This window comes from Zalophus californianus, chromosome 3, assembly GCF_009762305.2.
Source record: "Zalophus californianus isolate mZalCal1 chromosome 3, mZalCal1.pri.v2, whole genome shotgun sequence".
NCBI lineage: Eukaryota > Metazoa > Chordata > Mammalia > Carnivora > Otariidae > Zalophus > Zalophus californianus.
Window position 1 is genome coordinate 105,287,576 of NC_045597.1, and position 144,179 is coordinate 105,431,754.

The 144,179-nt window shown below is 36.4% G+C and overlaps 1 protein-coding gene across 3 annotated transcripts; it reads left to right on the forward strand.

Moving 5' to 3' along the window:
- The first annotated feature begins 54,158 nt into the window (after positions 1-54,158).
- On the forward strand, positions 54,159-116,611 carry SPOPL (speckle type BTB/POZ protein like). Of its 3 annotated transcripts, XM_027589494.2 has the most exons (12): positions 54,159-54,385; positions 85,893-85,983; positions 91,292-91,428; positions 91,614-91,735; positions 91,981-92,132; positions 94,044-94,171; positions 99,358-99,535; positions 99,616-99,671; positions 101,059-101,181; positions 111,475-111,617; positions 111,707-111,760; positions 115,117-115,261. In XM_027589494.2, the coding sequence occupies exons 3-12, from the start codon at positions 91,351-91,353 to the stop codon at positions 115,259-115,261; spliced, it is 1,179 nt and encodes a 392-aa protein (XP_027445295.1). In that variant the 5' UTR covers positions 54,159-54,385; positions 85,893-85,983; positions 91,292-91,350. The 3 variants fall into 3 exon arrangements, with proteins under 3 accessions (XP_027445295.1, XP_027445296.1, XP_035582556.1); XM_027589495.2 differs by lacking the exon at positions 85,893-85,983; XM_035726663.1 differs by lacking the exons at positions 54,159-54,385; positions 85,893-85,983 and having other exon boundaries at positions 91,332-91,428; positions 115,117-116,611.
- The last annotated feature ends 27,568 nt before the right edge of the window (positions 116,612-144,179 follow it).

Sequence of the window (144,179 nt, forward strand, 5' to 3'; positions counted from 1 at the left end):
AAATCTTTTTGATCCCTTAGAAAGTAATATAAATTGACAAGTATGTGCTGGTTATTCTTATTGGGCAACCTCCCACCCACCACTGCTACTACCACCATTCTCTGCCCCTCCCTACCCTGCTCTAGTCCAGGGGAAGCTGACCCCTGAGCTTCATCACCCTTGTTCCATGCCCTTGGGCTTCCAAGTGAACAGGAGATCAAAGGGTGGGAAGAGGGAGAAGCTTAAGTAGTTCTTTCCTCTCTCCATGCTTCCATGCACATCTGTAGCAATAGATGTGACTCTCCACAACTCTAGCTTATATGGGAGGGACCCCTCTTCCACATGTTCACTGTCAGTGGATTCAACAAACACTACTTCCTCCTCTTGTCACTGCAGTCCTAGTGGTGGTAGCAACTTCAAATGGTTGTCATTGTCTGGGATCTTACTATTTCCTTGGGGGTTTCTTGTTTTGTTTTGTTTTGTTTTATCTTAGCCTTGCCTCCACACTAACAGTAATCTTGTCTTTAATACTTCTAAATTGTAAGCATCTAGGGTAGATTCTGTTTCCTGCCAGAATCCTGAGTTGTAACAACAAAACTGATCTTGGTGAATTTAAGAAAAATAAATAAATTCAAAAAAGCAAAAAAAATTAAAATTAAAAGGCTCTATTGAATATAGAACTGCTCTCAAAGAAAAGGCTAGAAATAATAATGATACCCAAAAAAGGAAGAAAAGTTTGAGATTAGAAAGAAGCTAATAGACACGAAAGATAGACAAAAAGGGTCTAACATAAGATATTAGATCATAAAAAATCAAACAAATAAAGCAGAAAGAACATATTTGAAGATATGAAACATGGGGTGCCTGAATGGCTCTGTCAGTTAAACTCCAACTCTTGATCTCAGCTCAGGTTTTGATCTCAGGGTATGAGTTTGAGCCCCATATTGGGCTCATGGAGACTACTTGAAGGAAAAAGAAAATATGAAACAGAAAAATTTCCCTGAAATGAAGAAAATAAATGGAGCAGACTGAAGGAGCACACCGTGTTCAAAGTAAACTCGATGCAGAGAATCAATACCAATTTATATTCTAGTTACACTATTCTCTATAAGCTAGTTATGCTATTATCAAGAATAAAAAAATATTCAAGCATAAGAGAAAAAGCCAGTCACTATCATGAGGGAAGAAATCACCTTGGCCTTTTCTTTTCTTTTCTTTTTTTTAATACTGGAACTTGGTTCTACAAAGTTCTAAGGGAAAGGAAATCATCATTACAGTACATATTTCTATATGTTAAAAAATAATTTTTAAGTAAATCTGGAAAGTGGATAGAGTGAGATGACAGAAAATATGTGACTGCTAATATCCTCATTACAAATATAGCAGGAAATAATTTTGTTTTATTAAAATTAAGACCTTAAAAAAACACAAAATGACCCCAATTTCTTTTTTTTCCCCAAAGTTTCTTTCATAAGCTTAGATAAGCCCCTTTTTTTTTAAGATTTCATTTATTTATCTGAGAGAGAGAGAGTGAGCAAGAGAAGAACACAAGCAAGGGGAGCAGCAGAGGCAGAGGGAGAAGCAAAATCCCCACTAAGCAGGGAGCCCAATGCAGGGCTCGATACCAGGACCCTGGGATCATGACCTGAGCTTAAGGCAGATGCTTAACTGACTGAGCCACCCAGGCACCACATAGATGAGCCTTTTAGGAAATATCTTGTATGTAGAAGGAAGAAATATTTATGGGGGGGGGTTGTTTGTGTTTGTTTTTTCTTTTCTGTTCAAATAGAAGTTTGTTTTTTTCTTTAAAAAAAATCTATAATATAATCACATTTAAAAGTATTTTTTCTTCCTCTGTATCTTCCTATTTTTTAAACACATATGACTGGATGAAGTTCATCTAATATTAACAGTTTCTTTCGATGTGGTGATATTTAACTAATATTTAAATCTTTGTGCTTTTCTGCAGTATTTGAATTATTTTTTTAAAAGATTATTTATTTTAGGGGATAGGGGAGGGGGTAGGGTAACTGGATGATGGACATTAAGGAGGGCACGTGATATAATGAGCACTGGGTATTATATAAAACTGCTGAATCACTGACCTCTACCTCTGAAACCAATAATACATTATATGTTAATTAACTGAATTTAAATAAAATAAAATGAAAGATTATTTGAGAGAGAGAGAGCACAAGTGGGGGGAGGGGCAGAGGGAGAGTATCTTTCAAGCAGACTCCCCACCAAGCACAGAGCCCAACAGATAGATCCCACGATCCATGAGGTCATGACATGAGCCAAAACCAAGAGTCAGACATTCAACCGACTGAGCCACCCACGTGCCCCTTCAACTACTTCTATAATACATACACTTAATATTTATAAGAAAAGATAGAATAATTTATTTTATTAACAATAAGGCTGGAAACAAGCCAAAATGTTAACAACTAGTAATCCGGTGTGGAGGGTAATAAACTGTTTTGGTGTTCCTTTCATATTTCATGTCTTTGCAAAACAACATACTAGATTTCAGTAGAGGAAATATAGAAAAGCTCAATAATTTGAGACAGCATATTGTAGAATAATGAGTACTCCAGCTTTTTGGGGCACCTGGGTGGCTCAGTCGGTTAAGCATCTGCCTTTGGCTCAGGTCATGATCCCAGGATCCTGGGATCAAGCCCTGCATTGGACTCCATGTTCTGCGGGGAGCCTGCTTCTCCCTCTTCCCCTGCTCCTACTCTCTCTCTCACTATCTCTCTTTCAAATAAATAAATAAATAAATAAATCTTAAAAAAAAAAAAGAGTACTCCAGCTTTAGACTGAACCTAAATTAAATATCAATTACTACTATTGCAGGATAAAGTCACTACAAAGTTAGATGGTATAAAGGGACAATTGTTTTATATACTTATGACTCTGTAGGTCAGACATTTAGACAGTGCACAGTGAGAATGACTTGTTTCTGCTCCATGATGTCTGGGGCCTCAGCTGAGGTGGCTTAAATACCTGGGGGATGGCTGGAATAACTCAACTGACACTACATGTCTGGAGTCCTGGTTCTCAATCTCAACCGGGTACCTCAATTCTCCTCCACATGGCCTCTCTAGGGCAGTCTCAGGGTTCCAAGAAGAAGCAAAGCAAAGAAGATAAGCACCCCAAGTTCAGGTACTTATTAAGCCTCTGCTTACATCAGGCTTGCTAATATTCCGTTGGCCAAAGAAAATCACATGGTCAAGCCCAGACTCAGTGTGGAAAGGCATACAGGCTTACCTTGGAGATATTGCAGGTTTGGTTTCAGAAGACCACAATAAAGCAAATGTTGTAATAAAGCAAGTCAAATATATTTTTTTGGTTCCCCAGGGCATGTAAAAGTTATGTTTACACTTTACTATAGCCTATTGAGTGTGCAAAAAAAGCATTATGTCTAAGAAAATGCACATATTTTAATTAAAAAATACTTTATCTAAAAAATGCTAACCATCAGCATTGCAGCCAGCTGTAATCACTGATAACAGATCACCATAACAAATATAATAATGAAGAAAAAGTGTGAAATATTCTGAGAGGTACCAGAATGTGACACAGAGATATGAAGTGAACAAATGCTGTTGGAAAAATGGTGCACATAGATGCCCAAAGCAGTTGCCACAAACCTTCAATTTATAAATCCAATATCTGTAAAATGCAATAAAGTGAAGTGCAATAAAATGAGGCATGCCTGTACCCAAGGAATTTGAACCTCAACACTATCATTTTTGACCTTGACAAGAAATTTAATTTCTCTGAGTCTCAGTTTCCTCCTCTATAAAATGAATACCCAGTTTACATCATTTGGGGGATTAAATGAGACAGTAAAAATATAGCTAACAGAGGCGCTAAGATATAGGTGGGTAGTTTTTTTTTTTTTTTAAGATTTTATTTATTTTTCAACAGAGAGAGAGAGAGAGACAGAGAGAGAGGGAACACAAGCAGGTGGAGTGGGAAAGGGAGAAGCAGGCTTCCCTCTGAGCAGGGAGCCTGATGTGGGGCTCAATCCCAGGACCCTGGGATCATGACCTGAGCCGAAGGCAGATGCTTAACAACTGAGCCACCCAGGTGCCCTAGGTGGGTAGTTAATAGATAGTAATTCCCACTTATCACACACTTGCAAAATGTGCTTCTTGCTAAAAAGAAAATTGGTTGCTCACCTCATAAAACTGCCCTTTGAAGAAGCCTCACCTTTTTGTACAGTTGTGATTAGCATTGTTTTAAATCTGCTTTTCAGTGTTTTATTTTGGGTCCCCCATACAAATTATGTGGTGATTACATTATTTATTTATTTTCTATTTCTTTTGTTTGTCAATATGATCTTACTTTTACTTTTATGGGCTTCTAATTTGAAAGTACATTTCCCATATATAAATGTTTACCACAGTAAGGTTAGTTATATATCCTTCACCCCACATAATTACCATTTTGTTGTTGTTGTTATGGTGAGAACCCTTAAAATCTACTGTCTTAGCAAATTTCAAGTATACAATACACTATTGATAACTATAGTCACAAGAGATCCCCAGAATTTATTCATCTTGTAAGAAAGTTTGTGCCCTTTAATCAATATTTCCCAATTTCCCGCACCCCTAAACCCCTGGAAATCACCATTCTACTCTGTTTCTATGAGTTCAGTGTTTTTAGATTCCATATATAGGTGAGGTCACACAGTATTTGTCTTCCTCCGACTTATTTCACTTAGCATAATGAGAGGAAATCTCATTTAATCTTCATACAACTTTGTGAGGTTGATAAAGAAATTATCATCTTCACTCCACTGTTGGGAAAATTATGGTCATGAAAGGTGAAATGAATATCAAAGTGACAGAGGTAAGACTAAGTCCAAAATCTTAGCCCTCAAAGGCCTCAGATCTCTAGGCCATATATTTTTCAAGCTTCAGCCTCTTAAGGAATCTATGCTGACATTCCAGAAATGTTGTTATGGTTATGCTTTTATAAAATTTTTAATATTCCCTTGAAGGAAATTCAGGGTGGTTAATAGAACTTAACTAGTTGTGAATTCTTTCTCCAGGTACCAAGCACAAACCTGTTATGAAATTAGTAAGTGTTTAGCATTGTTTACTGACTTTAAAAGAGTGTTTCTCTTCTCATTCAAGCCCTATTGTAAATTAGGGCTTACAAACTCACCAATGAATCTGAGAGAATACTCAAGGGAGATTCCTCAGAATACACTTATTTTCTGTTTTGAGTCCAGTAATTTCCCCTAAGAAAGATGAAGGCCTCATTAAAATGCTGGTGTAATCCTGGTATTTGCATATGTGTCTTACATACCAATTACACATGTGCACAAGCATGTACACATATAAACACACATCCATGGAAGGGAGCAAAAATATTTCCTATCTATATACTGATATAAAGTGTTAAATTCTGCATTATCCTTTAGAAAGAGAACACAGATTGAGGAGGAGTGAGAGTTCTTGTGCATCAATCAGGGGTCTTTAGATGCAATAACCAAGTCCACCTACGGAAAACTTGAAAAATAAAAAAGGACTTATTAGAAGGATGGGGTGACTCAGAACCAGAGAAGCAACTGCAGGCGTGTGCTCAGCAAAGAGATCCAGTGATGATGGTAGCAAGATGCAGGTATCAGGAACCTGTTGGAATTTACTCAGGTCCCCTCTGTGAGGATAAATGGACTCTTATTTTTTCCCTATCATTCCTTTCAAGAGTCAAATCTTGGGAAAGAACAAACATCTGTTAGGTTCATGGACTTGCCCCTTAACCAGGTAAAGGTAGGGCACTTTGACCTTAAGACTATAAACAGTGGGCTAGAAGAAATTTCCAAAAGGAAACCATGGTGCTATAATCAGAAGGAAGAGAAGGATGCTGGACTGCTAAACATGAAATGAAATCAAATAAAACACCAAAATGTCTTATTTAGAATTACTACATTTTATAAGGGAAAGATTTGCCTTAGGTAAACCCAATAAATTAAGGTGATTTAAGATTGTCCCATTTAATCATTTCAGAGACTTATTCTAGAAAGTCTTCAGTACCTCAAGTTAGATGTTGTTTTATATTCTTCTCTTAGTATGCTACTTGTTGTTACCTGTTTTATTGTTATTAAACCTGTCATTTAAAAACATAAGCAGCACAATATAGTTCATTTTTAACTACACTTTCTTTCAACATATAATTACATTAGAAAACACTAAGCCTTCTGCTACAATGAGATAATACAATTCCTAGGTGTTCAAAGACACATGACAAACAATGCCTAAAAGGGGAATGTTATCTTACAGTAAAATATGCCTAACTCTAAGGGCTTTGTTTTACCACTGCTAATGTGCTTTTGGAGTTCTGACAGAGATGTACCTATAGGGATGCCATTGAATGACAAATCATTACATACAGAACACTCAAAGAAAAAAAAAGACACTAAGAATTCAAAATAAGACAGTGAGTGCATTTTGAAATGAATTTTGAAGGCATATTCCATGCAAATTAAAACCTTTTTTGCAAACTGCAATAACTGTTTTCCTTGATTATAATGAGGCATTTGGTAGAATTAAGTATTTGATATCTATAAATCATTTAAAAGATGGAATAAAGAGCTGGGGTTATTGGTATGTGACATATTGTTCCTGAATTTACTCACAGAATGAGTTATAGAGATGTGATTCTGTGAGTTCGCCCCAAATAGGACACAGCTTTCCATAAGGGTAGACAAAGACTCCATGGGAAATCACAGAGTTTTAGAATTTTACAAAACTTAGAATTAGACAGCAAATCATCCAGTATGGACTCTTCATATAACAGCTTCTCTTGTCATGTAGTTTATATGCAGTGTTCAAAGTTAATAGCAATCCAAGTTTCACACTCTGGTTCACTCTCGTATTAACCACAGTAGGGAAGAAACTTTTAGCAGAATATCTGCAAAGGGTTTCAAATTGTTCTACCCCACCAGAGAGTCCCTGGGTTGAAGGAAAGAGAAAAATCATGACGAAAACATGAGCCAGTCCTTCGTTTTCTTAATACGTTAAAAACAACTAAAAACATCTGCAAATTGGTAGGGACCTAAAGAGGTTACTTCTTGAAAAGCCTGGGTAGTTCAGTCAGTTGGGCAGCCAACTCTTGATTTCAGCTCAGGTCCTGATCTCAGGGTCGAAAGATTGAGCCCCCCATCGAGTCTCCCATTGAGCTCCCCAGCCAAGCCCTGCATGGGACTCTGCTCAGCGCAGAGTCTGCTTGTCCCTCTCTCTCCCTCTCTGCCCTCCCCCTGGCTCCACTCTCCACCCCCCACCCCCTGCTTGTGCTCTCATAAATAAATTAATTAATTAATTAAATCTTAAAAGAAAGAAAAAAGATTACTTCTTTATACATTTCCTGCTTTGTTTCCAAAATAATTTATGGTGGCTTTAGAGGTCAACTAGCAAAACCTTATCTCCCAAAGAGGAAATCTGTGCCATCTCAAACTGATGTTTCCTTTTTTTTGTTCCTAGGACAAAACACATTTATTCATAAGCAAATTTCCCATAAAGCTAGTTATTAGAAAAACCTTCATTATATGGACTCACATCCTTTTTTCTGTAATGTACACTTAGTTTGACCTAATACAACCCATTTCTAGGACTTCTTCAAGATCATAATCTCTCCATAAACTTCCCATAAACATTACAAACATCTACACTCCCACCTGTCTGAGCCACCATCTTCTCTTGTCTGGATTATTGCAACAGCCTCCTAATGATTGGTTTCCCTGGTTCTACCCTCATCTTACTCTAATCCATTCTCAACACAAAAACCAAGAGTATTCATTTAAAACTAAGACCAAATATGTCACTCCACTGCCCACAATTCTCCAGTATCTCCTTATCACACTTACTCAGAGTAAAAAATAAAGTCCTTGCCATGGCCTACAAGGCTCTACATAGATCTAGTTCCCCATGACCTCTAAGACCTTGTATCCCACTACTGTGCACCCTGCTCATTCTGCCCCAGCCACCTGGCCTTGGCCTCCCAAAGATGTCATCACACTCCTGCTTGGGAGCTTAGCACAGGCTTTCCCCAGATACTCTCATTCTTACTCCTTCATCTCCTTCATGTTACTGCTCAAAAATGTCACCTTGTTAATGAAAACCTCCCTGACCACCCTATTTAAAATTTACCCAGTGCCCCCAGAACTCATTACCCTCCTTTCCTGCTGCTGTGGTTTGAATGTCCCTCCCCCACCTCACCCAAATTCATACGTTGAAATCTTAATATGTGATGGTATTAGGAGGTAGAGCCTTTGGAAGGTGCTAGGTCATGAGGGTGGAAACTTGATGAATGGGATAAGTGTTGTGCTCTTATTTAAAAAAAAAAAAAGATCAGCCATCAGAACGGATGAATACTCACCATTTGCATCAACATGGATAGAACTGGAGGGGATTATGCTAAGTGAAATAAGTCAAGCAGAGAAAGACAATTATCATATGGTTTTACTGATATGTGGAACATATCCTTATAGCATGGAGGACCACAGGGGAAGGGAGGGAAAACTGAATGGGAAGAAATCAGAGAGGGAGACAAACCATGAGAGACTCTGGACTCCTGGAAACAAATTGAGGGTTACAGAAGGGAGTGGGGTGGGGGCATAGGGTAACCGGGTATTAAGGGTATTAAGGAGGGCACAGGTTGTGATGAGCACTGGGTGTTATACTCAACTAATGAATTGTTAAACACTACATCAAAAACTAATGATGTACTATATGCTGGCTAACTGAACATAATAAAAAAATTTAAAAAATCCCACAGAGCTCCCTAGCCCCTTCTAGCATATGAGGACACTGTGAGAAGATTCCCGCTATGAACCAGAAAGGGGCCTTCTCCAGAATGTGACCATGCTGGTGTTTTAATCTTGACTTCCACCCTCTAGAACTGTGACAAGTAAGTTTCTGTTATCCTTAAGCTACCCAGTCTGTGATATTTTGTTTTAGCAGCCCAAACAGACTAAGACACCCGTATTATTTTTTTCTTTCATGTGTTGTCACCATTTTATAAATATATATGTGTGTATGTGTGTAAACAAACTCCATTGAAGCAATGATTTCTGTTTTTTTTGTTTTTTGTTTTTTGTTTTTTGCCCCTACTGTGTTTCCAGTACCCAGAAAAGTTCCTGGAACAAAATAGGTTTTTCAAATAAATGTTTTTTTTACTAAATCAGTTAATGAATTAAGAAGCCTAACTGACTCCATGGCCCTGATAGTACGGGTAACTTAAGTTAACATCCTCTATCCTCATTTGTAAAATTTGATTCATGATCCTTAAGATTCATTCCATGCTCTAAAAGTAAAGTCACAGTAATAGATCCACAGATATGGCAGGAAGCCCAGTGAAGCTCTGAGAGTCTTTTACAACAAACCAAGCTGGAGTGACTGTGAGGAGGGCATCCAGTGGCCCCTGTGATAAAGACCGAGTCTCAACATAACCAGGTGTTAAGGTGAATCTGAAGTTGTACCATTCTACCTCAAAATCATAAAGAAAATCTGTCTGATGGTTTTGTCCTTGCCTCCATTCAGCATGATTTTGTAAATGCTATCCACATGACAGAGTTTCAAGAGATGAAATATCTATTAAAATGAGATTTCTGGTGGGAATAACTCTTAGGGAGTAATGATATGACTAGACAATATTTAACAAAAGAGTCTGAGGCGAGGAGTCAGAGGAACTCAATCCTAAATCTATTCTGTCACTATCTGTGTGACTTTGGTGAAGCCACTTAATCTTTATGCCTCAGTTTCCTCATTTGTCAAAAGGATTTGCCACCTCTCACAGGGAATTGTGGGAATTGCAGAAGATAACAGACACAAAAGTACTTTAAAGTTTATAAATGCCCTACACCTACATATGTTAAGGAATTGTTTCATCTTTTTAAAGCACTAACAATGTGTTAAGTGCTGAAAATGACAGAGAATTAAATGTGATCTTTGCTCATAAAACTATGAAATGCAGTTCTATAGACTCAAAATCTACCTAACAGGATACGACACACACACTGAGAGACACTCCAGGGAAGAGGCTGTTGACAAAGTGGAAAAGTCAGGCATATGCAATTATGATGTTGAATCCAATTATCATCATGAGTTCCGGGTAGGTATTTATGTGTCATCATGGGGATTGGGAGAAATTCTGGGTGGGTAGTTAAGAGTGGATTTTCTTCAGGAAGGCTAAGTTATCAAAGACAAAGTCACTTCCAACTTAAGAATTGGATACTTTACCGGTTGTACAGCTCATCTATTTAACAGGCCCTAACATTTGCTGCATTCAGGAATTGAGTTTGGTTGCCATGAGACCACAGTAGATGTTCTGAGTGCCACACTTGGTACCAGCACAGCTGTAATCAGGACAGATTGCAATCAGGGCACTTTTCTCTAGCTCCATAGACACTGACAAAATCCATGTTTGCTTTTTCCAGGGCCCAGCTCAGAAATCAGTGCTGATCAAACACAGCTCATATTATTCCCTTTGGCACTAAATTTGACTCGGCAGAGTGTGTATGGAGATCCTGGCAAGCAAAAGACTCATTTTTCTAAGCCATGGCCAGTGCTTGGAAGCAAATCTAATCTTATTATGGTGTTCCAAGAAGAAAAGTGAGAAATTTTCAGAGATGGCCAGAAGGGAAAATATAAGAATAACCATAACAAGATCCTTGGGGGGGGGGGGGGTGCATATTCGATTGAAAGGATGAAAGCCTAGTCAGGATAGACTAAAGTCTCTATGATTGTATTCATTTTGTTGCAGAATTGAAACATTCAGCCTTTAGAGTCACCAGGGACTAGCCCATCACTGTATGGAGATACAAGTGTTATTTCTGAATGCAATCCATGTGGCACAGCCACCAAAAGGAAGCAACACTGGGAAGAAGCAAATATATGCTTTATGCTATGCCCAATCTGATTTGGCCAAGGTCATTCAGATAGGACCTACAAAGAAAGCATTAGTGCCATTGTTATTGAAACACAATAACAACTTTTGAAAAACAAATGGCTTATAATATACCAATTGAAAAACAAAGTGAATTTAAGCCTATGTAAACAAAAGAAGATTCTTTTTTAAATTTTAATTTAATTTTTAATTTTTCCAGCCTTATTGATACACCACTGACAAATACCATTGTGTAAAATTAAGTTGTGCAATATGGTAATTTGATACAAGTATAATTTTATGAAATGATTACCACAATAATGTTAAACAAACCCTTCACATCATATAGTTACCAGTGTGTGTGTATGTGTTTGTGTGTGGTGATAACATTTAAGGTCTATTATCTTAGGAAATTTCGAGTATACAATACAGAATTGTTATAGTCACCATGCTGTACAAGAAATTCTCAGAACTTAATCATCTTATAATTAATGCCTTCTTTTACTCTTCTTATCAACCCTTTCAACCTTTAAAGTCCTCAAAACCTTCCTTGATTCTGGTTCCTTCAATGACTTTAGCTGCTCTTTAGAAGTGGTACACAGAACATCCCTCATATAATACAGTCAGCTAATGCAATATGCAGGCCCTATAAATATTCTGGTTACTGCAAAGTTACGCTTCTGACATACCATATAAGGTTTTCAACAGATTTGTAACAATAACAATACATTGTTATATGTTTATTATCATATTACATTATATTATAATCATAACTATACCTCTGCTGGATATAGTGTAATCATCTCTTGTTGACTTATGAAACACTTTAGGATCCTGGTGTGTCTGTTATATTTGTGCTCACAGCAAGCAAAACATCTGTGCTAAGGGGCTGAGGAGTGGAGCATTTGTTTAATAGATCTCTGGTTAAGCATAACTACATCTTAGCTCCAAAACTATTTATGTAGATAGCTTTTGGTAACCCTAGACATTTTCTGCCTACAAGCTTACCAAGATTAACCCTACTTAGTTTCCATATCAAACAAGATCAGATGTGTTCTATTTGGTATGGTTTAGATATTTGCTTGTGATTATATTCATTTGTGCTCCATTTTTTTCCATAATAGTGTCCTTTTTATGTTTTGATTTCAGATTCTCTCCAGGCTCAAAGGTTTTATTTTCCATGAAATTTTCCAATTTCTTCTCTTGGGTGTTTATTTTAAGGCTATGTACAATGAGTCCTCCAAAAGCTTTCTGGCTACATCTTTATATAGCAAAAATAAGCAATATATTATTAAGCAAATAAGCAAAATGTTCTTGGAAATAATATAGATTTATGGTTTCTCTGATATGTTCTGCAAAGCTACAGGATTCTATAGATGTGCTTTGCTGGCCACCATGATATGAAGAGAAAGATAAACTCACTTCGGTCTATGCATCCCACACTCCTCAACGTCAGCAATTCCTTTGTTATCAGTTTTATATATTGGGATTCCACAGCATAAAAATAGTTTGCCAATAGTAATGTTGCCCCAACTACTGATTGTGAATATTTCATTTGGCTGATCTAATTATATCCTGACAAAGCTACCAATGAGTAGTAGCAGTGATGCTAACAAGTCCTTTCTTTGGTATATAAGTAGTTTTGAATACTTACTGAGGGTACAATGTTGAATAAAGCCAATGTACTCCCAATGCTTACTGTCCAAAGTAACATTATGCACAGTAGTTAACTGAGCTCCCACCCTACAACTGTAAAAGGTAAGCGAGAAGGTATTATTACTTTGAAGATTTGGATTAGAAATTATTGGTGAAGCATATTCACATGCAGTTTGACTCTTCTCCACATTAAAATAATGACCCAGCATTGTAGCTAGACTCACAGGATTTTGAATGTGGTAATGAATTATTGCAAACTGTCCAAAAAATACAGAATCATATGTCTCTGGGATTTGGTTGGAGGCTCAAGCTATAGATAAGGATGTGGGAAGGGAATGTTAGTACTTCTAAAGCCAACTGTGTAAGGTTATGAATTGGAATTTATTGCTATTATGGATGAAACTAGAATGAATTTTTCCCATGTTGTAGTAGGAAATTGGCTGATAAACTTTATAATTTACCTTCTAATGATTTAAGAACAGAAGGTCCAGATTCTTAGAATTTTCATAATAGAAGTTCAAATTTATATATGGTTCATATTACATGGATGGCCACAATGAGAAACTCTCAAAGTTTAGGTAAGATCAAAAAAAAAAAGTTCAAAATATGAAACTGAAAGTAATGAGAATTAAAACACAGAAGATGAAAGTAGCTAGCTATAGAAGATATATTCTATCTACAGAGAACATATAGATCCATATTCAATGGATTATTTTTTCTGAGAAGATCTAAATCCAAGCAAAGAATCAAATGTAAATAAGAAAAGCAGTAACTTAATCAATCATATCCATTTATTTTCTGTAGAAAGGATGGGGATGAATTTATGGAAGCACAGTCATTCAAACTGAGGCTAAAAAAGGAACCAAAAATAAAGATTCATAAAAATTTATCCAACACTATCTAAGAGGAGATTACTATATCTGAGTCACCTGAGGTCAACCCTCATTGAATAAGGATGGCTTACCAAGCTTTTCTTTTCTTTTTTTTTTTAAAGGTTTTTATTTATTTACTTGACAGAGAGAGACACAGCGAGAGAGGGAACACAAGCAGGGGGAGAGGGAGAGGGAGAAGCAGGCTTCCCGCCGAGCAGGGAGCCCGATGCGGGGCTCGATCGCTGGACCCTGCGATCATGACCTGAGCCGAAGGCAGACGCCCAACGACTGAGCCACCCAGGCGCCCCCAAGCTTTTCTTATAACCTTTAGATAACTTTCAGGATCTGAAGAAAGAATGAAAAAATAGACATCTATAATCAGTTGACTTTAAGTAAAATAAATTTTTCTAGATACACTAATGGGCCTGATTCAATCATTTGAAAGGCTTTAAGAACAGAACTGAGGTTTCCTAGAAAAAGAAAAGAATCCCACCTGTCAATTGCAGCTTCACTTCTGAAACGTCCAATCTGCCTTTCCTGACAGCCTACCCTACAGATTTCAGACTTGCCTAACCAGCTCCCAAAATCGCATAAGTCAGTTCATTGAAATAAATCCCCTTACTGTATATCTCCTACTGGTTCTGTTTTTTCCTGGTTGAACCCTGACTTATATACTCCCACACAACCTTTCTCAGGCAACTAAAAGAGAATATACTTCATCAAAAAGGAAGAGGAAGACTAGGATCAAGCAAACGGGGAATCTAACTTAAAAGAGAGAGAGAATCCCAGGATGATGGTGACAAAAAACCCCTGGGGGAAAACAGCTATGGACCATGCTGAATACCATGTCTTACAACCATTAGGGAAACAGGCATGAATATTCATAAAGTGAAAAGTACTTATATGTCACAGATTAACAGAGATTAATAGCTTGAGAGGAAGACAAAATCCAGATTTTAAAACAATACTGACAGGAGTTCTTAGTAATCAAGACAAAAACAAGTCGCCTGGCTGCTTATTGGTAGAACCACAGAATTTTATAGTTCACTGTGATCACGGGAAGCAGGAATACCAGTAAGACTCTTCCAGTGCTCTAGATGTGCTATAATTATGCTTTTGTCTGAGATTATTATCGATTTGGTGTTCTGTGTTCTAAAGAAGATTCTAATCTCCATTACAAAGGACAGGTTAAAAAAAATTCTGAGCAATGAATGCTTCTCTGATTTGATAAATTAGAGAAAATGAAAATTTCTGATGAGGGTTGAAGAAATGATCTGGGAAAGATGCCAGGAAGGGAAAGATTTCTAGGAGGCTAAGGAGCATTAAAACTTGTGTCGATAGAAAAATGCTTTTAGTAAATGGGAAGAAACTCAGTACTACTAAAGTTGTACTGTGGGAAATAAAACTCCAGTGCTAGAGTAACAACTTTGAAATCTCTCAGCTGCCAGAGTCTGTAAAATAAAAACACATTATTTAGATATCAGCATCATGTTTTTTGTTCAACTGGGTCAAAGGCAAAATTTAAAGCAACTTTAGGTATGAAATGGACTGTTAGGAGAAGGAATGCCTTCTGAAGTTATGCGGAGTCCAGAAACCATCAGGTGATGAAATTAAAAGCAGTGATTTCTATTAGCCTAAGGTGGATATATGAAGTGTCACTTAGGCATGTCATAGATCCAGAAGAGGATGGACAAGTATAAACTGTAAGTACAATTCTCTAGGTCAATTGAATAGTAGCTTCAAGGGCTTCAAACGGCTTCAGGACTACCTTCTTCCACATTAGTATTTAAGGATTCCAAGGAAAGTCAGAGATATAATGCCTTAATCCTTACTGAGTCTATCTTAAAGTACTGGAAACAAATGCATTTGTATGTGCATACAGAGATAAATGCCATGCTATCTATCATAAATTGGGCAGATTAAGACAAGACCTAGCAACGTGTATAACCAAGAAAGGAGAACCTGAGACTGAGGTACAGGGCATGAGAATATCAACCAGTCTTGAGCAGCTAACTTCTGGGGGAGTAGGCAGAAAATCAAATGCACAAAAGCCAAAAGACATGGCAGCCTCAAGATTAAGTAACTAAGGGTTTCCATCAGTCAGGGGAAGAAGAACACTAGGAATCCATCTGATGTTGATTATAATTCTCTTCACAGGAAATCTCTTATCAGGAGCCAGGGTCCACAAAAAAGAGGCTTGATGCAAGCCAAATAAGGAATTGGAGCTATAGCCAAGTGAACTCCAGTTCATGGAGTATCTCAAGTCCAGCAAGGAAAGCAAAACAAATTCATGATCTAGACTAAGATGGTAACAGGGAAGAAGAAACCTGCAATAAAATGTTCATATGCTCTGTTCCAAGAGCTTCCAAGGACCAAGCCAATTATAAGCCAGGAAGAATAGTTGTAGTCTCTGTCTATAGGTGGTGCTAACAAAACTGCTCTAACCTCCTGACCTGGTCAGCCTCTGCTATGGAACTGAGGTCAGCCTGGTCCAGCATGAGAAGGACACTACTATTTCCGGCTTGGAGGAACTGGAAACAACAAAAGTAGGGAAAATGAGATCATTAAGGACAACAGGTACATGTCTGTAGCAACATAAAAAGGAATGACACTTGAGTCTTATTTCAAAGCTGTTATATATGCTGAGAGTCCATTGAACCCTTGTCAGTGACAAATCAGTTTTTAATGAATAGGGTTATAGGAGTTCTGTGTTATATATTTCTAAGAACTACGCTCCTGAATAGGCCAATGAAAAGAAACTTCTGCACATTTACTCAGGCAGATACTCGTTCAGAATGATGACAGAAATTGTTATGTTTTGATCTTAGTAATAGTTTATGAAGCTGACTGGAGAGTCATGGAAAGAATGATCAAAGCAAGGACAAAAATAATCTATACTTTCTTTTTCCCCATAGAGCCTGAAAAAATCTTTTTTACCCACCTTTCATTATCCTTTGAAATAACTTGTAGGAAAATAAAAGCAGATGTCTGGAAAAGTCTTCAAGAAAAGCCACAAATCAAAAAGAGATTTCAAACATATGTTTTTAATGAACTGGCTGAAGGTTTTGTTTTTTTCCCCCGTTCCATCCCAACTGATCCCAGAGTGTTGGTGGCAAGGTGTTCTAACAATCAGTACTTTCCCAAATCTAAATGTGCTGTCATTCTACTTTCTTTGGGAAGAGAAGTCTTAAGAAAGTGGATAGAAACAGCCTTAGAGTACCAAAACAGCTTTCCTCTTCAGTCTAGTCCCACTGCTTTCCTTTTTAGTCCATAGGTACAGCAACCTAGACCTGGAAAACTTGGAATAAGTCCTCACCCATCATTCTGTCACACATACAAGGGAAAAATATGAAGTCACTCCTTACAAGACCTGTCTGATTCACATTCATTGGCTGTTCTTCTTTCATTCCCAGAACCATAGTATTTACTAATAAAATTTAAAAGATCTGGGATGGGTTAGCCTGGTGATGGGTATTAAAGAGGGCACGTACTGGAAAAAAAAAAAAAAACCTAGAATTTAAATAAAAATTTGGAAGAAAAAAAATTTAAAAGATCTTTTGTTAGCTTGGGTACTTTTTTTTTTAAGGATCAGTAATTTTTTTTTTTATCTATCTAGGCATTTTGGATAGATAGGCATATTATATCTGGACAAATAGATCTCCACCTGAAAGAGTCAAGTAGTTTCTACAATTTTCAGTTCTTAATATGATCCTAATTCTAAGTCAGCCAGTGGTTTTAGTTTTAGAAGAGGCCTGAAAAGACCATCTTGTCCTATCCTGCATTCGAATCAGTAAGATGTAACTATGCCTGTGATTTCATTTTATGGAGTGAAGTTCAATGTTATGCTGAGGTCTCACTGCAACTCAAGGGGCATGAAAATCCAGAACAACTGCCTCTTATGGAGGGCCTTGGTCTACTACCACACCATGCTGTTTCTCTTTTGGAATCATGGCTAATTTAAGCCATATTATTATAAACCAGGCCACAGATATTAACTTAGTAATTGAGTTTATGAAATTTCCAAGCTAGATGATGATGATTAAAGAGTGTCTTCATAATTAAAACAAATGAAGGGTTTGTAGAATACTGTAGGCAATAAAACACATTTTTTTTCTTTTTAATAAAATGGTAAATAATAACAGAAGGCATTATTGGTAATTATTTAGATTCTTATACCAATGCATATAATTATAGAATTCCTACATATCATAGTGAATATATTCTGGTCTGGGATAAAATTCTAGGATCGAGAATTCTAAACAGAGAAACTGCTATACAGAAAGATATGGTAGCACATGCTGGTACAATATGGTAAGAAATTTGCCCAGGTCCCTGTGTCTCTTGGTGAATGAATCTAGAAGCAGTGGATATGGGATATAGGACTGGACATTTCCAAATGGGAATGATGAGCTTTTCACTATGCTACCCTCACTCCAGAGAATGCCATCACTCTCCACTAACCATAGCTCAGTCAAAACCCTGGTTCTCCAAGGGAGCAGATTACTGTACAGCACGCACAAAGAAGAGAGAAGTGGTATTTCCACAGATAGTCTCAAGCCAGACTTTGAGAAATCCTCATATCCAGAGGAAGATGGGAATATGGAAAATACAGTTTACTAGTAAAAATATATCTTGCTATAAAATGTTATTAAAGTAACTAAAGCAGGTATTTCTCTGACATGGTTTTAGCATATTTTATGAAACTGAAGATTTGATTCATTACTTTAAGGGTGTGGACAAACGCCTCCATCTGGTAAAATCAATACTCCTAACGCCAAGTTCAGGTGACCATGTGTATTCTTTTCATGTTTTAGAATAAAACAAGAAAAGTTTTTGTATTTTTTGGAAAATATTTGTTTTTCATATTTCTTGCAAAAATGCAGACATTTAAAAAATAAGATCCACAAGCTGAGTTTTTAAACACTGTGGTTATGATATTTTAAAACAAATTAGTATAAACTGTATATGATTGATAACATTAAGGAATTATTTTAATTTTTTAAAAAGTAATAGTTTTTAAATTTTATACTTATATATTTTATACTTATAGGTTAGGACTCTGGGCAACATGTCCAGAGTTACCTATTTATATAAGTATTATTTTATACAATGCTTTGTCCTTAAAAAAATGTAGGGGAGATTGAGTCTACCTTTAGATAGCTAGGTTGACTCAAGGTTATATTGTAGATAGGTGTATTTGTATAGGCTATATTATACTTTGGTGAAAAAACAAAACAAAACAAAACCCCACAACCCCAATTTCTTAGCTTACAAAAACAAAAAATTGTTTCTTGCTTGTTATAAATCTATTGTGAGTCAAGCTAGCTCTTCAAGCAAATATGCTTCATAAGTAGACTCAAGAAATTTAGACTGCCTTTATCATCTTCTAATAGTTTTCAGAGCATATGATTTTATTAAAATTATTTGAATGAGAGCATTTTAAAAATATGTGTATAATGGTATCAACTGTAATTTTTATTCTAAGCTATAAGTATCTATTCATATAATGTTAGGACAGGTTTTTTAAAAATCTATTTATACAATATTTATACTTGTTACATTGCCTTTTTTTAATTGACATGTAATTGACCTATAGTTTCAGATGTACATCATAGCAATTCAATATTTTATATATTATGAAATGATCCCCGTAAGTCTAAATACCATCTGTCATCATACAAAGTTGTTGCAGTATTATTGACTATATTCCCTATACTGTACCTTACAACCCCATGACTTGTTTATTCTTAACTAGAAACTTGTATCTTTTGATCCTCTTCACCCATTTTACCTGCTCCACTACATTGCTTTTTAAGTGATATTTGAGAGGCATGTTTCTATGATTAAATTCATAGTTTTAAGGTCATAACCCCCCACTCCAAAAAACTAAATCTGTTTACATTATTGTGTCTCCTTTTTCCACCCTTTAAAATAGTTCAGTCAAGTGACCCGTATAAACGTAGTTTTAAAACTAGCATTGATTTTGGCCATTTCAACTTAATTGTGTTCCCCATATACTATTTGTTTAAAATAATTTAGAAAATACCCTAAATTATGAATGACTAGAAAGAATCTGAATGTAAGACAATATCCTTTAATTCTGAGGCATACTTTTGGGTAAAATATTAAGAGTCTGTTATATTCTAAACATTATGCTAAGTACAACAACAAAGAGGTGGAGAGAGACCTGAAAACTGGGAGTGTGGTATGGAGGTGTGTGCCATTTTGACTCTAATGGGGAGGGTAGGCCCCTTTCAGGGGGTGATGTGCATGCAGATGGCCAAATGGGGAAGAAAGAGAACCATGTGTAGCTTAGAGGGAGAACATTCCAGCCATAAGGAATATTAAACACAAAGCATAAAAGCCATAAAGCATGAACAAGTTCAGCTTGTTCCAGAGTCTGAAAGGTCATTTCTCTGCACAGAGAGCTAAAGATTAGTTCAAAGAGTAGGAAAGGTGTGAATCATACAGGGTCATAATGGCCATGGCGTAGGAGTTAGATTTAAGTGTGCAGAGCAGTAGTCCTTGGGGTATTTTTAGTAGGGATGCAGTATGATATGATTCATATTTTACAAAGGCCACTCTGTGTTGTACAAAGAGAATAGTATCCAGGAGTCAGGAGTGGAAGTAGAAATTTGGCAGGAGGCCAGGGCTCTAGCCCCAATGGAGAGAGTAATGGAGAGAATTCCATAAGGATTCACAATAAAGACACACAATAACTAGAAAGATATTTGCATCACATATCACAAAGGGCTGGTTTTCTACAGATTAATAAGAAAAAGATTGATAGACAAAAAAATATTAACTTGCAATTTGCAGAAAAGGAAATAAAAAGGCTTCTAAATATGTTAAGCTCCCCAACCTCACTCCTAATTAGATAAGCGAGAATTAAAATTATACTGAAATATTTGTTTAACCAAAAGTCTGGTAAAAAGCAAAGAGTTTAACAGATTATAAGCTTGAGGAGGGCATAAAGAAATAGACATTCATTTCTGATATGAATCTAAGTATACACTGTGTGATGAACAATTTGGAGATGTCTATCAAAATCACAAATGTACTTGTCTCAGACACTGCGATTCTGCTTATTGTAATTTATTCCACAGATAAACCTTCATTCTATATCCTTGTATAGAGGTGGTCAGTGCTTTGCCCATATCCATCACATCTGCATCCCTCAATCAAGGACTTTCAGATGTTGGCGTGTATCTACAGCAGCTCTCTCACCCTTGACACTGAATAATTGTGAGAAGTGTATTTTGCCCCTTTCTCAGTTTCCCCCATTTTAACTTCCCATAAGATTAAGCTCCAGTTACTGACTGAGGTACCTGGCTTAATAATGCACCACTGGTTGATTTCCTTTCCCTGGATCACTTTCCTCTTCCTTTACTAGTTTTCTCAGCACCTCCAAATAAACTACTTACAATCCATGTTGCTTTCTGAAGGAATCCAACTAAAAGAATCCTCCAGCTCTTCCCTGGCCTTTAGATTCCTAATAGGGGATGCTATCGGCATTTGGGCAGAATAAGCCTATGTTTTATAGGTCTGTCCCTACCTTTTAGGACTTTTAGCATCCTCTTCCCTGGACACTAAATTATAGCCCTCCAGTTACTAGTCCTTGTGACAACTCAGACCTTATTCCTTGCATTTCCATGCTTTTACATGTCTCCATCTCTTCCCTGGGAACAAAGCTTCTCCTATATGGCCCTCACAAGTAGTACCAATTACTCCTTTCAGGTTCCTCAAACCACTGGGCCTGGTAGTAGGCTAAGTGTTCTCCTTATGGCTCTTTAGTGCTTCTAGATCATTTTCCCACCCTCTTCCCCAAAAACTCCATCTTTGAATCTCATCTCTTCCCACCATAATACCACTATCTGCCATCCTAGGGGTACCTCTTGAAGAATCTTCCTTATTCCTTGAAGATTCTGGCCCCCAGTTCATTGTCATTCTATCCAACACTTCTATCATAATTATTGGTGATTATAGAATTTACCATGGCCTCTCAGGTCCTTGACCTCTCTTCCCTTTTCCAGTGACCTTATTTGTCTGTCAGAAGAGAACCTTGAGAACTTCCCACCAGAGAATCTACCCATTTGGTATCTGTGCTACATGTTACCTTCCTTTTGGTTACTATGAATGAATTGTCCCTGCCCCTATCTAGACCAATATGTTATCTAGTATTTTAATCCCATATTTCCTTGCCTATTCAAGGACATCACTCCAGCAATTTGTATTTCTCTACCTGCAACATCAATGTTCCCCTTTCCACTAGGCTATCACTTTCAGGATTCAAGTACACTGCAATTTCACCCATCTTAAAATGGTAATACACTCACGTGGTTTTTGTCCTACTCCACTGGCGATTTTATCACAGCGTTCCTTGTTGGTTCTGCCTTTTCCCTCTGACTTCCAATGACTGGAGGGCATCAGCACTCAGTCCATAGACTTTCCTATATCCATGCTGCCTAAATTGGATGATTTCATCCAGTCTCATGGCTTTAAATACCACATATATACCGACAGCTCCAGAATTTATTTCTCTAGCTGGGCCATCTGCTCAGAATTCATAACTCATATATTCAATATCCTACTTGATATCTCTATCTGGATATCTGATAAATGATTTTAACTGGAAATGTTCAAACTTACCTCCTATCCAAACATTCTTCTTCAGTGGTCTTCCCCTACTCAGGAAATGGCATACCCCTCCTTCCAGTTGCTCAGACCATATACCTGGTACCATAATTTGATTTTTCTCTTCCTCTCATGCTCCACATCTACTTTAGTAGGAAATTATTTTTGGCTCTACATTAGAAGTATGTGTAGAATTCAACCACAACTTACATCTCCATTGTCAACACCTTAGTCCAAACAATAACACTTAAAAATTTTTTTTTCAAGTTTTTATTTAAATTCCAGTTAGTGAACATACAGTGTAATATTAGTTTCAAGTTGTACAATATAGCGATTCAACCCTTCCATACATCACCTGGTGTTCATCACAAAAAGTGTATGCCTTAATCCCCATTGTCTGTTTAACTGATCCCCCCACCTACCTCCCTTCTGGTAACCATCAGTTTGTTCTCAGTACTTAAGAGTCTGTTTCTTGTTCATCTCCCTCTTTTTCTCCTTTTGCTTATTTGTTTCGTTTCTTAAATTCTACATATGAGTGAAATCATATGGTATTTGTCTTTCTCTGACTGACTTATTTCACTTAGCATAATACTAGTTGCACCCGTACCATTACAAATGGCAAGATTATATTCTTTTTTATAGTCGAGTAATATTCCAGTGTGCACTTGCGTGCGTGCGTGCGTGCGTGTGTGTACATCTTCTTTATCCATACATCAATCAACAGACACGGGCTGTTTCTGTAATTTGTATATTGTAGATAATGCTGTTATAAACATTAGGGTGCATGTATCCCTCTGAGTTAGTATTTTTTTGTATTCCTTTAGTAAATACCTAGTAGTGCAATACCTGAATTGTAGAGTAGATCTATTTTTAACTTTTTGAGGAACCCCCATGCTGTTTTCCAGAGTGGTTGCACAAGTTTGCATTCCCACCAACAGTGCAAGAGGATTCCCCTTCTCTACATCCTCACCAATACTTGTTGTTTCTTGTGTTGTTGATTTTAGCCATTCTGACAAATGTGATATCTCACTGTAGTTTTGATTTGCATTTCCCTGATGATCAGTGATGTTGACCATCTTTTCATGTGTCTCTTGGCCATCCATATGTCATCTTTGGGAAAATGTCTGTTCATGTCTTTTACATATTTTTATTGGATTATTTGGTTTTGGGGTGTTGAGTTTTATAAGTTCTTTATATATTTTGAATATTAACCCTTTACTGAATATATCATTTGCAAATATCTTCTCCCATTCAGTAGGCTGTCTTTTAGTTTTCTTAGTTGTTTCCTTTGCTGTTCAGAAGCTTTGTATTTTGATGTAGTTCCAATAGTTTACTTTTGCTTTTGTTTCCCATGACTTAGGAGACATATCTAGAAAGAACTTGAAATGGCCAATGTCAAAAAAGTTGTCTGTGTTCTCTCCGGGATTTTTATTGTTTCAGGTCTCACATTTAGGTCTTTAATCCATTTTGAGTTTATTTTTTATGTATGTATAAGAAAGTGGTCCAGTTTCATTCTTTTGAATGTTGATGTTCAGTTTTCCCAACAACATTTGTGGGAGACACTGTCTTTTTCCCCATTAGATATTCTTTCCTGCTTTGTCAAAGATTAATTGACCATATAGTTGTGGTTATATTTCTGGGTTTTCTATTCGGTTCCATTGACCTATGTGTCTATTTCTAGGGCATCTACCATACAGTTTTGGTTACTACAGCTTTATAATATAACTTGAAGTCAGGAATTGTGATGCCTTTAACCTTGCTCTTCTTTTTCAAGGTTGTTTTGGCTATTTGAGGTCTTTTGTGTTTCCATACAAATTTTATGATTATTTGTTCTAATTCTGCAAAATATGCTATTGATATTTTGATAGGGATTGCATTTATTGTGTAGATGGTTTGGGGTACTATTGAAATTTCAACAATAATTGTTCTTTTAATCCATGAACATGGAATGTCTTTCCATTTCTTTGTATCATCTTCAATTTCTTTCATCAGTGTTTTATAGTTTTCAGAGTACAGGTCTTTCACCTCTTTGGTTAGGTTTATTCCTAAGTATCTTATTGTTTTGGGTACAATTGTAAATGCAATTGATTCCTTACTTTCTCTTTCTGCTCCTTCATTATTGGTGTATAGAAATGCAACATATTTCTAAACATTGATTTTGTATCCTGAAACTTAATTCATTTACTAGTTCCAGCAGTTTTCTGGCAGAGCCTTTCAGGTTCTCTATATATAGTATCATGTCATCTGCAAATAGGGAAAGTTTTACTTCTTCCTTACCGATTTGGATGACTTTTATTTCTTTTTGTTGTCTGATTGCTGTGACTACGACTTCCAGTACGATGATGAATAAAAATGGTGAGAGTGGACATCCTTATCTTGTTCCTGACCTCGGTTTTTCCCATGGAGGTTGATGTTTGCTGTGGGATTTTCATATATGGTCATTATTATGTTGAGTCCCCATGCTTGTTCTCTGTCTCTCTCGCAAATGAATAAATAAAATCTTTAAAAAAAAAAAAAGAGTTACATTCCCAACAAACCTACTCTGTTGAGGGTTTTTTATCATGAATAGATGTTGTACTTTGTAAAATGCCTTTTCAGCACCTATTAAAATGATCATACGGTTATTATCCTTTCTTTTATTAATGTGATCTGTCATGTTGATTGATTTATGAATACTGAACCAAACTTGCAGCCCAGAAATAAATCCTACTTGATTGTGGGGAATGATTTTTTTAATGTATCGTTGGATTCAGTTTGTTAGTATTTTATGGAGGGTTTTTGTATCTACGTTTGTCAGGGATATTGGCCTGTAGTACTCATTTTTAGTGGTATCTTTAACTGGTTTTGGTATCAGGATAATATTGGCCTCATAGATTTGAATTTGGAAGTTTTCCTTCCTTTTCTGTTTTTTAGAATAGTTTGAGAAGAATAGGTACTAACTCTTTAAATGTTTGGCAGAATTTGCCTGTGAAGCCATCTGATCCTGGACTTCTGTTTGTTAGTTTTTTGATTACTGATTCAATTTCTTTGCTGGTTATCAGTCTGTTCAAGTTTTCTATTTCTTCCTGTTTTAGTTTTGGCAATTTATATGTTTCTAGGAATTTATCCATTTTTTTCTAGGTTGTCCAATGTGTTGGGCATGTAGTCTTTCATAATACTCTCTTATAATTGTTTGTATTTCTGTGATGTTGGTTGTTATTTCTCCTCTCTTTGTGTTTTATTTATTTGGGTCCTTTCTCTTTTCTTTTCTTTTTGATGTCTGGCTAGAGGTTTATCAATTCTATTAATTTTCCCCAGCGAGTAGTTTCATTGATTTGTTCTATTGCGTTTTTTCCTGTTTTTTGTTTTTGTTTAGTTTCTATACCATTTATTTCTGCTTTAATCTTTATTATTTCCTTCCCTCTGCTTGCTTTAGGCTTTGTTTGTTGTTCTTTAGCTCCTTTAGGTGAAAAGTTAGGTTATTTGAGATTTTTCTTGCTTCTTAAGGTAGGCTTGTATATTGCTATATACATCCCTCTTAGGACTAGGACTGCTTTTGTTGCATCCCAAAGGTTTTAGACCATAGTGTTTTCACTTTGTTTCCATGTATTTTAATTTCTTTTTTTGATTTCTTGATTGACCCATCATTGTTTAATCGCATGTTGTTTAACATCCTGTGTTTGTGGTCTTCCCAGATTTTTTTTCTTGTGGTTGATTTGTAGTTTCATAGCATTGTGTTCAAAAAAGGTGCATGGTATGATTTTAGTTTTCTTGTACTTGTTAAGGCCTCTTTGTGGGCTAATTTGTGATTATTCTGGAGAATGTCCCATGTGCACTTGAAAAGAATATGTATTCTTCTCTTTCAGGATGAATATTATCTGTTACATCCACCTGGTCCAGTGTGTCATTCAAAGCCATTGTTTCCTTAATGATTTTCTGTAGGTGATCTGTCCCTTGATATAGTAGGGTGTTAGAATCCTCTACTACTATCATATTATTACCAATGAGTTCCTTTATGTTTCTTTTTTAAATTTTTTTATTAAATGACAAAGATTAATTTCATTTTATAAACAGATTATAAAGAGCATATATGTCGCCAAACGCGCTTAACTTCGTTGTTTCTTTTTATTTAAATTCAATTAATTAATATATCATGTATTATTGGTTTCAGAGGTACAGGTCTGTGATTCATCAGTCTTATATAATACCCAGTGCTCTTTACATCACATGCCCTCCTTAATGTCCATCACCCAGTTACCCCATACACCCATCCCTCTGCCCTCCAGAAACCCTGAGTTTGGTTCCTATGATTAATAATCGGCTTGTCTGCCTCTTTTGTTTCATCTTGTTTTATTTTTTCCTCTCTTCCCCTATGATCCTCTGTTTTGTTTCTTAAATTCCACATATCAGTGAGATCATATGATAATTGTCTTTCTCTGATTGACTTACTTTGCTTAGCATAATACCCTCTAGTTACATCCATGTTGTTGCAAATGGCAAGATTTTTTTTTTTTTTTGATGGCTGAGTAGTGTTCTATTGTATATATATACACCACATCTTCTTTATCCGTTCCTCTGTTGATGGACATCTGGGCTTTTTCCATAGTTTGGCTATTGTGGACATTGCTGCTATACATTGGGGTGCAGGTGCCCCTTCAGATCACTACATTTGTATCTTTGGGTTAAATACCCAGTAGTGCAATTGCTGGGCCATAGGGTAGCTCTATTTTCAACTTTTTGAGGAGCTTCCATACTGTTTTCCAGAGTGGCTGTACCACCTTCCATTCCCACCAACAGTATAGAAGGGTTTCCCTTTCTCCACATCCTCACCAACATCTGTTGTTTCCTGACTTGTTAATTTTAGCCATTCTGACTGGTATGAGGTGAAATCTCATAGTGGTTTTGATTTGTATTTCCCTGATGCTGAGTGATGTTGAGCATTTTTCCATGTGTCTGTTGGCCATTTAGATGTCTTATTGGAGAAATGTCTGTTCATGTCTTCTGCCCATTTCTTGACTGGGTTATTTATTTTGTGGGCTGAGTTTGATAAGTTCTTTATAGGTCTTGGATACTATCCCTTTATCTGATAAAACATTTGCAAATATCTTCTCCCATTCTGTCAGTTGTCTTTTGGTTTTGTCAACTGTTTCCTTTGCTGTGCAAAAGCTTTTTATTTTGATGAAGTCCCAAGAGACATGTCTAGCAAGAAGTTGCTGTGGCTGAAGTGGAAGAGGTTGCTGCCTGTGTTCTCCTCTAGGATTTTGATGGGTTCCTGTCTCACCTTTAGGTCTTTCATCCGTTTTGAGTCTATTTATGTGTATGGTGTAAGGAAATGGTCCAGTTTCATTCTCCTGCATATGGCTGTCCAGGTATCCCAACACCATTTGTTGAAGAGACTGTCTTTTTTTCACTGGGTATTCTTTCTTGCTTTGTTGAAGCTTAGTTGACCATAAGGTTGAGCGTCCATTTCTGGGTTCTCTATTCTGTTCCATTGATCTCTCTGTGTCTGTTTTTGTGCCAGTACCATACTGTCTTGATGATTACAGCTTTGTAATAGAGCTTGAAGACAGAATTGTAATGCCACTAGTTTTGGTTTTCTTTTTCAACATTCCTTTGGTTATTTGGAGTCTTTTCTGGTTCCATACAAATTTTAGGATTATTTGTTCCAGCACTGTGAAAAAAGTTGATGGTATTTTGATAAGGATTGCATTGAAAGTGTAGATTGCTCTGGGTAGCATACACATTTTAACAATATTTGTTCTTCCAATCCATGAGCATGGAAAGTTTTTCCATTTCTTTGTGTCTTCCTCAATATCTTTCATGACTGTTCTGTAGTTTTCTGAGTACAGATCCTTGGTTAGGTGTATTCTTAGGTATCTTATGGTTTGGGGTGCAATTGTAAATGGGATCAACTCCTTAATTTGTCTTTCTTCTGTCTCATTGTTAGTGTATAGAAATGCAACTGATTTCTGTGCATTGATTTTACATCCTGCCACTTTGCTGAATTCCTGTAGGAGTTCTGGCAATTTTGAGGTACAGTCTTTTGGGTTTTCCACATAGAGTATCATGTCATCTGCAAAGAATGAGAGTTTGACTTCTTCTTTGCTAGTTTGGAGGCGTTTTATTTCTTTGTGCTGTCTGATTGCTGAGGCTAGGATTTCTAATACTATGTTGAATAGCAGTGGTGATAGTGGACATCCCTGTGATGTTCCTGACCTTAGGGGAAAAGCTCTCAGTTTTTTTCCCATTGAGAATGATATTTGCTGTGGGCTTTTTATACATAGCTTTTATGATATTGAGGTATCTTCCCTCTATCCCTACACTGTGAAGAGTTTTAATCAAGAAACGATGCTGTACTTTGCCAAATGCTTTTTCTGCATCTATTGAGAGGATCATGATTCTTGTCCTTTCTTTTATTTATGTAGAGTATCACATTAATTGAATTGTGGGGTGCTGAACCACCCTTGCAGCCCAGGAATAAATTCCACTTGGTTGTGATGAATAAATCTTTTAATGTACTGTTAGATCTTATGGCTAGTATTTTGGTGAGAATTTTGGCATCCATGTTCATCAGGGATATTAGTCTGTAATTCTCCTTTTTAGTGGGGTCTTCATCTCGTTTTGGGTAATGCTGGCTTCATAGAAAGAGTGTGGAAGTCTTCCTTCCATTCTGATTTTTTGAAACAGCTTTAGAAGAATAGGTATTATTTCTTCTTTAAATGTTTGGTAGAGGTACCCTGTTTCCTCTGGCATCTTGGGTTGATATCTGAAATAATGAGGGTCGTTGGCTTGTTTGGAGGGCTTCTCATGCTTTTTGTGTTGACTTTTGGTTTTGAGGATGTGTCTGTAATCTGTAACCAGTGCTGGCTTCAGGTCAGAATTAAACAAAAGCCTTATCTGTATTACCAGAAACCCCAGCATTATGAAATTTATTTGGGATCTGACTGTCTTGTAACGGGAGGAATGTTGGATTTCTGAGTTCCTTTATCCCCTCTCTCTTGTAGAATCAGAGTTGAGGAGGGCCCATGGGGTACTCTCATCAAAAGTTCAAACACTTATGTGCTGGCAAATTTAAATATGACTGGTTACGTCCTGATATCCTGCTATATTCAAAGAAATTTTGTATTCACCTTTGTGCATAAAGAGAAAAAGAATAATGGTAGTAAACGTGGGTCAACAGCCCAAGGGCCAGTGGGACAGGAAACTCAACATCACCTCAAATGGAAAATGTGGGGACTCATCCACAAGTGTCTTTTGGGGCAGGAATTAACCTATAAATTCTGGATGGTGAGGCAACCTTGCTGACCTTGGCATGGTGACTGTGAGGATTGCACTGCCTAGTAGAAGCTGGACTGGTGCCCGTGGATATGATCTTTTACCAATTCATAAATGATATTCTTAAATGAAGAAATTACTCCAGTGTCTATATTAAAGAACTCTTTGGGTAGGGGGAAAAGGAGCTTCCCTAGATTTTAAATTTGTATGAAGGCATTTTAAAAAGAAAATGAATGAATGAATGAATGAATGAATGTTTGGTAGAATTTCCCTGGGAAGCAATCCAGCCCTGGGTTCTTGTTTGTTGGGAGATTTTCAATTACTCCTTCAATTTCCTTGCTGTTTACGGGTCTGTTCAGGTTTTCTCTTTCTTCCTTGTTCAGTTTTGATAGTTTGTATGCCTCTAGGAATACATCCACTTCTTCCAGATTGCCTGATTTGTTGGCATATAGTTGCTCATACTATGTTCTTACAATTCTTTGTATTTCTTTGGTATTGGTTGTGATCTCTCCTCTTTCATTCGTAATTTTATTTATTTGGGTCCTTTCTCTTTTTTTTGGTAAGTATGGGTAGGGGTTTATCAATCGTATTTATTTTTTCAAAGAACAAGCTCCGAGTTTCGTTGATCTGTTCTACTGTTCTTTTGGTTTCTATTTCATTGATTTCTGCTCTATTCTTTATTATTTCTCTTCTCCTGCTGAGTTTTGGCTTTATTTGCTGTCTTTTCTCCAGCTCCTTTAGGTTTAAGGTTAGGTTGTGTATTAGAGAACTTTCTTGTTTCTTCAGAAAGGCTTGTATTGCATATACTTCCCTCTTAGGACCAACTTTGCTGTATCCCAAAAGTTTTGAACAGCTGTGTTTTCATTTTTATTTGTTCCCATGAATTATTTTAATTCTTCTCTAATTTCCTGGTTGACCCATTCATTCTTTAGTAGGATGCTCTTTAACCTCCATGTATTTGAGCTCTTTCCAATTTCTGTCTTGTGATTGAGTTCAAGTTTCAAAGCATTGTGATCCAAGAATATGCAGGGAATTACCCCAATCTTTTGGTACCAGTTGAGACCTGACTTGTGACCCAGTATGCGATCTATTCTGGAGAATGTTCCATGTGCACTAGAAGAATATGTATTCTGTTGCTTTAGGATGGAATATTCTGAATATATCTGTGAAGTCCATCTAGTCCAGTGTGTCAATCAAAGCCCTCATTTTCTTGTTGATAGTCTGCTTAGATGGTCTATCCACTGCAGTGGGGGGGGGGGGTGTTAAGGTCCCCTACTATTATTGTATTACTATCGATGTGTTTCTTTAATTTTGTTTTTAACTGACTTATATAACTGCCTGTTCCCATGTTAGGGACAAAAATGTTCACAATTGTTTGATCTTCTTGTTGGATAGACCCTTTAATTATGATATAGTGTCCTTCCTCATCTCTTATTACAGTCTTTGGTTTAAAATAGAATTTGTCTGATATAAGGATTGCCACCCCAGCTTTCTTTTGATGTCCATTGGCATCATAAATGGTTTCCACCCCCTCACTTTCAATCTGGAGGTGTCTTTGGGTCTAAAATGAGTCTCTTGCAGACAGCATATCAATGCAATGGGTCTTGCTCTTTTATCCAATTTGATACCCTGTGTCTTTTGATTGGGGCATTTAGTCCATTTACATTCAGGATAATATTGAAAGATATGAATTTAGTGCCATTTTATTACCTGTAAATTGACTGTTACTGTATATTGTCTTTGTTCCTTTCTGGTCTATGCTACTTTTGGGCTCTCTCTCTGTTTAGAGGATCCCTTTTAATATTTCTTGTAGGGCTGGTCTGGTGATCACAAATTACTTTAGTTTCTGTTTGTCCTGGAAGTTTTTTTTATCACTCCTTCTATTTTGATGAGTTTTTTTTTTTAAGATTTATTTATTCATTTGAGACACAGAGATAGAGATAGAGAGAGAGAGAGCATGAGCAGGGTTAGAGGCAGAGGGAGAGGGAGAAGCAGGCTCCCTGCTAGCCAGGAGCCTGACATGGGGCTCAATCCCAGGACCCTGGGACTATGACCCGAGCCAAAGGCAGACGCTTAACCATCTGAGTCACCCAGGCGCCCCCCTCCTTCTATTTTGAATAACATCCTAGCTGGACAAAGTATTCTTGGCTGCACATTTTTCTCATTTTACACTCTGAATATATCATGCTAGTCCTTTCTAGCCTGCCAGGTCTGTGGATAGATCTGCTGCCAATCTAATGTTTCTACCCTTGCAGCTTACAGACCTTTTTTCCTAGCTACTTTCAGGATTCTCTTTGTTACTGAGATCTGCAAGTTTCACTATTATATGTCAGAGTGTAGACCTATTTTTAACTGATTTTGGTGGGGGGTGTCTCTGTGCCTCCTGGATTTTGATGCCTGTTTCCTTCCCCAGGTTAGGGAAGTTCTCTGCTATAATTTGGTCCAATATACTTTCTGCCCCCCCCCTCTCTCTTTCCTCTTCTTCTGGGATCCCAATTATACTAATATTGTTTCACTTTATGGTATCACATAGTTCTTGAATTCTCACTTTGTGATTCAGTAGTTGTTTATCTCTTTTTCTCAGCTTCTTTATTCTCCATCATTTGGTCTTCTATATCACTAATTCTCTCTTCTGCCTAATTTATCCTAGTGGTTAGTGCCTCCATTTTTTTATTGCATCTCATTAATAGCCTTTTTGATTTTGACTTGGTTAGATTTTTGTTCTTTTATTTCCCCAGAAAGAGATTCTCTAGTGTCTTCTATGCTTTTTTTCAAGCCCAGCTAGTATCTTTATAAAAGTTATTCTGAACCCTAGTTCCATCATCTTACTTATATCCCTACAGATTAGTTCCCTGGCAGTCAGTAGGGCCTCTTGTTCTCTTTTTTTTTTTAAGATTTTATTTATTTATTTGACACAGAGAGTAAGAATGAGAGAGACAGAAAGCAAGCACAAGCAGGGGGAATGGCAGGCAGAGGGAGAGAGAGAAGCAGGCTCCCCGCTGAGCAGGGAGCCCAATGTGGGGCTTGATCCCAGGACCCTGAGATCATGACCTGAGCCAAAGACAGACACTTAACTGACTTAGCCACCCAGGTGCCCCTCTTGTTCTCTTTTTTGAAGTGAGTTTTTACATCTTGTCATTCTGTCCAGAGAACAGATGAGTGAGAGAACAAAATACTAAAATGGCAACAATGACCCCAGAGAAATATACACTAAACAAATCAGAAGAGACCCGACACCAGAAAACAAACAAATAAAAACAATTTAAAAGAAGAAAAAGAAAAAAAGAATATAATCAGACAGGTGAGCAGAATAGAGCCATGCACTGGATTCTGTGTGTATTTTGGTCTGTGTTTTAGAAAACTAGATCCCAAAATTTTTAAGGAAATAAACTTATATATGTACAAAAATAAAATTAAATACAATGAAAGGATAGAATGTAACTGTAAAAACGGAAATTAAAAGACAAGAAAAAACAAAAGTGGAAATAACCCAACAACAACAAAAAAGGAAGGAATATAAACAGGCAGGTGAACAGAACAGAGCAATACACTATCTCCTGAGTGTGTTTTGATCAGTTTGTTAGAAGAAATCACATCTCAGAGTTGTAAAGAAAGAAAAACTAATATATACAAAAATAAAATTAAATACATTGAAAGGATAGAATGTAACTGTAAAGAAAAAAATTTCAAAAGACTGTAACAAAAAAAAATGAACAAAGGAAGAAATAAAACAACAAAAAAGATAATATGGTCAGACAGGTGAGTAGAACAGAGTCATACACTAGATTTTGGGTGTATTTTGGTCTGTTAGAAGAAACTGCATCCCTAAATTATAAAGAAACAAAAATATATATATACAAAAATAAGATTAAATACAATGAAGGGATAGAAAGAAACTTTAAGAATGAAAATTTAAAAAGACTCAAAAAAAGAGTTGATAAAATAAGAAGTTGGTTGAAAAGGGAAAGAAAAAAATTTAAAAAAATTAAAGTTGAAAGACTAAAGAATCATTGGAAAAAAAGGCATGAATTCTATGTGCTGTATCCCCCTAGCGCTGGAGTTTTGCAGTTCTCATTGATCAGTAAACTTGGTGTTGGCTGCATGTTCTTGCTGATCTTCTGGGGAGGGGCCTGTTGCATTAATTCTCAAGTGTCTTTGCCCTGAGTGGAATTGTACCACCCTTGCCAGGGTGCCAGGCTAAGTAATCTGCTCCAGTTTGTTCTCTGTGGCTTTTTGTTCCCTGAAGGCTTTAGAGGATGAGAATGAAAATGGCAGTCTTCCTATCTCCTGCCCTGGAGCTGAAAACTCAGGGCCCCACTCCTCATTGCACTCTCAGATAAAAGCAATCAATCACTCCTTCTCCTTGGTCTCTGGCTGCACTCTGAGCTCACCCAGCCTTTGACCCAGCATTTCTATCTCAGGCACATGACCCTTTGAATTCTCCAAACCCTGCAGACTCCAGTGATGCACTCCTGGATCACTCCTCCCCACCCCGGGGAGGAAGGGGGGGTCTCCCCAGTTCTGCTGCTTATTGGGCCCTTGCTCAGAGAGCAGTTGCCTGAATGTGCTGTGGTTTGTGGGTTATGGCAACCCCAAGGCAAGAGCCCACTCCTGTACTCACTGTTTGTAGCTGGCTTCCCCATTCCTATACCTGGGAGCTCTGCCGCCCTCAGGCACCACCAGTCTTCCTGTGACCCTGAGGATCCTGACCACACTGTCACAGGTAGGGTTTTACCCCCACTTCACCACGTGAGCGGCATTCCTCACCAGAGCCGCCTTCCAAAAGTTCCAGTTTTGTGCTCTGCTGCTATATCACTTGCCGGTAGCAAGCTTACAAGGTTCCCTGCCCCCACGGTTTATCTTCACATATATTGCCTTTGAGTCACTTCTCCACAACTCCTCCTTGCAGAAAGTGTTCACTTTTCTATTTGTAGAGTTGCAGCTATTATTTTCTTAGATCTCCAGTTGAGTTTAGAGGTGTTCAGAATGATTTGATAGCTGAATTCCTGGGACCAGACGAAATTAAGGTCTCCTACTCCTCTGCCATCTTGGATTCAGTCCTCCTTTATGTTTCTTAGTATTTTATGTATTTGGGTGCTTCCATGTTGGGTGCATAAATATTTTTAATTTTTATGTCTTCTTGTTGGATTGTCCCTTTTATTATGATATAGTGCCCTTCTTTGTCTCTTGTTACAGTCTTTGTTTTAAAGTATAGTTTGTCAGTTCAGGGAGCCTGGTTGGCTCATTCAGTTAAGCATATGCCTTTGGCTCATGTCATGATCCCAGGGTCCTGGAATCGAGTCCCAAGTAGGGCTCCCTGCTCACCAGGGAGCCTGATTCTCCCTCTCCTCCCCACTCATGCTCTCTCCCACTATCGTTATCTCTCTCTCTCAAATGAATAAATGAGACCTTTAAAAAAGATTTTTTTAAAAAAATAAGCAAAAATAATAAAAAATAAAGTCTAGTTTGTCAGATATAAGTATTGTTTCTCTGGCTTTCTGTTGACATTCATTTGCATGTTAATTTTCTCCATCCACTCATTTTCAATCTACAGGTGTCTTTAGTTCTAAAATGAGTCTCTTATAGGCAGCATATAGATGGCTTTTTTTTTTTTTTAATCCATTCTGACACTCTATGCCTTTTTATTAGGGCATTTAGTCCATTTAAATTCAAAGTAATTGTTGATAGCTATGTATTTATTGCCATTTTATTGCTTGTTTTGTCATTGTTTCTGGAGATTTTCTCTTACCCTTTCTTGTCTTTGTTACTTTTGGACTCTCCTTTGCAGTCAGAGTACCCTTTAATATTTCTTGCAAGGGCTGGTTTGGTGGTCATGAACTCCTTTAGCTTTGTTTTTCTGGGAAACTCTTTATCTCTCCTTCTATTCTGAATGACAGCTTTGCTAGATAGACTATTCGTGGCTGCAGATTTTTCCCATTCAGCACTTTGAATATATCATGCCACCCCCTTCTGGCTTGCCAAGTTCTCTATGCCTCCTGGATCTGCAGGTCTGTTTCCTTCCCCAGATTAAGGAAATTTTTAGCTATTGCTTCAAGTAAACGTTCTGCCCCCTATCCTCCCTATTCTTCTGGAACTCCTATAATAGGAATGTTATAACATTTGATGGAGACACTGAATTCCCTAGGTCTATCCTCATGTTACATAATTCTTTCTCTTTCATTGTTTCATTACTTTCCATTATTTTGTCTTCTGGTTCACTAATCTGTTCCTCTGCTTCTTCTACTCTGTTGTTCATTACATTAAGCCTGTTTCTGATCCTGTTTATTGTATTCTTCAACTCTGATTCTTTTTTGAATTCTTTTATCTCTGTGGTAAGGGTCTCACTGATTTCTTCCATTCTTTTCTCAAGTCCAGTGAGTATCCTTATGATCATTGCTTTAAATTCTCCATCAGGCATGTTACTAACATCTGTTTCACTTTGATCTCTGGCCATGACCTTATCTTGTTCTTTCATTTTGGATAATTTTCTCTGTCTTCTCATTTTGTCTAAGTTCAGGCCTGCTTCTCTGTGTTAGAAAAGCCAGTTATGTCTCCTATTCCTGAAAGTAATGGCCTAACGAAGAAGAGGTTATGTAGTGCCCAGGGCCTGGCACTTCCAGGGAGTGTTTCCAGTGTGTTCCGCATGCACCGTTGTGTTGTTCTGGCTACTCTGTCCTTTAGGCCAGTTGTCCACAAGACTCTCCTTGCCTGAGGGAGGAAATGTTTCATTCCTGGATGTGAATATGGTGTTTCAACCAGGTGTGCTCTGGGTTGCTTGTGAAATGAGACCTCCACCACAACTGAGGCCCTACAACACTCTCTGTTTGGGAGACATGGTGTGGGCAATTGTTTGTGCTGGTCTTCTAGGGTAGGGGCCTGCCACACTGGGACTAAGGTAAGCATGACTGAGGATAGTTCCCCAGCAGCACAAGGGTGGGGGTTAGCGTTTAGGCAGCTGGTGTCCACACTGCACTGCTTCCCACAAGTGGCTCTGTGGTTATGCTGGGGGTGGGGGAGGAAAATGGTACCTGCCGGCCAGCTCCTTTGTTCTCAGAAAGGTGTCTCTGTGAATGCTGCCTCTCACGGACATAGTCTGAGAAGAGGAAATAATCTACCTACTGTGTGCCCCAGGTGTTCTTCAGTTCACTGTTTCTGCACCACCCATCCCTGGGTTGTTTACCTGTCTTCCATCCTGGAGTATCTCAGCCAAGACTCCTGACCTTTAAAACTTCAGGCTTTAAGCTCTGCTGGTTGCAAGAACTCACAAAATCCAGCACCTCTCATTTTCCAAGCCAATAGCTATAGGTGATGTTCTCCTCTGCATTCCCCGTGTGCTCCTCCCTCTTGCCCTTCTCTATGACCCCAGTTCTCTCTCTTCAGCAGCAGTCAGGATCCCTTTCTCCCTTAAACCATGTCTCCACACTTTCTACCTTCTTCGATGTGGCCTCTTCTCCTCCTTTAGTTGTGGAGGTTGTTCTGTCAGTCTTCAGGTCAATTTCTGGGGTATTTGAGTTTATAGTTATCTAGTTGTATTTATGGGACAAGGTGAGCCTAGGGGCCTCCTACTCTGCCACTATCTTCCTGTCTTTTAGCATTTTTCTACCAGTTTTATTTCAGAAGACTCGAAGAATGAGCTGGTCTTCTAATCCTAAATAAGTGGAACATTATTTCCTTCTAAGCTATCAGTAGAAGAGCTACTCTTTATTAACTTCAGGGGAGTCCCCACCACCACCACCGTCCCACCCCCAATATATACAAAATATGCCAGTCTCCTACTTTTGGCACAGATTTAGTAGGAGTCTGGCCTGACTGCCAGAATACAGCCAGGCATCCACTCAGACCACCCTGATGATCCACACTTTTAAAATTTGTAATAGCCTTGGGATACCTGGGTGGCTCAATCAGTTAAGCATCTGCCTTTGGCTCAGGTCATGATCCCAGGGTCCTGGGATCCAGTCCCACATTGGGCTCCTTCCTCAGCAGGAAGCCTGCTTCTCCTTCTGCCTCTGCCTGCAGCTCCCCCTGCTTGTGCTCTCTCTCTCTCTGACAAATAAATTAAAAAAAAAAAAAAACTTGTAATAGCCTCCTCATTGTGTTCCCTATTTTCTTTTTTGCACTACCTCCATATAATTTAACTTCAACACAGAAATCAGAGTGATCTTTAAAGATGTAAGCTAGATAATGTTACTACTTTGGGCAAAATCTTGAATTTCACTCAAACTAAAGGTGAGAGTCTTTACAGTGGCCCAGGGGACCACATAGAACCTAATATCCCAGGCACTGTTCCACACTGACTCTCTGACATCTTTGAATAAGTGAGACTTGGACAGATTCAGCAGATTCTATTTTGAGAGTAGAACTATTAAGACCTGCCAATGAATTGGATGTGGTAAGATCAGCGAAAGGGAACAATCAAATGTGGCAAATGACTCCTGAGTTTTTGCCCTGAGCATCTAGGTAAATGATTACATGTTAACTTTTCATGAGAAAGACCAGGCATAATATGCACATGGGGGTTACAGGTAATAATTCTATCATATACATTTGAAATTTTAGGAACCTATTAGAAATCTAACTGAAGAGTAAGAATATGCAGCTGGTTATACAAATCTGGTAAGAGAAAACTAGGTGAGTGTGATTTCGTGGAACTCTAGAAAAAAATGCTACATCAAAAAGGATGCAGTGGCAATCTATTTTTGATGCTGCTAAGGTTGAGTAAAATTAGGACAGAAGTTGACAATGGATTAAACAAATTCAGGCTATTGGTGATCTTGGGAAGATGATGTTATTGGAGTGGTGAATGGATTAAGGACAGAATGGATGGAGTCAAATGGTGGAAAGCTTATACAACTGATTAGATGGTAGAAAAATAAGTCAGTTCCCCTTCTGATTATATCCATTTTTATTGTGATATTAATTAACAAGCAGTAAATTTACCCTTCAAAGTGTATAATTTAGTGATTTAGTGGCATTTAATATAACCAGAGGTTGTACAACAATTACCACTATTGTAATTTTAGGATATTTTCAGTATCTCCCTCCCACCCCACCCTCCCAAAACACCCTAATCAGTAGCAGTCACTTTCCATCTTCTCCAATCCATCCCCTAACCCTGGCAGCTACTAATTTACTTTTTACCCCTATGGGTTTTTCTACTGCATGCAAATAAACTCATACAATATGTGGCCTTTTGTGTCTGGTAAAGTCAGTTAGCATGTTTTCCAGGTTCAACTATTATGTATGTGTCAATATTTCATTCTTTTTTTTAAAGATTTTATTTATTTGAGAGAGAGTGATAGTGAGAGACAGCACAAGCAGAAGGGAGGGGCAGAGGGAGAGGGAGAAGCAGGCTCCCCGCCGAGTAGGGAGCCAGATGTGGGGGTTCAATCCCAGGACCCCAGGATCATGATTCAAGTCGAAGGCAGATGTTTAACCAACTGAGGCCTAACCAACCCAGGCGCCCCTATTTCATTCTTCTTATGGCTGAATATTTTTCCACTGAATGGTTTTACCACATTTTGTTTATCCATTCATCAGTATATAGACAACTGGAGTTGTTTCCACCTGTTGGCTATATGAGTAATGTTCATATAAACACCCATGTATGACTTTTTGTGTAGACATAAGTTTTCATTCCTGTGGGTATACCTAGGAGTGGAATTGCTAGACCATATAGTAGCTATGTTTGGCAATTTCAGGAACTGCCAGAGTGTTTTTCAAAAAGGCTGTACCGGGCACCTGGGTGGCTCAGTTGGTTGAGCAACTGCCTTCGGCTCAGGTCATGATCCTGGAGTCCCGGGATCGAGTCCCGCATCGGGCTCCCTGCTTGGCGGGGAGTCTGCTTCTCCCTCTGATCTCCCCCCTCTCATGCTCTCTCTCTATCTCATTCTATCTTTCAAATAAATAAAATCTTTAAAATAAATAAATAAAATCTTTAAAAAAAAAAATAAAAAAAAAAAACAAAAAGGCTGTACCATTTTATATTCCTATCAGCAATGTACAAGGAATGTGTATTTCTCCACATCCTTACCAACACCTATTGTTATATGACTTTATGATTAGTCATGCTAGTGGGTGGGAAGTGGTATTGATTCTGTGGTTTTGATGTGTATTTCCCAGATAAACAATAATGTTAAAAATCTTTAAACAGATTGTTTACTGACCATTTGTATATCTTTAGAGAAATGTATATTCAAATCATTTGTTCCTTTAAAAAATATATATATTAATTCATTTAATCTTCACAACAACTATAAGATATGGGTGGTACAATGGTTCCTATCTTACACATAAGGAAACTAAAGTGGAGTTTAAGCAACTTGCTCAGGAATACATAGCCACTAAGGCTTGGCTTGAGGTTCGATGCTCTTCAGTGCTAAGGCCCAGTGTACAAACTCCTGTTTCTAAATTCTATTCAATCTTATTCAACAATATCTCTGCCTGCACCAACCCCATACTTTTACAATTATATTTTCAAATGTGTTTTAATTTCTGAAAGAGAAGTTTCTACCTTTCTTTTTCATCAGCAATTTTCTAGGATATTACTTTCTGTTTTCTCTACCATTTGACCTACAGAATCAGCTTAACTTTCTTAAACGATGAGTAGGATTACATTTCTAAATTACCTTGGGGAGGATTTATATCTCAAAAGTAATGTCTATTAGGAAGAAGCTAGGTATCTACATTTATTGGATCTTTTATTGTTTCCTGTAGTTTTACAGTTTTTAACATATGAATATTTTTGTTAAATATTTTATAGTTTTTGTTGTTGAGAATAGGTTCCTTTTTCTGTTTCACTCTTTAACATATTGTTGATAATATATAGGAAAATATTGATTTTTTTATACTAATTTTGTTTCTAACCACCATACTGAAGTCTTCATTTATTCTGGTAATTTTTTCCTGGATTTTCAAGATAGTTCTTTGCAAATAATTATATACCTGTGTCATCTGTCCATTTTTAAATTCAGTTATTCACTTTTATTTTTTGAGTTGTAAAAGTTTTTTATATTTTCTAGATAGAAGTTCCTTATCAGATATATGATTTGCAAATATTTTCTCCCATTTTATTGGTTGTCTTCATTTTCTTGATAGTATCCTTTAATTTGCAAGAGTTTTTAACTTTGATGAGGTCAAATGTATCTAGATTTTCTTTGGTTGATTGTGCTTTTGGTATAATATCTAAGAAACCGTTGCTTAAGCCAAGGTCATGAACATTTACATCCATGTTTCCTTTGAACTGATTCACAGTTGTAGCTCTGACATTCTGTCTTTCATCTATTTTGATTTAATTTTGGTATGTTAGGTGATAGTATAATTTTGATAGTACTGTACATCAAATTCTTAATTTCATTTTCAGGTTATTTGCTAGTAGTGTGTAAAAACATATTGATTTTTCTGTATTGATCTTGATCCTAAAACATTGCTGAACTCGTTTACCATTATACTGATTGCTGCAGTATTATAATAATTCTTGAAATCAGAGACTCTTAGCTCTCTATCTTTATTTTTTCTTTTTCAGAGCTATTTATGTAATGCCTTTGTCTAGTTTTGGTATTAGGGTAATACTGACCTCATAGAATGAGTTGTTATGTATTCCTTCCTCTTCTAATTTTTGGGAAAGTTTGAGTAGAATTGATACTATTTCTTCCTTAAAAATATGGTAGCATTCACCTGGGAAGCAATGTGGGCCTGCAATTTTTTTTTTAAATTTTATTTTATCTTATGCTAGTCACCATACAATACATCATTAGTTTTTGATGTAGTGAATTTCTTTATAGAAACTTTTTTGGGGGGAAAAAAAAAAGCTTTCCAATTTCTTGAACAGATATCAGTCTTTTCAGGTTATCTCTTTCTTCGTGTGTTTTTCAAGGAATATATCTATTTCTCCCTAATTGTCAAATATATTGACATAAAGTTGTTCAAAATATTCCCTTATTATCCTTTCACTGAGATTTGTATTATGGCACAGAATATGATCTATCTTGATAAATGGTTCATGTGCATTTGAGAAGAATATGTATTCTACTCTTGTGTACAGTGTTTTATAAAGGTCAATCAGATCAAGTTGGTCATGAGTGTTGTTCAAGTCCCCAAGTTCATTTGTCTATTTCTCCTTGTGGCTCTATCAGTTTTTACCTCACTTTTTTTGAAGTACTGTTAATAGGTGCATAAATCATTAGGATTACATCCTTTTGATGAGTTGACTACTTAACCCTTATGAAATGACCCATCACAATCATTACAAAATGGAAATTTTACAATAGAAATAAAAATCATTTCATAAGGATTATGAAGGATTATGCTGGTAATATTCTCACTCTGAAAATGTCCTTGTTTAAAGGCCACCTCAGTGTTCTTTTGACTAGTTTGAGCCATGTTGTATCTTTTCTCTATCCTAACTTATTTCCGTCTTTATGTATGAAATGTATTTCTTGTGGCAGCATATAGTTGGATCACGCCTTCAAATCTGACCTGATAATTTTACTGTTTTAATGACAATGTTTACATTATTTACATTTAATGTGATTATTTATATGGTTAGGTTTGTTTCCTATTTATCTTTGTTAAATATGTTCTTTGTTTCCCCTTTTTTTCCTACCATCTTTTGGATTATTTTTTTATGAGTTTGCTTTCTGCTTTGTTGGGTTATTCACTGTCTTTCTTTAGATATTTTATTGATTGCTTTATCTTGTCAGAGTCTATGTTCAAGTGATAGTACAACACTTAAGCTCTACAAAAACTTTAATTTCTCCCCTCCTGGCCTTTATGCTAATGTTGTCATGCATTTTACTTATATATATTACAAACCCTGCAGTACACTGTATTATTGTTTAAACAGCAAATTATCTTTTAAAGGATTTGAGTAGAACAAATGTATATATTTACCTAAATAGTCATCAATTCTGGAGTTCTTTATTCCTTTGTGTATATTTACATTTCTACCTGGTATTATTTTCCTTCTGCTTGAGGACCTTCTTATAACATCTCTTATAGTGTGTGTCTACTGGTAATGAATTCTTCTAGTTTTTCTATGTCTGAAAATATCTTTACTTCACTGTTGTTTAAAAATATTTTAACAGGACACATATAATTCTAGGCTGACAAATGTTTTCATTACTTTAAAGATGCTTCTCCACTGTGTTCCCACTTGGGATTATTTCCAATTAAAAAAAAATTATTTCAGTCTTATCTTTGTTGTTTTGTACATATCTTTTATTTTTGGGTACTTGTAGGTTTTTCCTTCTTTATCACCATTTTTTAACAATTTGGTGGTGATAGACCTTGCTGTAATTTTCTTCATGTTTCTTGCAGTTGCATTTCATTGAGCTTCTTGGATTTGTGGCTTTATAAAGTTTGGAAAGGTTTTGAACGTATTTCTTGAAAAAAATTTTCTGCCCCTACCCCTCTTTCTCCTGTGGGGACTCATTACTCATACATTAGCCACTTGAAGTTGTCCCACAACTCACTAATACTCTTTAATCTGGGGGTTCCTTTTTCTCTGTGTGTTTCACTTTGGATAGTTTCTATCACTATGCCTACAAATTCTTATCTTCTGCCACACCTGATTTGCTGTTAATCCTATCCACTGTATTTTTCATCCTAGACATTGTAGTTTTTGTCTCTAAAAATTTGATTGGGTCTTTTTTTTTTAAATCTCTACTTACCTCTTTGAATATACAGGATATAATCACAATTGTTTTGATATCCATTGCTACTAATTATATTATGTGCCAACTTGGGGACAGTTCTGACCAACTGGTTATTCTCATTGTGGGTTGTATTTTCTTAATCTCTCTGCATGTGTGGTAATCTTTGCTTGCATGCATACTTTGTGATTTTATTTTGCTGGGTGCTGGATACTTTTGAATTCTCATAAATCTTCTTGAGCTTTTTTCAGGAATGATGCTAAGTTATTGGAAAACAGTTGATCCTTTCAGGTTTTGCTTTTATGGTTAGTTTGGCAGATTGGGAGCAGTTCTGAGTCTAAAGCTAATTATTCCCTGCTAATGAAGCAAGATATTCTTGAGTAATCTACCCAGTGTCTTATGAACTATGAGTGTTTCTAGTCAGGATGGAGGGAACAGGCACTATTTCTGGCCTTTTATGGGCTCCCAGAATAGGTTGTCTTTATTCCTTCCAGAAGATTCTTCCCTGGGCCTCAGGTAGTTTCCTCACAGCATGTGCTAATCAGGACTTTCCTGAATATTTTGACACTGGTACCCCTACACGTTGCCAGTTTTCTTTCTGTGCAGCTCTCTGCTCTTTGTTCCTCATCCTATCAACTCTCACTGCCCCAATGCCCCTGAACTCTTAATCTGTCTCTTCAATTCATGGTTTTAACTGGGCTTCACCTCAACTTCCCTTCCATATGTCAGGACCTGAAAACTCTCTCAAGTTATTATGCTGGGGGAACAGTAGGTCTCATCTCTTGTTTCCTGTCTTTCAAAAATCATTTTATCCTTTATTACCTGATATCCAGTGTCTTAAAAACCATCGATTAATGTAATTTGTCTGTTTTGGTTGTTACAGGTGGGAAGGTGAATTTAGACCCTGTAACCCCACCTGTGAGCTTTTCTTAAGCAGAGGTAGCAGGAAGGACTCTGAGATGGCCCATCATCAATGTATTTTCTTCTTTATGAGAATGGGAAATTTGGCCTACACACACACACACACACACACACACACACACACGCACAGTATTTTGTTTCTCAGATCATAAAAACAAACAAACAAACAAACAAAACAGATGAAGCAACCACTGATACCACAAACAGATTCTTTCTCCAGAAACTAGAGAATTCCACTGGGGAACATTCCTTTATGGTGTGGTATGCTAACCCAAGCTTTGTCCTTATAGTTTACAAATCCAAATTTCTCCACAGGGGTCTGATAGATGGGAAGTTACAGGCCAGATTAATATGTAATTTACTGGGGAAATGGCAGTGAATGTAAAGGTAGGCCTGGTCCAAAGTCATTCGAATTCAGTAGTATGACAGCAAATAAGAGGGCCCTAACTTTCTGGTCCAACTTTATTGCACATTGCCATCCTAAATTCCCACCATCTACCTCAATCATAAGACTTTTTTACTGAAATACTCTATGAAAAAAAAATCCTTAAAAGAAGAGCAATATATAATATTAATAATTATATTGGCATTATTGTTAATGCTGATAAGTCCTTCAAAGAGGATCTACAGTCCCCCAAAGAAAGGTTAACCAGGAGGATGCAAAATCATAGATGAGGAAAGGAATCTAATTGCCCTGAAGTAGTAAGTACCCTTTTTACCAGTCTTAGAGAGGCTGTGTGTCCACAAAGCTTAGCAATACACTCATGTCAAGGATAGCATATCTCTCTGTCTTCTCAGAAAAAGTAGCCCTAATACTACAACCTGCTTCTCCTGTTTTACAATCTGCTTTGGTCATTATTTCCTTAAGCTAGGAAGAAAGCTAACCAACACAGTTAGAGATGAGAAATTGCTCTTAGAAACCTGTTGACAATATAAGCTAAAAAAGAGATGTTTGGAAAGCTAGAATCAGTAATTTTAAAATAATAATTTCTATATTTTAAATAGCTATGGTTTGCTTTCCAATGGTAATTTAATGATAACTAAGAGTATCATATTAGGAATTATAATAATATGAAGGGTTCTACTGATTATGGCCTAGCCATGATGCTCATAAAATTCTAACTCCTGCTGCTACTAAAGGTAGTCTACACAAGTACAGGCCCAGAATATGAGTCATATTATGACTGAAATATATGTTCCTACTAATATTCAATGATGCCTAAAAGGACATCAAAAGATATCAACATATGACAGTCAGATATAAAGTATTAGTGTGTTTTTTAATACCAAATATAAATAACAAAAGAAATTAATTTTATGAAGAAAGCCCATCTTGGTTAGGTAGCCTAACCACAATACTAAACAGGAAGATTAGTCCCTCCGACATAAATACTTAGACATATCACTGCTGTTACAGTAACTACTGACTTTCACTGCAAGGTTTATTGATCTCTTAAGACAAGTTGTTTCATGGCTGCATTTTTAAAAGTCCTTCCTCATAGTCTTCTTTGGAAAGCCAAACTCCTTTATTTATTTTTAAAACTTAAATTAATAAGAGGCGACATTTTTCCAAGTAGGTTTGGTTCGGTCAGTGCTTTTGCTCCTCTCTTTCTCCCAGGGGACATTTGGCAATGTTTACAAAAGTTCTGGTTGTCAAAACTGAAGGGGAGGGTGCTACTGGCATCTAGCAGGCAGATGCAAAGATTCCACTAAACCTTTTACAAGATACAGAACAGCCCCCTACAACAAAGAATTATCTAGTCCCAAATGTCAACGGAACTAAGATTAAGAAGTCATATGTTAGGGGCGCCTGGGTGGCTCAGTTGGTTAAGCGACTGCCTTCGGCTCAGGTCATGATCCTGGAGTCCCGGGATCGAGTCCCGCATCGGGCTCCCCGCTCAGCAGGGAGTCTGCTTCTCCCTCTGACCCTCTCCCCTCTCATGCTCTATCTCATTCTCTCTCTCAAATAAATAAATAAAATCCTTAAAAAAAGAAAAAAAAAGAAGTCATATGTTAGATGTGATGCTACTAAACTTCACTATAAATTCCAATTGGGAAATACCTTTGCTGCAACTTTTAAAATTACACTTGTTTTAAGAAACAATAACTAGTCTTATTTACAGTTTTTAAATAACCTCTTGCATTTGCTTAGCATTTTATCATTTACAAAATTCCTTCATACGTTTTACTCTCATTTGTTCATCTCTCTGGTGAAGTCATCTTTTCCCTTTTACTACCAAGGGTCCTGTTGTACAAGAAGAGGCTTGGGGGGGGGGGGGGCGCCTGGGTGGCTCAGTTGTTAAGCATCTGCCTTTGGCTCAGGTCATGATCCCAGGGTCCTGGGATGGTCATGATCCCAGGGTGCTGGGATCAAACCCTGCATTGGGCTCCCTGTTCAGCGGGGAGCCTGCTTCTCCCTCTCCCACTCCCCCTGCTTGTGTTCCCTCTCTTGCTGTCTCTCCCTCTATCAAATAAATAAATAAAATCTTTAAAAAAAAAAAAAGAGGCTTAGGAATTCAAGCAAGGTCACAGAGATTCAAATTCTGGATGAAAAATCTAGTGCCCTTTTTTGTCACCCTACAGTTATGACACTCTTGTTAAGAACATGATACAAAAAGGAATTTAAAAATTTTAAAAAAAGCAAATAAATCATTGTGCATCCATGGTGATATGACTCCAAAAGACAGATGTCATATGTTCTAAGGATGGAAAGTGGCAGAGAACAGGGAACGGGGTAGGTATTTTGGGAGGTGGGAAGCAAGTATGGGAGATGAGAAGCAGAAATAACAAAGACATTAGTCAAGCCATGTGGATAAGCACAGACAGATCCCTAAGTTTAAAATGACTACTTCTATGAAAATCATTCTTTCCCCTATAAATAGGATAAGATTCTTATGAAAACATAAAATGGACAAAGGTGCTGAATCCAACCATAAAAAGAGAAACCACATTCATTACTTCAAACAGAGAATTTGATACAAGGAATCTATTATACAGGTGATGGAAAAACTGAGAAGAATCCAGGGATTAGCAACCACAGGAAGCCATAATACTTTTAAACAGGCAGGAGAGAGGAAACAATATTGCCAGGGCTCAGGGCTGATTCTGTGGTAGGTTTGTCCAGCAGGAGATGGAACCTGGGAGGATAAACAGTTGTTGCTGGGAATAATGCCTAAGGCAGAAAAAGAGGGGAAGAAATACACTGGTTTCTCCCTTCCTCCCACCCTCCAGGCTCCTGACAGTGCTTCTTATTGGCCTAACCCAGCAGGAGACTAGCTGACACAGGGCATGGGAAACAGCTGGGAGCTGGCTGAGATTTGAAGCAGAGAAGAGCCAAGGGATGAATCTAAAGGAGCCAAGTTCAGAGCCATCACATTGTCCTGTGGGCATTTTGCCAATGCAAGGACACCACAAATTAGGTGGTATCGAGGTATCAAATGAAGATTCCAGTACTAAATCATATTTTCCTTCAAGGGAAGAAAAACAGATCTTAAGTCTATCCTGGACCCAACAAATAAGTAAACTAAAAATCAAACTCAGAAAAGGAATTTGACAGATGAAGCACAAAAACATTTTTCATAAATATCTAGACCTAAGTAATGATAACTGAGAGAAATAAAAATATAGAAAGAAACAGCTCTAACAGATGTTCAGAAATGAAACTTGGATTTTGTCACACCTATTTTGCACACAGTAGGCTCCACATTCAAAATAGAAACAATTTCTGAGCTCTTGACAACATGAAAATGAAAACATTCACCACCTTTCCTCTTAAATTTGTAGACTATAGCAGAACACAATTTTTAAAAGGCTACCTAATGTTCTTTCTGGTGAAAAAAATACTGAGAAAGTAGACTAAAGAAGCAATAATGTATTACTGTAGGCTCTCCCTTTTAACTGGTTCACTGTGTGTACTGAATAAGCATCATTCAATTTTAAGAAGTATATTGAAATTGTAGAAACACTACTATAAAACCAGCAATCATGGAAAGTAAAAGCCAAACTTCTAAGTAATGGTTAATATTTAGAAGAGATATTATCTAGGGTAATTGCTGGAACATTTGATTTCTTGTATATACTCTCAATCTGCAATAGTGAATGATCATTAAAACCTCCAGAAAAGTCTAGCAGTGATGCTGTTGGTAACTGAGGCATAAAAGTCACGCTTTAGGGAAGGAGTATGATACCTAAAGCAGATACATGTGAACAGGCACAGAAGCAAAAAAAATGTAAAGTATGATTTCTGGTAGCTATCCTGCCTCAGACACAAGTGGTCCTTCCCGGTCAGTCCCAGCAGACAAGGTAAGACTGAAGCATCCAAAATGCAGCACTGGACCTGTCTCTGAGTGGAAGAGCCACCAGAGAGCTGGGTGCAGCTGCAGGCTTATGAGAGTCCAGTGTGCAGAGAATATCATCATAGCTACAGGGTCAAGCAAACAAATGCCATAATCCAAAGCTGCAGTCTCCTAGGGGGAGGAGGCTTTAAGATCGTTATGGTGGGCCCCCAGTGGTAGGAGCACTGTGAAAGCAAATCCAGGGTCTTGTCATGCTGTGAAATCCCAGCAGGCCAGCTGGCATTTGGAATAAAGGGAGTGTCTGTGTGAGCAGTGTGAATAAAAGGTGAGTGACCTAGGCAGGGGATCTAATAGAGAAGCCCAGTTATTAAAAACTGGAAAAGAAAAAGATTTAAGTGATGATAGGAGGTAGAGGGGAGGGCTTGAACCTGAATCCAGTGTGGAAGTGCTTACATCCTTCGCTCCCAGAGCCATTTTTTAAATCCTTTTAAGGTTCAGGTTCTAAAGGCACAGCCCCTAGAGCGGGTATGCTTTTCCAGGTTTACCAAATTGAGAGCTGGAAAAGAAAATGTCTTGGCTCTAAAATATACAGAAAACTGCAAAGTGAAATTAATATATATTTTAAGAGAAAAGTATATGAATCTCTTTGATTTTGCATAACTGAACATTGCATTGTATTTTTGATGTGGGATATGACTGTATTTTTGTGTTTGACAGGATGTGGGATAAGGCCTCTAAAAGAATATCCAGGTATTATGCAGCCCTTTAGTTGGCCCTTCTTTAGCCTGGCATAGTTTAGGCAGGAAAGGTCAAGAGTGTGTCAGAACTTTGGCAAGGATGGGCAGGCAAGAAAAGGCAGAGAAACCCAAATCACCAAGACCAGAAATGTGGGGGTGGGGAGAAGAGGGAGGCTTGGGGGAAGGGTGTCTGAGATAGATGCAGAGGTTGGGCTTGACCAGGAGCTGGGAGGTACAGCGCAATGTCCCTGGAGATGGCACGGTCTGGTTTCTAATTTTGGAAGTGGCCATACCAGGGTTTCCAAACTGGCAGGCAGGCTGGCAGCAAAGGGCTCTGAACAGTAGAGAGAACCATCTGGAAGCAGGTAGCCACTCAGTGTTATGGAGGGGTATGATGCAGAATTGGCAACAGCTAGAGAGCAGGGCCTAGTTTCTAAAGGGGGTAAGAGGCAGAAGGGAAGTAAGGACTGAGCCAGAGAACTCGTCCTTCTAAAGGAGCAGATCAGTGAAAATCAGTGAGTCAAGGAACACTGGGGTGCAGAGGTTCCAAGGCTCCCAGGTTCACTTAGTGTGAATGGCTACTGGGCAATCCCAGGAACACTGACAGAGCTCAACCAATGGGACCTCCAGGACTTCTAGACTGGGAGTCTGGAGCAGGGCCCAATTCTATATGCCTCCCCCTTGAGAGGAGGGCTACCTTTGTCTAAGTGAAACAGGGGATCATCTGAGATTACTCTGGAAGCAGGGCCCCTTAATGTGTCCAGAGAAAACGGCCATGGAGCTATTGTTTCTTGAATCAGGGTCAGAGGGGAGTGAAGTGAAGTGATCTCAATTTCCAGGGAGAAAACTAGAGTGACAGGGAGCCACCCAGCAGGCTTTGTTGGGGCAGATATTTAAATAAACTCCTCTAGCCAGAAATTGCCCTGAAAGGCAGAAGGGTGTGTCTCTCTGGGAGAGGACCAAAGACCCTGACCCGGAGACATTGTGATGACTGAGCAGAGAGAAATGAGGAGGAGACCGAGCAGCTGTACCTCTACAACCATTCGAGGCTGCTGCAGAGGCTGGTGACCTCTGGCTGGAGAGCACAGTGGAGAGCTCTAGGCTTCCCCTGGGACTATCTCCAAGGTCCAGAATCAACCACAACTTCTCAGGTTACCGGAGAGCAGGGCAGGGCCAGGGCACCAGCAAAGGAGAAAGAGCTTTGCTAGCCAACCTGAAGAAGAAAGAGGTCATCAGGGACTACTAGATCATGGCAGCAGCAACCACTTGGATACTGGCACACTGAAAGATTTCCAACAACTGTAAGTGACCTTGATGAGAGTGAGTTCTCGGCATGCCTGGAGGGATGCTGTAGGGCCTTTGGATAATCTTGTCAAAGGGATCATTTTTGTTGTTTTTGTCCTATTACACTGTAAACAGAGAACTTGCAGATAGGGTAACCGAGATTTTTTCCAAGACAATTTATTGCCTAGGTAGAGGTATTGCCCTTTCTCATTCACTGGGTATTAATGATCCAGAATCTAGGGATAACTAATATTTTAAGAGCCTCAAAAATGTTTCATAACTGATTAAAATGTGTATTTAATTGAATGGCTATAAAATGTAATAGTAAGCCAACTAGTGAATTGCAACTCAACCCTTACTCTTCACATGGTTATAGAAGAAAAATAACAAAAATCATCTTTCTTATAGTAGACCCCACAGATTATCCAAAGGACCAAAGCATTAAATATACAAATGCATATTTAATTTGAAACGAGTATCCTGAAATATTTAACATAATGTGGCTGGGGACATGAAAATAAAGGTGCCAAAGAAGGACTTAAAGGACACAAAAATGATCCTGTTCTCAAGATTCTGGGTGGGCCCTATCTCAGTTTTCTGGGAATGACTTTGAGTAAAAAGTACATCAAACTTGCTGGCTCTTTCTTGCTATATGCATCACTACACAAGGACTGTAGGTATTTAATTCTAGAATTCTAAAGTTTTTGGATCCTTAATGAGTATCATATAATGCAAAAGTACTACAAAACTAGGAATTCACATGCAAGGTGAAAAGCTAGAGACAGAGGAAGAAATGGAGCTATGGGAAGAGAAAATGAAATTACATGTAAATAACTCACAAGTTATTAAAGAGCTTTAGTGTTTTCTTCCAAATAAAAGACCTAAAATTTATAACAGTGAAAAAATAATTAGCAACCAAGTTGTTCTTTTCTTTCCACATAAATTCCAAAAACTAAACGTTATGTTAAATGTCTGGTCACAAGTGTTAGTTTATGGAAGTAAGGCCTGAGTTTGGTTCCCTTGAAGAAAATTTAGAGAAGGGGATAATGGTTAGAAAAATATGGGGAAGCCAGCTTACGAGGAGAGAAGAGCTTGGTGGACATTGAGAAGGGTGGGGTATGAGCAAAATGTCCAGGGAAGCAGAGTACCTTGTGCTTGGGATTCATGAAGTGTTATATGTTTACTAAAAAGCATAGTACCACTTTCTTGACTCTAAACAGAATAATGATTTGTGAATTATTTGCTACTGCATGCTTTAGTAGTTGTTGTTTTTTTAAAGATTTTATTTACTTATTTGTCAGAGAGAGGGAACACAAGCAGGGGGAGCGGCAGGCAGAGGGAGAAGCAGGCTCCCCGCTTAGCAGGGAGCCCGATACGGGGCTCAATCCCAGGACCCTGGGATCATGACCTGATCCAAAGACACTTAACCAACTGAGCTGCTCAGGCGTCCCTGCCTTAGTTTTTTGATAGCTAGAACTGGAAAATGATAATACAAAACAGGGTGGTGGTGTGGAAGGCAGTGGTGAGTCTATTGTGTGTACCTAGTCATGAAATGGGAGCATCTGTGATGTTAATTTAGAAAAGAGAAATAAAATGCTGCAGTCACTAAAATATCACAGTGGGACGCTTGCTTGGCTCTTGAGATGAGCGTCATAGAGTTAGATCAAGATCCAAAGTCTAGTCCTCATCTGTGCTCATGACACTCAGAGAATGGTTCTTCTGATCTTTACTGCTAACCTATTAATTACAATAAATAGAACTTCCAAGTCATCCATTGAGGAGTGTAAATGGTTTTCTACAGAAAACTGGCATTGGACAGAAAAATGAGTATCAAAAGTTTCTTGGTGTCTAAGGAGTCGCAATTTGAGCAATGCAAACCTGATAAATGACTGGTGGAAGCACACTGTGCACAATACCAGTGATAAAGCTGTTACTTATTTATATATTTATAAAAATCACTTATGGCAGTAATAAACTATAGCCTATAATAGTTTAGTTTCCAATAGATATCCAGTAAGTTCGAAATCAAATCAACAAAGGTAGTTCTTTAGGGTATTGGTATTATAACACCAAGCTTTAATCCAAGCTTATTGACCACTGAGTCATCTTTTACTTAGCCAAACCATCACAGTCTTACTAGCATTAGTTATAAGCCATATTTACTCTTACTCTTTGCTATTACTTTACCAGTGGATAAAGTCACCAAGGAAAAGAACGGTATGTCCTAACAGTGCAGAGATCAAGCCTAGGGAAGGGACTCTAGGAGAATACCCTGAGGAGCTATTTGACATTCTTGTGGTGGAACCACCCCCAACTAGAACCCAGGCAAGTGTCAAAGGTCACCCAAGTACCACTCATTCCTTAATTCACAATTGAAAATCTACTTCAAGGATTCATTATAATGATTGCTTGAGCGTATTACCTGTATCAGTGCCTAACCATGACTGATCAGTGGAAAAGAGGGTGTGATATAATTTAAGGGGCCGAAAGAGCTAAAAGGCCTGGGCAGAAATTATACACAATTTTCACTGTTTCCGTCACCTATCATAAAGTTAACAAAGATCTATAATGAGTACAGCAAATAGTTTTAATTGTTCTTTATGTTTGGAGAACACAAAATTTTGCATTAATATTTGCTCTCCCCCCCAGTCCCTAGCACACTAATGCTCACTTCCACTTCTGCTTTTTAACCCTTGGTTAAGGCAGTTTTCAACTTTATGGTTATGCTGATCTTACCTTTTTTCCTGATACTCTTTGGCGCTGGTTGTATCCCTCTCATGTTTTGTGTGTTAAATACGTGAATAACACAAAGTAGTATTAATTTGAAGTGAGGGAGATCTGCTTTCCCGATATTCAAACTCCATTCACCCTTGAATGAGTTATTTATTATTTCTGATCCTCAGTTGCTTTATTTGTAAGATGGTAATCATTTCTACCACGAAACTGTAAAGTTGCTGAGAGGATTTAAAAAGATCATGCAAGTCTGTGCTTACAGGGCTCAACACATAGTAAAATAATGTTTTTCTTCCACCTCTCCTTTTCTTGGGGAAGCAGGTAAACAGTTGACTGATGCGCAGTTTAAAAAAATGAAAGGAACTGGGGGAGGGTCTTTAAATGATATTCGTGTCTGTACTGTCCCTCAAAACTCTTTAAATATTCTTGCCAGCTAGAGCAAGTTTTCTCTCACGAGTGCTGAAAAATGTTCTGTTCGTTGTCACCTTTCTTTAAACTCCATGAGGAAGTCTCATGTCTTCAGACCTTTGCTTAGAGCATTATTTACAGACGTTTAGTCGTGGGATGCCACCTGTTCTTCCGTGCTTTGCAAGCAACCTCAGCTGCCTTTAGGCGGACCCCTTCCTTCTTAGGCCTGAGACTTCCATTTGAGGCTCTTCTCCGACCGAAAACCGTTCCACTGTGGCACTTCATTTGCCTACCGAGTTGTCTTTATTTCTCACCTGGAGACTGTATATTGCTGTTTTTGTTTTAGCACTTCACAGAGTGACGAGCTCGAAACGGGCTCGGTAGAAGTTGCACCTTGGCTTTCTAGTCTGGTACAGCCCCAAGGAAATCATATCGAAAACCGGCTGCCGCCTCTCGCACCCTACGTCTATCGATTTAAGAGGAGTTATCAGCGGGCGTTTTAGGCAAAGAAAGTTTTACGCTGGGTAGAAGGGAGGTCCCTCAAGACGAGGGAACTCCTCGTCCTCTCCCCAGGCGCGAGCGCTGCGAACGCGCCCGGCCGGGAGCCCAGTGCTTGGCACAAGCGGCGGTGGCGGCTTCCAAAACCCGGCGGCGGATCCGGGCCGGCCCGGAAGTGCCCGGCGCGGGAGGGAGGGAGGAAGAACCTTGCGAGCCCACGCCGCCGCCGCGCGCACGCGCCTTCGCTGGCTGGGGCTGGGGCTGGAGTCGCAACTCGGAAGCCGGAGCCCGGACGGGCCCGGGGCCGGGAGGGGGGGGCGGCGCGGGGGCGGGAGCAGCGGAGGCGGCCGCCCCTGGCGCGGGTTTGTTTATCCCGGGGAAGAAGTTTAGGAGCGTGAGATAGGAAGGAGGGCGGGCTGTGAAGGAGGGATGCGGCTCGGTGGAGGCGGCCGCCACAGGGACTCGCCGCCATCACCTCCGCCGCCGCGGCCGCCGCAGCCGCAGCCGCCGCCTCAGCGGGAGAGGAGCCGCTGCCGGGACTGCCCGCCGCCGCCCCGCACGTCCGGGTAGGTGCCCCTCCCCCTCCGAGGTCCCTGCCGCACCTTGGTCGCTTGCTCCTCCAACCCCCAGCCCTTCCAACTCGCCTGCGCTGGAGCGGGGCGGCCTCCTCCTCACACGCTGCGCCCCCATTCCTCCTGGCTCGGGACCCCTGCTCCTTCGGCGTGCCTTCCTTTTCTCAGGGTTGCTTTCCGCCCCCGCCTCTCAGCCCCACCCTCCGCCCCCTCCCCTCCTCCCCCCTCCCCCTCCCCCCTCCCTCCTCCCCCCTCCCTCCTCTCCCCTCCCCCCTCCTCCCGGCCTGTCTTCCCCTCGCCAGTCTTGGCTTGTCCCTGGTGATGCCCCCCCGTATCGATTTTCTAGCCTCAGCCTACCAGGATCCCCCAGACTTTCCTCCACAAGCCTCGCCCCTTTTCCTTCTCCCGTCTCCCTCCTTTATACCTGGTCTGTTTTCTTACCCTCCCGGAGTACTGCTCAAAGAGGGAAGCCCCTTCTTCCCCCCGCCCCCCAGCGTCCCCATCCATATCTCTCATCCCAGACATATGTATGTGTGAAGTTATCCCTATAAGCCCGTTTTAGGGTGAATTCTCTGCTTTCCAGCCAGACCACTCAGTGTTTACTGCGGTGTTCATGCCCTCAACCTACCTCCCTACCTTCAAGCACGTATTGCCCTCTCACAAATTCTCTGTCACGTTCACCAGGTAACATCAAACTGGCTCTGCGGTTCAGGGTCCAAATGTTCACTTTCCCCTTTGACTCGCTTGTGCTATCGTTTCTCCTAACTCCTCTTCCTCTCGAGTCTATGTGTACTAAATAAAGGGGAGAGGATGGTCGAGTTTTCTTCCTCAGAGCAGGAGATCCAGCAGAAATAAGATTTACCTTTTGCTTATCCTAACTTCTGGCCTCTTTCTCGGTGAATTGTGTCATTCAACCATACTTTTGAGGCTTTTGATGCTTTGTCTATACTTGAATAATCCTGGGCCTAGATTGTTCCATTAATACTTGTCTTCCCAGTTTTTCCTTGCAGCTGAATCCACTGTTTCTTAGACAGGAAATTTAAGTAATAAAAGGTTTATACGTTGGAAAATTACATCTCTGCTGCCGTAATGGGAAAGCTGGAATATTTCAGATTATCATCCTGTTATTCTTGGGAGAAATGGTGCCTAGTGGTTAAGAGCCCAGATGTAGCTGAACTGCCAGCATCTAAACCCCTGCTTTGCCATCTACCCAGCTCTGGCCTTGGGCAAGTTATTTAATCTCTGCCTCAGTATTCTTACAACTCTAAAATGGGGATAGTGGTATTCTTGATAAGATGGTGGTGATAATTGCATAACTTATTGCAGGTAAAATACATCAGTTCTTGGCACCTGGTAAGCGTTCAGTAAATGTTCTTTATCATCATCATCTTAGCTTGACTTCTTTTGGCTATTGGTGGGTTGATTTTGAGGAAGGAAGGTGGGAATAGAAGGCTGCCTTTTGCTCTTTTTCATTTAACATCTTTTTTGATGTAGTTATTATTCATATTTTGTTACTGTATAAATTAATTCCTTCTGGTGTGAAAAGTACAGAGTTTTAGCTCCCTCTTTAAGGGTAAGTTTCTAGGCTACATGCAGGTCAGTCCCAGCTTCGGTGTCTTTAAAATGTTGTATTTGTTTTGAGAATAGATGAAATTGAAATATGTAGCAAATTTATCATAGTGGAAAATGAGGGTTTTACTGATAAGAATTTTAGTACACTGCAAATTAAATACTGAAAACTGATTGTTCACACCTATCAGTCCTTTATGTTGAATTGGTACTCAAGAGCTTGGCTTCATTCAGAAGACTAGTGGCTTTTCTCTCTTAACATGTTTATTAACACGGCCATCCTTGATGTTTCCCAAATTTTACTCACTCTTTAAAACCCTGATAATTTTTGTCATATTTACTTACCTCCTGTGCATTATTACTTGATACTTTTTTTTATAACAACTCAGTTAAAATCCAAATAGGTACTGTTTAGTATTGTTATAAATAGTAACATATGTACTGTCAAAATAAAGATGTTTGCCCATTTATAGCTTTAAAGGAAAAACAAAAACAAAAAAATCATATTTTATGTCACCAGTGGAATGTACTCCAAATTTTGAGTGACAGTGACTTTGTCCATGCTGTTCTCTGGCCTGAAATAACCTCTGCTCTTTTCCCCACATATCCAGATTCTACCTGTCTTTCACATAGTTTCTGCCAGCACTGGTTTTTTTGTCTCTTGGTTTTCCTGCTGTCTGTATTCTGCATTTTTGGCTTTGAATACCATAAGCCCTGGTTCAAGAAAAATGACTACCCCAGAATAAGACTTTGGAAGTTTATAGGAACTTGGAAGGGCTGGAATGAAATGGACACTTAGCATTTACTCTGTGCTAAGCACTCTTGCTTGGTTTTGTACATATTTGTTCATTCTAGAAATATTTAATGAGCACTTACTTCATGCCAGGCATTGAGGATACACAAGAGCAGCCCTTCTGAACCAAGAGTTGTAGTGACTCTCAAGCCTTAATGCTCTAAGGCATCCAGGGTATGTAATGAATTAACTCCTCTCCTCCTCCTAAAATGGTACTGGCTATGTACCTTGAGAGAGAGAACTGAGGAAATAATCACCTAACTCAGTTTCTCTAGGGCTTAATTCGCATAGAACCCTGGCTGAGAAATGTTCCATCAGAGAAGAATAGTATGGACTCTGCTTTTTTGTAATTTATTTTAATGTGGCACTGACAGACAATAAGCAAGTAGGTAGATAAAATTACTTTATAAGAGGGTACTGGTAATATTAAAGATAATGATAACCACTAACACTTATAAAACACTGTGCCAGGCACTTTTTCAAATAATTTAATATCTTGTTTAATCCTCATAACAATCCCTTGAAGAAGGCTTTATTACATCTCTGTTTCACAGATAAGGAAACTAAGAAATTATTTAACTTCCTACAAAACCACACAGCTTTGTAAGCAGTGGAACCAGACGATATTGTTGTAGTCTGTTACCTTTGGTTGCTTCTCAAATTTTCCAATTCCTTGTTGGTTACTTTAGACAAAGTTCTTCTTCACTTTTCTGGGGAAGGAAAAAAAAAATAATATTGACAGTGAGGTTTCCCTGTCTTTTTAGGTTGTTGAGGGAAGTAAAGGAGATGTAACTTTTGTAAAGCATGGGGTATGCAGACTTATCCCAAATCTTATACATGACTAGATATTGAAGACATTTACATTTTTGTGGTCCTGCTAACCATTATGTTTCCTGACATAGATTTATTCACTTACTAAAAGTTTATTGAACAACTGATATGTGCCAGGCACTGTGCTAGGCTCTAGTGATGTATGTTAATGTAAGGAATTACTTGTATTCATGGAGGCAAAAGCTATTGGAATAAAGAAACTAAACAGCTAATTACAAAAATAATTATAATTATGATTGCTGCCACAAAGGAAAATTATGTTAAGCAGTGAAAGTCCACTAAACTAACAGGGAATGCTTCTCTAAAGAAATGACTTTTAGGCTAAATCTGAAGGATTAACTGAAGTTATCCAAGTGATGTTGGCAGTTTCAGCTTTCTAGAACTGGAAAGTCCTATAGAGGCTGGACCTTAGCACATGAAGCTGGTTGATGCAAAATGAGACCAGAGCAGATCACAATGGTCAATCATTGCTAAGCATTTTGTACTTAAATCCTGGGGTGGGAAGCCACTGGATAATGTTAAAAAGCTGAATAAGTTACTTAAATTTTTACTTTAAAAATATCGCTTGACTGCTCTGCAGAGGACACACTGGAGAAAGGCAAGTGTAAATGCAGGGAGACCAGTTAGGCCAGTGCTTCTCAGACTTATCTGTGGAGAAGGACCTGTTTTGGTTTGTTTCGTTTGGTTTGGTTTCTAATCTCTACTGGTACTTTAGTGACACAATAAAATGGATGTTGTGGCAGTTGTCAAATTGCTATAACAATTTCTGAATACTTCTTTCGGTTTCTGTATTTACCTTGTCTCAGACCAGTAACAGTAGTGCGTGGATGACTGTTGGTCTACAGACCACACTTTTGAGTAGAATTGAGTTCAGCTATTATAGTAGTTTAGGGAAGAGATGATGGAATCTTGGTCCAGGATGGCAGCAATAGAAAGTAGCTGGATTGGGGGGAAGTTAAATTGATAGGATTTTGTCATGAGTTAGAGTAGAGGGTCTAGAGAGAGGAGAAGGCAGGTTCCCAGGACTGGTGGTTCCTGTGCCTAACACGGAGAATACTGGGGAGAGGGGCAGTTTCTTGTTTGTTAGTTTCTGGGAAGTGAAGAGACTATTGATCATAATTCAGGTGAGAATCCTCAGTATATGACTTACAATGAAATCTTAGTGTGAGAGGTGGCGGATGTGATCGCCCAGAGAGAGAGGGTAAAGGGATATAATAATTCCCTATGAATTTTCAACATTTAAACATTGGGAAAAAGAAATGTAGCAAAGGAGACTGAGAAGGTGTAGCCAGAGTTGGGAAGAAATTTTCCTTGACATCACTGAAGCCAAGGCAATAGCCTATATGAAAAAGGAGTGGGTAATCAGCTATGTCAACTGTGTTGAATGAAGCTGAGAACTCAATTAAGTTGGCAACTGAAAAGTACTCTTTGGCTTGAGCAACATGAAGGAAATTTTATTATATATTTATTTTTTATATATATATTTTATTATATTATTTACTTACTTATGGGGGGAGGAGCAGAGGGAGGCAGAGAGAGAGAATCTTAAGCAGACTCCATGCCTAGCATGGAGCCAGATGCCATTTCATGACCCTGAGATCATGACCTGAGCTGAAATCAACAGTCGGACACTTAACCTACTGAGCTACCCACAACACGAAAATTTTGTATTTCTCAGTAGTCTCTCCATAAACTAGTTGATGAATTTTGTTTTAACCTGCCAAAGCAACAATCCTAAATTTAGGATAAAATTACCATATCTATAGCATGAGCCATCTTCCTTCCTCACTTTAAACCCATGTTTCTATTTATCACCATCTAGATGTGCTATAAGCATCTCACATTCTTTTTACAACTGATTCATCAGAACATATTCAAACAATGTTTTTTAAGTACTATTTCTCAGATATTGATTACTAAACTTATAGAAATGTGATTAGACTTCAGAGACTAGGGGCATCAGACAATTAAATATTGTTATAGCGTGATTAGTGCTGTCATTGCAGCTTATTCAGGTTGCCTTGGAAGCACAGAGAAGAGGCATCAGGGAAAACTTCCTAAGGAAAATGACACTTGAGCAGTGTCTGGAAGACAAGTGGAGAGGGCAGTCTGGTGCAGTGGTGGAGGAGTTTAAAGAAATGATAAAGAAAGGATACTAAAGAAATACAAAATACAGGTATTTTGAAAGCATGCAAAGGCAAGGAATTACGACACTAGCATGTGCATCGTAGATTGGAGAAGTTGGTTGTGTCATTCAAAAGTTTTTCTCTTGAACTTGTGTACCTCTTTCTGTTTTGCCATTTTGAGTAATACCACTACCCACATAAAGGCACCAAACTTGGAGACATCTGCCAAATATTTTCAAAAGTTAAAGATTATCTTTGTTGTAGCATTGATTGTTCAAGGTGATATTTTCTTTTTTATTGGTTAGCTTTATATTTTGTATATTACTCCCATACTTATAGAATAATTAAGTAATTGATAGCATAACTTAAATATATCGGTTATGCTTTGGTGATTTTTTTTTTAATGATATTATTTATTGGCCAGAGAGAGAGGGCTTGCACAAGCAGGGGGAGTGGCAGGCAGAGTGAGAAGCAGGCTTCCCGCTGAGCAAGGAGCCCGATGTGGGACTCGTTCCCAGGACCCTGGGATCATGACCTGAGCCAAAGGCAGATGCTTAACCGACTGAGCCACCCAGGCGTCCTTGCTTTGGTGATTTTTTTCATGAGAGAAATTTAATACATTTAACTTTTTCTCAAACTTGGAGAGTTGAAAATGAAGGCCTTGGTAAGGATTGCTAAGAGTTTACTACTAAACCTCAGATATATGGTTAATGATGGTGCTTTTGGATTCTGTAGAATAAGAATAGGCCCCTGATACCATAAACACTATTTTAGTTGTCTAAATGTCCCTAGATTCACCCTCTTGCACCATAGTAGAGCACAGTTCATCTGCAGGGATTACTCTCTGAAGAATACTCTAGTTGGCAAAACCTTATTGGCAAGATCAAAGGCTCATAGAAAATAGTGTGTTAAAAGGGAAAATGAAGTTAAATGGATTTTAAAATATCTGCTTTTTAAAATAAAAGGGGAATGGGCTTTATCAAAATTTGCTTCTGAATTCAGTGAGTTACTGTAGAAACGTTGTTATTCTGATCTGTTAAGGTGGTCTTCCTTAAATTTTATTCTAGAAAATTGTAACTCTTAATTTTTCTTTTATATCTTTTGCTCTTGCCTTCTCCCTGGTTTTTAGTTCCTTAAATTGTGCTGAATTCTTGTGTAACAACTGTATATTTTTCATATGCTGCTATGGTTCTTAGAGGCATACTTTTTCAGGCCTTTTATTTATATACATATGTAGAGCTCTGATGTTTTTCAGACTTTCCTACATATTCTAAGGGAGGACAGAATAAATATTAGCATTATATTTTGAACTGTGCTCTGTAACTACTGTATGTGAAACAAAACTTTACATAGGTAAAAGCAGATTAAAAAAAATTTATCTACAGATACAAAATTGTGTTACCTCAGACCACGATTGGGATAGGTGGTTTATACACTGAGAGCAAACGTATGATGGAAAATTCATCTGTGCAGTAGGAACATGCTTAGAAAATACTCCTTTAAAGTTGTTGTATTTGCTTTCATTCTTTATTGGATACGGGAATAAATAATTAGGAATGACAGTTTAAAAAGAGGTGCTCTAAGTAATGCAAGATCTCAAAGGTTGTAGTATGACTGAAAAGTAGTGTGATGCTTTTAAAGTACTACTTGAGATCTGTTAGCAAAGAAGAAACCATTGTTTCCTGTCTGGATATGGTTTTTTTGAAGCAAATTTAAGTTTTTTAGTTGTGTATAAATGCATTTGTACTTCTCCCACCACCCCTTTCCCCCAAGGTAATTTAAGTGACTTTAAGGTAAAGAGTGCAGTTGATCCAAGGTGGGTTTTTTTTTCAGTTGTACTTTGGATACAATTTTTGGTGTTTTAGTGGGAAATTCCCCTGAAAGGTAAATAGTTTTTATCCTGGAAGTCAAAATCAAACACACAAAAACCATTGAATATAAATTCATTCTGAAATTGTCAAGGCAGATGTCAACACAAGATGCTACCAGATACTTAAATTAATTGACTTTGATTTAATTAATATCTTTGGTGGCAATTCTTAGGACCAGCTTAAACCTGTTTTAGTTATTCAGCATGGCAGTTGAGCTTCAAGTTTAGTATGTCCAGTTTTGTTAGAGCTCAAGTGGGCACACACTAAGCAGATTGGTCATTTCTGATTGCATTCAAAGTGTACTTATTTATTTATTTATTTATTTTTAAGAGAGAGAGAGCAGAGTGAGGGAGAGGGAAAGGAAGAGAGAGAGTCTTAAGCAGGCTCCACGCCCAGGGGGAGCTTGTCACAGGGCTCGATCTCATGACCCTGAGATCATGACCTGAGCCAAAATCGAGTCAGACACTTAACCTACTGAGCCACCCAGATGCCCCTAAAGTGTATTTTTTAAAACTTGAAGATATTTTTTTTATGTGAGCATTTTATGAGTGTCATTTGAGAAATGGCTTGAAGTAAGTGGTTTTTGGGAGTATCCTGATTTATGCTTTATTCTTGATGATTTTTATTTTCTCAGGTGTCTTATTTTCACAGTTGTTTTGTCTGTCTGCTCCACCCCCCCCCTTAGCAAGTCCCTTATCAATGAAAATTTCATCATCAAGTTGTATAATGAAATTAGTATTTCTTCCTTGCAAAGTATATAACCAAGTTTATTTGAACATGGGTCTGAGAAACTGACAATAGTGTAAAGGTATTTTCATAGGATTTTCTCATAGATCATTATGGTTAAAAAGGAAGAACTGCCGTTTTTAAAGCACTTGTACCGGACACTATGTCAAGTATGTTAGATATTTTACCCCATTAGGTATAGATAATACCATAATTTTTTGAGATGTACTTGCCTTGAGTTACCAGATGCACCATTATTTATGTACCCCAAAGAGAGAAAACACTATCAATTACAATTGTAAAATGCCATCAATTTTAGAAATGTTGAAATATGGGAGAAAATGAGTATCTTAGGATTAATGAAATGTGGCATTAATGCTGCCTTGTTTTATGCTTATCACCCAAATTCCTCAAAATAACTAACTTCCCAACATGAAGTGAAAATTTATCCTGCTTTACCTTAGAGCTTCCTGAATTCTAAAATTGTGCTTTACTTCAGAACTTCTAAGCAGCATAGCACAGAGTTTAAGAGCATGTAACCAGACTCCTATTTAACAGCTTTGTGAATTTAAGCAGTCACTTAGTATCTCTGTCTCAATATTCTCATCTGTAAAATGGAAAAGGTAACAGTATTTACCTTGAAAGAGTTTGTTATATAAGAATGAAATGAGTTATATTTACATTTAGGATAGTGCTTTATACATAATTAAATGCTTTGTGTAAATGTTGGTTAATTCTTATAAGAACAATATTGCTATTTCTGATCTAGGATATGTAAGTAAATGATGTGTTTAAAAGAGAGGGACAAGGGGCCTTATCAAATGAGGCATTGGTATTTTGGGCACCCAGTGAAGATTAAAATATTTTGTTGATTTGCCTTTTTTTTCTGTGTCTTTTAAAACTAATGTGAGATAGCAGTCTTGACAGCTTTGATATCTAAGTTGCATTTTTATTTTCGTAAAAATAATACTGCATAAAGGTTCAGCTGAAATCTGCTTTCCTTTCATCTGTGTTATGACATAATTAGTCAGAATATTGACGTGCTATGATGGATGTCTTGAAAATAACCTGTGATATACTTATGATTCCTGTCAACTTCATAAGGAATTCATTCAGAAATATTTTTAAAGAGTTTCAAATTAAAGAACAATGTTTTAATTTTAGTTAAAGCATCCTACTTCTACACTGTGAAGTATATGGAGGAGAAGTAATGGGGCAGTTTTTGTTTATTTATGGTTTTATATGTTCATGATTTTGTTGGTTCATTTGAGATTTAAAATCTTGTCATATACTTTAATAATAAAAATAGGTTAAGACCTTCCTTTGAACTTCTTGATATTTTTCCTCATTCTTACTTTTGCTTTGTTCTTACTTTTTCTGTTTTGAGCTTACAATCATTCATTTATTTCATAAGTGGTTATTGACCAACTGTTAAATATCAGGTTCTGTGTTTAGACTGATGAATTGGAAATAGCCCTTGACCTGGAAGCCTCATTATTTGCGATATATTAATACTGTCTAGTCTTTGAGTGCTTAGGCACAGTGCTGCAAATTATATATGCTCTCTGTGTTTTAATCCTCATAACTACGCTGCTAGGGTAGGTTATTACTTTTCAAATGTTTCTTCTAAATAATTGGCAGAAGAGTGAACTCTTTGCTGATGGAAGGGAGATGAAGGTCTGAATGGTTAAGGTAGTGGTGGAGGGGGAGAGCTTTAGTGTTAAAATTTTTTTCAAAAATTTTAGTATTGGCGCCTGGATGGCTCCATCATTGTCTGCCTTTGGCTCAGGTCATGATTCCAGGGTCCCGGGATCGAGCCCCACATTGGGCTCCCTGCTTGGCGGGGAGCCTGCTTCTCCCTCTCCCACTCCCTTTGCTTGTGTTCCTGCTCTCACTATCTCTTTCTCTGTCAAATAAATAAATCTTTAAAAAAAATTTTTTAGTGTTTTCTCCTAAAAATGATTTGACTCTTGCATTCTATAATTTTAATACAGACTTTTTTGTTTTAATATAAAAATGGTTTTAAATTAGCATGAGGGAAGATTCAAAAAAGTGTTCTGTCCCAATTTTAGACTAGAAGGAACATGGCACTGGGAACAGGATTTTATTACATCTAGGCATCAAGCTACTCATTTATTTATTAAATATTTATTTGGGGTTTTTTTAAGGTAAATTTTTTATTGAAGTTTAATATACATTTGAAGACATGCATACTGCATCATACAGCATGTATACCTTTGTGTCTGGCTTCTTACCCAAAAGATTTATTTATTTCTATTTTTATTATTTATTTATTTGTTTATTTTTGAGAGAGAAAAAGTGTGCGTGTGTGTGCAGGGGGTGGTGGGGACAGGGAGAGGGAGAGAGAATCTCAAGCAGGCTTCACGCCCAGTGCAAAGCCCAGTGCAGGACTCAGTCCCACTGCCCTGAGATCATTACTTGAGCCGAAATCAAGAATCAGATGCTTAACGAACTGAACCCCCCAGGTGCCCCCCAAAACACTTATTTTTATATGATCCATTCATGTAGTGTGTAGCAGTAGCTTATTTATTCTCATTGTTCTGTAGTATTCTGTTTCACTGTATAACTGTATATATATCATAAGGTATCCACTCTACTGTTAATGAACATCTAGGTTGTTTCCAGTTTTGAGCTGCAGTTAATAGTGCTCCTATAGAATATTCTTCTTGTATGTGTTGTATACATTTCTGTAGTGTATGTTCCTTGTAGTGCAACCATTGGGTCATGGTATGTGCTTGTATTCAGTTTTAGTATGTATTACCCAGTGTTTTCCAAAGTGGTTGTATCAGTTTATGCTTTCATCAGTAGTGAATGAGAGTTCCATTTGTCCCACATACTCTGCAACATTTGCTTGATATTGTCTCATTTATTTAGCCATTCTGGTGTATGTAAAGTGGCATTGCACTGTGGATAGGCTAGGTTTTCAAAATAAACATGATTCCCTTCCCCACTCATACCCACATAACCTTCCACATGCACACCAAGGAAAAGTGGAATAGAGACATGTTTATTTTCACAAAACCCATCAGATGATTCTGGCTGCCTTGTCAGTTGATAAGATGCAGAATATAAAACAAATTTAAGTATAATTTATGGAAAATGAGAATGTCATGAAAATGATAGCTCCACTGTATAGTTCACTGACTTTCTGACAGATGGCGCATTTCTGCCTAACTATTGCTAAACGTAGGGAAGGTTTTAAGATTTTGCAAGCTGGTGAAAAGTTTTGTAGGCTAGTTTATTGAGTGAGTCTACAACATTGGCTCAAAGCTCTCATTGCACAATGCTGGAATGCACTTGCTCTTACTTGACTGTCTACCCAGATTGTAAGTTGTGTAGGGTTTTTTGTTTTTCGTGTTTGTTTGTTTTGAGGCTCTGCTACCTCTTAAATAAGGGAAACATTGTCTACACAGCAGGGCTTCCTCAGTTTTCAGATCTTGAAAGTTGAGAAAATTTTACCATATGCCCACAGCATGCTGTGTGCTGTTTTATATTTAATTTCTTGTTATATAGAGAGTTTTTTCTTGTGTCAACAGAAGGCAGTGTTGCTAATATATTTTTCATTATCAAATTGTGTAGTGAAAACCAAGGATGCAAAAAGTATTTCTCCCGGTGTATCCTTTTCAGTATGAGAATTGTGGTTATTCCTCATTCCTCAATGAATCTAGATCCTTAGAATATATGTAGGGAAGTGCCATTCCTGTACCTTTTATTCTTAATTAGTTGTTGACTTCTTCTATTAAAACACACATATGAACTCATAACTGCAGATAAGATAGTTTTACCTTTATAACATTTTCATATGCCTTTTTATAGCTAATATTTTTACATCTGACTTCATTTCTTACTGCTGCAAAATACTGTTCCTGGGTAGAGCACCCGTTTGATAAATACTTGTGCTCTACATATTTGTAGGTAGTTACTGATTATTGCTAGTCATAAGAATCATGGAATTATTCGCTCATCAGAAGGGCTGAGATGGCATTCATGCCTTAAAGTGTTCCCATAAGGTATAAAAACGATTCAGTTTATTTTGCAAAGCATTTCCTTATGAGAGAGGTAAGGCTGGTAGGTGGATGGCAATAACTTTTTATTAAGTCCAGTTCGACCATGTGCTACATCATTTCAGAAAAGACTGGCTTAAAATTTAGGATCTCCTAACACATTGTTCTTCATGGATCATTTTGCTTTATTTCTTTCTCTTTCCCTTTTGATTTCTTTTTCTTTCTTTCTTTTCTTTTTTTTTTTTTCCTGTAAACTAAGCAGCTATGTGAACTGTTTTTCTTCGAGAAAATATTTTTAAGGAAAATAAACTCATTTTAATGGTGATGTACATGCAGGGTGTAATGATTAGACATATGGATCCCTACTACCCTTTATCCTAAAGCATACTATTTTACCAATTTTTCCCGTAGATTTTAATAACTGAAAGGCCCAATAAGTGTAGTTTCTCTTATCTTTTTCAAGGATGATGGTTTATCCTGCTTTTACTTAAGATAATACTAATTTATGCCATGTCATTTGTATCCTTGTCTTATTCAGCATTTGGAGAATATAATTTTTAGTGAAATACTATTTATTAATAGTTCACTTAAAATAAGCCTGGGTGGCTTTGGTAGATTTTTACTTCCAGCTGCTCCCACGGTCTAGTGTAGTGGTATGTGAGATACATGTATAATAATGAGTTCTGTCTTCAACAGGTGGTAAAATCTGAAAGGAATCTACTAAGTACACGTCTCTTTTTCTAACCCTTCTCAGATACAGTGTAACCAACACCTTCCTTTAAGTTCAGGATGGGGATTTCCATGATTAGAAGTGGGCTGGGATGCAAATGACTAGGAGCAACAAACTCCTTTTGGTCTCAGGTGATGGTAAGAGATAGATATGATGCCACTGCCCTTATTGACTACTTTATGTACTAACCTGTTCCATGTCAGGTGCTACAGTTTGCAAGATGGAAGTCACAAGAATGGCAATAGAGAGTGGGAAATTATAAGCTGTGTGAGCCAAAATAGTGACTGAGTCGTCCTCCCATGGAATGTGTGGAGCAGCAGTGTTTAATAAAGCTTTGTGCAATGGTGGCAGTGTTCTATAAGCTCCACTTTCCATGTGGTAGCCACTAGCTACTTGTGTCCATTGGGCACTTAAAATGAGTCTAGTACAACTGAAGAGCTCAATTTCTAATATAATGTAATTTGTTTCATTATTTGGTAAGATTTATTTTGCAACAAACCCTTCTGACAACAAATAGTTAAAAATAGAAATAGGTACTTAATGAAAGCATCCACTTAAGAAACTACTCTTCTGTTTATAAAGATTCTTCACATGCTCAGAAACCTAAATAAAGGAGCAGACTGTGGGTGGTTAGATTGACATGGAGTAGAGGGTTTACAGAATGGTTGTAGTAAAAGAGTAGGGAGTGAAATATGAAGCATGCTTGCTAGAGAGTGTTTGAAATGAGGCATTGTGGGTTTTGAGTTTGATAAAAAAAGGAAGTGAGGCCAAAATGGGCATAATGACTTAAGAATGGAGAGGGCTCAATGAAGTGTTGAGAATAAGCATTGGGGGATTAAATTGGTGACAGATGGGAATAAGTTGTTATAAAAATGATATACTGAGGTTTAATTTTCATAGTTGACTTAAGCTATTTTAGGTCATAAGTTCCAAGTCAGAATCTTTGAAAAAAATTGCTAAAATTTCAAGTGGGTGAGATCATTCAGGAAGGTGAAGGAACTCTGATGCTGGTAGATTGGAAGTCAATAGGAGTGCAGCCATCCAATGTGATGGCAGGAACTGTGAAGGAGACATGGAGACAAGTGTTGAAGTCCTCCGCTATAAAGGAGCCTAACTGGAAGAGGGGCGAGAAGATGATAGAAGGAGAAGAGGGTAAGAGAATATAACTTTGGAATCAAGCAGTTGTCATACAGTTTTGGCAGAAGGTTAGAAAAGTCGTTTGGAAGCAACAGTGGGAGATTGGAAGAACTCTACTTCCAACTCCTTTTTCTAGATTCTTCACAGGTGTAAGGAAAGGACCTTATTTTAGCAATTCTATTTTATCTGCTTTAGTTGGGTATTTACCTCTCTGACATATGTTTGTTTCTCCAGTGCCTGACCTGTTTAGGTACTTAATAAATGTTTGTTCAGGGAGCGCCTCGGTGGCTCAGTCATTAAGCGTCTGCCTTCGGCTCAGGTCATGGCCCCAGGGTCCTGGGATCGAGCCCCACATCGGGCTCCCTGCTCCATGGGAAGCCTGCTTCTCCCTCTACCAGTCCCTCTGTTTGTGTTCCCTCTCTCGCTGTGTCTCTTCTCTGTCAAATAAATAAATAAAATCTTTAAAAAAAAATGAATGTTCAGTAAATGCTAGATGAATGTGAAATTGTTCCAGTGTGCTGGAATTCTAGAACAAAGAGCATTGCTTAGATTTCAAAAAATGATTTGAAAACTAGTAAAAGGAACTGTTACTTTAACACAATTGTATTTTCAAAGAATGGAATTAATTACCCCAATTTTAATTAGACATGCTTATATTTGAAAGGGTAATACCAGAAATAAATTATATAACTTTACATAAGTCAATGGATGGTAATTTCTTAATGGGTTATTAAGGGTAGTTAAAATAGTTGGGGGACCATTTTTAATTTTTAGAGGTTGACAAGAGGACATTGCAAAATTGATGTATATCTTTCAGATCTTTAGACGATTATTAAAATTCTAATCTCTGGCAATGGATTACTGTGTTGTTTTGTCATTGGAGCATTAAGCTCTTGGAGGAAGGAGTTGTAGCATATTGATTAACTTTGCACAAGATGGGTAAAGAAGTCTTCACTTATTTAAGGTAAAAAATTTTTGATCCAGGCGCCTGGGTGGCTCAGTCGTTAAGCGTCTGCCTTTGGCTCAGGTCATGATCCCAGGGTCCTGGGATCGAGTCCCACATCGGGCTCCCTGCTCGGCGGGAAGCCTGCTTCTCCCTCTCCCACTCCCCCTGCTTGTGTTCCTGCTCTTGCTATCTCTCTCTCTGTCAAATAAATAAATAAAATCTTTAAAAAAATTTTTTTTGATCCTCACTAAATGAGCAGGAGGAGAAATATGAAAGCAAAAGATTCCATTATGACTTTGTAAACAAACAAAACAAAACTGGGGGCAAAAACTTGAATCAAACAAAGTTGGGGGGAAAGTAGGAAAAGGGAAATACAGCTTTTATTTTGGATACATGTTTTAGGACTTAGGTAACTTTGAAAGGGTTAATTTTAGAGGATCTAGAATTGGCAACTAACTGCAGAAACTACTTAAGTTCTTTTCAGACCTTCTCTCCTTTAATACTCACTAAGATCTTCCTGGGTGAGTAATTACTCCCTTTCTGAAGATAAGAACACTAAGGGTCAGAAAAGGAAAGTAACTTGTTCAAGGCTTATAAGTCCTAATTTTTTTTTAAATTTACATTGTTTTATATACAGGTCTTTCAGTTATATTTCAGTGAGTTTTAACAAATGTATTCACCTGTGTAACAACAGCCCAGTCAAGATACAGGTCATTTTCATTACTCCAGACAGTTCCGTTGAATGTTACATAATTCCTAAGAGACATATGGACATCAGTCTTATCTTTTTTCAGCTGTACCTCCACATTACTTGCATTAAAAGGGAACTGAAACTGTTAGAGATAAGCAGTGTGAGAGCAACAGAGTTAATAGTTGATGTTTTGTTGGAGAGCCAGGTGATAAAGGTTGAAAAAACAAAAATAGAACCTGAAAATACACATTTAGGGAAATTTCACTCTGCTCTTAATAGTTCCATGAGATTATTACTGTTTTGTAAACTACTACCACCTTTGAGTTTCATATTGATACTCATACACATATTGATATTCATACACACCGAATTTATTGAGTGCTTTCTGTGTACCAGACACTATCCTAGGTGTTTTCTGTACATTCCTACTCAACACACCAGTCATTTGAGGTAATTACTATTTATTTTATCCATTTATTGAGGTATTACCATTTATTATTATTACTATTATTATTATTGTACAAACAAGAAAACTGAGGCCCAGAGTCCTCACACAACTTTAGGATTTGAACTTAAGTCGAATATCAGAAACCAAATTTTTAACCCTGATGGTAGTCTCTGGATCGTTCTGTAATACTAAATTATATTTGGTACTTTGCTTTTTAGGAGGCAATAAGTTAATACACTGTCTAGGAAATATGTAATACTTTTCCTATAGCTAACTTCAAATCCAGTCAGTATGTCTTTCCTTACTACCTGCTGCCTTCTGTATAAGGCAGTCATTACATAAATGTGAAAATATAGTACTTAGCATATTTGATTAATTAGAAAAATTATAGTATTATCAACTAAAACTCTTGGATGTAATTTTTTACTAACTGGTTGTTTTTGTTGTTGCTGTTTCTTAACTGTATCACCTTAGAGCCCATAGCTTCTGTGTTTCAGTTTCCCTATCTGTAAAAGAGAAGTGACTACTTCACAGGGTTGTTTAGAGGATCCAGTGAGATAAAGTTCAGTTTCTAAAGTGTGAAGTAAAATCTTATGGATTATTTTACTAATAACTGCAATAAATTTGATTAATTTTTTTTTAAAGATTTAATTTTTTTGAGAGAGAGAGCTAGAACAAGCCGAAGGAGAGACAGAGGGAGAGGGAAAAGCAGGCTCCCGCTGAGCAGGGAGCCCGACGTGGGGCTTGATCCCAGGACCCTGGGATCATGACCTGAGCTGAAGGCAGATGCTTAACCTGCTGAGCCACCCAGGTGCCTGTAAATTTGATTAATTCTGTTCAACAGGCATTGGTTATAAAAGTACTTGAGTAGCTAGAGAATAATTCATTTTACTGGAAAAAATGGCATGGGGCTATAGATTTCATAGTAAAAGTTTTACAGAAGATGGGCAGATTAAAAAGTGTTGGTGCTTAAAGAAGGAATAAGATTAAATTATCATTTGTTAATTGAGATAATTTACCACTCTGAGTTGGGTAAAAAAAGTGTGATATGGTACTGTAACATAAATTATTGCTTAAATTAAATAAATTAACTTTAAAAATTTTTTAATCGTATCAGAAGTTTATAACATTGTATATATTGCCATGCTGTCACACATGTTTTAAACAAAAATTGTGCATTGGTAATTTCTGATTAAGTGTCTTGTTTGGACCTTTTAGCCATTGCTAAAATTTTCAAAATTTAGGCTAATGCCTAAGTAAACTTGCTTTTAGGGACTATAGTGAACTCAAAGGTAATTCTTTGGTATTAAGAGTATCTGGATGATCTTGTTCCCTTAATCATGCTTGTGCTGCTTAAAAATACTATGGGGGCACCTGGGTGGCTCAGTCAGTTAAGCGTCTGACTTTTGATCTCAGCTCAGGTCTTAATCTCAGGATGGTGAGTTGAAGCCCTGTGTTGGGCTCCATGTCCCTACTTAAAAAAAAAAAAAAAAATTCACACACACACATATTTGGGTAACAACATTTAGTTTTAGCTTTTTGAATTTTACCAAAAAAGACATGATCAAATTTTTGCTTTTTTGTTTGTTCTCTTAAGCACATTTGAAATTATAGATTTTCCCTAGGAGACCTACAATATCTAGTTCAAATGATGAGGTCAGGGGCTGTCTGTCATCCTTCCTTGTTTCCACAGGGTCTAAGTGTAGGTTCCTCAGTGGGTCACTAAATAAAGGAAGGTGACTAAAGGGAAGAATGAATGATTTAAAAAGAAAAAACTGAGACATTTTGCAATTTGGCCATATTGAATGAATAATCTCCTGACTGCTGGTCTCACCCCTTTTTAGTTCACCACAGTTTATATATACTGTCTTTATGAGATGTCTGGAAATAACCTCCTTTTAAAAAGTGAAATATTTATTTGCAGATAGACTTCTATTTTTCTTATTGTGCCTTGTATATGACATATAAGTAATAAGAAAATAATTGAACTTGCAGCAACTAACAGGACATATAATTGTAGTTGTTTGCAAATGATTTTTAAAAGTGGCTTCCAAAGATCCACAGTGTCCTTAAAATGTTATGCTGTAGAAAAAGCAATCAGGTTCTGAAATGATCTATAGTTGATTTTTTTTTTAAAGACATTCATTGCAATATGTGGAAGTTAATGTGCTGATATCAAGTAAGTCTTAGTCTGCAGGGTGTGAGTCTTACTGTATTAAGTCATTGTAGAACTAGATGGGACTTAATGATTCTTGCCTCAAACTTTCTGTATAGCTAAAGCTCAGTGCTGTGCAAAAGGGCATGTGGCCTGAAACCTAAAATGGCTAGGAATAGAATCCAGATTTTTCAACACATGGGCTTCCCCCTACCCCATTTTTACCATTGTTGAGGAAAATGACATCTCTATCTCTAGAAATGTTGTTGAATGACTTCTTGCTTTTAGTCCTTTCTTTGAAATTTCAATAAAGCAATAGAAATGCAGTGATTTTGGGCGCCTGGGTGGCTCAGTTGGTTAAGCGACTGCCTTTGGCTCAGGTCATGATCCTGGAGTCCCGGGATCGAGTCCCACGTCGGGCTCCCTCCTCGGCAGGGAGTCTTGTTTCTCCCTCTGACCCTCTTCCCTCTCGTGCTCTCATTCTCTCTCTCTCAAATAAATAAATAAAATCTTAAAAAAAAAAAAAAGAAATGCAGTGATTTTTGTGGAGTTACAATGTGTGTACCCAGGGATTGACTTTTTGTTTGTTTTTGGTTTTTGTTTGTTTTAAGGGAGAACTTTGTTGTTGAATGACAAGGCAACAGTAAGCAGAGGCTTTAATTCTCTGTAGAAACTTTCACCAGCATGTATTAATGGCCTTTAGGAATTATCAGATAGAAAAAGAGTTAGCATTAAATGTCTATATAAGTCTTGTGCCTATCCTTGTAAATTTTCTATGTATGTATGTATGCAATTAAAATTACCTTACTTTCAGTGTTCAGATGTTGAGGATTTCAAAAGAGATTCCGTAACATTGGAATAAGATCCTGGAACAAAGAAATTGAAAGCTAGCCAACCCCACAGGATAACACTCAGGTAAAAAAGAAAATTCAGTCAGAGCTGAAGGACGCATGGATGATCAGGGCAGTGATGATGGATTTTTGTATTTATGGTATTAATAGCTTTCTGGTCTAATCCTCAGACTAGAACAGTGGTTCTCCAAGGTGAGATCCCTAGATGAGCAGCACCAGCACCACCTGAGATCTTTGTTAGAAATGTACATTCTAGGGCCCAATTCAGGCCCACTAAGTTATTAACTCTGGGTTTAGGGCCTAGCATTCTGGCTTAACAACCCTTCCAGGTGATTCTAATGCATACTTAAATTTGAGAACCACTGCCCTAGAGAAATATAACCTATAAGTACCATTTGTCATCCCTTAGAGACTGAGACTATTAAACTTGGACCATATAAAATTACCAGTATTCTGCTTTTGACTTATAAAAAGTTCAGATTGTAAGACCCGTTATTTTACTTAGGCCTCTCAACAGTCAAAGTAGGAAAGAATTAACAGCCTAGGTAAGTAGACTATAAGGTAAACAAAGGTATTGGCTCAACACCCCCATGCATTTTTTTTTTCCTTTTTTGAGACTAAGGCCCTGTGAAATTTCAGCAGCAGCAGCAGCCATGGGTGCCCATGTACACCTCCTACTCCGTGCAGCTCTTTTGGTTTTCCCCTTATAGCCAGGAAGAAGAAATTATCTTCCCATCCTTAGCCAGTTTTTTTTCTTGAGGGCTTTTCATCACTGCCTGTTCCTTCCCCCTAAGATTCTTCTCAGAAGCACCTGTGTCCAGATATACTGCCACTGAGTCAAATTATTCTATTGAGAGTCATAGCTGTTTCTGTTTGGAAGAAGAGACTTTCTCTCATGGTATACACATTTTAGTGAACTTTAGATTTTTAAGCAATGGGAACTACAAGATGACTTTTCTCTTTTCATGTATATATATTATAGCTATAATTAGCTATTCCATTAATCCCTTAGACCGTGTAATGAATCCTCCTCTGTCTTTCTTTTAAACACTGAGGCTTTGCAGTACAGAAATAGATAAAACACAAAAAACCTTCATAGAGATCATAGTAGACTAAGTAGTAAAATGCACTAAATGAAGGGGGTGATGGAGGTGATGGAGTAGTAGGAGGGTTTAATATGAGCTGACTATCTATGGCAATGAGTAACCAATTTCAGTTTTCTAAATAGGCATACTAAAAAAAATAATAATAAAACAAGTGGGCATACTGTGTTATATACTGCTCCCCCCTCCTGGCTAATAATGCTTTTCAAAAATAGAAGTCCTAATTGTGTTGAGATTCATGTTACATGAGAGTGAAAAGGATGGGAAGTCATCGTCCCACTTCCAGTTCCACTTTTCACTGTAAATGGTGCCTGCTTTTATTTCTGTTAGTGGTTTTTATTAATATATATTTTTTATTAGCTCTAGACAGTATTACCTCTGGGAATGATAGTCTTGGTCCTCTCCTTACTCCCCCATCTCCCAGTTATTCATTGTTAATTTTATATCATCAAGGTATTTACATTTTGTTTTATAACTATAAATTCTTCTTTGCTTTACTTACACATCAATTCTAAAAATTTTAAACCTTGAAATATTTACAATGTGATTACATGACTTACTGTAGAACAAAGTAGAATGGTCTCACAGAGAACAAAATGTAATCCTATGTACATTAAAACTTCACAATTGAAAATTGTCCAAATATCAAATTCTGGTGGATTCTCCTTTAGTATTTTTCAATTTCTTTCTCTTCTTCTGAGACCTGTTCAGTTCAGTTGTTTCTTCAATTCCATGTTTTTTTCCCCTTGGATTTCTTTTTCATTTGGTTTAGAGCTGTGGTCTTCAAAATGAGACATCCATCCACATTAAAGAGGGTATGTGGAGTAATTTTGGGGGGTGTTGGAATATATTTGAAATTATGTGTTTTTATCTGATTTTTTAATTTTTATTTTGATGTGCTTTATAATACACATGGTAGAATAATGGTATATTAATTTATAAATGTAAAAATTATAAAATATTTATAAATATTGAGAGCAAATGTTCAAATGGTTTTTACTCATAAAGGTGTGTCATACAAACACATTTGGATTTCTTTAGGTTCAGAGTACCTCATTGAGTAATCAATATAGGCTGGCAAACTTTTCAGGTATTTGCCGTCTGAAAATACCCTGTATTTGGCTCGCATTCATGAATAAATTTTAGTATGGAATTCTAATTAGTTTACATTTTTTCTCCTTATAAATCTTTTTTTTTTTTTTAAAGATTTTATTTATTTATTTGACGGAGGCACAGCGAGAGAGGGAGAGTGGGAGAGGGAGAAGCAGGCTTCCCTGGGATCATGATCTGAGCCGAAGGCAGATGGTTAACGACTGAGCCACCCAGCCACCCGGTCTCCTTATAAATCTTAAAAGCATTCATTCTATATCTTAATAGCATTTAGATTTCAATGTGACTTCTTTGTAGATAATGTGGTGAAACTGAACAGTTTTACTAAGATGTGTCTATGTATAGATAGTCTTTTCAGTAAGCATTTTGGTACTTGGTGAGACCTGTCTATGAACTGTGTCTCTTCAGATCATGGTAGTAGCTTCGCCTTTTTTTTCTTTTTATATGTCCCTATTTTTTCCTGTTTTTATCCCCTTCAGGAGCGCCTATTAGCTGTATTGTATCTCAACCTGACCTCAGGTCCCTAGTTTCTCTTATTTCCTATATTCTTTGTGTTTTAGTCTGTCTCCTTAAAAGTAGTCCTTATCTTTTATTTTGCTCTCATGCATCAGTTATGGCCATTTACAAGAATTGCAAGAATTTACAAGAATTAATCTTTTCTGACCACTTTTTCAAAGCAGCTTATTCTTGTTTTATTCAAGCATACTTTATGAGAAATTTTTTTGAGTGTACCATTCTGCCCCCTGTATTGTCTCCATTTCTATCAGTTGTTTTGTTTTCATTTTTGGATCGTTTCCCAAATGTCTGTTGTCTTTGGTTTTCCATTAATATTTTGGGATAAAGAGCTAGGTTACTAAGTAATGGTGTCTGGCTGGCATGGTTTTCCCTGAAGTTGCATAGGTCTCTTCCCTATCAGACTTCTTCCCTGAATGGGAAGGCTGTGGATGAATTCAGTGTAAATGGGCAAAGTGTTTCAACTTACCTACTTATCTGTAGGTTGTGTGGGTAGGTTGGGGACTCCCACCTTCCCCTTCCCACACATGTCAAAATAAGGAGGGCTTTATTTCATGTGGTAGAGTATTTAATTTGTTAGAAGTTTTCTCTTCTCCCTGTCACATTCCTAAGGTCTCTTATTATATTCAGAGTTAGTCCAATCTGGGTCCTGTTTGTCTCTCAAACACTGATACTCTTAAAAGGAATGTATCCAGACAGATGGCCAACTTCCCTTAGGGAGCAGTTCTTGGGCTTTCGCATGATGGTAAAAGCCACAACTGCCAGGCTTCAGAAAGGGGAGGGTCCCAGCTGTCTCAGCTAGCCTAAATACTGTTTCTAAAATAATTAACCTTATGATTGCCACTTGGCCTTTTCCTGCTTTTTGTATTTGATGAAAGGTTGGTTCTTCTTTGGGCCTCTTTGAAAGAACTGTGGATACTTCTACTATCTTGGGTTGTGGTTTTTCTTCTTTAATTTCTCCATAATTTGTTCCCATCTAATTGATGTCTTTGCTAATTTATTCCCATTTATGTGCCTTGAATTTTTCAAAATTTCTGATCCATCATTATTACCCTTATTTTCTAGCCCTGTTAGTGTCTTTATTCTTTTGTAAAAAACTTGTCATCTCATTGATAATATTGGAAAATAGAAGACAGATAATTGTGCTCACTTCTCTGCCTATAACCACGTTCTGTTTTCAAAGTTCCATCCTAGGTGCAGTATTTGATCTAGGTATTTAGAAACTGGAAAATTGATAGAAGGCTCTATATCTTTCACTTGAGTTTGGAAGAGGGAATGAATCTCCTTTGTTCTGGGTTTTGTTTTGTTTTTTAAGTATTTTTATTCATTTATTTTTGCAAGAGAAAGAATGAGTGGAGGGGATGGGAGGCAGAGAGAGAAGCAGGCTCCCTGTTGAGCAGGGACCCTGTTGCAGGACTCGATCCCAGGACCCGGGATCATGATCTGAGCCGAAGGCAGACGCTTAACCTACTGAGCCACCCAGGCACCCAATGTTCTGGGTTTTTTAAACCAGGCTTAAAATTACTTGAAAAAACATAACTTACAAAAACTGACACACAATATGAAAGAGAAAATCTTAAGCAGTCCTATTTTTATGAAAAGTGAATTGCATTATTAAAAACACTCCCACAATGAAAACTTACACAGATGCCTTCACTGTATAAGCTCTTCCGCAGAATAGGAGACAAAAACAAACTTCACAGTGTGTTTGATGAAACCAGTGTTAATTTTTATACCAAAACCTGTCAAGCACATTATAAGAAAGGAAGATAAGGAAAATCTCTCCTAACACAGATGTAAGACCCCTAAATAAACTAACAGCAAATCAAACCTAGCACTGCATAAAAAGTATACAACTTCATGACCAGTGGGGTTTTATTTGAGGAATGGAAGGGTGATAAACATTAGAATCTATTAATGTAATCATCCTGTTAACAGAGGAAAAATAAATCACCTTGATAAATGTAGAAAAAGTGATAAAATTCAATACCCATTCAGAACAAAAAACTCTTTACAACTAGGAATAAAAAAAAAACTTCCTTAATTTTACAAGTGTCTTAAAACATACACCTACACCCCTACAGTAAGAGTTCCCACTGAGATAAGGGACCACTATCAGTGCTTTCATTCAACACTGTACTGGAATTCTAGCCTTAAGGCAAGAAAAATAAAAGCTTTTAAGAATTAGAAAAGAAAATGATCATCATTCATAGATAACATGGTTGTATACAAAGTAATGAAATCAACAAGCAGTTTTGTCCATGCTGTTGCACACAAGGTCAACATACAAAAATCCATTTTATTTCTATAGGTTAGCAACAAATCAGAAAATAAAAATGTTAAAAGATGCCATTTATAGCATAATTTAAAAACCCACTTCTAGAAATAATATATAATTAAGGATGCTCACAATCTCTACACAGAAAACTACAAAATGCTATAAGAGAGTAAAGATAAGTATCATACCCTGAATGCAATTTCAGTGACCTGAAATTTGTTTGCAAGGCTTTCTTTATCATGCAATAATATGGTTAGTTTTGGTAAATGTTACCTGTGTAGTTGAGACAAATTTTTATTCTTTTGCTATTGGGTATTGTGTTCTCTCTCTGTATATGTATGTATACATGTCATTAAGGATGTTCTTTCATTTGTTGAGGGAATTAAAGTCTCCTGTGATTTTTAGAAGCAATCCTATTGCATACAGACATATTTAGAATTATGTTCTTGTGTGGCTCAGTGGGTTGAGCATTCAATTCTTGGTTTCCAGCTCAGGTTTTGATCTCAGGGTCTTAAGATTGAGCTGCATCGGTTTTGTACTCAGGGCAGAGTCTGCTTGGAATTCTTTCCCTCTTCCTCATTCCCCCTCTACGCTTCCCCCCATGCCCATGCATGTTCTCTCTCAAATCTTTAAAAAAAAAAAAAAAAAAGAATTACGTTCTTGTGAATGACCTTTTTTTCTCTTTTTATTACTTTCCTTTTTATCTTTCCTAATGCTTCTTGCTTTAAAAGTCTGTTTTATCTGATCCTAGTGTAGCTGTACCTGCTTTGTTTTGGATAGGATTTGTAAAGTATGCATTTTTCCATCCTTTTAAACCTTTCTTACCCTTATATTTATGTCTTCTGCAAACAACAAGTGGTGGCATTTTTTCTTTCCTCCTATAGCTTCCCATCATGTTAACACCATATTAAGCCCCATATTAAAATCAGTTAAATGTAAAAGCTTTGTTATTATTGAATAGAACAACACATTAAATTAAAACACTGGTATAATATACTGTTAACTAACTGTAGACTTGAATCAGGTTTTTGCCAGTATTCCCACTACTGTCTTTTTACCATTCCAAGATCTGACATTGCACTTAGTATTTATGTCTTTGAGTATGTTTATTTAATCCAGTCTGATAATTGACATAGATAACATATTTATATATAAATGTGTTATTTATATCATTATCTACCATCTTACTATTTCATTTTTATATTTTTTTCTTTTTTTGTTATATATTTTTTAAAGACTTATTTATTTTTAGAGAGAGAGAGAGAGAGAATGAGTGCATGTGCACACGAGTTGGAGGGGCAGAGGGAGAGGGAGAGAGAATCTCAAGCAGACTCTATGCTGAGCAGAGCCCGATGAGGGAGGGAAGGGCTTGACTCTGGGTTCCATCTTACAATGTTGAGATCACAACCTGAGCTGAAACCAAGACTCTGAGACATAAACCCACTGCGCCAGCCAGGCCCCCTTGTTTATCATATTTTTAGTTAAGCTATGTCACTTCTCTTTTAGTGGTTACCTTAATGATTACAGTATGCTTCATTGAATTATTACAGCTAATACCAGTACCTATGCTTACCATTTCCCCAAGAATGTTAGAACCTTAGAACACTTTTTATTCCATTTATCCTGATGTCTTTTACATTATTGTTGTCTTGCATTTTATTTGTACATATATTTAAGTTCTAAAAGACATTAGTTACTGTTTTGTTGACCAGTTTTGGAAAATTCTCAGTTATCTTTTCAAATATTGCTGATCCACTCACACATATATTAGACTTTCACTGTGTCTCATATTTGTCCTAGCTGTTTTTGTATTTTCCATAATTTTGTGTGTGTTTCAGTGCAACTATCTTTTATTGCTTTTTAAAAAAGTTTTCTAGTCCTATTTTTTGCTGTTTAGTCTGCTGTTAAACTTACATATTAAATTGTTAATTTCAGTTATTTTCCAGTTCTAGAACTTCCACCTGACTGTTTCTTAAGGAATTAGAGAAAAACTCTATTTTCATCTACTTTCTCCATCTTTCAGCCTACCTTCCCAGGCCTTCCAAATGAGAACGTGATGTTCTTATTCAGGTCCCTTTCTCTGGCAGATCCTGGACTCTAGTCCTTAGGTCCTCAGCAGTATGAAATATCTGAAATTTGTTATGCTTTTTGGAGGCTTTTTTCTTGGCTTCCTGCTCCATGCAAGGTCAGCATTTGGCAGAAATCTTAAAGGGTGCTTTTCATCAGGGTCTTAACCCCTCAGGTATCCTATTTTTATCTCCCACCCCACGAGGGGAACAAAATCTTTATTTCTGTCACTTGGCAGCAGCCCCTGGGCTGAACAAAGCCTGGATTCTCACTCTGCATTTTAGCTAGACTGAGCAGCAGATAACGGTTAGAGAAAAATGTAGCTAGAATCTATCAGCTTACCTTTAGATTATTCCCTCTTCTCTGGAATTTTGGGATCCCCTGTCCTGATTGCCTGAGCAGCCCTAGATAGATGCCTTTAAACAGATATTTTATTTTTATTTCAAATTTTCTACTTAACAGCAGAACTTAAGTTGCCTGCCAGGTACTCCATTATGCTCAAAACAGAAGACCCTGTGTTAGCCTTTAAATACTTTTTATATACATTAATTATTTGTTTTGGTTAATACCACCCTTACCACCACTGCCCTTACCACCACTTATCCTCAAATGTCACTTGTGAAGTTTTCATTATTATATGTGTATTCTAGTATTCAATTTGTGCAAAGTGTAAGCAAGCACACACCCACCCACATACAATTTCATTTTACAAACCAAGGAAAATGAGAAAGGAAATAAATTTAAATATCCCTTTAATAGAGAAAGGAAAGGCCCAATGTCTGTAAGATTACAGAATCCATGACAAAACAATGATACAAGCTGGTCTCAACATAGAACACTTGCTATTAAAATCTGTGCTGTAGTTTGTGGTCTTCCTATATCATTTATTTGCTTCCTCCAGAATCCAGCTCAGGGACATTTTCAGGATATCCTTCTTGTCCTGAAAGTGTTCATTATTACCGTGTATATTCCTCTATCACATTATCTCTTGAAAGTATGCTACCATGTATCTCTCTGTCCTACAATATTATAATCTTCTCCAGAGTAGAGACTATATGTTATTTATCTTTGTAGTTAAAGGTCCATTATAGGGCGCCTGGGTGGCTCAGATGGTTAAGCGTCTGCCTTCGGCTCAGGTCATGATCCCAGGGTCCTGGGATCGAGTCCCGCATCAGGCTCCCTGCTCCTTGGGAGCCTGCTTCTCCCTCTGCCTCTCTCTCTCTCTCTCTCTCTCTCTCTGTCTCTCATGAATAAATAAATAAAATCTTTAAAAAAAAAAATAAATAAAAAAATAAAGGTCCATTATAGTGCATGATATATCTAAGCATATAATAAATACTTATTGTACTCCCATGAAGTCATCATATGCTTAATTCAAAGATATTTAAGAAATTTATGATACATGTATTATTATTTTATCGTTTTTATAAACATTTACTAGTCTAGTTATTCTTCCTAATAACAGTTTTAGCAAAACTGTTGAACATGATATATTAAGTTACATATTAACTCATCTCTTTTCATTTTGTAATCATAGACATCATGTATATAAAATGCTTTGGAAATTTCAGGCTATTTTCAGTTACAACTTCATGATGCAGTTCAGAAAACTTTAAGCATAAATATGGTAGTATTTCACAGCTGAAGAGTGATTTACTTTTTTTAGTTGAAGAATTAATAAAAATGCTTCCTATATGTGCATATATCGTTTTCAATAAATTTGGGAAGTTTTCAGTCATTCTTCAAATCTTTTTTCTGCTTTTTGTCTCTTTTCTCCTTTTTTATGTCATTGTGCTTAATAGTGTCCTACATTTCTGAGTCTCTTCATCTTTCTTCATTCTTTTATCTTTACATTGTATAATCTTTATTGATTTCTTAGCAAATTTAATAATTCTTCTCCAAGTTCATATCTGCTGTATGTGAACATAGCCCCTTATGTAAAATTTTAATTTTAGTTATAGTATTTTTCAACTCCAGAATTTCCTTTTGTGTATATATATATAACTTTTGACTCTTGATGTTCTCTATTTAATCAGTTTCCTTTAGTTCTTGTCTGTTAAATTCAACATCTTGCAATCACAGTTTCTTTTATCTCCTTTTTTCCTGTTATATGAGCCATAGTCTCTTACTTTTTAGCATGTCTCATAATTTTTGTTAAAAACTGGACTTTTTATATAATGTAGAAATGCTTGAAACTTGTTTTTCCCTTCTAGTACATGCTACTGTATCTTGCTTGTTTGTTTATTTAGTGACTGGCTGGGTTATTTTAGTGGAGTCTGCATTCCTCTTCTTCTACCCCCGCATCCCCTTACACACACACACACACACACACACACACACACACACAGAGTCAACCTTCGGATGTTACACACACATACACACACACACTAAACCTTCGGATGTTACACACACACACTCAACCTTCAGATGTTACACACACACACACACACACACACACACAGCCTTCGAATGTTTCACCTGATGGGCACAACCTTGAGTTTTCCTACAATTACAATTACTCTGGGATGACAGTAGTGTCAGTGGTTTGGGCAGGACTCTCTTAGACTATCTCTTCCTGACTACATATAACTGTTAAGGTCCCCTAATCTAGTGCTAATTACGCTCTTTTTCAGCAGTCCCTCAGGCATTAATTGCTCCACAGATTAAACTAATCAAATTTGAGTTCCTTTGGAGGGATAGTTTTTTAAATCAGTGCTTAAGGTTTCTTCTGACTCCAAGCAGGTTACTTCTACCTGTCTCCCCTTTTTGTTCTCTCTGGCAAACCAGCCAGCCAACCAACCTGTGGTTTAATCTTCATGTCCAGTGATTTCTCCAGTCTCCTCTCAGTTGCCTTTTACCAGGGCCTCCACTGTTTTTCAGAGCACCTTTGTCCATTCCCTTGCAAATGAAGTCAGTATTTCTCAGGGAAGAGATTTGGTGCTATATGTTTTATGGCTCCCTTCATCCCACAGGCAGTATCTCCAGATGAGGTCTCGAGTATTTAGGGGGGACAGTGATGCATTTCTTTCCCAGTTATATCTCTGCTCTAGGATCTGAGCAGTTCGTGGAATGGAGAGAAGGGAGGGGAATGGTACACTCATGTCTACTTGGGTTGGCTCTCCCAGTGTGATTTTCACCTTAGCAGCTGGAACAGGGTCATTCAGGGCCCCAGCCCCATTATGTGAAGGTTAAAGCCTACATCCTATCAGTTGTGGGTTGTATGGAAGAAGAGAGCCCCCCCTCCACACACACACATACTTCTTGGCGTTTACCTAGTACCCTACCTTCAGCAATAGGTAGCTGGAGGCAGGATGAGAAATGTTGATATCCTGACCTTCCCAGTAAGATAGACCCTTGAGCCCACCAGGGAACGAGGGAGCCCTGTGCTCTTGGCTTATCAGTCCGGAGTGGAGTTTACACTTTCCTGAGCTAACACTAAGGGGGCCAGGTAGGTCCTGGTACAAACGTCATACTCTCACTTTTCTTACAGTCACTAGTAGATTTTTCTTGAGCACATCTTTCTTCATTTTCCCCTTGTCCGCAGGACCATCTCTAGGGACTACAACAAAGGTTGTAGTTTTATAATTTTCACTGGAGAGCACATCTGTGGAGTTCCTCAAGCTGTCATGCTTCAGAGTTTTTTGTTTTTGTTTCGGGGTTTGTTTTTTTGTTTTGTTTTTTGATTAATGATTCAGTCTCTTTACTGATTACAGGTCTTTTCTGATTTTCTGTTTTTGAGTCAGTCTTCATTTGTATTTTGTTTATAGGAATGTGTCCATTTCCTCTAGGTTATCTAATTTGTTGGTATGTAAGTAATTCATAGCATTCTCTTACCCTTTTCATTTCTGTCAGGTTGGTAGTAATGTCCTTACTTTTGTTTCTGATTTTAGTCATTTGAGTCTTCTCTCTTTTTTCTTAGTCAGGTCTGGCGAAAGGTTTGTCAGTTTTGTTGATTTTTTTCAATATTCTTTATTTCATTTTTTTCTTCCCTCTAATTTTTGATATTTTCTCCACTCTGTAAGCTTTCAGCTTAGTGCTTTCTTCTATTTCTAGATCTTTAAGGTTTAAAATTAGATTATTGATTTGAGATTTTTCTTTTTTTATTGTAGGTGTTTAAAGCTATACATTTCCCTCTGAATGTATCCTTCATTGTATCCTATAAATTTTGGTATGTTGTATTCTCATTTTCTTTTGTCTGAAAGAGAATACTCTTTTCTAATGTTTCTTGTGATATTTCTTTTTTGCCTATTGGTTGTTTAAGAATGTGTTCTTTAATTGCCACATATTTGTGAATTTTTCAGTTTTCCTCTTACTGATTTCTAGTTTCATTCCATTGCAATTAGAAAAGATACCTTTGTATGATTTTAGTCTTTTAAAACTTATTAGAGACTTATTTTATGTCCTAGCATATGGTATAAATGGAGATGTTCCATGTGCACTTGAAAAGAATGTATATTCTGCTGTTGATAGGTGGATGTCTGTTAGTTTTAGTTGTTTTACAGTGCTGTTCAAGTTCTCTATTTTTGTGTTGATGTTCTTCCTGGTTGTTCTGTGCATTATTGGAAGTCAGTTATTGATATCTTCAACTATTATTGCAGAATTGTGTATTTCTCCCATTCTATTAGTTTTTGCTTAATATAGTTTGGAGCCTGTTGTTTGGTTCATATATGTTTATAGTTGTTTTGTCTTAATCCTTTTATCAATATGTAATGTTCTTCTCTGTCTTGTAACAATTTTGACTGATGTCTATTTTGGTTATTTATATGAAGTATCTTTTTCCATCTTTTCAATTTCAACTTATTTTTGACTTCCATAAATACATGGAAACCACTTCTAACCTTGTAGCCAATGCTCTCTGTAGGACATGCCGTAGGCAGGCTATTTAGAACTCTGCCTTAGTCTTCGCTTTTCTACATGGTACCCGAAGGTCAGCCAGAGTTGATAGCTTAGGGTATTCTCTCATATTTGGCAAGCATGTGTTTGGCCCCAGGTATGCACATGGCCTTCTAGTTTCCTCAGAGTACACAGGAACTTTTCTTTATTTCTCATTCATACATTTATTTATTTAATTTATTTTAAGAGAGAGAGACAGAGCATGAGCAGGAGGGGCAGAGGGATAGGAAGAGAGTCTCAGGCAGACTCCGTACTGAGCATGGAGCCCAATGTGGGGCTCAGTCTCACGACCATGAGATCACAATCTGAGCCAAAACCAAGAGTCAGGATGCTTAACCGACTGGGCCACCCAGGCGCCCCATGTGGGAACTTTTCAAAGCCTTTTGCCCCCAAGTATCTTTCTTAGCTTTTTCTTCCCAGGCTTTCCTGAGTATTGGTTGTTAATTCTTAACCCTTGTTCCAGGCAGCTGCAGCTAATACATTTGCCTTTAAATGCTTTTGACAAATGCTGCCACCCAGAATACTGCTTCTATCTTCTGGAAGCTCCAAGGCATGTGAAATAAAGGCAGGCTCTTGAGCTGATCCTTCAGGGAGTTATAGACTAGAGAAAGCACACAACCACAATTCTTTTTGATTAGGTCTGTAGAGCTCCCTCTGGTACTAGCAACGTGGACCAGAAATGTGAGCTGATGTCTTCATTGCTGCTGCTGAACTGGGGAAGGGGCCATGGTAAGTATGTTTGTTAAAACGTACTCCCTGAAATTTTAGCAGCTGCATTCTTCATGAAGCATTCCCCTGATTGTTTTCATTTGATTCCAGAGTTCCAAAAAAGTTTTTCCCAGCTTATTCTTTGCTTTTGTGAAGGGATGGAGTTTTGGAGTTCCCCACTTTGCCATTTTTGGTGACATCTGTGTACATATATTATCTGTGAGTTTCTATCTATATAGTTTAGAGATTCATAAGTGGATAATAAGAATGTGAAGAAATTCATCAGTATGATGACAAATTCAGGATACAGATAACTTCTCATAGGGAGAGGAGATTTGATGCTGGGAGGGCACACAAGGATAGTGGGAAGATGGTTGACATTTTCTGAATATTTGAAATTCTTTATAATTTATGAAGTTATGTGTATATCTATGACATACTTTTTTTTTTAAAGATTTTATTTTATTTATTTGACAGAGAGCGAGAGAGGGAATACAAGCAGGGGGAATGGTTGAGGGAGAAGCAGGCTTCCGCAGAGCAGGGAGCACGATGCGGGGCTCCATCCCAGGACCCTGGGATCATGACCTGAGCCGAAGGCAGACGCTTAATGACTGAGCCACCCAGGCGCCCCAACATATACATTTGAACACTAATTTGGCACTCAAACATTTTGTTAAAATAGAAAATTACATGCTTATTTCAATAACAAGAGTCTTGTTTTCCTTTAATAAGTAAAACTAGGAAACACTACTTAAAATTTTTAAAAGCATATGTAGAATATGGAAGAAACCTTTATTTATTTCTTAATATGTGCTGATTGATTATCTTGTATTATTCTCTAGGTCTTATTTTAGTTTTGCTCTCTCTTTCTGCAAGCTTTTCTGTAAGAACAAGATTAGGAAGTCCTGAATGTCCTGGATGTAGTTGATAGTCTGCTGTTCTTTTTTTTTTTTTTTGAAGAGAGAGAGAAAAAAAAAAGAATACTGGAAACAGCATTGAAATGGAACTTGGGAGTTCTTTTTCTTCTAATATTTATCTAACAGTATAAACTTGGGCAGTTTATTTCTCTAGCCATCTCTCTCTTCTTGGTCCTCATCTATAAAATGAGAGTTGGGCCAGTTAGGTATGGGCTGTTTCAGCTCTGTAATATCAGAAAGAGCAGCTGATTCCATGGAAAGAGTATATAGAGACTTCGGAGCCCGTTAAATTTGTCATCTCTTTTTTTTTTATTTTTTTAATAATTGTTTATTGTTATGTTAATCACCATACATTACATCATTAGTTTTTGATGTAGTGTTCCATGATTCATTGTTTGTGCACAACACCCAGTGCTCCACACAGAACGTGCTCTCTTCAATACCCATCACCAGGCTAACCCATCCCCCCACCCCCTCCCCTCTAGAACCCTCAGTTTGTCTTTCAGAGTCCATCGTCTCTCATGGTTAGTCTCCCCCTCTGACTTACTCCCCTTCATTCTTCCCCTCCTGCTATCTTCTTCTTTTTTTTTTTCTTAACATATATTGCATTATTTGTTTCAGAAGTACAGATCTGTGATTCATCAGTCTTGTACAATTCACAGCGCTCACCATAGCACAAAGCCCGTTAAATTTGTGTTCAACCATTTTCTGGTTATCTACAGTCTAAACTTTCTAACCTGTCTGATCATTTTCTCATGGTTAAGATGGGATTATTACCACACATTTCATAGATTTGTTGAAGAATAACAAGGTATGTAATGTCTTGTAAGTGCTCACCAGCATTCTCCATACCCCCATTCCGTAAGTGCGTCATTTGCAAGAGTAGTTAGAAAAAAAAAAATCTTAGTTCGCTTTATATATGAATTATGTTGTGAATTACACTTGAGGAGGGTAGTAGCTCTTGTGGAGGCATTAAAGAACTTTCTGTTCTTTACTCTTCTGGTTTTTTAAACTTTTTAATGTATTTTATTAATGTTAAATTAGTTGATATCTTACAGAAATTTAAATATTAGGAAGATTAACATTAACGTTTTCTTTGACTAAACATCTCTCAATCTCTACTACTTAGAAAGTAATACATGCACATACACACATACATGTTTTTTGTGGGTTCATATGGTATCCAAATAACTGTATTTTCTACTTTTAAAAATAATGACTTAAGGGATGCCTGGGTGGCTCACATGGTTGGGCGTCTGCCTTCAGCTCAGGTCATGATCCCGGGGTCCTAGGATCGAGCCCTGCATCGGGCTCCCTGCTCAGTAGGGAGCCTGCTTCTTCCTCTCCCTCTGTCTGCCACTCCCCCTGCTTGTGCTCTCTATCTCTCTGACAAATAAATAAATAAAATCTTTAAAAAAATGACTTAAATTTCTTTATTAATATAAAGAAAATTAGAAAATCTCACCACCCAGATATAGCCACTATTAATATTTAGGTGTGTATCTTACCAGTGTTGACATGCAGTGCCAAAGTGCAGCTCAGTGATCTTTGTGCCAGTCTGGTTTTTTTCATGCATCTGTACTTCTGTTGACTCTCTATGCTATTTATATTTATGTAAGTGAGATCCTTTTATATATGTATACTCATATATGTATATATAGAAGTATAAAATTATATATTAAATATATTACATTAAAATTATATATACCCACACACAACAGATCTTGAATACTTTCCCTGTCATTAAGAAAATTTAATACTGGGGCGCCTGGGTGGCTCAGTTGGTTAAGCGACTGCCTTCGGCTCAGGTCATGATCCTGGAGTCCTGGGATCGAGTCCCACATCGGGCTCCCTGCTCAGCAGGGAGTCTGCCTCTCCCTCTGACCGTCTTCCCTCTCATGCTCTCTATCTCTCATTCTCTCTCTCAAATAAATAAATAAAATCTTTAAAAAAAAATTTAATACTGCTGATGGTTGTATAGTTCTACATGTGTATCACAAAAACATACTGTATTTATACTTAAGTATGTTTTTCCACAGTTGTAATACTTTTCCCAGAATAAATATCTAGGCTGAATCTGGTAAAGAATTTCTTTTGATACTAATTGTAAAATTGTTTTATGGGAAAGGCTAACAGGGGCACCTGGGTGGCTCAGTCATTGAAGCTGCTGCCTCTTTGGTTCAAGTGATGATTCTGGGGTCCTGGGATCGAGCCCTGGCATCAGTCTCCCTCTCTCCCTGCTTGTGCGCTCTCCTCGCTCATGCATGCTCTCTCTCATAAATAAATAAAATCTTTAAAAAAATTTAAAAAAGACTTACCAGTAATGTCTGCCTCTCTGCAGTTTTGTTGGCTATACGGAGATTGATTTAAAATAATCTTTGACCATACTATAGGTAAAAAATTTTATGTGTTCTTTTTGTATTTCATTGATTACAAATGAGGTTAATTTTTTTCTTTTCATGTGAATTGCTTGTATATCTCGCTGTTTTTCTGAATGTTTTTTGAAATCAGTCTTAGTTGCCAGAAATGATATAAATTGTTCTCATGGCCATCAAATGCCATAGGTATTCTCATACTTGTAATAAAATTAGTAGCTTTTTTATTAGCATTATTTCCTTCTCTTTTGTCAGGAATTTCACCATAAAAAATGAGAAGGGAGATTATTAAAACAACTTTATAATTTACATTCCCACTAGAAATGTATGAGAGTGCCTATCCTTATACTGTCAGTCTTTTGGATTGTTGTTGCCAGTCTAATAGGTTAAAAAATGGCTTCTTAATTTTCTTTTAATTTGTATTTCTCCAATAAGTAAATTTCTTTTTCTATAAATTATTTCTATTCATTACTTTTTCTAATTTTCAGGAATTTCTTACATACTAGGGAAATTAACCCCTCATGTGATGTAATGCAGTGCAAATACTTTTCTTGGTTTGTGTTTTTGAAATTGTTCATGATGGTTTGTCAGCTTACTTTAGAGCAACTGGCAAAGTATTAATTAGGATAGGGCCCTTTCACATATTTCTAACAGGTAACTGATAATCATTGCTCTTTTAGTACATTTATTAATTGAATTTACTTAAGAGAAATATCCAGTTCATATTTCTGCTCATATTTCCACTCCCGGCCCAGTAGACAACAGTGGTAGTTTTATCAGTCTGGGCCTAGGCAGGAAAACAGCAGCTTTGCTGCCAGATCAGGTGGATCTGTGCATCTTTCTGATAGCTTTCTTCCATCTTTGTTTTCTTGTTTCATACTGTGGTTTCATTGTTTGTAGACACAGAACAAATATTTTCTTACGAATTTTGGATGATGTGCCTGTGTTTGAAAGTAATCTTGAAACACCCCCACCCACACCCCTGCAAACTACACTACTTATGTCCTCTTGAGTTTCGCTTTTCTTTTATAGACTTTCCACGTTGCAAAGTACCATCCTTTAGTCACTAATGTTCTGGCAAGATTATGTTGAATTAATTATGTGTCCAAATGAATGTAGTAAAAGAACAGCTAACTAGGAGGAAATTTTATAATAAGTACATATTATCTGGTAGGGGGCACTCTGATAGAGACAAAAATCTTCAGTGGAGATCTGTTTATCTGAGATAGAGGTAGACTTCTGTGGAAATCTTTGTCGTTCTTCACATAAAATATTGCTTGTTAGTTGCCACTCTGTTTTGACCAAAACTTGGACAGATGAGTGACTAATATTTGTAGTTTTCAGGGTTGTTCTAACTTTGCAACCCTTTTGATTTTTGTGAATATATCAGAAGATAAAGGAAGGTGAATCAGATATTAGTTGACCCTTGAATAACATGGGTTTGAACTGTGTAGGTCCACTTATACGCAGATTTTTTTCAATCAATATTGTACAGTAAATGTATTTTCTTTATGATTTTCTTAATAACTTTTTCTCTAGCTTTACTATAAGAATACAGTATAAAACACATATATAAAATATGTGTTACTCAGCTGTCATGTTATCACTAAGGCTTCTGGTCAATAGTAGGCTATTAGTAGTTAAGTTTCTAGGGAGTCAAAAATTATATGTGGATTTTTGACTGCCTGGAGGTTCAGTGCTCCTAACCCCCACCTTATTCAAGGCACAATGACAATTGTCAGTAAGCGTCCATGTTATTTTGTGACTTTATGTTTATACTCTTACTATTAAAATATATTTTTTGGTTTGTGCTATTTTGATAAGTATACCTTTATAAAATAATAGCTGTAACATTAAGTTTGTTTAGATTTTAAGTGTTACATGTCACAAAGGATTATGATTTCTTTTTTTAATTATTGAAATAATGAAACCCTTGCATGTTCCCTCATAATCAAATTTGGAAAACTAATTTTTATTTGCTCCCTCTTGATTCAGTCTGGCTTTTTGATCAGTAAATGAAACTTCTTTTCTTTGTAGTAAAGTATTCATCTGTGTGGCATATTGCATAAATCTTGGAAGACTGCAGTAAAGTGGCAATGTCTCGGGAACCCAGCCCACCTCTCCCTGGAGATATGTCTACTGGTCCTATAGCAGAAAGCTGGTGTTATACACAGGTACATGCTGTTAAAAATGCCTTACTCTATGTTATTTACAAATTTTAGAGTATTTTGAAAATATCGTAAAGCATTGTGTTATAATTATTCCAGGTGTTAGAAAAGTGGGTCACAGGATTTTTAACATGTGACAAGTTAAAAGCAAAAGAGTCATCATTGTAAAAGTGGTTTTCTGAATCTCTTAGGTTAAAGTAGTAAAATTTTCCTACATGTGGACCATTAATAACTTCAGTTTTTGTCGAGAGGAAATGGGTGAAGTGTTAAAAAGTTCAACATTCTCATCTAGCCCCAGTGACAAAATGAAATGGTAAGATTTTTGTTTTGAGTTTTTGTTTTTGATATAATCTTCAGCTACTTTATGGTTTTGTTATTGATTCTTAATGGGTTGTATTAGATTTATAATTTCCTAATAGTATTGAGAATTATAAAGAACTGGAGATATTGATAGGAGTGCTATTTGTGATATTTAATGACTTAATTTCAGTATTGCCTCTCTCTTTTGAATGTTTTAAGTTTTATATTCCTCCATATGAGCCTGTTGTTTTATTTTAGGTGCCTGAGGGTAAATCCAAAGGGATTAGATGATGAAAGTAAAGACTACTTGTCCTTATATTTGCTTTTAGTCAGCTGCCCAAAAAGTGAAGTTCGAGCAAAATTCAAATTTTCCCTTCTAAACGCTAAAAGGGAAGAAACAAAGGCAATGGGTAAGTGATTTGAAGTAAAGAAGTCTCTGAGTAACTACATGTTAACTTATGTACTTTTACCTAAAAAAGGATATATTTTTTCCCCATTGAAATCTGATTAACCTCAAACATGCAGTGTGGCCATTGTTTAATTTTAAATGCTGGTCTCGAGTTATGGTTGTTTTAATAAATCTTAGACTTCATAAGACATGTAAAATTTGTTAAAAATAATATTAAAATTTTACTTTTTCATGTCCTAAAACAATATTTACTTGTCACTTAGAAAAATAGTTGCTTTTAGGGCAAGGTGCCTGGTTCAGTTCCTGGCAAATATAATTGGTGTTCAGGAAATAGTTCTCCCTTGCTGTTTTTCCAGATAATAAAATTTGAGGAACAATGTGAAAAGAGATTGAGGAACAATGTGAAAAGAGATTGAATGTTCTGGTATTCTATCACTAGAATTTTTTTGAGCAGTGGACTGAACACTGACCAAAAGGAAATCAGTTTTCCTTAGTCTCAGGGCCTATTAAATTCATTTCAAAGTTTCACATATATAGCCCTCTGAAACCATGTGGCCTAGAGCTTCATAATAGAAGAGCATTGTAGGAAATGTACAGTGTGCATAGTAGGAAAATATGTCATAAATTACCACATTAAATTTTAAGTGATTTCCAGAAGTGAATCACAGAATCAAGTAACGTCATTATATAAAAAAAAAAAAAAAACTTCCTCCAGATAAAGTTTTAAATAATTACTTTTATTGCCTAAGTAATACATTGTTTTATATATATTTTCCTCATGTCTGACATTTATAGTAGTGGAGTGTCTTGGTTTAGGCTGCTGTAACAAAGTACCATAGACCGGATTGCTTATAAACAACAGACATTGGCTTCTCACAGATCTGAAGGCAGAAAGTCCAAGATTAGAGTGCCAGCATGGTCGAGTTCTGGTGAAGGCCTTCTTCTGGGTTGGAGACTGCTGACTTCTCACTGTCTTCACATGGCTGATTGAGCTCTAGGGAGCTTTGTGAAGGTCTCCACCCTCATGAACTCATCTAGTTCTAATCACTGACCTCTTAATACCATCCTTTTGGGGGATATGATCTCAACAAAAGAATTTTGGGGAGATACAAACATTCAGTCCATAATGTGGAATCTTTCAATTAGGTTTATTACTGGTTTTTCACCTCCAGTTAATACTTTGTATAACAGATTGTAAATACTTTCTGTTGAGGATCTTGTTTATTTTATAATACGCAGTTCTACAGTATGCTAGGCATTTGAAACATTTGCTTCAGACTTTATTGTTTTTTATAAATTATACTAAAATCATCTTTTAGACTTTATGAAAGTTGTTTCTAGGGGTGAGGGGATTATGTCCAAAGGTCTAGGAGTGATAAGAGACTTTAGTGTTTTTTGTTTTGTTTGTTTTACCAATTGATGGATTTTTCTCTAGTTCATTAAAACTTAAATTAGTGGGATAGATGCCCCAGGAAAGTTAAAGGATGCCTTGGAGATTTTGAGCATCCATTTTTAGAGGGAGAAGCAAGAAATGAGGGGTATGTTTCTAATCAGATTTTGATGAGGAGGAATATGCGTATGCCAATGTATTTTGTTCCTCCTTCATTATTCAAGGGCCTGCATTGTTAGAGAGATCTCTTCCTTCTCCAGGAGATTTGATACAGCTTTTCTTCTACTTAGAGATCCAGAAATCTGAAAGTGAGCTCATTGATGGTGGCCAAAATTTGAATACTGCTGTGAAACAATCTTGTCCTATGTGATGTAACTTTTAAGACATTTCATTTATGAATACATATATCTATAATTCTTATAACGGATGTATTGGCCAAGTTTTATTTTTGCATATTCATTTAACTGTGTTATCAATTAGATGATTTTTTTTTATTTAAACTTCTATTCTGTTTTCCACCAGAAAGCCAAAGAGCATATCGATTTGTACAAGGGAAAGACTGGGGTTTTAAAAAATTCATTCGAAGGGATTTTTTGCTTGATGAAGCTAATGGTCTTTTACCAGACGACAAGCTTACATTATTTTGTGAGGTGGGTATATTTTTTATTTTGAGGAACTCCGAAGTTATATTTCATGGTAAAGCAAAAATATAAAGTAGAACAATATTGGGCATACTTTATTTTAATTGGGTATATTTTTAAAATTCAGTAATTGGTATAATTGATAAGGTTTCATTTGTAAATGTTTTTACCAGTAAGACTAGATTGTTTTAGAAATCAATGTAGTAAGAAGCCCATCCTGAAAAATATGTCATGTCTATAGCTGTAAATTATATATGGTAGTTATACTATCAAATACTAAATTCTTCTTCCTCCTAGGAAGACTATAGATGTGTATATCTTTATATGAAAATTTGTAAGTATCTTCTTCATTCTGAATAATTGTAACATAGATGTTCATTATTTTTCGTCATATTCAGGTTGACCATATTAAACATGATTAGTATTGTATCAGTTTGAATACATACATAATGAAAGTTCCTGAAGAGATTGGGAAGCTTTTTGTTTATTCAGACAGTTGGATTCATTTAATTAAATAGATGTTAGCATTATATGAAATAGCATCCTAAATTTTTAAGATTTGCCCATGTCTGTTCACAAACTTGTGAGGTATATTTATTTGTATAAAATGTCATATTTTAATAGTAACCAGCATAGCCCCTGTAATAATTTACACTTATGATTTGTCTTAATTTGAGCCTAGAATTTGCTTTTGTCATTGTCATCATTACATAGTTTTATCTATACAAATAGTTGAGATTCCTCTTTGGAGTGAATTCAAGGATTATATTATGTTACCAATACAGTTTATAGAGAATATACATCAGTAACATAGTTTCATCAAAATGTTTAAGGTAGTTGATAATTTTCATAGGAAAACAAATTGAAAGTTTATGATCAAGTAAACTCAATGTTAAATATATTTTAGTAAGCTATTATAGACCAGTGAGTGTCTTGGAAGCATGGTAACTTACCTTAACTGCTACTAAATTAGCTTTAATCTCTTTGTAGAAAATATGTAGAATTTCTTGGCAACATTATAAACTAATTGTATGTTTTTATGCTGTCAGAAAAATAATTGAAACGTGGCTCTAGAGACTACATAATGCAAATATAGTGCATCTTATTTTCACTTAGACAAGTTAAATGAACTGTAGGATGAATTTATGAATATAATTATTTGGTTGGTAAAGCACATACCACAAGTGTCTTCAGCAGAGTTTATCATTAAATAATTTGTAAAACAAATACTAAAACATTTGTTGCCAATAGACATATATTCAGAGTAGTATTTTAAATAAATACAGGTATTATTTAAAAATTTTAACATCCTTAATGTAGATTCTTCCAGAATTTTAGCAGTTATCTTAAATTCCAACATGTTAATTTTTTTAAATCATATAATCTTTGAATTTAAAGGACCTTAAAAAGCTATGTAATCCAGTTTCAAAAATTTACTGCAGTTAAGTCTTTATGTAAATAAACTAAGAAAATATATATTTTTTTAGAATTAAAATCGTGTTTACAGATATTTTCCTAAGCATATTATATTGGAACCTAGTCAACCAAGAAATTCAGAATGAAGGCTGAAATTAAGATCTTTTTTCAATATATACTTTTGAAGTATGTTTTTTTATCCACATGCTAGTGACCTCCTAAAAATATAACCCACCATGACTTACATTTTAAGTTGGCATTGATCAGATTCAGTTTTGGATACGTGTAATATGTACCTTTTTACTGATGTAGAGACTTATACCCTGGGCGCACTGTATTTAGCATCAGTGGGCAAAAAGTACTTTGAACAAACATTCCTCATGCCCTCCACCATTTCTTCTATACCTCTCATTGATGCCCTTCCTTCTACAGCACCTCCAGCACTGCTTGCAGAAGAGGAGGAAGCATTGCACTGCCCTACCTAAAGAACTGCCTCCTCCCCCTCCCCTGCAAGTGGTGCTGTAGACAGGTAAGGCAGTTGGGTGCTACCCTTTTTCTGCAAGACCTAACTTCATCTTGCAAGTTCCACTATGAATCAAGTAGCCAGAGGTAGATATTTCTAGGAGTGTAAAGAGCTCTGCCCCTTCTCTCCCTCCCAAAGTGATGCAGAAGACAGGATGAGGAATACATTTGAAAAATAGAAAACTGTTTAGATTAGTTCATCTTTTTAAATCCAGTAGATTTTTAGTCTCATAGTCTGTAGACCCATACTATTCCATGCTTGCAGAAGATTATGCATATACAGATAGAATATATGTTATGTATTGAGTTTTTCATAAAGTTAATTCATCTAGAAGGATAAACCATTTTTCCCATCCTATTTTTTTGTTGCTAAGATATCACTTCTGTTTTAAAATACTTGTGATAATGGATGGAAGTTAGGTTTTATTCTTTGAAAAGCCCTTTTATGGCAAAATGAAAAGTTGACAGCCCTGTTTCTGTCACCCAAATTTTTAAGAAGGATGCCTATCTAGGACAGTCAAAAAGTCTAAGATCCACTATTTTAAAGGTGTGAAATTGGACCATGGAAAGTTTCTGACTGTGGAGCCACTATGACGGATAAGGTTAGGTAGTTGATTAAGAGTGGCAAAATTTGTACTATGATGAACCGTTATAAATTCCTAGTTTTTAAAAACAGTTTGGAGAATTGAGATTTTTTTAAAACTGGAAACAGTAGTCACCTCAGTTCACACTATGGGAGACCCAGATTTCTAGGGTAGTCACAGTTGACTAGAATTTAGTCTAAATTATATTCTCACGATTAAGCTAAAACCAGATTTGAAGAAGAGTTTTCAAATGTGTTTGAGGTTTTGTTTTGCAGCATTTGTCAATTTTGAATATTGTAACTTTGCCTTTTTATTTTGAAAGAACAACAATTCAACCATAGGAAAGAATCTCAGACTTTTTTCTGAATTTTTTACTCTAGGTTCCATTCAGTAAGAATGTTCATTACCTGTATTTGAATATGTGCTAGAGAAAACTAAAATGTTACCAGTTTCTTAAATATAGGTATCCAGAAAATCAGATTTTGTTCTGTATTAATTGTTAATTAGATCATTAATTTTTGCTGCATAAATAGTCCCTTGAATATACCTTGAAGTATGAAATGTTAATTAAGTCTTAGTTAAAATTTGTGGTCACCATGATAATACTATGTAGATGTATGTTAATAATACAATTTCTTCTGAATTATGATTACATATACAAAATAAAAATATAATATCATCAGTAGCTATGCCTGATAAAAATGGCTTTATTTTTTGATCATTTTATTTCTTCTGTCACCTGATTTTGGCCAAATGTTTATGTTTAATGTATTATTTTGTGTTACAATAATAGATAATAAATAGAATTTAAAAAATCCTTTCCTAAAATTAAATATGTTATCACATTTTTATGACTTGACTGCATACTTTATGCAAGTAATTGAACTGATCCACTTCCTAGTGTCTAGAAATTTTTAAGACCAGTGCTTGATAGGAAGAAATAAATATTGTCTATATGATAAAAAAGTGATCTCTAACTAAATCCTGAGTATCAACACCAGCATTTTTAAAGTATCATTAAGTTATAATGGGTAGCGTAACAGGGTAATTAGGTAAGGATTAGTGAATTTTTTCTTTTTTGTAGTCATTTTAGAAACAATTTGGATAATTAAAAAATTAGTAGAATAGAGAACCTTTATTGCTGGATTTTATTTATTTATTTATTTATGTACACAATGTCTTGGCTTCTATATGTAGAAAATTATCTCACAGTATTATTGCAATAAATCCTTTTTGAACCATAGTTGCATTAAAGTAGTACTAATGTTTTTAAAAGATATCCAAAGAAGTATTTGTGTAGTACAAAGAATGGTTTAAAAAAAAAGAATCTGAGAGTTATAGTCTCTAGTCTTCCTTTGATACTGATTGCCAGTGTGATTGACACATTAGTTACCTTTTTTGATCTTCCTTTGAAATCTTTTTATAAAATAAGGTGATTGGATTAGATGATTTCTATGATATATATGATGCCAAATACTTAATAATGCAAGTTGAAAAAACAAAATGGCTAATAAAAATATCCTCAGAAAAATAAAGCTTTTCTTTAGAAGTATCCATTTATTCCCATGTGATACGTGTTTATATACATCAGGATGAAGGAGAACTTCCCGAGATTTAATATTCTTGAGATGTTTTATACTGGACCATTATTATACATTCTGTGTTAGCTAACAAATGACCACAAAACTTAGAAGCTTAAAACAGTAGATAACTAACACATAGTACTAATGCACTAATGGTTCATTTACTCTGAAATACTTGTGTTTTTTTGAAATATTTGCTTTAATAATTGAGTAGTATTTTCTTCAACTTATTAAATGTAATATGAAATTTCTAATATTAGTAACATACTTTTTCTTAAAGGTGGTGCTTACGACTCAATCGTGTTTTAAGATTTTATTCAGTATATAGTCCTCTTCAATGAGAGAAAATCCATATTATATTGAAATCTTTATAAAAGCATTGTTTTAATCATACTTTTATTATTTCATAGATAAACAAAAAGTCTACAAATTGAACTAAATTGTATTATTACTGTTGATTATTATAAAAGATTTCCATGAATTTTAATGAGTACGATTGGTTTTGTGGGAATTCTTACACTTTACAACTTAAATCAATATTACTAGATATTTAAATAAATTTTACTAGTGTCAAAACATGTAGAGATCACACCTACAATACTTCCCAAATTACATATCATAGACTGTAATTTTATAACCTTTTTTAATACTATAAAAAGTCCTTATGAGTGTGATACCATGTTTATTACATGTGTAATAATTTTTAAATGTTGATAGGTCTTTGGTGTAAGTGAGAATAAAAATTAAAGGAATTTCTTCCTTCACCTCACAGAAATGTCTCCTGCTTCAGTTTGACATCATCTTATGACTTATTTTCCTGAGAAATAGTTTTTGTGATTACTTTAATAACCAAGCATTCCAACCAATCGATAAGCCATTTATTTACATAAAATGTCACTTGAAAATCAATATTTTCTATATTCTCTCCTTTAAATTATATCCTTAAATTTAGTTTCCAGTATTAACATTTTTGATCAGGAGTACTTTGAATTGTCCAAATGATTTTAATGATAAGAAATTTAAGTACAGACTTAATAACTACTGATACTAATTTGTAAAAATGTTTTTCTTGCTGTCCCTTTTTTATTAGGTGAGTGTGGTCCAAGATTCAGTAAATATATCAGGACATACTAATACAAATACTTTGAAGGTGCCTGAATGTCGACTAGCAGAAGATTTAGGTAATCTCTGGGAAAACACAAGATTTACAGATTGCAGTTTTTTTGTGAGAGGACAAGAATTTAAAGCTCATAAATCTGTACTTGCAGGTACTTTCAACTTTTGGGTAATATTGTACATTTTTCCCATAAATCTATGCATTAAATAATGATGCGTAATCTTGTTACAGCTCGATCCCCAGTTTTTAATGCAATGTTTGAACACGAAATGGAAGAAAGCAAAAAGGTAAACATGGTTTAAAGGCTAATATTTAATTTGTGCTAATGTAGAATAGTGAAATGTATATTTTGAAAGTAATGGTGCATGTTACATTATGCATTATGCATTGTTACATTATGTTTTTAGAAACAGAAGGATAGGAAAAAAATGTGTTCTGTAGTAGAACAATAGATGTAGCCTAATGTGGGTGAATATTCCAAATAATAGCTATTTTGTTGTCCATCTGGTGGCAAACTAAGTGGGTAGTTTTTATCCAGAAGAGTGGTTCTGGTCCATAGCTACTTGAGAGTTTCCTGGTTAAGATGTTTATTCCTCTTTTCTAGACTATGCGTTGATTTTGGAATTCTGCATTCTTTTTACCACTAAAATAAGATATTTATTAGATGTTTAAAAAACGATATAAATTACATCAATGTTGTTATATATTTAATCAATATATTATATCTTTGGTTTTCCCAAATGTTTCTCCTTCACCTGTCATCTTGAAATATAGTCAGATTAAAGATCAGAGATTGATTCTTTGCTGGTTGCATTACATGTGAGCCTTCATGCTCTAACTGGGTAACTCCAAAGTTTATTTATGTGGCTCTCCTTCATTCTTTCTGTAGAACTAAAGGCTGCAGCAAATAGCTGCTTTCTTTCCTTGGGTTGTTGTTCTGCCAGGTACTATGATTAGCCTTCTGATCACTTCCACATGAGGAGACATGAATAATGTCAAATGTTATTGTCAGCAAAGGGTCAGAAAAGTTTGGTATTGTTTAGTGTTAGATGTTTAAGCTTCATTGATCCCGAGAGAAACCAAATACGAAGTTGTAGGAGTAAAAAAGGAATTACTACTCATTGGACTCAAGTGTGTTTTGAGCAAAGAGGTAATTTGCCAGTAGATAGTATGACATGTCATTTTTGCAAAAGGAGAGTTCCAAGGTAGTGGGCTGTGGAATTACTTGACATACCTGACCCAACTTTTGCTTAAAGCTGGGAATAGTACCATTGGTTGTGGGGTCTTAGGCATTGTACTATGACCTTGGAATTCAACAAAGAAAATGTTAATAGCTGTCTTCTTCTAAGATAGAGGTTAAGAACTGAATACGTGTATTTTGTTTGGCCTAAAGGCTTTCGTTTGTTTTTGTTTTACTCTTTATAATTGAGAAGTTGAGGTTTTATATACCTACATGGTAGTGCTTGACTGGGTATACTTGTCCTGTTAGACTTGCCTGCTTCACTTTGCCTGCTTAGCTTACTGAAGATTTACTTACCTCCATTTTAAAGTAGAGTTTAAAATAGAGCACTTGGGTGCAGATTTAGTTAAATTATTATCCAAGTTTCACTTTGGTTCATTTGTGCGTGTGTATGTTCTTTGAGTATAACTTTTTTATGTTGTTTTCAATATCAGAATCGAGTGGAAATAAATGATGTAGACCCTGAGGTTTTTAAAGAAATGATGAGATTCATTTACACAGGAAAAGCACCAAACCTTGACAAAATGGCTGACAACTTGTTGGCAGCTGCAGACAAAGTAAGTAATTAGGTCTTAAAAAGCTGAAAAATTTCCTCAAGCTTATTGTATCTAGAAAGCTGTCATCAAATGAAAACCCCAAATAACTTAAAATATTGAAGAATTAATTTGTACTATTTATAGATGGCTCTTGAGCTTATTATGAAATAGCATACAGTGAAGATATGGAAATGAGATTTAATCAATAAGGCATAAAAATATCTGGAACTAGTTAGAACATATAAAATAAAATAATAAAATAAAAAAGAAGAAAATATTGGATTTTTTTCTAACTTAATTCCCTGTATTCAGAGATTTATTTTTTAACAAGATAGCATAGAAAAGAGAAAAAATTGTTAATTTTATGATGTTCTTTTATAACGGTGATTTCTTTTTTAAAAAAAATGCATGTATTTATTTGAGAGAGAGAGAGAGCACACGCACCCATGAACAGGGGTGGGGAAGGGGCAGAGAGAGGGGGAGAAACAGACTCCCCGCTGAGCAGGGAGCCCAACATGAGGCTTGATCTCAGGACCCTGAGATCATGACCTGAGCCGAAGTCAGATGCCCAAACAATTGAGCCACCCAGGTGCCCCTATAATGGTGATTTCTTAAAGTTTGAGAAACAATGCAAAAATACCAGAAAATCTCAAAGCCAGTAGTTCTCAATCCTGTAAGCATATTTGGAGGTTTTTCTGAAAAGTATTGATGTTCATGCCACTTAGGTCCATGCATATAATATGTAAGTTTATGCATATGCCTATGTGTGTGAATATGTGCATGTATATATACATATATATACATACACAACACACATACTACACACAGAGAGGGAAAGAGAGTGTGATATTGTACTTTTTTTAAAGATTTTATTTATTTGACAGCACAAACTGGGGGAACGGCAGAGGGAGAGGGAGAAGCAGGCTCCCTGCTGAACAGGGAGCCCAATGTGGGACTCGATCCCAGGACCCTGGGATCATGACCCAAGCTGAAGGCAGACGCTTAACCAACTAAGCCACCCAGGCACCCCAATATTGTACTTGTTTTGTAAAATATTACCAGTGGGGCCATTACCAGGCCAAGTGTATATAGAATCTGTTTTTTTTTCCCACCAAGTTGTTATTTAAATTCCGATTAGTTAGCATACAGTGTAATATTAGTTTCAGGTGTACAGTATAATGATTCAACAATTCCATACATCACCTGGTGCTCATCACAAGTGCCCTCCTTTATTCCCATCACCTATTTAACCCATCCCCCCACCCACTTCCCTTCTGGTAGCCATCAGTTTGTTCTGATTTGCCTGTTTTTTTTTCTTTGTTCATTTGTTTTCTTTCTTAAATGCACATATAAGTGAAATCATATGGTATTTGTCTTTTTCACTTAACATAGTATTCTCTAGCCTCATCCGTGTCATTGCAAATGGCAAGATTTCATTCTTTTTTTGGCTGAGTAAAATTCCATTCTCTCTCTCTTTCTATTTTATATATCTATATATATCTATATATATAATATCAATCACAACTTCATTACCCATTCATCCGTCGATGGACACTTGGGCTATTTTCTTAATTTGACTATTATAGATAATGCTGCTATAAACATCAAGGTGCATATATCCCTTTGAGTCAGTATTTTTGTATTTTCTATTTTTAACTTTTTGAGGGGATTCCATACTGTTTGCCAAAGTGGCTGCACCAGTTTGTATTCCCACCAGCAGTGTAAGAGGGTTCCCCTTTCTCCACATCCTCACCAACACCTCTTGTTTCTTATGTTGTTGATTTTAGCTATTCTGACAGATGTGAGGTGGTATCTCATTGTAGTTTTGATTTGCATTTCCCTGATGATCAGTGATGTTGAACATCTTTTCATGTGTCTGTTGGCCATCCATATGTCATCTTTGGGAAAATGTCTGTTCATGACTTTTACCCATTTTTATTGGATTATTTGGTTTTGGGGTGTTGAGTTTTATAAGTTCTTCATATATTTTGGATTTTAACCCCTTACTGGATATATCATTTGCAGGTATCTTTTCCCATTCTGTAGGTTACCTTTAGTTTTGTGGATTATTTCATTTGCTGTGCAGAAGCTTTTTATTTTGATGAAGTCCCAATGCTTTTGCTTTTGTTTCCCTTGTGTTAGGAGACATATGCAGAAGGAAGTTGCTACGGCCGATGTCAAAGAGGTTACTGCCTGTGTTCTCTTCTAGGATTTTTGTGGTTTCAGATCTCACATTTAGGTCTTTCATTTTGAATTTATTTTTGTGTATGGTATAAGTAAGTGGTCCAGTTTCATTCTTTTGCATGTTGCTGTCAAGTTTTCCCAGCACCGTTTGTTGAAGAGGCAGTCTTTTTCCCATTGGATATTCTTTCCTGCTTTGTTGAAGATTAATTGACATATAGTTCTATGTTCATTTCTGGGTTTCTATTCTGTTCCATTGATCTCTGTGTCTGTTTTTGTGCCAGTACCATACTGCTTTGATTATTACAGCTTTGTAATTCAACTTGAAGTCCAGAATTTTGATGCCTCCAGCTTTGCTTTTCTGTTCCAAGATTGCTTTGGCTGTTCAGGGTCTTTTGTAGTTCTATATAAGTTTTATGATTGATTGTTCTAGCTCTGTGAAAAATTCTCTTTATATTTTGATAGGGATTGCATTAAATGTGTAGATTGCTTTGGGTAATATGACATTTTAACAATATTTGTTCTTCCAATCCATGAGCATGGAATGTATTTCCATTTCTTTGTGTCATCTTAATTTTTTTCATTAGTGTTTTATATTCTTCAGAGTACAGGTCTTCACCTCTTTGATTAGGTTTCTTCCTAAGTATCTTATCGTTTTTGGTGCAGTTGTAAATGACATTGATTCTTTAATTTCTCTTCCTGCTGCTTCATTATTCGTATATAGAAATGCAACAGATTATATGATGACTTTGTATCCTGAGACTTTACTGAATTCATGCATCAGTTCTAGCAGTTTCTTGGAGTCATGTCTTCTTCAAATAGGGAAAGTTTGACTTCTTCCTTGCCGATTTGGATGCCTTTTATTTTTTTGTTGTTGTCTCATTGCCATGGCTGGAACTTCCAGTACTATGTTGGTGAGAGTGGACATCCTTGTCTTCTTGTTCCTGACCATAGGGGAAAGGCTCTCTGTTTTTCCCCCAATGAGGGTGATATTAGCTGTGGGGTTTTCCTATATGGTCATTGTATGTTGAAGTCTGTTCCCTCTAAACCTAATTTGTTAAGGGTTTTTTTTTTTAATCATGAATGGATGTTATACTTTGTCAAATGCCTTTTCTGCACCTATTGAAATGATCATATGGTTCTTATCCTTTCTTTTATTAATGTGATCTGTCATGTTGATTGATTTATGAATACCAAATCACCCTTGCAGCCGAGGAATAAATCCTACTTGATGTGGTGAATTATTTTTTTAGTGTATTGTTGGATTCAGTTTTCTAATATTTTGTTGAGGATTTTTGCATCTTTGTTCATCAAGGATATTGGCCTATAGTTCTCCTTTTTAGTGGTGTCTTTTTCTGGTTTTGGTATCAGGGTAATGCTGGCCTTCCAGAATGAATTCGGAAGTTTTCCTTCCTTTTCTGTTTTTTAGAATAGTTTGAGAAGAATAGGTATTAACTCTTCTTTAAATGTTTGGTAGATTTTGCCTGTGAAGCCATCTGATCCTGGACTTTAGTTTGTTAGGAGTTTTTTGATTACTGATTCAATTTCTTTGCTGGTTATCAGTCTGTTCAAATTTTCTATTTCTTCCTGTTTTAGTTTTGGCAATTTATATGTTTCTAGGAATTTATCCATTTTTTTCTAGGTTGTCCAATTTGTTGGGCATATAATTTTTCATAATATTCTCTTACAACTGTATTTCTGTGATATTGGTTGTTATTTCTCCTCTCTTTGTGATCTTATTTATTTGGGTCCTTTCTCTTTTTTGATAAGTCTGGCTAGAGGTTTATGAATTGTATTAATTTTCCCCAACTCCTGCATTCATTGATCTGTTCTGTTGGGTTTTTTGTTGTTGTTTTTTGTTTGTTTTAGTTTCTGTATCATTTATTTCTGTTGTAATCTTTATTATTTCCTTCCTTCTGGCTTTAGGCTTTGTTATCCTGTATCTAGCTCCTTTAGGTGAAAAGTTAGCTTGAGATTTTTCTTCCTTCTTGAGGTAGGCCTGTATATTGCTATATACTTCCATCTTAGGATTGCTTTTGCTGCATCCCAAAGGTTTTAGACCATACTGTTTTTACTTTCATTTGTTTCCATGTATTTTTTTTTTAATTTCTTCTTTGATTTCTTGTTTGATCCATCATTGTTTAATAGCATGTTTAACATCCTGTATTTGTGGTCTTTCCAGATTTTTTTCTTGTGGTTGACTTGCAGTTTAATAGCATTGTGGTCAAAAAAGGTGCATCATATGATTTTAGTTTTCTTGCATTTGCCTCTTTATGGGCTAATTTATGATTATTCAATTGTTGTATCTTGTTGGATTGTTCCCTTTATTATTATATAGTGTCCGTCTTTGTCTCTTGTTACAGTCTTTGTTTTAAAGTCTAGTTTGTCTGGGACGCCTGTGTGGCTCAGTTGGTTAAGCGACTGCCTTCGGCTTGAGTCATGATCCTGGAGTCCCGGGATCGAGTCCCACATCAGACTCCCTGCTCAGTGGGGAGTCTGCTTCTCCCTCTGACCCTCTTCCCTCTCATGCTCTCTGTTTCTCATTCTCCCTCTCTCAAATAAATAAAATCTTTAAAAAAAATTAAAAAGTCTAGTTTGTCTGATGTAAGTATCACTACTCTGGCTTTCTATTGACATTCATTTGCATGTTAATTTTCTCCATCCCCTCACTTTCAATCTGCAGGTATCTTTAGATCTAAAATGAATCTCTTATAGGCAGCATATGTGGGTCTTGTTTTTTTATCCATTCTGATACTGTGTCTTTTGATTAGAGTATTTAGTCCATTTACATTCAAAGTAATTATTGATAGTTATGTATTTATTGCCATTTTATTACTTGTTTTGTTATTGTTTCTGGAGATTTTCTCTGATCCTTTCTTGTCTTTGTTACTTTTGGACTGTCTTACAAAGAGTACCCTTTAATATTTCTTACAAGGGTTGGTTTAGTGGTCAAGAATTGCTTTAGTTTTTGTTTTTCTAAGAAACCCTTTATCTCTCCTTCTATTCTGAATGAAGCCTTGCTGGATAGAGTATTTGTGGCTGCAGATTTTTCCCATTCAGCACTTTGAATATATCATGCCACCCTCTTCTGGCTTGCCAAAATTTCTGTTGATAATCTCCAGCTAGCCTTAGGGGTCTTCCTTTGTAAGTTAAGGACTTCTTTTGTCTTGCTGCTTTTAAGACTTTTTTTTTAATTACTATATTTTGCAAATTTAATTATAATATGTCTTGGTGTGGGCCTGCTTTAGTTGATTTTGATGGGCGTTCTCTATGCCTCCTGGATCTGCAGGTCTTTTTCCTTCTCCAGATTAAGGAAATTTTTATCTGTTATTTCTTCAAGTAAATTTTCTGCCCCCTTTGCTCCCTCTTCTTCTGAACTCTTAGAATAGGAATGTTACACATATGATGGAGTCACTGAGTTTCCTAAGTCTGTTCTTATGCATAATTCTTTCTCCTTGGTCAGTTTCATTATTTTCCATTATTTTGTCTTCTGGTTCACTGATCTGTTCCTCTGCTTCTTCCAGCCTGCTGTTCATTGCATCAAGCCTGTTTCTGATCCTGTTTATTATATTCTTCATCTCTGATTGATTCTTTTTTAATTCTTTATCTCTGTGGTAGGGGTCTCACTGATTTCTTCCATTCTTTTCTTAAGTCCAGTGAGTATCCTTATGATCATTGCTTCTATTCATTAGGCATTTTACTTACATCTGTTTCACTTTGATCTCTGGCCATGGCCTTATCTTGTTCTTTCATTTTGGATAATTTTCTCTGTCTTCTCATTTTGTCTAAGTCTGGGCCTGCTTCTCTGTGTTAGAAAAGCCAGTTATGTCTCCTGTTCCTGAAAGTAATGGCCTAATGAAGAAGAGGTTATGTAGTGCCCAGGGCCTGGCACTTCCAGGGAGTGTTTCCAGTGTGTTCCGCATGCACTGTTGTGTTCTGGCTACTCTGTCCTTTAGGCCAGTTGTCCACAAGACTCTCCTTGCCTGAGGGAGGCAGTATTTCATCCCTGGATGTGAATATGGTGAGTTTTAATTAGGTGTGCTCTGGACTGCTTGTGAAATGAGACCTGACACCACTTCATCCAGAACTGAGGCCCTACAGAACTATGGGCAGGGTTTGTGCTAGTTTTCTGGAGGAATGGCCTGCTATGCTGGGACTGATGGAATCTTGACTGAGAAGGGTGGTCCTGCTAGAGTGCAAGGGAGTGGGGCTTGATGTTAAGAATTAAGGCAACCAGTGTCAGTGTAGTGCTGGCTCTGTATTTATGCTGAGGGGTGGGCGAGTTAACTGGCACTGGCTAGCTCCTTTGTTCTAGGAGAGGTGTCACTGTGAATGCTGCCTCTCAGGGATGCTCTCAGAGAAGAGCAAATAATCTTACCCTTATGTGTCCCAGACATTCTTCAGATAGCTGTTTCCACACAGCCTGCCCCTGGTTTCTTTATCTGCCTTCTGTCCAGGAGCGGGGCATTACCCTCTGAACTCTATCCCAGCCAAGCCCACAGATCTTTAAAACTCTAGGCTTTAAGCCCCACTTGTTGGAAGATGTCATGAAATTCAGGTCCTCTCATTTTCAAGCCAGTATTTTTGGGGAAACATTCCCCTTTGCATTCCCCTGTGTGCTCCTCTCTCTCTCACCCTTCTCCACGACCGCAGCTACCTCCCCTCCACAGCACCCACAATCCATTCTCCTCTAAACCAGGTCTCCACACTTCCTACCTTTATCAATGTGGTCTCTTCTCTCCCTTTAGCTGTGGAGTTTGTTCTGTCAGTCTTCCAGTCTATTTCTGGGGTATTTAGGATGATTTGATAGTTATCTAACTGTGTTCATAGGACAAGAAGAGCCTAGAGTCCTCCTACTCTGTTGCCATATTCCCCTCAAGCTGGAATCTATTAATTTCTTATAACTGCACATGAACCCAGAACTATCTCAGTAAAAATTTAAATTAAAAATGACATTTGCAGTAGCATCAGAAATATCAAATATATAGGCATATATCTGGCAAAAGATGTCAAAAGACTGAACTGATAATTATAATATATTGATAAGTGAAATTTCCAGGTACTACCTAAATATAAATGGAAAGAGAAATATTGTTCATGGGCTAGTAGTCTCAATATTAAAATTTCAATTCTTAAAATTCACTAGTAGAGGGGTGCCTGGGTGGCTCAGTCATTAAGCGTCTGCCTTCGGCTCAGGTCATGATCTGGGATCAAGCCCTGCATCTCCCTCTCCCACTCCTCCTGCTTGTGTTCCCTCTCTGTGTCTCACTCTGCCAAATAAATAAAATGAAAAAATAAATAAAATTCACTAGTAGAACCAGCATGTCCTTAGCAGGCTTTGTTTTGTTTTGTTTTGTTTTGACAAGTGGATATAAAATTTACATACAAGTGCAAGAACCTAGAACAGTCAGATAACTGAAAAAGAAGATCAAAGTAGAGAGCTAAAACTGCATGGTAACAAGACTTAGTGAAAAGCTTCAGGATTTAAGGGGCACCTGGGTGGCTCAGTCGGTTAAGCGTCTGCCTTCAGCTTAGGTCATGATCCTGGGGTCCTGGGTTCAAGTCCCGCATTGGGCTCCCTGCTCAGCGGGGAGCCTGCTTCTCCCTCTCCCTCTGCTGCTCCCCCTGCTTGTGCTCTCTCCCTCTCTCTCTCTCTTAAATAAATTAAAATCTTCTTAGAAAATAAATAAAAATAAATTAAGCTTCAGGATTTAAGAAGTGTTGTATTGGTTACAAGATAGACAACTTACTGGAACAGAATGGAAAGTACAGATATAGACTGTCACACTGATACCTAATTTTTGATAAAGGTGAAAAGACAGTTCAGTAAAGAAGGGATTGGATACCTATATACCTGGAAAAAAATGAACTTTTTATATGAACTTCAAGCCAAATACAAAAAGTAATGCAAAATGGATTATGAATCTAAAATTTAAAACTTTGAGAGAAAACATAGGATAGAGTCTTCACAATCTTGTTTTAGGCAAAGACTTCTTAGCTATGACACCAAAAAACATAATACATAAAAGAAAAATTGATAAATTAGGTAAGAAAAATTTAAGAACTTCAGAAAACACAGTGAGAATGAAAAGACTAGCCACAAACTAGGAGAAAATACTTTGCAAAGCATATATCCAGTGAGCAGCTTTTATTCAGAACATAGCTACTCAATGGCTTTATTTATTTATTTATTTTTTACAATTTATTTATTTTAGAGAGAGAGAGCACACAAGCAGGGGGAGGGTCAGAGGGGGAAGGAGAGGATCTCAAGCAGACACCTGAGCATGGAGCCTGACGTAGAGCCTGATCTCATGACCCTGAGTTCGTGATATGAGCCGAAATCAAGAGTTGGGTGCTTAATTGACTGAGCCACCCAGGCACTCCTACTAAGGGACTTTTGTATTCAAACTATATAAAGAACTGTCAAAACTCAATTACAAGAAAACAATATTATTTCTTTTTTTTAAAGGAAATATGTATTTACTTTTTTTAAAGATTTTATTTATTAGAGAGTACATGAGCAGGGGGGAGGGGTAGAAGGAGAAGCAGACTCCCTGCTGAGCAGGGAGCCTGATGCAGGATTCGATCCCAGGATCCTGGGATTATGACCTGAGCCAGAGGCAGATGCTTAACTGACTGAGCCACCCAGCCACCTAACAATGTTATTTCTAAAAATAGAGAAAATATTTGAATAAACACTTTCTGAACTAATGTCAGTTAATATATCAAAAGATGCTCAACATCATTAGTTACTAGGGGAAGGTAAATTAAAGCCATATGAGACATTTCTACGCATGTATTGTAATAGCTGAGATTACAAAGACCATATTAAGTATGGTCAAGGATGTATAAGAATTAGGACTCTCATACACTGCTGAAGGAAATGTAAAATGTTACAACCACTTGGAAAGATTGGTAGCTTCTTAAAAAGTTTCACACTTGTGATCTAGGGAGTCTACTTTTTTTATCCAGGAGAAAAGAAAGCATATTCCCATACAGTGACTTGGATGTGAATAGAAGCTTTATTTGTAATAGCTAAAAACTGGAAACACCCAAGTGTTTTTCAGCAGAGGAATTCAGAAGCAAATGTGGTATGTCTATACGCAATGGGATATTTTTTTAGCAATAAAAAGCAATGAACTGTTGATAAAATGGCAAAGACATGCATAATCTCAAAATACGTATGCTGAGTAGAAGAAGCCAGTCAGAAATGAGTACAAATTATATGATTCCATTTGTAGAAGACTCCAGAAAATGCAAACTACAGCAGGAGAGAGCCTATCAGAGGTGTAGCCTGGAGTGGGGTAAGGGGAGGAATTCAAAGAGGTTGGAAGAAACTTTTGGGGATGATGAATATGTTCAATGTCATGTTTTAATGATGGTTATATGGTATAAACTTATCAAAGTATAAACTAAATATGTGCAGTTGGCTATATATCAGTTATACTTCAATAAAGCTGCTGAAGTCATAATAACTAAGGTGGTTATCAATGATTTTTTCGGCTTTATAATTCATTCTTCAAGACTGAGCAGTCGCAACATAGAGTGTACTGGCTGGTACACTTTGGCGTTTTGAGAAAAATTCACTCAAGAGTATTGAACAAGAAGGGTTTTTTTTTTTTTTAAAGAAAACCCTGTTTTTAAAATTGACAGTATGTATTTCGCACACATTGAAATTTCCTAAAGCAAATTAGTCTTTCTCTTGAATTCATTTCATTTGTATTTTCTTAATACTAGGTTAAAATAACTTTAAGACTTTTTTTTATTCTCAGTCATAGGGACACCTGGGTGGCTCAGTCAGTTAAGCATCTGCCTTCAGCTCAGGTCATGATCCCAGGGTCCTAGGATCAAGCCCCACATCTGGCTTCCTGCTCGGCAGAGAGTCTTCCTCTGCTCCCCTCCCCCCGCTCCTGCTCTAGCGCTCTCTCTCTCTCTCTCTCTCTCTCTCAAAAATAAATAAATAAAAATCATCTTTAAAAAAAAAAGACTTTTATTCTCAGTTCAAAGGATAATGTGCTTTAACTTTATTTTCTAAGTTACAGATATCAAGTATTTTCTAAATTACAAATACCAAGTATTTAAAACTTGGTAGTTTGAGTAAATGTTTAATTGTTATGTTTTCCTTTTGGATAGTATGCACTGGAACGGCTGAAGGTCATGTGTGAAGAGGCTTTGTGTAGTAACCTCTCAGTAGAAAATGTTGCTGATACCCTTGTCCTTGCAGATTTGCACAGTGCAGAACAGCTCAAAGCACAAGCCATAGACTTTATTAATAGGTAAGCTATGCCTGTATTTCAGTGGGCATGACACCTTCAACATTTTTACACTGGACTTTTTTTTAAGTATGTTTAAATCTTCAATGCAGGTGCAGTGTACTTCGACAGCTTGGGTGTAAAGATGGGAAAAACTGGAACAGCAAGTAAGATGACATCAGTTTCTGACTTAAAGTTGATCTGCATACATGAAATTAAGTGTTTGCATAGTCTTTTGCTCATCTGCAATAAGTATGAATCCAGATATTAGTTATATGAAGCAAACTGCCAGTTATTTTAAAAAATAATAATTTGACTTAGTGGATTCTTGAGGCTGTGCTCCCTTGTGGATCAGCTTCTAATGTGAACTGGGATCTACATTTTAATTTCTTAAGCACATATGCTCATAGTATATAGCTGAGTCCAGGTATTTCAATGGCTATTGGAGAGCTTTTCAGAAAGCATTTCTAAAAATGTGGGAAATACTCATTTTATCCTCTGAGGAGTGTTCCCTCCATATTTGCCTAGAAAATATTTACATTTGAATGTTCACCCACTGCTTCTGGGTTAGCCAAGTCCCTTGAATCATATGGTATTTTAGAGTAGCTGTTTAGTATTCCCAAATTGTTCAAATTGTTCTTTCCTTTCCCTGGTAAAACTGTAAGAGGTGTGGTAGTTGTTCCATGTTTCTAAACCTGGGCCTTCTGGATATGAACTACTAGAACTTATATTCCCTTCTTATGTTTTCTTCTCTCATTTTTAGAGTGATTTGTCTACTTTTTGTAATTTTTCAGAGTCAAAAAAGGTGAAGACTAGATAGTTTGAAGAATTTGCACCTGCTTTTGATTAGTTTTTACCTGTAAACCCTTTGATTCCATTTTCACGTATTACCAAAAGTTGATATAAGTGAAAAAAAGAGTTAGAGACTATGAGTGTTGACCTAATTACTTCCCATTGTTTTCATCTGTGACTACTTTTAAGTTATTGGTTGTTTTCTATATTGGTTAGTATGTGATAATACATTATCTTCATGGCATTCGATCCTAAAAAAATCCTTTTGATTCTAAAATATAATTTATTAGCAGTAAATGATAATTTTGTGATCCTTTGTTCTTAGCCACTTTCAAGTTCTAGTTTTATTCTGTTAAGAAAATATTTTACATTGTACAACTTTTTTCACTGTAAAAAAAATGCCAGTTTATTTCACATCCTCTGGAGAAGCTGTTGTATATACAGACCTTCAGTAGATATTTGTTGAATTAAATGAAAATATCAGATATATTAAGAGGTATCTATTTAATTCTGAACAATTAGTTAAGTTATAAACATAATGACATAGAGGTAATATGATGTCAGGCAAATTGAAAAAAGTTATTAGCTACTGTTTAATTCCACAAACATTTACCTAGCATCTGTTGTGTCTCAGGCACCATGCTAAGGAGTTGCATATAAAAACGATTAGGAAAAATCCTTCTCTTGAGAAATTTATCTGATGATAAAAGCTAAGTACATGAATATATTATTATAATGTAGTAAGTAATATAATAAAGGAAGATATGTATAGGGCACTGGATAAAGGCTGGATGGTTTAGGGATGGCTTCCTGGAGATGACATCTGAGCCTTTAAACACGAATAAGAATTAGCAAAACTAAGAAGGAAATAACAGGCATTGTGAACAGAAAGGATAGCTCAATCCAAAGTATAGAAGCATGAAGCAGTAGGTGATCATTCATTTGACAGATACTTATATTTATTACCCAGTAAATACCCTAGGCACTGTACTTATACAAAGAATATAGTAGTGAACATGACAAATGTTCCCCCTGCCTTCATGCAGTTTAGCAGGAGGCAAATAGGAATTAGACAAGTAATTGAAATAAAGTGTAACAATAGATAATGTATAGCATACCCATCCAAGCATATAGCAAAAAGAACCTTACCTAAACTAGGGAAAGAAAGCCTTTTTGAGGAATTACTGAATAAACACCTGAAATATTAGTAGGAGTTACCCTGGTAAAGAAGAGGAAGTGTGAAAGTCTATCCCACAAAAAGGGAATCAATTGTGCAAAGTTTGGGTGATAAAAAAGAACAATATAGAGTCAGAGTGAGGTTATGAGAAGAAGCTAGAGAAAGCAGGCAGAGATCAGATCCTAGAAGGCCATGTAAATAACATTGAGACTTTCAGACATTATTCAAAGAGAAATGGGCATACACTGAAAGGTTTTAACCTAGTGTAGGACATGATCAGGTTTTCATTTTTAGCCATCTCTCTGCTTGCAGGGTAGAGGATCAGTTGTGGGGAGCTTGCGGTGGTGGTGGTAGTTGAGCGAGGTCAACTACACGTAGACACCTTGGAACATTATTGGAGTAGTTCAGGCAAGAGATGAAGGTTGAAATTAGACTTGAGTGGTAGTAGTTGGGGCTAGAGAGAAATGGAAAGATACAGTATTTTCAAAGGACAGTCTATAATATTTGGATATTATTTGAATGGTGGATAAGTACAAGGGAGAAAAGAAACAAGGATAACTGGATTTGTTATTCAGTATTTACTCTGCGTGCTCAGTTGATGTACAGTGAGCAGTTCTGTATCAGTGTGAGGTGCCCCGAGCATGTAAGCACAAGGTGCACAGGTAGAGGAAGTAGGAAAACTTGTTTCTCTGTCTAAAGAACATGGATACGGGCAGTGGGGAACAGTAGAAGAGGATGCAGTGTAAACCTGTTTGTGTTATTAAAGCAGCTCATGGAAGCTGGTTTGAGAGGAGCAAGATAGGAAACTGGAAAACAAATTAGGAGACTGTTGTGATAATCCAAATGTGAGATGATGTGAACCTTGACTGGGGATTTGAAATATCCTTGGGAATTAAAATAGGGCTTTTGATGATTCATTGGAAAGGACAAGGTCTAGGATGACTCAGGTTTTTGACTTGAATCACTGGGGATGGTGGTAACATTAGCTGATTGGAAATGAGGGAAGAAGAATTTGGGGCGTGGAGAGAGACCTGTTGAGTTCTTACCTGATGATTCTGAGTTTGTAGGTCCTGAGTCCCTTCCAAATAAAGAGAAAAAGTGGTTGGGAGTGTACCTTGTGGGGAGGCCTAGGATTTAGCAAATCAGTTGTTATCATCATTGAATATGATAGTTAAAATTGTGAAGAGTGGATACGATAGGATGAATAATGAACCTTAAGGGAGAAGAGCAGAGGGCCACAGTTGGAACTCTAGAAAAAACCTGTGTGTAACGGCCAGGGAAAAGAGCTCTTGAAAGAGCTGGTACAGAAATGGTAACAGTGGGAGTTAGGACTATGGAGAAAAGTGTAAGATACTTCCAGAGTATAGAACTTCCAGAATTTAATAGTTTCAGTTGCAACAGAAAATACCAGTAAGGTAAAGATGGTATTTTCATGAATTCATGGGGTTAGATGACATAGAGAAGTAAAGTGTTTTTAAAACATTTTGAAATTTGTAAGTTTTTTTTAAGTGTTTTGAGAAGTACTCTTTAATAAACATAACTTTATTTTTCCAGCCAAGCCGCGGACATAATGGAAACATCAGGGTGGAAGTCCATGATTCAGTCTCACCCTCATTTAGTTGCAGAAGCCTTCCGAGCACTAGCATCTGCACAGTGTCCACAGTTTGGCATTCCACGCAAACGGCTAAAACAGTCCTGAAATCTTCCATGAACTGTAGAAAAATGGAATTGACTTTTACTCCTCCAGGTCCAGAAGGATTCTAATATACAAACCATAAGCAAGAGTTGTTTCTGTTGTCTTGTCCACAGAACAGAAGCTGAAAAAGCATATTGCTTGCATTTCAGGTGGATAATTTATGGTTTATTCTTCAGCTTTAAATTAGACTGATTATACTCTAATTCACTTCAAGGCCTTAAATTATCTTCAATGACTTCTCTTGTTCATATAATACTTTAATTTTTTTATTGTGCCTTGTCATTTTGACTAAGGCTATGCAGGATTGCACTAGCTCCATAATGCAGTAATATTGATAACTGAAGATATTAAGTTTGAAAAGGATCTTCCATTAGTTTGAGAAAAAAGCAAAATGAATTTTATAGGGTTTGTCCTATGCTGTCTCAAAGTTTAAAACTAGGTTCTTCTTAAAAGCACTTGCATTGGAGATTACTGATAATGTCTCCAGTCTAAGTTTTATAAATATAGGAGAACCTGCTTACCTTCAAGGTAAGTTACGGCAATACACTGCTTCAATTCTAATTTATTTTTCATTTCAGGGGGCAAATATGCAATGAGTTGGCCCAAATTTTTAGTAAAATTTATGATGTTTGTCTGTGTGTTGATTGTCCAACAAACTAAGAGAAGCATAACAAACCTTTGCTTGTGTTTTTTGTGGGTTTATTCAAGTTTACAATGATTGAGGACTGATTGAGGTTAAGATTTCAATAAAAAGAAAGCATGTTTTGTGCTGAATTAATTTTTTTTAATTTATAGTGACCTACATTTATATGAAGAATTCTGTCCATGTTGAAAGTAAGGATGACCAAATGTAAATTTAACAAGTGGGCCAATTAAGAAAGATATATATGCACTTTTAATGTGTAACTTTTGTATGCTAAATGGTACATATTTTTTTGTTTTGAAGGTATTAATAAGGTATAATTAATTGTGTCTTAACTTTTGAAAGGATTTTTTAAGACCGATGGAGGCAATTGGGATGTTTGTGATAATAGATAAGAAAGATATCCTTGAATATAGTTAAATTGGTTTGAATTTCAGATATTTATTATTGAATTTATTCCTGTCTTATCACACTTTGGAGAAGGCAACTGAACAATAAACAAATCCTGGATACTCTACTCTCCTTCTGAAAACAGTGAACTTACATTATTTGCAGACTAGAGGAGAGAACCTTTAGAAATATGTCAGGCCACACGCTGAAACCTTTATTCCCCCCCTAGCTTTCTCCTTTCTGTTTCAGTTACTGTACTAACATTGTGGATGATACTGAAATTCTGCATAATGTGAACAGGATAAACAATTTATAAACTGTTTTTCATGGGCCAGTTCTTTATTATAAATGAATTTAGCTTTAAACACATACACGTGTTCAGTGTTTGGATAGCTGTGTTCACAGTGGAGGTCTGTTCTGGTGCATTGTCCCAGAGAAGTAGGAGCGATCAGTGGTAAGTCACTGCATCTGATTTCCTGTAATAGTGACAAGTATGCTTCTTAGGCAAGATTTATACTTGACCACAAGGGAAAAAGTGTCACTGGAAAAAAACACATATACCTATATATATTTGCATATATACTTTATTCTCCAGATTAAAATTTGTATGATGTGTTTATTTAATTTTTGAATTTAGGACAAAAGGAGAAAAATGAAGCCTGAGATTTTATTTTTGTTATCTCTTTGTTAGGTATTAACTGAAGCAATCCTAATATATAGTGATTGATTCATATTTACATTAAACAAACATTCTCGACTAAGCATTTGTTATCCACAACAAACTGTAGTTTGAAAAGATCATATTTTCAGATATCTTCATTTCTTTCTGTGTAGTTTAATTGGAATCTTTCTTATGTTAACTTAAATTTGAAATTGGAAAAATCCCTTGGGATAGAAGGATTCTTACATGTTGTTGGACTCCATCCTGTGTAAAAATACTGTAGGGAGCAGAACCTCACTTCCTTAACCAGATTGAGTCCATTAAATTTACAATGTACAAATTTAATACACACACATACATATATACGTTAAGATTTTAATGTTTTGCCAGGGTTTTAAAATTCCTCAGACAGTAGAATGTTGTTTTCAAAAAAAGTACTGGTGTATCCATTTATATCAAATGCACACAGGCTCATTGTGAATTCACTGCTTGCATCTTCATTTCTAACGATGGTGACTTCAGTAATAACACCTATATAATGAACACTGCAGCTTGCTCCTACCTACTTACTTTCGTGTGTATTGCAGATCTTAAGGGTTTTATTATAAAGTTATTTTTTGGTTTGTTTTTGTTTTAAGTTTGGTAGCACATTTTGTACCAAAAACGTCAAACACTGTGCTGTGAGAATATCCACGTTTGTAGAAATGTCCACTTTGCAGATAATATAATGCCTACCATTATACTAACAGAATCGTATCATAGTTGATTTATTTTTTTTTTTATTTATTATGTGGGAATTTTGTTTTTTGTTTGTTTTGTTTGGTTTGGTATTGTGGGTTCTTGAGGCAATGAAAAAAAAAACTCAGTGTATTCTGCGTGAGTGCTCTAATAGCCTTTTTATTTTTTCATTTTGAAACTACACACATTGTTTTCAGTAGGCACAGTCTCTGTCCTGAGCAGTTTTGCCTTTTATCAGTCTGCTCTTGTTTCCCTTTTGTCACCTAAACAGAGCTTTTCCTTAGAAAAGTAGTGACTGGTTTTAAATGTTACATGTTATTGAAGTAACCATTGGAGATCTGTTCATTAGCCTGAGATACAGAAACACTGTATTTGTGCCTTTTTTGTTTTTAAATTTTAACATATATTGGTATTTAGAGCACAAATATGAAGGTGCCATAATGTTATGGCTTGCCATTGTTACCTCCTTGAATACTCGTGTGTCATTGTCTTGAAATAGTAATTGGAGAACCATGCATGTATTATGTCATTTGGGGGTGTGTGTGTGTGTGTGTGTACGTACGTACATACTTGTGTTTGCTTGGACTTGCGTGTGGTATGTTCAGAAGAGTGAATTTCTGAAAATAGGACTCAGTTAAATGTTGAAAATTCAGGTTAGTTGAAATATTTCATTAAATATGCTTTATTTTGGGGGACAGTTGATAGGAAATTATAATTTTCAAAAATGTGACCATTTACTGCATGATGAAATGTGAAAACAGTGCCTTTTTAGGACATCAGTTTTAAAGTTAAGTTTTAAAATATTCTCACAGATCTCTTAAAAACTTATCATGAACATTATTAGCTTATTTTTAAACTAGACCTAAGTTAGAATTTAAATTGCCAAAAGCATAATTACTGATTTATTTACCCACTTAAGTTTTGTGCATAAATGTAAAACCTAAGTAAAATTTTTTATGAAAATGGTGGATCATATATGCTACCCAGTGTTACTAAATTAGAACACTAGAGACTTCAGCAAATTGTTTTGTTAAAATCCAACTAAACAAGCTTTCCTCGTAACAAGGTATTTGAAAGGTGAATTATTCTGACTTGGACATTCTTGCTCTTTGATGGATAAAATAAAAATACTCCATGTATTCTTGCAAAAGGAGGTGGGTGGGTGGGTTTTACTATTTTCAGATTATAAAGACAGCACTTTCAGCACATAGAGTATTTTGCAAACCTCTTTTATACAGATTATGAGCTCTATTTAAGTGTTCATGGAATGATGTCAATTTTAGGTCTAGTTGAACAAATATTGAGTGCCTACCATATGCAAGACTTCCTCTTCACTAGGAATGAAATCACCACACCGTGTCTTCTGTTTGCAGTATGTGGACTTTATGTTTAAAAAGAAATTCTTATATTTAAATCTTTTTCTGTTTGTTAGAGTTTATCGTTGTATACTGTAACCCAGTTAATTTCACATCCGGTTTTTTTAGAATGAAGATATAACTTAAATGAGTCCCATTTTTGAAAATAAAATTCTGCTAAAATTATTTAAAAATTAAATCTGGGGGAACGTGATTTTCAAGATTCAAATGTGTAAAGACTTATATTGAACTTTTCAGCCTCATTTTTAATCAGTTGATGTTAATGATGAGATACATACTTTTGTATCTTGTTGCTGAAAATATTTTTTGCATTTCAACACGTTGAGTTAAAATAAAGTTGTTACTACTTATTCAGAATTAATTGGTTTATTTTGTGTTTATTTGAAAATATGAACTTTTTCATTTTCAGATTGCTATGATGCTTTGCAAAAGAGCCATGTGTTTGATGTGGTAACTTTAAATTATGCATAGTAGTTGTCTTTCCTACATAGGAAAGCTAGTATCTTTTGGAACCTACTGAAGACTTACTCCTTAACTGTGATACATACCTATGTTTGCTTTAACATATGCATTATCAAGTATTGAAAGATTTATGCTAATGTCCTGTAGCTTTAATGTAGTACATAAAGATCATCTTTCCCTGGTCCTCCTGTCCCTTCTTAATTTTAACTGACAACTTAATTATTTGCTGCCATCAAAAAGGGCAGAATTGGGGCAATGCATTCGTGGCCTCGTTTAGCAACAGTAACACAATTAGTGCATAAAAATTATGGCCAAAGTGGCAGTTTGAATGCACAGTGGGAAACCTTCCATACACCCAACACACATATAGACATGTACACACACCCTTAGAAGAATAAAGGAAGGCTTGAAAAACTTAAGAATATTGTCTGTTCAATTAAAGTAAAATAGGACAGGTAGTGGTGATATTCTAAACTTTAAATGAATTATGTATAACCATTCCCCTTCTACTCTGCAGCAGCCAGCACTCTGAACATATTTTTTAGAACATTGGGATGTAGTGTTTCCTCAGTTCTACCACCCAAGAATCATTTATTTCTAAGAGAATGCCAAGAGTAGTATTTGTTTTGATCACTACTTTTAAATAGAAGACACACTGGTAGAAATCTTGCATGTGATACCTTGTTGCTACTTTTTTTGGTATCAGGTTTGCATGTATCTGCAGTGGATAGTGGCAAAAAAGTTTGTCCTTTCTGTTATGAATGCTTCCTTTTCACCTCTTCTTCTTTTGCTTATTTTTTTATAAGGATTCAGGTATAGCCAAACAATTGTAGGATTTAGGAATAATACCTCACGCGCGTGTGCACACACACACACAACCAAAAACCAAATAAAAAAAGCAGTGTCCTGACAATTCTGATACTCACTTTGCTCTAAAATAGATTTACTGCCATGGCAGGTTATTAGAACGTATGCTTAATTTTAGCTAAAAAGTTGTGCAGTTCATGAAAATGGAATGGGCAGAAATGAGGAAAAATAAAAATGACATGCAGTTGAAAAAGAGCAAAATTAGATGCATCAAACATGATAAATACCAGAAATGCAAAGCGGAAATTTGAATCAATAGAAGACAAGGCTCACAAATGCTCCCAGATCACAAAGACAAGAATAGATGAAAATAAAGATTCAGTTTAATTTCTATATCAATAGAGTGCCAGGCATTGTACAGAACTTGATAAACACAGTATAAATAGCCCATATCCTCATAAGTATATTCTTGAAGAAAGCACAGTTATATAATATGAATGTGAATTGTGATAGTACAAGAGGGCCACCTAATCTGGGACGGTGATGGAGATCCCAGATATCTTCTGAGGAAGTGATGTCTAAATTGAAACTGAGTGGAAGTTAGGCAGCTTAGTGGGAATGTCATCCAACCCATTATATGAAATCCCAGAGGTTGACCAAGGTTCATATAGAAGTGTATGGGAATGAAGATACATCCTTATGTGTAAGAGAAGGGAAGAGTAAACCAGAAGGTGAAGGTCATGATTTTCTTGAAGGTATTAGAGGAGTCAAATTTAATTTGAGTGTTGAGGCATTTTAAGTGTGGTTATGTCATGATCAGTAATCTAGCAATCTTCAGATGAATTGCAGGGGGCCGGAGGAGAAGGTAAGGATACTTCTGAAGAGATGAGGAATGCTAGTGCTCTGCTAGGCCAGGAGGACTGAAATGGAACAAAAGGGAGAAATCTATGAGGAACTACTGGGAGGGCTTGGAAATAAATTGCATATGGTGGAAGGAAGGGACAGGATTCAGGAGGGACTCCTTGCTCCTTGGTGTATTTGAGCAACTGGTTGGAGGGTAGTACTATTCACTGATAACAGTAATCACAAGAGTAACAGCAGCTTTGAGAGAACACAATTTTGATTTGGAGCCTGTTGAGCTTATGATTTTTATTGGACATTCTGGTTGGGTATGTGACTCTTAGACATGAGAGTGACCTGGGTTATAAAGTCAGGAATCCTCAACATACAGAAGATAATCAGTGCATGCAGGTTAATAAAAAGAACAGGGAAGAAACAAGAATAGAGAAAGAGCGGTTTACAAAAGATGATGAATGGTCACAAAGATAAAACCAGAAGAGTGACTCATCCCAGAAGTTGGAAAAAAAGAATGCTTCAAGAGAAGAAATGGCTAACAGCATCAGATGCTGAGCCGTCAAGTAGGAAACTAGAAAATGAATTCAATATTTGAAAGAGGACAGGAGTCTGAAGTAGGGAAAGAAGGATTGGAGTGAGAAAGGGGATGCTCCTAGTATAGAACATAGAACATTCGGCGAAGACAGCAAAGAAGAAACTAGCTATGGGATGGGGTTTAGGATCAGTTTCTTATTTTGCTCTCTTTTCTGGTAGGAGGAGTGTTTGTATATTAAGGTAATTATGAGGAGTCAGAAAGTAGTAAACAGATGGGATTCCTGAGGTTTTAGTCAGAAGAGAAGAGAGATGGAATTAGATACCAGACAGAAAGATTGCTCCTAACATGTGCAAGGGAGAAGTGGATGCAGAGTCAGACTTGCACATTGTTTTGTTTTGGTCTGAAAGTTAATATTTTATGCCTCATTCCTTGTGAAGTCATCTGTTCAGAGTAAAGGGGGCAGGTGATGTGTTTAGAGCAGAAATCAGCAAACTTACTTCATAAAGGACTTAGGTAGTAAATATTTTACCTACTCAACCATGCCATTGTAGCGTGAAAGCCTCCATAAACAACATGTAAATGAATGGGTGTGGCTGTGTTCCATTAGAACTATTTACAAAAGCAGGCAGTGGGCTGGATTTGACTCTTGTGCCATAGTTTGCTGAGTTCAAAAGTTTGAGAAGACCAGAGTAGCTTTGGAATAACTGATATGAAAATACGTGGATGGCCAAATTGGAGACCATGACTTTATAGAGGATGAGTTAAGGAGAACAAATGTTTGCATAATTGATATTGCCAAAGAAATAACTGGAAGACAAATGGTGACTAAAGATATTAATCATTTTTCTTTAAAAAAGATGAATTTTGGGGTGCCTGGGTGACTGTTGGTAGAGCATGTGACTCAATCTCAGGGTTTTAAGTTCAAGCTACACATTTGAGTGTAGAGATTAAAATATTTTTTTAAAAAAATGAATTTTGGAAATGAGAAAATGTACAGGGCTCCAGGTAGAATTCATCAACAGTTGTCCCCAAACCTAGGCACAATGGGTGACTTGTAAATTGCAAAGATAGGTAGCATGAGCATCCAAGAAATAAGTATTTTGAAGTCCTATTTCTCTGACGAGACTTTCAGTGAAAAAAATTTTTACTCAAAAACTTAGCTGTGTAGTAATTCACTTCCAATGTTAACATTTAAATTATATAGAATTAGTATATTAACACAGTGCCTGAAGCGTAGGCAATGATGAATATTGATAAAAATTAATCCAAGCATAGGAACTTGAGGCTTAAAAGGACTGGCAATGAGTATTAAACTGTTAGAAGGAAGTCTAACTTACTGTAACATACACAACCATAAATGTAAAAGTTGACCACAACCCCCTCATCCCAACCTGGTGCGCTCCCAACCCTGCCTGCCCCTCCTCCTGCCCTTCAGGATGACCTGTGGAGACAGCTGTTAGCCTCCCTGCAAAGGGGTCTTCTTGCCTTGCTGATGAACCTTGGCTGGTTTAGAAATATAAACTATATAAAATGTAAAAATATAAATGATATAAATGTAAAAGTGGTCATCTATTGTAAATATAAAGGAAACCAGACAGGAGGAAGATGGGGAACTGGAATTAGGAAATAAAAGTGCAAAATTCTTTCTCTTGCATAAATGGGAATTAAAAATGTTTTCTTACTGATTTTTAAACTTTGAGTTATAACCATTTAAGGATTTTTTTTAAGATTTTATTTATTTGAGAGAGAGAGAGAAAGCATGAAAGGGGGGGAGGGTCAGAGGGAGAAGCAGACTCCCCGCTGAGCAGGGAGCCCGATGCGGGACTCGATCCCGGGACTCCAGGATCATGACCTGAGCCAAAGGCAGTTGCTTAACCAACTGAGCCACCCAGGCGCCCCTAAGGATTTTTTTTTTTAATTAAGAAGCTTTATATCCACTGGTGGAATTTAAAATAGACTACATATATATCCTCCAAAACGTGTGTGTGGCAAAGTGGGGGAAAAACCAATTAGGACACCAAAAAAAGGAGAAGGCAAAGATAAAATTACAAAGATCTAGCAGAACTAGAATGACAAATGGAATAGGTTAAACACACCTACTGTAAGAAAAACTTAGCAGTGGTCTCATTCAGCAGGTTGTGCTAGCTGGGAATAATGTGAGAGAAATGCTCTATTCTGATGGAGTTTACTAAAATCAATAATAAAATTTAAGCCTTGTGAAAGGGAAGTAAAGGGTGTTGTGTAGCACATCTCACAGTCCACAGTTCCTAACCAGGCATAGAGGAAGAAGAGCATTTTTATAAAGGAACAAGTGTGACAGCCCAGGGGTGAGAGCAGGTAGTTATTTTACTGAAATTCAGTAGAGCTGAAGGGTAGTGCTTTCTGTTGATGTGTAGTGTCTCTGTGTTTGTGTGTCTTCTCTTGGGGATAGAAATCCAAGTGAGAGAATCGCAGTAGGACTAAGTCAGGAAAGCCCTTTTAAGTTCTAAATTGCCCAAATTGACTAGATCAAGGGAAAAAAAATGGAAACGATTATCAAATACCTCCACAAAAGTCTTGGAATTAGGTTAGCTTTATATGGAAATGATTTCAAACTCTCTAGGAACTGATCATTCCCACGATACATGAATTAAAGTAAATAAAAGTATTTTCTTTTAAGCTACTGTAAACCAGATAACCTTAGGAAATGGCAGAAAGTAAATAAAATCATATGTATAAGACTAATGCAGCGTCCTAGTGGTAGTAGTAGCCTAGTAAATGTTCTCACCAACCGTAATTGTGGATTTGTTCATTTCTCCTTGGAGTCCTGGCAATGTTTACTTTTTGTATTTGAAGCTCTTTTTATTAGATACACACAGACTTAGGATTTTTATGTTTTTCTAATGACTTGATCTTTTAATCATATTAAAATAGTCCTCTTTATCTCTCAGATGCTGCCTTGAAGTTACTTTAGTAATATTAACATAGCTGCATCAGCTTTTTAAAGCTTACAGCATGGTGCATATATTGCCACTCTTTCAATTTCAACCTATTTGTGTTTTTATATCTAAAGTGAGTCTTTTGTAGACAATGTATAGTTGTGTCTTATTTTTTTATCTAAGTTCTGCTTTTTAATTGGTGTGTGTAAACTATAAATACATTATATAAATTACATTATATAATTACTGATATGTTAGAATTTACATCTGTTGTCTTGATATTGCTTTTCTGTATTTCCCTTGGTTTTTGTCCTTTGTTGCTCCTTTCCTGCTCTTTTTGTATTTTTTTAAAAAGTGTTTTTAATATTCTGTTTTATTTGTTCTGTTTACTTTTTAATCTATACTTTTTTGCATTTTTGGTAGTTCTAAACATTACAATATATATCCTTATCACAGTCCACTTGCAATTAATGCATCATTTCATGTAGACTATAAAACATGTTCAGCTATTTAATTTATCACTGCCTTATCCTTTGCACCACTCTTATCATATGCTTTACTTCTATATATATTATAAACCGTAAAATGTCGTGTTATAGTTATTGTTCTAAACAGTCAATAGCACTTCTAAAGAAATGAAAGAGGAAAATTAAAGAATATATTCTATTTACCCACATATTTACTGTTTCAATGCTCTTTACAGAAAATTAAATAACCTATTTTCTATTTACCTATGATGCTCTTATTCCCATAAATCTGACTTTCCATCTACTTATTGCATTTATTTAGAGTGCTCTGGAGATAGTTTTGGATAAGTTAGTGCTTGGTAATCTGAAAAGTAAGCAAATGTACGAACCAAAACGTTTGTTAACTCCTGGGAGCCAAAATAGTTCTACAGAGAGGGAATGAAATCAGCATACTACGTGCCCCACCTGAGAACGATGTTTTTATACCAGCATCATGATGTAAACGCTGAATATTGTCATAACCACAAATTGCGATTTTACGCTCTTAATCTTTCTTAGTGGGAAATTAATAATGTCTGAAACTAAAATGTAAAAAATTAAGTAAAAAAAGTAATAAATAGTCATAACAGGAAGTTTGGAGTTTGGATAGAGGAAGGTAAGTTCCAGAGGGAAGATTTGACAGTTGGCAGAGTTTGCCTCTGGGAAGCAGGAGTGTCAGTAAAGTCAGTAAACTGCTCTTTCTCCTAACAGGTTTAATTTTACCATTTGACTTTTTTATTATATATATGTACTAATCTGATAACTAAAACAATTGTGAAGCTAATGGAAATATTCCAGTGAGAGGAAAAGCCTGAGTATAGGAGAAGCAGACTAATGGACCAAGTAAGATTTCTGACTAAACACATTGGTATGATAACCCAGAAAGTGGGCTTAAATACAAGAAAAGATAGTTGTTCTGGTCTATTGAACAAGAGGAAAGGATGATAGGATCAGGGGGGCAGATGATGGTAACTTTCTGTGTTTGGTGGTAGGAAACTGAAGGGTGTCCTGGTTCTATTTTCTCTGTGATGTCAGCACGAGAGTAAAATGCAAGCAAAGTGTTACTGCTTTTCCCTGAGGCCCAGCAGTGATGACAATGAGAGTTTGTTTTTTTTTTTTAATGATTTAAATAATTTCCATTCATTTTCTTTGGGTTATTTTTGTTGTCATGTTCGTCGTTATAGCCTGATACTTTACTACTTAATTTATTTTGTATGTTTCCTTTCATAATTTCTCTTTTCCTTCCACTTAGTCTCAGGTTTACTGCCCTCAAAAGACTTCAGTCTTTTGAAGATGTGTTCTTTGCTGTTCTCTGAATAACCAAAGTAAACTTTGTTTATGGATATCTGAGGGCTGTTAGCATCTGCAGAAGAATTATAACTGTCTATGTCATCCCTATAATTTCTGAACTCCTGTGCTTTGGATAGTATATTGTCAAAATGTTAAAGAAGCTTGAAATCAAATGGGGATACAAAACAAAGTTGCCTGGGCATAACTTTCTGTCTTGAAGAGCCTGTGGATGTGCCTAGAGAAAGTATTTGGTATGCCCGATGATAGTGACTGGAGAAAAAGCTGCATAGACAATGAAGGATGCTCAGTGTAAGCCTGTTGGTTAGAACTTGGGTCTACCAACCACCAGGGTTTCCTGCTCTCACCCCACATAGACGTTATTAAGCAACTGGGAGTTGGTATCACTGCAATTGAATCCTCTATTGCTTTCCAGCTGTGTGTTCTTGGGCAAATTACTTAAACTCTGAGTTCATTGCCCCATTTCCTAAAATGTTGATAATAACTTTATTACCTCATAGGAATGTTGTGAGGATTGAAGGACAGAGCAGACATGAATGCAGCTGTGACACCTGACATACATACAAGCACATACTTGGCTACAGGCGGAAGTAGCCTCACCACTCACCACCACCATCAACTGATCAATCGGCAGTTAATCCAAACACCAGCTCTACTAAGTGTAAGGAAACTTGCTCTTTAGAGAATCAAGTTTTCATCTTTTCAATGAGGCAATTAGTAATCAGCTTAAAATTCTGATGTGGAGAGTATGAACACAAAATGGAGAAAGACGGGGCTAATGTGGAAGGTTAGGGAAAGGGAGAGAAGTTGGAGTTAGAGACAGAAAGAAGAGCACGAGAGCAATTATCGAACAAAGATGCTGAGGTCTTAACTCGGGGTTTATGGCCATGAGCATGGACATAAAGGCAGACCCATTATTTTCAAACTGTGCTTACGTGGCCAGCTTGTAAATGCAGGTTCATCATGAAACTAATAAAGCTTCAGCTTCAAAGCTCCCTCACTTGTACAGATGAGCTTCTTCCAGGGCTCTGGGAGAAAATCTGGTAACGTGATTGCATATTCATTCATGTGTTTTCATAGAAACTGCAAAATGTTTTAACTGCAATTGGTTAAGACCGTTGCCTTTCACTTCATTTTTCTCTGTTACTCTTCCCCTCATACTGGGGTAGGGGCGGGGTTGGAGTGGCCACAGGAATTTTGAGGCTCCTACCAAGGAAAGATGAGTTGGGAATACATTTAGTTTGAGTTTTGTGGGCTGTATGTATGTGGGTCACAAATGTTCATGTACAGTTAAGTTACTGCTAGCTGTTCTGGTAGGAATGGCTTCCAAAAATAATCCTACTGCCCACCATGCCACTTCCCTAAAACCTGTAAAAAAAAAAAGTGCAAGATCATATGTTGTATCATGATATAAACATGTCCTAGTGCATCTGGCACCGAAGTCATGGATAATGAAGGAGAAACAATGTTTGAAAAGTATGGAGCCAAATGGCTTGTGGGAAAGTCTTCTATCAGATGTGTAAGTTTTCCAGAGGTGAATTTAGTTCTCATTAATACCTAGAAAAAAACAGAAGTTGTCTTAAGAATACACTCAATAATGCACCATATATAATTTTCAATGCATGATCATTTTTTCTCTCTTGATGGAATTTGTGTGAAATTTATCCAAATGTCTATATTTACGGCACAAAACCTGTAGCAGTATTGAAGATACGGTACACCTGGGTGCGAAATCATGTTTTATGCAACCCAACATACCGCATCTCATTAACAGTAATAAGTTGTGAAACTGACTTTTTTAAAAAAAAAACTATCAGTACCATAACAAATTTCATCAGCCATCTTTCAAGCTGAATTATGTTTCTGTTACCTCTTTAGAGACAATATATCACAAAATTGTCAATATGAAGAAGTGTTCACAGGTTAGGCAAACTAAGAAGAAGAAGTATAGTATATGTCAGGCAATTAGTAGAAATATGGTGTTTATATCGATTTTGTGATGTCTATATCGGCTTTGAAAAGTTTGTAATTTATTGTGATTTTGTTTCTCATCCAATATACTCACTTTTCCAACAAATTTTGTAGTAATACTTTAGTTCTTTTTTTTCTCTTAAAGAGCACCCTCCCCGAATTGTATAAACCTCAAAACTCATAGAACTCGATGCTGCCTATACAGTGAGTTAATGCAGGATAGAACAGTTTTTCCAGAAAGGGACATTAGTTCACTCCTAACACTGCTGAGAGCTTCCAGTTAATCACTAAACTCGAATGAATCATACCACAGACTGGGCTACTCTCAGAAATTGACTTCTTTTCTTTTAGTACCTAGCTACAGTCTCTTAATTCTCCATAATGGATCAAGCTGCATCCTAGAGCAGATGTTGGCCAAAGCCTTTGGGCATCCTTGCGCTTAATGACTTTCTCTTTCAAATTAGCATGAAACCTCTGAAGTCTTGTTTCCTCCCAGCAAAATGGGGCAGCCAGGACACAGGATCTAGAGATAGCAAAGAAAAGTTTATGATGTTTCTGTTACTGCTCTAAGTAGAGAATTTCTTAATTTCTCTCTTCCTTTTTTTTTTTTTTAATGAAAGATAAACCTAGGAAATCCTCTTTATGTCTTACAAATCAGAAACTGGGCTTGAATTGTTTCTGAGATAAAAGTAGATAACCTTTGTTGCAGTGATTACAAATGAAATATTAATGTGGATACTAAATTCAACTTTCATCTTTATCAAGGCTGAAACTATCAGTCTTTATTTTTTAAAATATTTTTATTTTATTTATTTGAGAGAGAGAGAGAGCACAAGTAGGGTGAGGGGCAGAGGGAGAAGCAGGCTCTTTGCTGAGCAGGGAGCCTGATGTGGGGCTCAATGCCGGGACTCAGGGATCATGACCTGAGCCAAAGGCAGCCTTTTAACCAACTGAGCCACCCAGCTGCTCCACCATCAGTCTTTTTAATAAGAAGATCTATGCCCTGGTTTCTCAACTCTGAAAACAAGCATGTTGAACCAACTTCGTGAGCTAGAAACCATGGGAATGAAAATACAGCAGAGCAAACATGAAGCTGCAGCATTTTGTTAATCTGTAAATTAAACAGTCCTCACATGGTCTATCTTCCTCCTGCCTGGATCAGACATCTGCTTGTTTGCTTTTTCCAATCAGGCAGTGTTTCATTTCTTCCCTTCCTCTCCAAAATGTTTATTTTCAGATTTGTAGAAAGGGCTTTACATAATGGCTATATTTATTCCTTTTGTAGCTCTTGGAATAAAATGTATCTCTGTATCTCATCTACGTTTAAGTTTAGTGATTTCCTGTCTTCTTGGTCAATGTTTGTATCTCTTAGGGTATCGAGTTTGTTTTATGAGAAAGATGTTGAGAACCTCTTTCCAAAATTATCTCAGATTAAGTGACCTACTTAGAGTCTTAAGACCTATATTTTTTAGCTGATCCACTCCTCTTCCTTTTTCCTCCATTTCCCTATTCTTTCTTCCTTTCCCTAGCCCCTTTATCATTCAAGGAAGGCTGGGGAGAGCAAGAAGTTACTTGCTGGTTCTCATACTCTCTCCTGGGACGTGAAGAGGACTCGGTGCACCTTGACAAAATGACTGCTGATGACATCAGCCAAGAGAGCAGTTTCTTCCTAGAGATCATTTGGATCTGAGACTGGGTTGCAACCATTGGTGAAATCAGAACATCACACAAGCAAAAGACACTCTGTAAGCCACGGATAGAAGTGATTGTGCATTTAAGGAAGTGTTTCTCAGAATTGTGAAACGAAGTTTTAACTTTCTGCTTCTGGGAGAACTGCCACCCCAATCCTGCTTACGATGTCATTTTGAGAAAATATTCACTCAGGGTACAAAAAAAAACCTTTAAAAACTTTGGATTAAATCGTATGTCTCGCCAATCCCCTGAACTCAAGGTCCAAACTGCATTTTTATTTATGTTTAATCCACCTTCTTCACTTAGTCCCCAGTGTTCTCCTTAATAATTTGTCTCTTACATCTTCTGTCCTTATTCCAATCACAAGGGAAACATCTTCAGAGATCCAAGTGGCAACAAAACTGTGTGTATCTTGACTCTTTGATTATAGTATACTCACTGACCTGCAGTACCTCTTATGTGACTTTCTGAAATGAAGACTTAATTTTTCCAGCCATGTACCACTACTATTTACATCTTCCATTTCCCCTGGATAAGGACGATCACCAGCTATTTGAGCTACAATTATTTTTGTTCTGCACCTTTTATAAATAAACTTAATACTACAGAAAAAAAAATTTAAGCATGCACAAAACTTAAGAAAAGAGCAAGAGAAAACATGACAACCATTAAATGTCAATACATTTTTGAGATTCTAGTTAGCCAAGGCAAAAAAGGAAAGCTGATGAATTAACATTATCCCACAAAAGGAAATGTACCAGTTCCTCCGATGACATCTTTTTTTAAATATTGACTTGTTAATGCAATTGATCATATTACAACATCCCAATAATACCAGCACCTCCCATGTTTTAAGACTCTCACATACATTCAAATCTGTAAAATGGCAACAGCAATAGTAACTATTAGAAATCACCATTTTTATAGGTCAGAATAGTTAAATATTGACAATTTCATATGGCATAACCCATATATCATTAGCTTGTTAAAATTAGTAATATAGGGAAAAATTGTTCCCATCCCTATCTCCATCCAAACCCATAGCTCCTTTTAACGGTAACGTTGTGTTCATCCAGAATATCTTTACATCAGTATAAGCAAAAAACAAAAAAAAACAAAAAACAACATATTTTTTATTTTTCCCTTTTTTTGCAAAAAAAGTAGACCATACTCAGTTACATGCTTTGCTTTAAAAAAAAAAACATAATTTATGTATCAGTAGCTTATTGTCTTCCTCACCTCTCCTTTTTTTAAAAAAAAACAAGTATATAAATATTCCATTATAAGAATGTAATATGACTTATCACCCCCGATTAATAGATTTTTCAGTTTGGTGGTATTTTTAAGATGCCTGTTGATATCATCATGCTAATCCTTTGCTATTATAAACAACGTTGTAGTAAATAACACTGACATTACATCCTATGTGTGCAGATGTGGGATTAAGTACATTCTCAGAAATGGAGGTGGTGGGTCCAATTGTAAACATATTTGCACTTTGGGTAAACACCATCACATTGCTTCTACAGAGGCAGTTTCTGTTCCTACCAAGCAATGAATAAAAAAGCCATTTCCCTGAATCTTTGGCAACATAGTATGTCATTAAATGGTTGACATTTTTACCTATATGATAGGAAAATAGCATTTGTTTGGTTTTAATTTATATTTCTATTACTATGAATACAGCTTAGTTTTTTTTTTCATTCAAGGAACTCTCCTCGTTCCCCGCCTGGAAAGAGGCTATTCATCTCCCTTCTCCCTTTGCTGTTAAGTTATGGCTCTTATTCTTATCATTTTCTAGAAGCCCTTTAAATATTAAGAAGATTGGTACTCAAAAAACAACAACAACAAAAAAGAAGATTGGTACTATACTTCTAATATAAACTATAAATACTTTCCCCAGTTAATTACTTATATTTTGATGTTGCTTATAGTTTTGTTTTTTAGCTGAGTAGTTTTTATTTTTACAGAGGGTAGTGTATCTATTCATTTATCTTTTCTTTAATAGCTTCTAGATTTTGAATCATAGAAAGGCTCCAAGTTAGTAAAGGAATTTGCTCGATAATACTTGAAAACATTTTTTTGACAATTATTTGATTCATGTGGAATTTATCATATTATAAAATGGAAGATTTGAACCAACAGTTTTTTTAGATGGCTATCTAGTTCTTCCAACACTATTTATTGAAAAGTCCGTCTTGTCCCCTGTCATTTCAGATGCACTTTTATATAGGTCTATCTCCAGATATTTTTTTGTTCCATATTTATCTTGTTCCATTGTCTATTCTTGCACCTATACCACACTGGTTTCATTATGCAAAATTTATTATCTGTTTTAACATCTGATAGTTTTAGTTCCTTTTCAGTGCTCCTCTTTTTCAGAATTCTCCATGTTATTTTTCTTGTTTATTTTTCCACAGAAGCTTTAGAATAACTTTTTTTTTTTTTTTTAGTTCTTGAAAGTGTCCTGTTGATACTTTTGAAATTGCACTACATTTTAAAATTAATTTGGGGAGAACCAACATCTTGTTGTTTTTCCCCCTAGATAAGCTATACCTTTTTTTTGTTGCAATTAGAAATGGGATTTCTTTCTATTACATTTTGTAACTTGTTTCCATTATATATGAAATCTATTGATTTGTGAATACTAATTTTCTACTCTACTACCTTATTGAATTCTCTTGTTGCTTCTAGCAGTTTTCAAGTTAATTTTATTTTCCAAGTATATAATCATATCATCTGCAAATAGTGACAGTTTTATGTCCTCCTTCCCATTTTATATAAGCAATATATGAATATATTATTCATTGTATAAAAAAATCAAGCAATACAGAAATATTTTGAATCACAAACAAGAATCCTTTTTAACTTCCCCAACCAACCATTCTTTTTCAAATGCAACCCACTGTTCATCTAAAGTTTTTTTCTGCATAAAATAGGTTTCTATGTAAAACTATGCAGTTTTGCTTTTCTATTTTCATATTTATAATGTACTTTATATACTATTTTACATAGTTGTCTTTAAGAATAATTTTTTAAAACAATCACAGATGTAGAAGTTTGCAGGTACAGAACAAAGACTTGCTTTCCTGAATCGTTTGAGAGGAAGTTACTGACCTGATAATCCATAATCCTAAATACTTCAGTGTAAATTTCCTACATCGTAGGATGTTATCCAAGAGAATCATCAAAATCAGCATTAATACATTAAAGCCATCTAGTATGAGACTCCATTCACATTTCACCAATTGTCTCAGTAATGTTCTTTAATTTTTTTTTTAAGATTTTATTTATTTGACAGAGATACAGTGAGAGAGGGAATGCAAGCAGGGGGAGTGGAAGAGGGAGAAGCAGGCTTCCTGCTGAGTGGGAATCCCGATGCAGGGCTCGATCCCAGGACCCTGGGATCATGACCTGAGCCGATCCCAGGACCCTGGGATCATGGCCTGAGCCAAAGGCAGACGCTTAACCACTGAGCCACCCAGGTGCCATCTCAGTAATGTTCTTTATGGCAAAAGAATACAACTCAGCCTCACTAACTGTTATATTTAGTTGTAATGTCTGTAGTCTCCTTCAGTTTTTCCTTGACTTTCAGGATCTGGACTCCTATGAAGATTACTGGCCAATCATTTTGTAGAATGTCCTTCAGTTTGGGTTAGTTTGATTTTCTTCTCCTGATTAATTGCAGGTTACACACAGGACCACACTAGCAGGAATATCACAGAAGTAAATCTGTGTTCTTCTCATTGTGTCTTATCTGGTGGTACGTGACTCTCGTTTGTCCCATTACTGATTATATTCACTTTGATCATTTAATTAAGGTGCTGCCTGCCAGGCTTTTCCACTGTGATGTTACTCTTTTATACTTTCGTAATTAGGTATGCATTTTGTGAGGAGTTACTTTGAAACCAAGTACATATCCCATTCTTCATCATTTTTTTTTTACTTATTTGTTTATGTATGTATTTATATCCATATGAACATGCATGCTTTTCTATTTTTTTCAGTGGTTTATAATCCATTACTATCATTATTTCTTTTGATGGTCAAATTGTCCCTGATCTGGCCAGTGAGGGCTTCATTAGGGTAACTTCGGTGTTTTTTTGGCCAGGTCTCCTGATATTCTTTAAGCACTTTCTTGCTTCCTAATACAGCGAGATATTTCAGACTTATATTTTTGTCTCAGCCCTAGAATCAGCCATTTCTTCAATAACCCCAGTTCCTTTTGGTGGAGAGTGGTATTTAGAAGTCAGGATGTAGGTACTGTGTATGCTTATTGCTATTAGAGTATCTGTTCCCAGATCCTTTTCATGGAGAGCTAGAGAATATATGTTTATGTATATGTATGTATATATGTGTATGTGTGTACATTTATATACTTACATCTTTTTTCTATACTTATTCTGTGCCCATCTGTATATTGAAAACCATAGGCTGACATCAATACTTCCAAATCCAATACCAAACCGCATGATTCATTTTAGTGTTCTCCCTTTTGTAGCTATAGACCCCTTCTTTGCTAGTGATAAAACTGTCTTACATTATCCTTAATAAGTTTAGTTATTTTGTCAGTTTCCTGAGTGCAATTAGTCTCCTATCTGCACCACCACCCCACCCCCCAAGTTTACACGGGCATCCTTTTCACCCTGTTCAGACTCTGACATCCCTCTCTGGGACACTGCAGTTTCTCCTTTCTCTGGTGTGGTCACCTATCTTGTTCTACCCACATAATGACTGTAGAATTGAAGTTGTTCAGGAAGGAGTAGGGGAATAGGAAGTATAGCTCGATATCTTTTAAAAATTGTTTTGTTGTAAAATAACCCAAACATCAATTTTGAAATCAAAACCAGTCTTTATTTTAATTTGCTTTGTATTTTACTTAATGCATGCACTGGAAATCTTTCAGTGTGAATATACATATAACCACCTCATTCTTTTTAAATTTCCTTGGTTAATTCTATAATATGGTTATACTATAGTTTGTCAATAGAAGGATGATAACGTATACATTTGGTTTCTTGATAACGTATACATTTGGTTTTAACTTTATAAACAATGGATATCTTGTACATATTGCCTCTTTGTGTATATTTCCTTTTTTTTTAAAGATTTTATTTATTTATTTATTTGACACACACACAGAAAGAGAGAGAGAGGCAGGCAGAGGGAGAGGGAGAAGCAGGCTCCCTGCTGAGCAGAGAGCCCTACATGAGGCTTGATCCCAGTACTCTGGGATCATGACCTGAGCCAAAGGCAGATATTTAACGACTAAGCCACCTACGCGCCACTTAATGAGCTTTTCTTGTTGTCAACCTACCCCAATTATATTGAACATTTCCATTACCCCAGAAAATTTCCTCATATCCCTCTGCAGCCAATCCTCTTGCTCCAGAGGCAACACCACTAATTTCTATCACCATAGACTAGTTTTGCCTGCTCTTGGCTTTCATATTAATGAACTTTTTGACAGTATGCTCTTTTATGTCTGGCTTCTTTCACTCAACATAATGATGTGGAGATTTATTAATATGTTGTGTGTATCAGTAGTTAATTTTTTAAATTTCTAAGCTGTAGTCTATTTTATGTTTATATAACGATTTGTTTGTTAATTCTTCTGTTGATGCACATTTGAATTGTTTCCATTTAAGAACCATTATGAATGACACTATTATGAACATTGTTGACAAGTTTTTGTTTTGTAAGTTTGGAATATTTTCATTTCTTTTGGATAAATACCTATGAGTGGAATTAATGGATTATAGGATGTGTGTGTGTTTAACTTTACAAGACACTAACCCACAGTTTTCCCAAGTGGTTGTACTTTTTTACATTCCTACAGCAAACTTTGAGAATTATGGTTATTCCACATTCTTGCCCACATTTTTTAATTATTACCATTCCATTGTGTGTGAAGTGATATCTTTGTGATTTAATTGTTAAATTAATGACATTGAACAGTAACTGTTGTTGGTCATCTATATATCTTCTTTTGTGAAGTGTTTAAGAATTTTGCCCACTTTAAGATTTTATTATTTATTCTATTTTATTTTTAATACAATTTAATTAATGTATTATTTATTTATCATTAATTTTATTATTGATTTTTAGTTCTTTGTGTATTCCAGATTCAAATCCTTTGCCAAATACAGTGTTTTTTTCATCTTAGTTTATGGTTTGTTTCTTCATTTTCTTTTAAAGGTTTTGTTTTTTTAATAAAGATTTTATTTATTTATTTGACAGAAAGAGAGCACAAGCAGGGAGAGCGGCAGGCAGAGGGAGGGAGGGAGGGGAGCAGGGAGCCTGCTGAGCAGGGAACCTGATGCGGGGCTGGATCCCAGGACCCCAGGATCATGACCAGAGCCCAAGGCAGACGCTTAGCCGACTGAGCCACCCAGGCACCCCTCTTTTAAAGGTTTTTTATTTGTTTATATGACAGAGAGAGAGAGAGCACAAGCAGGGGGACCTGCAGAGGGAGAAGGAGAAGCAGGCTCCCCACTGATGTGGGGCTTGATCCCAGGACCCTGGTATCATGACTTGAACCTAAGGCAGATGCTTAATCGACTGAGCCACCCAGGCACCTATGTTTCTTCATTTCCTTAACGGGGACTCTCAATGAGCAAAAATATTTACATTTTGGTGAAATACCATTTTTCTATCTTTCAAAAGGTTAGTGCTTTTTGTTTCCTGTCAAAAAAAATTTGCCTGCCCCAAGTTCACAGACATTTTTTTTCTTTTTTCTTCTAAAACATTTGGAATTAACTTATACAGACAGATTTATGATTCATTTTGAATTGATTTTTATGAATGGCATGAGGTAAATGTCAAGGTTCTTTTTTTTTTTTAATTTCAACTGAATATCCTGTTGTTCAAGTGCTATTGTGCTGAAAAGACTTTCCATTACCCCATTGAATACACTTGATGCTCTTTTGTTGCTGTTGTTAAAGTGAAATTTGCATAACATAAAATTAACCATTTTAAGTGTATAATTCAGGGGCATTTAGTACATTCACAATGTTGTGCAACCATCACTTCCATCTAGTTTCAAAACCTTTCATCACTCCCAAAGGAGACCCATAACCATGGTTGCCCCCCACCCCCAGCCATTCCCTGAATACTTTTCATCAAATCATCAGCGAACTGACCAATATGTTCAGGTCTTGATTCTGTTCTGTTGAAGTATGTATCCATCTGTATGCCAATACCCCGATTCTGTGTGTGTGTTGTTATTGTAGCTTTATAGCAAAACTTGCAATCATGTGAAATTTTCCAGCTTTGTTCAGTTTGAAGATTGTCTTGACTATTCTAAGTCCTTTGTTTCAGTATAAATCTTGGCATTAGTTGTCATTTTCCATTGAAATAAAGCCTGGTAATATTTTGAGTGAGATTTCACTGAATCTATAAATAAATTTGAGGAACACTGACATCTTAACAATATTGAGCCTTCAAATTCCATGCATATGGTATATTTATTCACTTTTTAAGGCTTCTTTAATTTTTCTCAACAATGTTTTCTATTTTCAGTGTAGTGGTCTCTTATTATCTTTATTCCTAGTTGTTTGATCTTTTTTTTTTTGATGCTAAGATAAATGGTATTTTAAAAAATTAATTTAGAATTGCTTGTTGTTGTATTTAGAAATGCAATTGATTTTTGCAATTTGACCTTAAATCCTGTGACCTTGTCAAATAAACTTACTAATTCAAATAGGTTTCTGTAGCTCCATTAGGGTTTTCTTATCTGTATAATCATATCATCTGCAAATAACAATTTTTCTTCTTCCTTTTCAATCTTAATACAATTACTACACTTCTGTTGCTCTAATACCCTGGCAGAGACCTCCAATACAACATAGAATAGCAGTGGTGGGAGTTACATCCTTGCCTTAGTCCTGATCTGAGAGGAAAAGCATTCAATATTCATCATAAAGTTTGATATTAACAGACTTTTCATGTGTGTTCCTGGTTTCCAGAGTTTTTAATTATTATTATTATTCATTGGTAATTTATTTTGCTAAATACATTTTTTTAGGTAATAATCCTAATTTTCTCTTTATTCTTTTCATATAGTGAAGTGTATTGTTTTTTTAAAGTTAAAACTAAATTTTATTCCTGAGGTAAACCCTGCTTGCTATTTTCTTTTTTATTGTCAGATTTGATTTTCAAATATTAGAGACATTTATATATGCTTAAGAAGAATATTGTTTTGTAATTTGTTCATCTTGTAATACCTTTGTCATATTTTGGAGTTAGGGTTATGCTGGCCTCAAAAAACAGATTAGAAAATGTTCCTACTCTTCTATTTTCTGAGAGTTTGCATATCATTGTTTTCTTTCTTTCTTAAATGTTTGATAAAGTCATTTAGGCCTAGAATTATCTTTGTGGGATTATTTATAATTATCCACAATTTTAAAAATAAATATAAAGCTACACTTTTTTTTTATTCCTTTAGTACACTTTGGTAAGTTGTGTTTTTTAAGGTATTTGTCCATTTAACCTAGTTTATTCAATTTATTGGTTATTATGTTGTTTATAATATCCTTTTAAAAATCTCTTTAATGTCTGTAAGCTCACCTCCCCTTTGGTAATTGGTAGTTTGTATGTTATCTCATTTCATCTCAATCCAGTTTTGCTCAATGTTTATCCATTTTATTAACCTTTTCTAAGAATGAACTTCTGGTTTTATTGGGGTTTTTTATTGTTTTTTTTTTCTATTTCATTGATTTTGATTTTATCCATATTATTTTCTTTCCTCTACTTACTTTAGGTTCGAGTTCCTCTACTTTTCATAATTTCTTTTTTCTTTTTCATTTTTTTTACTCTGGAACAATTTTTTTTTTAAGATTTTATTGATTTATTTGACACAGAGAGATAGTGAGAGAGAGCACAGAGAGAGAAGCAGGCTCCCCACTGAGCAAGGAGCCCCACGTGGGGCCCAATCCCAGGACCTCGGGATCATGACCTGAGCTGAAAGCAGCTGCTTAACCGACTGAGCCACCCAGGTGCCCCATACTTTTCATAAATTCGTAAGGTGGAAGTTTACATCATTTATTTTATGTTTATGTCATTTTCAGATATAAGCATTTAATTAACACTATAAATTTCTCTCCAAGCTCTATTTTAGTTGCCTCATAAGATTTGATTATGTTTTTATCATTTAACTTGAAATATTTTCTAATTTCCTTTATGATTTATTGTTTGAATCATGGATTATTTGGAAATGGGTTGTTGAATTAGCACGTACTTAGGAATTTTCTAGACATTTTATTGTTATTGATTTCCAACTTAATTCCACTGTCACCAATGAACATACTCTGTGTAATTTCATTTGGAATTTATCCAGACTTGTTTTATAGTGTAGCACATGTTCTGTCTAGGTGAGTATTCCATATGTACTTTGCAGTTGTTGAATGTAGTGTTCTAGTCTGGGTGTCACCTTCAATAAAACAAAATGTCAATTCTTGTGAAAGGAAAATTTTCCACAGACAATTTGCTAGTAAACTTTTATTCAGCTATGTGTGAATCAGACAGTACCCAATCTTAGCAGATAGGAAGGAGCTCTGAAGAGCTGCACAAGGCAAGGGATTTTTATAGAACAAAGTGAGGGGGAACAAAGAAGTTATACTGGACATCTGCTGATTGGTTAAAACAGAATTGCTTTCCTCCTGTGGAGCAAAGGGAAGTCCAGGAGCAGGTCAGGTAAGTTGTGCTAAGCAGACAGGCTGTTATTGGTTGACTTGAGCCTCCCTATTCTGGGTGCTCTGAGCGTAGAAACTTCGTATTTGCTTTGCTGACATGGGGCTTAGCACAAGCAACTCAGTCTTGGGCCTACTTTAGATATCTTTAGCAGTCTATTCCTGAGATACATATAAATTTTATTTGTGAATGTATGAAGAGGTAGGGATCTAATTTCTTTTCTTGATAATTGTTTCAATACCTATCATAGTTGATTTACAATGCTGCCTTTTACATGTCAGTGACTATTCTTGGCTGCTATATTACTTCCTGGGATCAGGTACACAATTACCTAATATGAGATCTGACATACACAATTAATTCCACCAATTATTGACTGGAGGAAATATTTTTTTGCATAGATGTAATTCATGAACACAATTATAGTTCTTCTTTATCTCTCTATAGCATCCTAGCCTATTTTTATATATATTCTACTTTATATATATATATTCTAAATATAAAATGATTACATATGTTTAGGATGATATTTAAAATCCTTCCACAGCAACCTGGCTATGCAACAAATCACTAAGAGATAACAGTCAGCAACTGTGCACTCTTAGAGAACCTCATGACTTGTACTAAATAAACATTCAACCTATATCGCATAATTTGAAGTGGCTTGACTTGCTGATATTTTTCTTAACTCCTGCAAATAATACTATTTGGGGTGCTAGCATCTTTCTGTAATTTAACTGTTAAGTTGTGACATGTTCCCTTGGAAGACTGTCTCATGAGAGAGGTGGTATGAGTGGTGGTGTTAGTTAGTCAGGGAAGGATGTGAGACATATGGTAGTTAAGCTGACAAGTGTTTACTCTAGCTGTTTCTTGTTCTTGTCTTCATCTTCTTCTTCTTTTTGACTTTTCCTGTGCTGCCTTGGCTAGAATTAATTTTTTGCTCTTAGAATGCTTAGAGCTTCTCTCTTAGGATGTTGATCACATATTGATTTGCACTATTATTCAGAGACATGGCCTACTTGGTCTATGAAAATGTTTCTGCTAAATATACTCACACACATACAACAATGGAATTCTTTATCCATTCATCTGTTGACAGACATTTGGGTTGTTTCCATATCTTAGGTACTACGAATAATGCTGCAATGTACATGGGAGTACAAATATCTCTTTGAGATAATTGATTCTGTTTCCTTTGGATATGTACCCAGATGTGGGATTGCTGGATCATATGGCAATTCTATTTTTAATTTTTTGAGGAGCGTCTATACTGTTTTCCACAGTGGCTGTGAAAATTTATCTTCTCACCAAAAGTGTACAAGGGATCTCTTTTTCCATACCTTCGGGAACCTAAAATCATTGAACTTGTAGAACCAGAGAATAGAATGGTGATTGACAGGAGTTGGCAGGGGGAGGCAAATGGGGAGATGTTGGTCAAAGGGTACACACTTTCAGTTAAAAGATAAGTTCTGAAGTTCTAATGTACAGAATGGTGATTATAGTTAATAATCCTGTACTGAATACTTGCAATTTGTTAAGTGTTTTCAACACCCCCTCACACACACACAAACAGTAACTATGTGAAGTGATGGATGTGTTAATTAAGTTGATTGTGGTAATCATTTCACAATGTATATATATTAAAATTATCATCTTATACACCTGAAAAAATCACATTATACAACCTAAATACATACAATTTTTATTTGTCAATCATACCTCAATAAACCTGGCAGAAAAAAATTAAAAACCATGATACTAATGCAAGTTTTATCATTATCATTTCTAAGCCTGAAAGAACCAAAATTCAAATTTAATTTGTGATTAATTGAGGGTTTTGTTTTTGTGGAAGAAGAAGTTATAGGCAGTATGTCATAGTAAGGATTTGTACAGAGATAAATATTTATGGAAAAATGATTTTTTATTTATTTAACCACCAATAGCTAGATGCCTTAAACAGATTTATATAAACACCCATTTGAATATAGGTGGAAATGGTTTAGCTACAGAGTTCCAAATATACTCCCTTAAATAAAACCATCTCTCATGGCAGAAAAAGTCATGTATTATCTTGGTATGAATATGAATCAGTAATGTTTGAAGGCAACTTGGCAATTTCCATCAAAATGCTAAAAATAAGTATATTTGCAAACTAGCAATTCAAATCCTGTTTATCAATTCTTCAAAATCAATGTACGTGCCAGTTTGTATGTATAAGGCTATTCAATGAAACATTTTTGGAATGGCAAAAAGTATAAATGGTGTAAATTCTGGTAGATAGAGGGAGAGTGAAAATGCTAGTCATTGAAAATAATATGGTAGATCTAGTGATACAGACATAAAAATATTTAATGTGTAATTTCATATAAAAATAGCTATGTTTCAAAAATGTCAGTCACAAACAAGACCTACTTCCTGACTTAATTGATGTGAAAGGAAACCATATATGTGCCTATGTACATTTAGCTACAGCCTGTGGTTACCTGGAAAGAAAAAAAGGGTCCTGGTGGAAAGTAAAAAACGACCTTAGGTTTTTGCTACATACAGTTTTATGTTTCTTGAATATTTTAACATGAGAATGTTGTCTTTTGTGTAATTATTTTCATTTTAAGAATTAAAACATAGAGAAAAAATAGAGTAATGATTAATGTTGTCTTGCCCTGTTAAGTTAAAGTCATGTACTATAGTGGATAAGAACATGAACTTTATAGTCAGACTAATCTGTGATCTGAATCTGATTCTAATACTTACCAGCTGTGACTCTGTATAAGTTATTTCTCTGGGTCTTTTGTTTTTTTATCTGTAAAATAGCAGTATCTAAATGAGAATCTATGTATACAGCATAGACCACAATGTTTGGTGCATAGTAATTCTTTGATAAAGAGTAGCTTCCTTTTTCCCACTTTTCCTCCTTTTTATTATTATTAGTATCATAGCATTAAAAACTATTTCAATTTAAATCATCCACATTCATGGACTATTTAAAGTCAGCATATAGTGTGTATATATGTCTATGTGCACATGCTGTTTAGATGTCCTAGTTTATGAATGTGATTATCATGGCCACTTCTGTCTGTCAGGTCCCTATAATAATGAGCCAGTGAGCCAGCAAGCTAAGCTGAATGGAATCCCAGGGCACTGATGAATGCAATATTGCCCTTATACCTGGGCAAAAAGGCTCTTTGGCTCTGAGCCTTCTATGTTATAGTACCCATATATCAGGTTCCTGAGACACGAATTTTCTTATACTATATTTCTGAAAGAATAGTTGATTGTGAAAATTTGGGGTTTGAGTCACTGCCAGCTTTGGAGACAGACACCAATTTGGAGTTTGAGGAAGATTTGGATTTGAAGAGCATTTAAATAAAAGAAAAGGTGAATAAATTCATTTGTCCTATCTTCCCTCTCTGATAGCATAAATGTCCTAGATTTTGCCTACCAAAATGTCTTTGCCTAGTAGTGCCCAACATTCGTTTTCTTGTTTCTTCTTTTTTTTTTTTTTAAGATTATTTACTTATTTATAAGTAAATAAGAGAGAGAGTACCCTGGGATCATGACCTGAGCTGAAGGCAGATGCTTAACTGACTAAGCCACCCAGTCACCCCTATTTTCTTGTTTCTCTTTCTATTCCAATTTGTGTTCAGGAGGGATTCATGAATTAGCACTGAATCAGCCTCAGTTCACATAGTGACAGATAAATATTTTGTTATATAAAATAATTTATACATAAATATTTTATACATATGCATGTGCATATTTATGTGTATTTAAACTATAGAATATATTTTTATAATCAAAAGAAACCACATGTGAGTTACACAACGAAAGTTACATGTCAATAAAATAGAAGAAAATTAATCAGAAATTAAAAACAAAAATGACTTTAAGGAGAAGCAAATAATATATGCAAATAATCCTGAAACTAATGTTTAAGAGGAGTATTCTCTGGGGGCACTTGACTGACTCATTTGGTAGAGCATGTGACTTGATCTCAGGGTTGTAAGTTTGAGCCCCATGTTGGGTGTAGAGATTACTTAAAAATGAAATCTTAAAAAAAAGAAAGATTGTTCTCTGGCTATTATAGATTAAAATAGAGTCCTGTTTGAAGAAAGATCTGAACAAATCTTACAAGATAATACAACTATTTTCAGATTTCTTTGTAAACATCCCAATATTGAAATAGTTGAAATAAGAACTAAAGAAATATGAAATGGCTCTAGATATTGCTTTAAATAATGGCCAAAAGTGTGATATATAAGTGACAACAATTTTAATAATGAAATTAAATATATTATAACTTTTTTCTGTGATAATGATAATTTTTCATATGTAAATGAATTATGTTTGAACATGATGTATAAAATTCATG

What these genes read in the sequence shown, in the direction of transcription:
- SPOPL (XM_027589494.2), top strand. Translation starts at nt 91,351, where the DNA reads ATGTCTCGGGAACCCAGCCCACCTCTCCCTGGAGATATGTCTACTGGT. An exon ending in TCATAAATCTGTACTTGCAG is followed by an intron (nt 99,536 to 99,615) that starts GTACTTTCAACT and finishes ATCTTGTTACAG; the next exon opens with CTCGATCCCCAGTTTTTAAT. An exon ending in GCCATAGACTTTATTAATAG is followed by an intron (nt 111,618 to 111,706) that starts GTAAGCTATGCC and finishes TCTTCAATGCAG; the next exon opens with GTGCAGTGTACTTCGACAGC.